The sequence below is a fragment of the Zootoca vivipara genome, chromosome 12 (genome assembly GCF_965207765.1).
Source record: "Zootoca vivipara chromosome 12, rZooViv2.hap1.1, whole genome shotgun sequence".
NCBI classification, from domain to species: Eukaryota; Metazoa; Chordata; class Lepidosauria; order Squamata; family Lacertidae; genus Zootoca; species Zootoca vivipara.
In genome coordinates, this window is record NC_142595.1 from 19,010,029 (window position 1) to 19,152,991 (window position 142,963).

Below are 142,963 nucleotides of genomic sequence, written 5' to 3' on the forward strand. Positions count from 1 at the left end.
TACCTGTAACCAGATCTAGTGAAAGAGTTTGGCTTAAACTGGGAATAATATACTTTAGGAGGCTGTGGATTTCAGTGAATTACAGGCTTTAAGTATACACCACCTTTCCTGATGATGTCAAGACCATCCTAATGAGCTCAGAGACTGGTAACAATGCATGTTAAACATAGAGGAGCAGAAGAGCCAAAACATTTTTTTCCCAGGAGGCTGTGGACTTTGGCTGATGGGAGGTTTGTGACTGCCACATCATTTTTCCCATGTCACATCAAGGCCATCCCAATGAGTTCAGAGACGAGTAACAGTAGTAGATGGCAACAATGGCTGCATAGCATGCTGAACTTGGAGAAGCAGAGGAGAGACATTTGGGAGCCAGGTAACTTCTATAAAGACGTGTTCAACTGAGACAGCATATAAGCTTCAAAGGGAGTCACCACGACCACTGAAGTTTTTGTTCAGGATTTTTATGATCAAGGGGCATATCAGTTTTCTTAAGCAAAACAGGCCACTTTGGGTCGTAAAAGGCAGGGTTTAATCAGGGTAACTTCCCTAAAAGGGATTTAATTTGCTAGGTTTATTGAGCCATTAAACATTAGAAAATCAGAAGCAGCGGTTAGGAAGGCGCATGGTCAGCTCCCAGCTCAACCAAAAGCCCAGGAGGACGGGGGTAATTTTAGGTTAAGATGAAGGCTAGCCAGTATGAAAAACCAGCTTGTGTGTCTTGTGCATAAAATTGAAGGCGCCATACCAGAGGGGACTGGAAGTGGCATCCCGCCAGGACTCTGCACTTAGTATCTGTGCAGGCGCTGCTTCGTTTATTCCTCCTCAATCATAATGGGGGTGGGAGAAAGAAGGAAGGCGGTAAATAAGTGCAATGAGTAATTTACTGCAGCAGCAAACGCGTGTCCTTTAGGGAGCCCTGACACGTGTATCCCGCATCCTCGCGTTACCGTGCCGCTTAGCCGCTGCCCCCCGCGGCTCCGCCCTCTCCCAGAACCAGCAATAAGGCTCCGACACGAGGCGAAAGACCTTCCCCGCGAGCTCCGCCTCCCGAACCATCGCGACGAGCCACATTTGACGACGTCTAATCCTGCCGCCCGCTTCCTTCTAGGCCCCGCCGAGGTGCTGTCCTCAGCGGCGCCTGAAGAGGCGCGTAACAAGCACGGAGAAAACAACGTGGGCGCTCCGGAACAGCGGCAGAGAAGACCCCTCCAAGCGAACCCGCGCGCGGCTCGGCCGACCTTCGTTCAAACGGCGTCCTCCTCGTCGTCGTCAGGCGCCGCGGAGGGCAGCTCCCGGCCGGGAGTCGGCGGGGGTCTTTCCGGGCTGCCGTCGCAGCCGCCTCTATGAGGCCCTCTTTCCCCCCGCCGGCGGCGCCGCTGAGGGATGTTTGCGTGGAGCTGCCGGCGCTGAGGCTGCCGGCGCCGGGAACGGTTCCAGGGCCTGTCATGGGGGTGAACGGCGGGCCCGGAGGCGGCGGCAGCGCGCTGTTCCCTGAGCGGTTTCGTCTGCCGCTCTGCTGCCTGGGAGTCTTCGTTTGCTACTTCTGGTACGGCGTCCTACAGGAGACAATGTAAGTTGCCCCGAAGCCACGCACGGCACGCGCCGGTGGCTTTGAGTGGTTGCTTGGTGGCGACCTCAAAGCCTCCTCCTCCTCCAATATGCACACGTCTTCTTCCTACCTTCGCAACGTAGCCCCCCCGTCTCTCTCCACTGACTTGGGGTTGGGGAGCCTTCCTCTCTCTCCCTCTCCCAAACCCCACCCCGACTTTCCCCTTAACGATTGCTGTCATTGCTCCTTGTAGAACTTCTGTGCAGGGCCGGATTTAGATCTGATGAGGTCCTAAGCTACTGAAGTAATGCAGATTCCCCAGTATTTCAGTTATGAGCTATCTGGGAGTATGTGTTTCCTCTCCCTGTGCCTCCCTGCCTCATTATTTGGCTTTGATCTTATTTCTCCCCTACCTCCTCCACAGTTAAAGCACTTTCAAGAGTTGGGCTTGAGTTGGTCTGTTTCCAAAGCAGTTGTTCTGTTTCCAAAGCAGCTGCTGTCTTGTAGCCCTGCAAGAAACCACGCAGATCTGAGAAGAGCTACAGTTTGTGTGTTCTCCTCATGGGGACACAAGTGCAATCCAGCAATTGCATTCCTGTGTTTCGTTCCCCTCAGTTACCCATGACTGCACCTGGGGGGGGGAGGAGAGAGATCCTGATGGAGTTTGGCTCACTGAAAAAAGAAGTAAATGTACCTTGACCTATCTCAGATGTTCAATCCACTGTAAAACTAGTGCATGCCTACCCTTTGCTACTGCCACGTGTTAATAAGTTGAGTCATTTGATGTCTTTTCCTTTGCAACTGACGCTCCCCTCTCAATTTGGTTTTCCTGCAGTACGAGAGGCAAATATGGGGAAGGCGCAAAGCAGGAAAAGTTCAGATATGCTCTGTCTTTGGTCTTCATCCAATGTGTGATCAATGCCATTTTCGCCAAACTGTGTAAGTACTTATTTATATGTTGTTGTTGTTGTTGTTGTTTAGTCGTTTAGTCATGTCCGACTCTTCGTGACACCATGGACCAGAGCACGCCAGGCACTCCTGTCTTCCACTGCCTCCCGCAATTTGGTCAAACTCATGTTCGTAGCTCCGAGAACACTGTCCAACCATCTCGTCCTCTATATTACTACCTTTTTATTCCACCTTTCCACCAAGGAGCTCAAGGTGGTATGTGTGGCTCTCCCCCTAACCATTTTATCTTCACAAGAACTCTGAGGTATGCTGTGACTGGCCTGATTTCTCCCATTGAGGTTCTATGACTGAGTGGGGATTTGAACCCTAGCTTCTTGGGTCCTAACCCAATATGCTAACCACCACTGTATTTCCCAAGAAATTAGTAATGTGGCTGCTCTGAGCCCTTTGCCCTAACCCTTGCTTCTGAAAGTTTTTTGTAAAAACCCACTGGGGTTTGAAGCACACCCTTTGCAGGAAGGAGTTGCTTCGGCCTGATTCTGAATAACACCTGCAGCCAGAGATTTGGTTGGCTGTTTTAAATCCAGATAGGAAATTCAGTTCCCTTTTGATACCTCTGCATCACCCTCATCAAGTTTCTCTTGAGGAAGGGAGGAGCAGGTGAATGAGAATTCCTATTGCTTGTGTGGTTTTCTTTCTCTCCCGCCACTTGCCTTTTGGTTTTGAAAACTCAAAATATGGTAGGGCAAAAAGTTACGCAGAAGACTTCTCTGTTCCTTTTTTCTTTTTCTCCCCATTCAAAAATGGCTTCAGAAAAGGTAGCAGAAGGTTGTACACTCTTTCAAGTGTACCCGTTTCCTCAGCACCACTACCATTGCATGTGGAAGGGAGAGTTAGTCTTACCATCAAGCAGCTGAACTTAGCCCCCTTTATCTTCCTCCCTCCCCTCCTTAAAAAAATATTGGCCTGCTGGATACTCCAGAGAGATTTCATGGATGGGTGCGGGGGACAGGGTAGGGTGATTTGATCAGAAAAAAATGGCTGAGGGGGAAAGGATTGTGTGCCCTCTGTTGCCTACCATCCCAGATGCTGGTGCAATCAATTTTACAGGGCTCTGGTGCTGCTCTCTTTTAAGAGCATTGTGAGAAAATTGCATGTGTAATGTCTTGTTTGGCTGTAAGAAACCATACAGAAGACTCTTTGGTTTCTGGCTCTCCCCACCCCCCCTGAAACAAGTGTTAGAATGCTGCTGATTTGCACCAAAGTATCCCTGTGTGGTCCTCCCAGATACAGCTTTGCCTCTATTCCATGTTTAGGTTTTAGAGCAGGCATAGACAAACTCTGCCCTCCAGATGTTTTGGGACTACAACTCATATCATGCCTACCTAACAGGACCAGTGGTCAGGGATGGGAGTTGTAGTCCCAAAACATCTGGAGGGCCGAGTTTGCCTATGCCTGTTTTAGAGTTTAGAGGCCTGAGCACCTTAACCATTTCCCCTTTTGCATATGAAAGCCAGGGCCATGCAGCTCTGCCGTTGGTTGGCCTGCTCTTGCTTTGTTGCCAACATGCCTGTTTCTTTCACCTTTTTCTCCCCCAAGTGATCCAGTTTTTTGACAGCGTCAAGGTGGATCGGACACAGAACTGGCTATATGCAGCTTGCTCTCTCTCCTACCTGGGTGCCATGGTCTCCAGCAACTCCGCCCTGCAATTTGTCAACTACCCAACTCAGGTGAAGGGGAGGTTGCTGGAAGCAAGGGGGTTGGCAGGAGATGAAGAGGGTCTGGGAAATGGGATGTCTCCTGCTTTCTGGTGCACAGCTTGGCAGCCTTCTCACTGCAGCATGTGTGATACCTTAAGCCCAGGGAACAACAAAGAGAATATATTGAAAGCAGGATACCAGCTGCATAAATGTGTCGGACGTGATGTTCTTCCATGATGGTTCTAAAATAGTGGTGCTTAAATGAGACGAGAGTAATAAGAGGTTCTCAACAGTGTGACCCTCCAAGTGGAGATATCAGCAGTAGAGCAAACCATTTTGCCTGCCTTTTTGGTAACTACCTTAGAAGTGTTTGGTGCTTAGAATCTGCCAAAGAAGGCTTGTTCCAGGATTTGGGGATACCCATATTAAAAGGAAAGCAGCCAGACCAGCATACACCCCACTTCAACATTCACCCAGATCCCCCTCATCTCTCTGTTACACACACAGGCCCCTGCACACTTTTTCTTGCAGAGGTTTATGGGGTCTTTCACTGTCTGCTCCTCTTCCAGTAAAGTTGGAAGTAGCATAAGCTGCTTAAAGCTTTTCTGCAACCCAGAGCAAAGTGACAATATCCTCTGTTCCCCGAGTCTCCTGCAATGTGGTAACAGAGACAGAAGACTGTGAGAGAGGTGCCTGGACACATGGCACAAAGGTGAGAGTGATGGCCCAGTTGTTTCAGCAAGCCCTCCCTTGGCTTGTGAACCCAGGCATTTTGCTTAACCCAGACAGCCTTTTGCACCAGCCATGGTTCCAAAGCAGGGGCCATGGCCTTTCTGGGATTGCTGAAAGGGATGAGCATGATTGGAGATGTGTGCAAGGGACAAAACACTGCAGGTAGGGGAGGAGCTGGCATTCCGAGAAAGCCATGGCTTCAGGAATGTAGAAGCCAAGCAGGAATGGCCAGTAACACCACTAGGAAGATTTGGCAGGCGATGTAAAAGAGGGAGGGGTGTGATTTTGTAATAGTGGAGAGGGAAGAATGAGTTAGCGAAGAAGGAAAGGAGGAAGAGAGTATTAAGTAGAGGTAGAGCACAGAGTGTGAGAGCTTTTAAAATTAAGGACTAGAAGCTTAAAGAGAGTGCTGGATGTGATAAGCTTGCAAAAGGAAAGAACAGAGATTCTTCATTTCTGTTCAATGAGTATCTTCTGCACATCAAGCATCAGTTTTTCTCCGGGGTAGAGTTGACTCAAGCACTGGCTGATGCTGCTAAAGGTTAGGCTATGGAATGTTAGGTCTAAATAAATCTCTCCCTTTTCTCCCACGTAGGTGCTGGGGAAGTCCTGTAAACCTATTCCAGGTAAGTAGCCCCTGTGCCGGTAACCAGAACCATGTTTCATGCTTTGCAGAGCAACTGTGCAGATGAGTTGAGCATATCGACAAAATCTGCATGCCTGCTGCTTGGTTTTGCTACGTTTGCTTCCCAGATTCAGTCTTCACCCCAAAAGTCAGGGGTAAGGACCGGAATGGCAAGGAAGGAAGGGAAGGCTCTTGAGACCTTGCTGCCTGCCGTCTCTTTAATGAGCCTAGAATGGCATGTTTTCCTCAAGCAGCCCTGAGTGGTAGGCTAGGCAGAAAGGTAATGGCTTCCCCAAGCGCAGCCAGTGACTGTCTGACCTGAGTGGAAATCTCAACCTAAATTTCTCCCATGTCAAAGGCAACCCCTCCAGTGCTTCACTTCAGGTATTGATGCATTCTGTCGCATCCATCAGAAGGATTGGGTAGGTAGCAACACTTTACAAACAATGCAGCTGAATGAAATTGGAAACTGTGCTAAATATTAAATAACCACAAATCAAATTAAAAGTGACCCTTAATGCCACACACCTAAAGCCAACCTGAGCAGCAGAGGGGGGGGGGGTTAGAGGGCGGTTCAAGGGCTCCAGAGACACCTCTGAAAGTAAAGGGTGGGCTGGAAGCCTCATATAATACAGGCTGTTCTAAGCTGCTTGGAGGGAAAGGTGGCTTAGATGATAACTAATGAAGCACAGCGCCTGATACAGTGCAGGTTCTTCTTTTCTTTTCTGTTTTTGAAATAGTTTTTATTAAAGATTTTCATGAACTACAAAGAACGTGCAACGTCTCTCCCTTTTTTGTTTTCTTTACAAGAACATTGCATACTAATAAGAGGTTCTACCGCAGACACCTGTGGAGCCCTGAAGTAGGAACTGGAAATGTGCATACCTTTTAGAAAGGGTTCTTGTTAATACAGTGGTTCTCTCGTGGAGTGGTACACTGCAATGGGGCAGCAGGAGAGGATGGCAAGTAGGGTTGGAAAATTCAAGGGCAATCAAAGAAACATTTAATTAGACCTAATATAAATGAGATTACCAGGCAAAGGCAGGCTCACACTAGAGGGTCATTTATCATCATATTTTGGGGGGATTTGTGTTCTTATGCAGCTGCAATGTTTTATACTTTCTGGATGCCCCAGGATCATATTATAAAGTAGTTGTGTTTTATGTTATGAATCAGGCACCGCTAGGAGTTCCTTTTTGTTTTCCAAAATATTTCTTATCAATAAACAGCTTGGTGTGGCACGAGCAAAATTTATTCTGGAAGTGTGGCCCAGGGGGGAAAGTTTGAGAACCATTGTGTATCCAACAGGGTTGGGTAATTCATTTTGGGTCCTCCCCACAGATTGATTCCTGGGGAGGGAAGGGAGCCTGTAAAAGCCAGGCTGGGCAATGCCAACCCACATTTTGTAGCCTTGTGGGATCCCTCCAGATGCAGATCTGCAAGCATCTTTTGTTCCTTTGACCGGGGCCTTTTCCAAGGCCATATTCTCGCAGAACCAGGCAGAGACTCAGCAGGTTTGGAGCGTCACTTGGACTCAGTGTGACAGTTCCTGTTCTTGAGACTGGCCTGTGTCTCCTGCTCTTTGGGAAGCAACATTGCCGCAGCACGCAAGCCGATGCCACAGAGTCTGCAAGGGTCAAAAGCTGGTTATATTTCCAAACACACCCACCATGGTTCCTTCCTTTCTCTCCAGTCATGCTCCTGGGGGTGACGGTGCTAAGGAAGAAGTACCCCTTGTCCAAATACCTGTGTGTCTTGCTGATCGTCACAGGCGTGGCCCTGTTCATGTACAAACCAAAAAAGGGAGGAGACGTCGGGGACGACCACCTCTTTGGGTATGGAGAACTCCTGCTGGTAAGCCCCTGAGCATTAGTAAGTCTGTGGCAGGGTGCTCAATTGGTGTGGGACGCAGCAGGAGGGGTACCCATGCCTGGGACCGTTAAATCACCCTTGTAAAATAAGTCCGCACAAGTTATAGCTTGCCACTTCCTTCCTCCTTCCTTCTTTACAGTCATGCCTCGGTTTAAGTACGCTTCGGTTTGAGTACTTTCAATAGGTACTCCGCAGACTCGTCTGGAACAGATTAATCCACTTTCCATAACTTTCAATGGGAAAGTTCGCTTCAGGTTAAGTACGCTTCAGGTTAAGTACAGACTTCCGGAACCAATTGTGTACTTAAACGAGGTACCACTGTATTAGCCTACTGGGGTGAGAACTCCATCCATTTTGCAGCAGCCTGCTGCATTTCTGTGCTGGATGCCCATGAAAGGGGGGGGGGCCTTCTGTCCTCTGGCAACCCACTCAGTTTCTCTGCTGGGCACAGAGGAGGTAAGGAGTTCTCAGTCCCTCTGTGGCCAGTCCACTCACTCACTTGCATGCAATGCCTTGCTCTCTGGGGCTGCCAAGCACATGCTTAAATACAAGGCTGGCACAGTCAGCCATGCTGAACTGGGTGGGTGGTGGTTAATTTATTAGCACACTTGGAGGGCTGACTGCAACGGGGAGTTTTTTTCTGCCATGGGGCGGGGAACCTGTGGCCCTCCAGATGTTAGACTGAGGCTTCTGGTTCAGTTCCCACCTTGCTATCCAGGAGCCTGGATAGCTCTGTTGGTTAGAGTGTGGTGCTGATAATGCCAAGGTTGCAGGTTTGATCCCTGCTTGGGAAGCTGCATAGTCCTGCATTGCAGGGGCTTGGACTAGATCAGGCATCCCCAGACTTTGGCCCTCCAGATGTTTTGGACTACAATTCCCATCATCCCTGACCACTGGTCCTCTTAGCTAGGGATCATGGGAGTTGTAGGCCAAAACATCTGGAGGGCCGCAGTTTGGGGATGCCTGGACTAGATGATCCTCAGGGTCCCTTCCAACTCTATGATTCTATCATTCAATGACTATTGAGAGGCTTCTGTGTGTTAAGGCCTTCAATACCTCAACGCTGAATGGGACGCTCTAGTTGATCACTTCTTGTGTGAGTCATTTTCTATGGGTTCTGATCGTGCTCACATTTCACCTATAATACAGCCCTTTCTCCTATATTGGAAGAAGGGGGAATCCTGTTTACATTGGCTCTGCCCACCTCTCCTAGAGTGTTCTAGCACTATAGGCACGGCAAAATAGAAAAGGTGGGAATGCTATCTTGGAAGGGATTTTTCATTTGTTCTTCCTTTGTCTGTTCTTGGTTCCTTTTTCTGCTCCCTTGTGGATAGAGTGGCCAGTGCTCTTTGGGCCCTCTCCTTCTGTCACAGCCTTTCCAGTCTGGGCCTGTCGGTGCCTACAATCAGTGGCAAATTGCATGGGGAGCATGCCTGGGTGGTGCAGAAGAGTCCCCCCTTTGGGCCTACAGCAACATGTGGATGGTGGCAGGGGGTGAGGTTGGCAGGGGGTGAGACAAACAAGGCACATTCCCACTATCCTGGTGCATAGCATTGTGATGAAGCTGCAACAACGAAAGGAAGCTGCTGTGATGCAAGGGGTTTACCTTGGGGAAGGGGCGCATTCTTAAAATGTGTCCAGATTTTAAACCAGGGTGGCTAACCTTTCTCCTATGGAGGACCAGGCTGCTCCTTGCCACACCTCCAGGAGCTGCATGGCCCAGGGTGGGTGTGGCCAACCATATAGGCCACACTCATGCGCACATTTGAATATGGTAATAAATAACGGGTGCAAAAAGATCTTTTGCTCATTTACTTTGTTTGGCAGTTGGGTAGCCCCATAGAGTGAAAATTGGGGTGGGGGGAGATTTAAATTCATAAGCTGACTTGGTGGTGGGCTTCCCTCCCTGTGCCTTAATCCATACACTTTTATGGAAACGGAGGCCACCTTATAGAGTAGCTTGCGTCATCAGTGAACATAAATGTATTTTTTGTTACTTTTCCTTTTAAGTTTAAGATAAGGCAGGTATGGAAGGCGAGGAGGCAGGAATAAGTGTTTGGGAAGCTGTGTGTGAGAGTTGGAGATATTTAGTAACTGCCTGGATGTGTTAGCTTTCCCACTCTAAAGGCTGGATATTGGCCCTTCTTTAAAGCTGCAGTTGGAAAACACCACCCATTTCTGCGCTGCAGAACCAGATGTGGCATATCTGCGTTTGAGTGTTGTGCTTGTGGGGAAATGTGTGTGTTGCTAATCCCCTTGCTAAGCAGGTTTTGTTCAGCCCAGTGTCCTGTACTCAGCAGTCGTACATGTGTGTCTAATTTCTCCCTCTCTCACCCACCCTAGTTGCTGTCCTTGACCTTGGATGGACTGACCGGAGTGTCTCAGGACCACATGAGAGCTCATTACCAGACTGGTTCCAATCACATGATGCTGAACGTCAATCTGTGGTCTACTTTGTTCCTCGGAGCCGGTAAGCACTTTCTTGTGGCACAGGGAGTGGGGGGGTGGGGGAGCAGGAAAGCCTGGTTTGACCTCGGTAGCCCTGATCTGCACCATCATGGAAGCAGCCAAATGCTAAGTGCATGTGGCTGTACCTGCAAAAGGGGTGAAGGTCTAAGCCTGGTTAGTACACCAGCCTTGGATACGTCCTTGTGGCATGTAAGGCACGGGGATGTGCATTTTCTTATCCCATTGATGGATATGGTCTTTCCCCGCTTCCTGCTCATACACAACATGCCTGGGTCCAGTAAATTCACCTGCAGGAACCCGTTTCCATGCCCAAATTGCTATTTGTTGAACTAGGGCGAACCTTTCCTTGGTTGGCAGCTAGACTGCCCAGCAAGCCAGTTTAAATAAACTGCATAGCTCATTCGGTAGAGCATGCGGCTGTTAATCTCAGGGTTGTGGGTTCGAGCCCTGCATTGAGCAAAAGATTCCTGCATTGCAGGGGGTTGGACGAGATGACCCTCGTGGTCCCTTCCAATTCTGAATATGTTGACGGCTGCCTCCCATGAGTTGCGACTGCTGTGCAGTTCTCCACATGGCCATGGAGTGGTGCTTGTGCCAACTGTAGGACTCCCCTTCCCAAAAGACCATTCCTGTGCACAACTCGGTTTTGCCTGGGGTCCCATTGCAACTTGGCAGCAACAGCCTATTTCCGCCGTTTGGCGTCTCCCTCGTTCCAGCAACCTGGGTGGTTTTCACATTCTGCTAGGCTTCCAAGAGTTAAACCCTTGCAGTTTGCCTTTACACACACACACACACACACACACACACACACACACACACACACACCGCATGCAATTGTTAGACCTCTCCACTGAGGCTGCCTTAGGAGAAACAGCTGATAATTAATGAAAAGGAGCAGTCCCTTGCAGCCAAAGTAATTTGGAGAATGATTGTTCCCCTGTATATTATTTTAAAACAAGGCAGTGTGTTAAAATGAATTCCGTAGAAGCTGCAAAGGAAGCCGGTTGGCCTGTCGTCTTCAAACTTCATATTAAACTGTACGGCTTCTCCAGTCAAGCTGTGGTCCACAGTGACAGGCAAAAAAAAACCCCAAATACAGAAAACACCAGCCTTGCAGGGTTTGTTAAACAGTCTAACCTGTGAGAAGGCGTCTTCCTGACTGGAAGAGGAAGGGTATCAGCCTGAATGTGAGGTTCAATACAATACAAGCAGCACGCAAGGGCACAAGATTCAATCAAGTTTCAATCAAATATTATTAGTACAAAAAGAAAACAATAAGAGAACCATATACAAACGCTGACACAGAAACCAAAACCAAACGTCAAGCAAATAGCATATACAAATAAATACCGAAAGGCAAACCAGTCTTTATGGTCTTTGAGGCTATGTGAGGTTCAGCTAGCAATTTATTTTCGCTTTATTTATTACTTTTTTCTCAAATGCCAATCTTTTGACAGCACACCAGACCATCCCTCCTGGCGGCACATCCTTAACTGCGTCACCTCTTGGTGGCCTAGAGCAGAAGTGGGGAAGCTGTCACCCTCGTAGTGCTCCTGGACTACAGCCCCCGTCATCCCTGACCACTGGCCATGTTGGCTGAGGCTGATGGGAATTGTAGTCCAATATAATAGGGAGGGCCACAAAGTTTCCCACTCCTGGCCTAGAAGCTGGTCTCGGGAGGATAGTGACGTTACCTTGCGATTGGGACCTTTCCCGTCCCTTGCCTCTGAGATTTTAGGAGGGGGAGGCTGCAGCTGATGGGCAGTGTTTGCAAACTGCCTCTTGACCCTGCTACAGCTTTACCTGCCCCATGCTTGATGTCACGCAGGTGTAGGTATGCTTGGCTGTCAGGGACTGGCAGGATGCTGGTGAGTGTGCCACGGGGAAGCGGGGCCGGAGTCTGTCTCGGGAGAGGAGACAGTGGCTTGTAGGGATCTGTACCAAGAGGCAAGAGGCAGGGGGAAGCTTCAGAGCTGGAGAGTGGAGCCACAGGATGAGTCAGAAGAAGAGGTGGAAGAGGCAGGTTGGGAAAGTGAAGGGGGCAAGTGCTTCCCTACCATAGCTGCCAAGTTTTCCCTTTTCTCGCGAGGAAGCCTATTCAGCATAAGGGAAAATCCCTTTAAAAAAGGGATAACTTGGCAGCTATGTTCCCTACCCTCTTCTGCAACACTGTCTCCCAGAACCAAGAGGGGGTTGAGAAGGGAGGAGCAGAGGACGTTTCTACGCAGGCATAGTCTCTGGCTATGTGCACGCAGTCCATCGGGAGAAGGCACATAAACCGGTGGAGCGGAATTGGTCCTGTGTTGCTGCAGCTGCTCCATAGAGTGCGGATCTAGGAATAGCTGCCTAGACGCTAGATTGGTGTGCGTAGGTATCCAGAGTGACGGTGTTATCTTTGACAATAAAGACTTAATTATCTGCTATGTAGAACCATTGAATTGTAAAGTTGGAAGGGACCCTGCAGATCATCTAGTCCAACCCCCTGCAATGCAGCTGTCCCTTATAAGGATTGAACCGGCAACCTTGGCGTTATCAGCAGCATGCTCTAACCAAGACGGCCTTGCGAACCAAGTGGGGAGGCCCAGTAGGGCCTAATTTGAATGCTTTGTATGCTGCCTAATTTGAATGCTTTGTATGCTGCCTTTGGCCTCTCTGGTACAGAAAAACGGAGGCTTCTGCTCCATTCATTTTCTCTCTGTTGAAGGTGGCTGGAGGCTTTTGCATGTGATGGCAGATGAGAAAACCTGGAGCAGCTAGGCAGGCACGTTGAATTCAAAAATAGCTCATTGAGCAAGGAGCAAGAGAGACTGGCTTTTTCCTCTTCCAGATGCAGGTTGCAGCGTTGCAGACTTAACCTGTGAGGTTAGGCAGGATGAGGACCCAGGAATAGGAGATTCCTTGTGGAACAGGAGATGGCAGAGGATGCAGAATGCTGGTTGAAAGTGGATGGAAATACTTGGAGCCTGAATTGCCTGCAGACGAGGCTGCCATAGTTAAAAGTAGTTGTGAGGGAGTCCCCAGCCACTTGGGCACAGGAAGAGGGACCAGGAAGGTGGGACTGAAGTGGAAAGGAATCACTTTGCAGTGTGTCTTTCCAGGGATGGGAGAGGATTCAGTGCTTTAATTTCATCCCAATCCTTGCAGCTTATTTATATATTTCACATAACTTACATGCTGTTTATCTGTATGCGTAACCTCTTAAGCCAGGCATGTCAAACCTGCGGCCCTCCAGATGTTTTGGACTACAATTCCCATCTTCCCCAACCACTGGTCCTGCTAGCTAGGGATCATGGGAGTTGTAGGCCAAAACATCTGGAGGGCCGCAGGTAACACATGCCTGTCTTAAGCAGTACACACACACACACACACACACACACACACACACACACACACGTGTATGGGGTGTGTTCCTTTTGGAAGATGTGAAAGCAGCCACTGGGGAAAAATTTCAGTTTCCATGTATTCAAGGAAGCCGGCAAGCTCCCTTCCTAAATGACAAAAAGCACCTTCATTTTGTAGTCTGGTCACCATACCAAATAAAAAAGAGGAGGGCAGTTTTCTCAGGGCGAGTTAGGAGATTCCACCATGTGCTTCCAGGTGTTATGAACAGGAGCAGCACCTCTGCTCCACACAGGATCATTGTTAGATAACTGGCGATACTGAGTCATCTTCCTTTGTTTTCGGAAATGGAGCAGGGGGGCGTGTCCTCTGCTAATGTCCATATCACCAAAGAGCTTGGGAACAATGGGATATGTTTGTTCAAGAAGAGCCCCTGTTCTCCCACAGCACACTTCTCTCATTTTCATTGAGGAGCTGTAGGATCTTAGGCTTTATGAAGTGTAACTGTTCTGGTTAGACGTAGCCTTATCCTGCAAGCTTTTTCAGGACACACCTGCCTATTTTTACCCCCCGCCTGAGTGTGAAGGGAAGATTGAGCAGTAAGCATAAATATATGTTTTGCCTAGGAAAATTTAAAGGCACTTAGTGGCTGAAGTGGAAAAAAAAGGAGAGAGTTGAATTCTGAACAAACATGTGAGAGAACACCCAAACCACCAATAGAATCAGAATGCTTTTATATGGTTTCTATTTCATCTTTTATGATCACACAAACACACACAAATTATTTTGATTTATTCTGATAAACTGTTGCTATTGGCGATTTAGATTTTTCTCTTATATCGCTTGTCTGGTTCTGGTCTGTGCCGGGATGGAAGCCTTATCTGTGAACCCTGCATACACTGCCTCAAGTTTAATGACGGAAGAAAAAGATGGGAAGAAATATTTAGAAAAACAATACACACAGATGCGTGTGAACACAGCTGCAGTTACCTTTCTGGCATATTCCGAATGCACACCTAAAACACACAAAGAGAGCAGTTTCTTCCAGGTCCAGGTTTCTCCCCAGCCAATATTTTATGGTTTTGAACCATCCAGATTCGATGGTTGAATATTGTCAACTGGCCAGTCCCAGTCAAGTGAGACCGTTGAGCCCAGTAGATTGCCGGCCTGATCCATCACAGCAGTTGAGGCCAGATAACTTTGAACATCTGCTGATTAAAGCAGACAGAGGAGAGTATATTCCATTTTTTCTAAACACCCCCCTCCTTTTGCAGGTATCTTGTTTACAGGAGAGCTTTGGGAATTCCTGAGTTTCACTGAGCGTTATCCCAGCATCATCTACAACATCCTCCTCTTTGGCCTGACAAGCGCCCTGGGCCAGGTGAGTGGTGTGCGTTTGCTATTCTGTGCCGTGCATTTCTTCATTTTAACCAGCCCAGGATGTGTGTGTTAACCCTTGTTCTGTTCTCACAGTGTTGGGCGAAAGGTAGGGTAAAGTCTGCTGCTTGAAGTACATGGATTTCCGGTTAGGTTGTTCATGAGACTATTTCCAGAGTGAGACGCCCTTCCCAATATGCACTTCACCACCATAGAGCAAATTCTAGGTTATCCTGATAGGGTTTCCCACTGCTCATGGAAAAGGTCTTCCTGTGCATCATTTAATTCTCTTAATTTGGGCCTGAATGGAAGCAGTGGTTGCTTTCTCACTACTGATGTTAAGCTGTTATCGTATCTCTACTTTTAGTAAAGCGCCACCGCTCATTTTGCATGCCATGGCCTCCTTCCATTCCATGGCCATTTAATGCCAGCTTCTGAATACACCCATGTCTACCTGCGAGCTGAAGACTACACTTCCTGCATCTGTCTGTCTGTCTATCTATTTTTATTTGCATTTTTAATAGACAGAAAAGAAGAAAATAACACCCCACGTCCCCTTCCCTCCACCCCCAGTTGTACAACTTTCATGTCAGTCAGAAGAGGGCAACCAAAATGGTCAAAGGCCTGGAAACAATGCCTTATGAGGAACGGCTTAGGGAGCTGGGTATGTTTAGCCTGGAGAAGAGAAGGTTAAGGGGTGATATGATAGCCATGTTCAAATATATAAAAGGATGTCATATAGAGGAGGGAGAAAGGTTGTTTTCTGCTGCTCCAGAGAAGCGGACACGGAGCAATGGATTCAAACTACAAGGAAGAAGATTCCACCTAAACATTAGGAAGAACTTCCTGACAGTAAGAGCTGTTTGGCAGTGGAACTTGCTGCCAAGGAGTGTGGTGGAGTCTCCTTCTTTGGAGGTCTTTAAGCAGAGGCTTGACAGGCATATGTCAAGCATGCTTTGATGGTGTTTCCTGCTTGGCAGGGGGTTGGACTGGATGGCCCTTTTGGTCTCTTCCAACTCTATGATTCTATGACTAACTGAATACAACAAAATACCTGGTGACTTCCCTTCCACCCTTTTCCCGGTTTCTTTATTTTTCTATTAAATTGCATATTCCAAATTTTTAATCTTCTAATTTCTTCCTCCCTCTATTAAATTCTATTAACTTCTATTCTGCTGGATTTACTCAAGACCTGCTAGGTTATTTACTTGTTTATACTGGTTCTTAAAATATTCAATAAACATTCTCCAATCCTCCTTATAGTCTTTATCATCCTTTTCTCTTACCCTATTCGTTATACCTGCCAATTCAGCATATTCAATCATTTTAATCTGCCACTCTTCCTTGGTGGGTACCTTACTTGCTCTCCGCCTTTGTGCCAATAAGATTCTAGCAGCAGTGGTGGCATATAATAATTAATTATTTTGTTTTTTAGGGACTTCTGTTGTTACCATTTGTCAGGGTGGGTGAGTGGTGTCCATGGAAGCCACAATAAATTTGTTGGTCTTTAAGGTGCCCCAAGACAAGCCCTGCAGGAATACACGAGGGTCTTTGCCTTCATCATGTGGGTCAGGAGGGGACAATCTCTGTGTATCTTCTCCCATTGGTCCTGTGCACTACAGGTGCCTGTTAACTCCTGCAGATGATTCCCAAAGACTGCAGCTTAGGCCATTTTGTGGGGTGTTCTTAAGGCTCTGCCTCTTCATCCTGTTCCTGCAGTCTGGCTTTTGACACTTTGCTGGCAAGGGAAAGACATTCTGCGTGTGCTCGGAGGGGCCATTTCCTTGCGTGTTCTGCAGCTGGGCTTTCATCTTCACACCTTTCACCTAGATCCCTTCTGCTCTGCCCTTTTGCAAATCAACAAGAGAGTGCCTTTTGCCTTTCTGCTCCCATGCCGGGTTCAGAAGCCACCCATTTGGCTCCTTGCAACGTGTGGGAATCGAGCCCCTGCTTTTCCTCTTTGCTTGGACTTCTGTGCTTCAGCAGCAAGGCTGCTGCCACATTCCCTTCTACTCCTAAGAGGGAGCGGAGCGCATGGCCTCTGAAAAAGGAAACTCTGCCCAAATCTTTTTGGCCCAGGTGGGTGAAAAGCAGCACTACCTCTTCCCAGTACTCCAAGGTGAAAGGGCCGTATAACCCACTGTTGCGTCCTGCTGCAAAACCACCTGGGAGGATGTAAAATCCATGTTGCTGTTGTTTGTTCCCGCATTTCCAGCCTGACTGCGCATCTGCCCCTGTCTCGTTGCAGAGTTTCATCTTCATGACTGTGGTATACTTTGGGCCCCTGACCTGCTCCATCGTCACCACCACCCGCAAATTCTTCACCATCTTGGCTTCAGTCATCCTGTTTGCCAATCCGATCACCGGCCTGCAGTGGGTGGGCACCATCCTAGTATTCCTCGGTAAGTTTCAGCTCCGTTTTGTTTCTGGGGGAGTTTTGACTCCGTTTCCAGCAGCTCAGTCAGTAGAGCACGAGACTCTTGATTTCTGGGTCATGGGTTCGAGACCCACCTTGCAGGGGGTTGGAATAGATGACCCTTGTGGTCCCTTCCAACTCTACGATTCCTAGCAACTGCCAAAGCAGTCCTGCAAAGGTAGAAAAGTCTGGTGCTTAAGTCTGGGCATTTCCTGTTGGGAGGGGGAGCCTGGCTAGTCCCTCCCCATGAGGATCTGTAGGCATGACGGTGCTATCCTTCTCTCCTCCCCATCCATTGGGGAGGTGAGGGAGGAATGGTTTTATTATTAATTTTAAAAAAATCTATTTACAGATTCCCAGGGTGGCATCCAATTCAGAATAACAAAAGGCAATAAAAAATTTCCATATAAAGCATTAAATACATGGGAGCAGTAGCCATAAAATCAATAAAATCCATGCAGAGCTGTAAAGACAATAGTAAAAACCCATTACAAAATACGCTGGAAGGCCTGGGCAAATTAAGAGGCGGGTGGGGAATATTTGCCTGGCACTGTGTAATGTCAAGCTTCTCCAGGAATTGCATTCTTCTAAGTACAAAGCTCCACAACCAGCACCCAACTTGCACCTTTCCTGGGCACCAGAGGTAGGGGAGGTTGTCCGATGAGCCGATCTGGGCCGATTCCCCAGGGGGAAAGGTTTTTGGGTTTTAGTTTTTGGTTATGGCGCCCGGAAAGCAGAAAAGCTTTTAGGTGAGTTTTTCAGAGGGGGGGGGGCGGCGGCAGGGGATTATTTATTTATTTATTTATTTATTTATTTATTTATTTTGTTCAGAAAGCATTTTTAAGAAAGGACCATCTAACTGGGTCTTGTCCCGCAGCTGTTTTATTTAATTGCTACAATGCTCTGTAAAATCAAGGATTGCTGGGGAGAGTCTGCCACTGGGCAGAGGAACCTCCACTTTGTAAGCCCTGCTACGTTCTCCACCAGCCAGGGCAAAAGGTTGGGAGGGAGCAAGTTTGTGCGTTCCCCACCTCCCCTCGCTTACTAGCAATGGGAGGGAAAGTAATCCCAGATCCAGGGGACGTGGCCAGAGGGCATTGGATCCAAAGGCAACCATGATGCCCCTGTTACGCTTTCTACATAGAGGCCCGTCTGCAACAGCAACAGAGCTGTTCCATAGCCCCTTTGCTCTGCAGAGGCTGCTTTCCACACACGTCACCCTCCAACCACAGGGAATGAGGTTCACAACATCCTACAGGCCCTCGGCGGCTCCCCAAGGGAGCAATAGATTGTGCCCTTTCCCAGATTTTGGTTCCTAATAACAAGGCACGTGGATACGTATTGGTATCGAAAAGGAGGCTACCATAGAATGAATAACGAAAATAGGACCATCTGTCCTATAGATCCCCGTGGTCAGAGAGAAGATCTCGGCTCCTGGTTGTGCTAGTCGTGTGAATCACGTGTGTATATATGCATAATGTATAAGCATAAATGTGTGTTTGTGTGTGTGGAGAAAGAGTGTGTGTCATTCCATTAAAACAGTTGGAGGCTGCATGCTATTTATTTATTTATTTGATTGATTGATTGATTGATTGGTTGGTTGGTTGGTTGGTTGATATACCACCCTTCATCATAAGATCTCAGGGTAGTTCACAGAATAAAATACAGGATAAAAGCATGAAAATAAATAAAAACCAAACAGCAAAACATTACCCCACCCCTTTGCACAGACACATTGAAAGGACTGTAGAATACTAATCAGCCAAAGGCCTGGTTGAAGAGGAGTATATTCTCCTGGGGCTATATGTATATGTATATATCATATTTAAATTTATACTATGGATTGCAAATGGCCCCACCCACAAAGAAGGAGAAGGTGTGTGCATGCTTGGACAGGGGCGGAGACCCAGAGATATACAGATTTGCATTTAATTTCTTAAAAACTGCAGACAAGAACAAAAAGAAAGAAAGCCAAATGGAAATGAAACGACTGCATGTCGGTTACAGGGTTGGTCAGCTGAAGCAGCCTGCACACAACACGAGTCATGTTTTCACCATCCCTACAAAAGCAGGGAGCTTTCCTGTTTGAGGCAGCCTCCTAGCCTGAGAAGGGGAAGCGTTGAAGGTGCCAGTTTTGCCTTCTGAGAGCCAGCATGGCTCTTGGGGAGAAACTGGCCGGTGGGGGCGAAGGCAGAAGCACTTCTCTCTCCCATTCATTGTAAATAAAATCATGCGCACACACAGGAACACAACCTATCTGCTGTGAGGATGGCCTCTTAAAGCCGCGTTCCCCTCTTGTTTCTCTGCAGGACTTGGACTGGATGCCAGATACGGGAAAGCAGCCAAGAAAACCTCACATTAAGACAGCAGTGGGTCCTTCTCTTGGAAACCTCAACCTGAACAAACTGTTAACTTATTCTCTTACTCCCCAGCACCTATTATCGGATATGGACTTGTGCTTTGGGGGAGAGGGGGTTTTATGGGAGTGTGGGCAGGGCATTGGTTTGGTGTGGCTCCAAGAAACTTGGAATATTTTTTAAAAGAAAAATCAAAGGTTTTGTTTTAATTGAAATCAACAATGTGAAGGTTTCCACGTGTGCTGCCTCCTGCACCAGGAATCAAAGCTGGGGTTGGCAGGTGGCAAAAAAGAGAAGCAGTTGACGAAATGAGAGGAGCCTTTCATAATAAATAAAAGGAGGAGAGATTGAGAGGGACTTGTGTTCTCGTCCTTTTTTTGTCACCTTGTGGTCCTTGACTCTTAAGAGGCTTTGGGCGGGAGTCACATGGACTTCCTCCAATTCATGTGGGGAACCTTTGGCCCTCTAGATCAGGCATCCCCAAACTTCGACCCTCCAGATGTTTTGGACTACAATTCCCATCTTCCCTGACCACTGGTCCTGCTAGCGAGGGATCATGGGAGTTGTAGGCCAAAACATCTGGAGGGCCGCAGTTTGGGGGTGCCTGATCTAGATGTTGCTGAACGTCATGGACTGGTTGGATGCAGAGGAATGTTGGGAGGAACTAGCTTGGGAATCTCCAAGGGAAGAAGGTTCATAGCCTGGGGAGTGGTGGTGGGTTGACCATGAGGGGGAAGACTGGGGAGAGGAGCTGTTGGAAGCTTGAAGGGGTAACAGGGTTTGGTGAGCTGCTGCTAGACTACAACTCCCAACATCCCTTCATTCACTCCACGTGACCTTTGCTATGCACTCACTAAACTCTGAGCAAGTTGCTGCCTTCCTAATCTCTAAAAATGGGAGGTAGCAGTCTGATCAAGAAATCCTAACTGTGTATTAAGGTATGCAAATAAAGCATTATTTGTCATCCTGTCTCTTCCTCCCCCTTCCCAATTTATGCAGATATGCTGAACTTAATCTGTTTTCTCAAGCTTTACATAAGCCGGGCACTTGCTAACATTGTAAACCTGTGTTCTGGAGGTACTACTTCAGAAGGCAGGTATATATGACCTGAATTTTCCTTCCGTGCAAAATTATAAACAATCCACATAGGGGACAAGGATAACACAGGAACCTTTCTCACTCCCATCTATGCAGATTTCTGTGCGGAGAGAATTGGTTAAATGTGTCTACACTCAGTAGCTCTAAGGCCCAAAGTCTTTCACCTCTGCGAGAAACGGGTCATATTTGTGTTTCTATAAAACACAATAGGGATCTTGGTGCTTAGCAGAAGAAGGCTGGAGAAAGGGAAGTAGAGAAGGCTGGAATGTCAGCAGAGGAGGACTTTATAAAGAACAGGAGCCAAAGAGATGTTTCATGCTGCACCTCTATGTGTTTTTCATTCAGAAGTACTTTCCAGCAAAATATGTGATGGGTTTTCTGAATGAAAGATGAGATCACCAAAACTCTGCACCATTTACCAAATTCTGGTTCTGGTCTTTCATCACACACACACACACACAGAGAGAGAGCGGCTGTGTTGGGGGAAGTTAAAGGAAGTTGTAGAGAGTTGTGATTTTTTGCAGTCTAATCGCAGAATGGTCATATTTCCAGGCCTCATGAGTGCAGGGGGGGAAACTGGAGAGAACTGCGCCAAGATGAGTCATATACTCTCAAATAATGAAGTAAGTCGGAAGAAGTCCTTTCACTTTGATCCTTCATGATTATGAGCGCTTAACTCGTGCCAGTTTGGACCTTTTCGAAGCTGCAGCTTCGTTTTCTTTGTGTATCTCTCCCTGGCTGCAAGATCATACAGGGACTTGGCTGCACACAGCTACAGCCTGCCAGGGCTGGCGGCCATTTCTGCCTCGTGCAATGCTCATCCAGTGCTTGAGCCTGTTCTGCATAAAAATAATACAACAACTGCGTTCGTAAGAGAAAGCAAATGGGAAGGAAGGTGACTTAGGACCAACTGTTTCTGCACACAGCGTCACAACTCCCAGAAGGTTGGTCTCTACTGCTGAAGATCTCTTCTCCCAAACGCCGCTGAGCCCTAGCCAATGGAGACGTGCACTGCACTGTTTTTAAAAGGGCCCCCGTTGTCATTAAGCACCAGGCCAGGCCGTTTCCTGAGCTCACAGTAACAGGGAGGGACCGTTAGCAGAAGGATGCCTTCAAAACCAGAGTGCCAGAGTCTCTGTGGAGCAAACTTTACACATGAAAGCGCGTCTCCACCAGCTGTCGCCACCAGCTTCCATCTGCTCTGTGCCTTTGGCCTCTCGCCCTTCCAGATGGGACCTTGATCTCCCATCCTCAGTGGCTGCTGCAAGCTTGCTCTTCCCCCTCCGCTCATCTTTTCTGATTTCGCGCCAGTCTTCGGCTGACTTCTATGTTAATCTCTTCCGATGTCCTCAGTCGCTGCTCCAGGAACACTTTTTGCTCCCCTTGCTCCAAAGGGGGGGTGTTGTTGTTGTTGTTTGTTGTATTTTTAAAGACAAGGAAAAGAAAAAGTCTGTTGTCAACCGGTTCTTGTTTTCCTAAAGGTCAGCCAACTTGGGGCAAAGGGAAGATCTTTTTCACAGTCAAGGAAAAGATGGTGTCTTCATCTTCCTTTAATGAGCTCTGCAAAATTTTGGAATGCTTTCCTGTTAGAGCAGGCATGGAAGCGAGGGACCCTGTGTGCTTTCAATAAGGCAGGCATGGAAGAGAGAGGGAGAGAGAGGGGCTATTGACGCAGGCTGTTTCAACTGGTGCCCTGTTCCCACTGGGCAATTCCAGTCGTCCTACTCCTTAATTAAGAGTGAGAGGCTTGTTTGGAAGGTGCTTGCTTTCAGCTCGAGAGCCTTTTAGTCCGCAGCCCCCGAGAGACATTGATTTGTTAAATGGGACCGCCTGCTCAGACTTTCTGAACGGCTGTTCCAGCCTAAGAACAACCAGATTCAGCGGAGAAGGCCAGATCCCAGCTGATCAGAGAGCGACTTTGGAGTTGTCTTGATGGCTAAGTCAGAGAGATGAGCGTGGAATCTGGCTGTTCTTATCCCTGACGAGAAACGAGCCCTTTGTCCATGCGAACTCCTTGTTGTTAATCCAGGGCCGAGCTGTTGCATTCAGAACAGGGGCTGGGACCGAGTCTTGGCTCAGTAGCTTTTTAAAATATTGTTAACAAAAGTGGGGTGCCTCTCTCTGCCAAGCAATACCAAGATCCCAGGGGGTTCCAGGCACTCACCTAGGGTCTGTGGTCCTTTGGAGAATTGAAACACTGTGGAGACTGTTGTAGCTTTAAGAGATATAGTTTATTCACCTGTTTACATGTTCAGTCTGCATGGAGGGAGTCTGTATCTTACAGCAGGGTCATTTCAAGAGGAGGAGCAGTGCAGCCTTGAAGTCCAAGGCATCTCTTCCAGCCAGCCTTCAGCCAGCCTGCCCAAGATGGATCCCAGTATTTCTTCTTCCTTCCTCCTCCCAGAACACCTTTCTAAAAACCTCTCTTTTCTTGTCACCTCACATCCAGTTTCTCTGGCAACCTTCCAAACCACCAGTCTCTGTTCACACAAGGAGGAAGTACAGTTCTCTTGCATTGCCAATGGCCCTTTATTGTTTCTTAATGGCTTTAGTTTGGCCGGGTCATTTTTTACATAGGCTAGTACCTCTGCAGCTGGTATTTCTCCCTTCATACCCCCAAACAATCAAAATCCTACCATTTATTAATTTATAGGGTTTTGGGGGGGGGTCCCCCTCCCAAATCTATAACACAAATCTATATACACATTTTCTTATTGGAAGATGAAACAGTACATCAAATTCATCACCTTTGGGATTAAACAGACCCCTGCTCTCAGCAAATCAAAGGCAAAAATTACCCCCCACCAACACACACACAACTTGCCGGACCACTTGTCACATCTCCCAAAAGCTCTCGTTAGAATTTCCAGGCTCTCCCTTCCTCAAAGTGACAATCTACAGCTCTCAAAGCTTAGGAATTTTCTATTAGCACTAACCTCAAGCTCAGCTCAGTCAAACTAAATTTCCAGCACAACTAAACTGAAATGAAATGCTGCACAAATTTGCCTGAACAAATTAATCAATCTGGAATTGGAATTCTGAAAGTGCAAACTGCTGTTCTGAAAGAAAACTTCTAAAATACTCTTTTCGGAGTAATACTTTGATGGCAATCGTTTTAAATGTTGTTGTGACAGGCAGACTTAAATTTGGGCCCCGTATGTACTATATAATTAAAGCAGTATCACACCACTTTAAAGAGTCATGGCTTCCCTCCCACCCAAGAATCCTGGGAAATGTAGTTGGTTGAGGGTACTGAGCATTTTTAGGGGATTACTATTCCACACACAGAGCTACAATTCCCAGAGTTCCCAAGGAAGAACAGCAATCGGTTGTTAAACCACTCTGGAAATCGTGGCTCTGTGAGGGGTTATAGGGATTTCCTAACAACTCTCAGCACAGTTAACAAACTACAGCTCCCAGGATTTTAGGGGGAAAGCCATGACTCTCTAAAGTGGTATTATGATGCTTTGGACATATACAGTGGTACCTTGGTTCTCAAACTTAATCCGTTCCGGAAGTCCGTTCCAAAACCAAAGCGTTCCAAAACCAAGGTACCACTTTCCCTTAGAAAGTAATGCAAAACTAATTAATTCATTCCAGACTTTTAAAAACAATCCCTAAAACAGCAATTTCACATGAATTTTATTATCTAACGAGACCATTGATCCATAAAATGAAAGCAATAATCAATGTACTGTATCTGTACTATAAAATAAATAAGACAGTATTGTAGTTGATAAAAATTAAAATTAATTTTTTTTCTTACCTGCACTGATGATAGTCATTGTTAGGATGAGGGGCTTTTATCCATTTCCACAGCCACACAATCAATTAATCAATCAGTAGCTGAACTGGGTTCCACACAGTCACAAAAACAAATTAACCGAAAAAGCCTCAAAAACAAAAAACAAAACAAAATAAATAGCAAAAACAAAAGTGCCAAACTTAATCCATTTCGGAAGTCCATTTGATTTCCAAAATGTTCAAAAACCAAGGCACAGCTTCTGATTGGTGCAGGTGCCCTGGAAACAATCGCCAACAGCAGCATCAGATGTCCGGCTTCCAAAAGAAAACCGGAATACTTCCTTCCGGGTTTTCGGAGTTTGAGAACCTAAGCGTTTGAGAACCAAGGTACCACTGTAGTACAGATGGAGCCTTAGTTCCATTGATCTTCCCCACCAGCAGCAGCAATTTCCTTACATTTAATTCAGTCACAGCATTGCAGCAGATTGTTCATTCTCTAAGAACAGAGGAATGAACAAAACCGGTAAAAACATCAACTGCCACTTACGGAACGAAGGCATCGTTATAACCGAGCTGACGTCAAAATAGCCTTGAGCTGTGACCCACAAAATTTTCAACGCTACACTCATGCGACTGCTGCAAATAGTTAGAGCGATTGTAACAGCTCCCGGCCAGGAAATGGGTGCCACAAACTTGACACGCTTCCAAGGTAAATGGTATCCGGAACAACCTGTTCTCCGTTGTCGTAGCAAGGCAGCTTGCTGTTGCGCTGAAGCAGGGTTTCCTCTCTCACTCCGTGGCTATGCCTTGCAGGGGTGTGCTCAATGCTGTTGGGCGCAACAGTCATGGTGGAGAGAACATGCACTGGGAGGAAATGGTCACTCTTTATGCCTTGATACCAACTGATGGGAGCAACCATTCCTGGAATACTGTGCTTGGCTATGGTCTCTGCACCTCAGAAAGGAATGTGTACATAGGGCTTTTATTTCCAGCCAGAACTCAGTTCCCGCACCTCTCAGGTAGGGGCCATTCTAAGAGAGCAAGGGAGGTGTTCAGGGTGAGTTCCGGCACCTCTTTCTCTTGAAAAAAGATAGAGGAGGGAGAAAGGTTGTTTTCTGCTGCTCCAGAGAAGCGGACACAGAGCAATGGATTCAAACTACAAGAAAGAAGATTCCACCTAAACATTAGGATGAACTTCCTGACAGTAAGAGCTGTTCGGCAGTGGAATTTGCTACCAAGGAGTGTGGTGGCGTCTCCTACTTTGGAGGTCCTTAAGCAGAGGCTTGACAGGCATATGTCAAGAATGCTTTGATGGTGTTTCCTGCTCGGCAGGGGGTTGGACTGGATGGCCCTTGTGGTCTCTTCCAACTCTACGATGCTATGAAAAATAGCACTGAACTCTGTACGTCGGGGAATGGTGCAGCAAAGGGCAGCCAGAATGATCATTGGCTGAAAGAATGTCCCTGTTGAGTCTTTTTGGTGCAGAATAAAGAAAGTGGGTGGGGAGGTTGTGTCCCTCCCCCCTTTCCTCTCATCATAGTGGAAACCCAGCTCACCCATCGAAGATTCAGGACAGGCAAAAGGAACTACACAGAATCATAGCAATGGAAAGGGACCCAATGGGTCATCTAGCCCAACCCCCCCTGCAATTCTTCAATACTTTGCACTGCAAATGGTTAAAAGTACTGTGTCATGGTTGGGGCTGTTTCGAAAGGGGTTTTGACAGATTCGTGCTGGATAAATCTTCTGATGGGTACTGGTCATGATAGTTCTGTGTTAGATCTAGGACCAAGGGTAATGGGTGACACAAGTGAGGAGGGGGCTATTGCCCTGTGTTGCTTTGGGGCTTCTGACTGGCCACTGTGATAATAGAATCCTGGCAGAGACGGGCCTTTGGTCTGATCCAGCTGGGCTCTGCCTGTGTTGTTAGTTAGGAACACAGGAAGGTGCTTTATACAGAATCAAGCCATCGGTCCACCTAGCTCGGTACTGTTATACCCCAGAGTTGGGGGGGGGGACCCTCTACTCCGCAGGCCAGATTTTGCCCACCAGGCCTCCCCATTTGGCCTGTGAGGCTCTTTCCCCCAAACTACGCCCAGCTGCCTAGACGTAGAATCATACAGGAACTCTGAGGATCATCTCGTCCAACCCCCTGCAATGCAGGAATACGCAGCTGTCTCTTATGGGGATCGAACCTGCAACCTTGGCGTTGTCAGCACCATGCTCTAACCAACTGAGCTATCCAACATGTGACTCATGCAGCCAATCCTTACAGAAAGCACTGGCAGCAGCTCCTGGGTTTCAAGCAGAGGCATTCTCTCCCAAGCATACCTGGTGGTGCCAGGGATCAAATGTGGGACCTTTTTCACAGAAAGTAGATGCTCCCCCACTAAGCTATGTCTGTTCCCCAGTTTTGAGCTCTGGCTCCAGTAAAGCCCGTTGCCTAGTGACCTGAGACCATTTCTCAATGGCCGAGTTGCCGCTCAGACCGAATATCTCCCCTCTTGTGTATTTACATCCTCATTCCCTGCCAGTTTAGCCTTGGTCTTACGAAACTAAAACCGTTGCTTTTGCTCAGAAGCTGCCCTTGCCTGGCGTGTGTGTGTGTGTGTGTGTCTGCTTTTCATTTTATTTTGTTTTGTTTCTAAAAATGTACTTCTAGCAGGAAACCCTCTGAGGAGCCTTGTCAGTTCTTGGTCGTTGCAGAGATATGAGTGGGCTATTCACACAGATACCGAACCAAACGGCAGATTATGATGCTTCTGCCTCCGCAGGTCCTCTAGGAAGGAGTTGCTTGATAGATCAGCTAGGAAAGGTGAAGCTTTATCTCCTAGCCAGCCAAGATGTGGCATCCGTGGGGGGAAGAACTTGGCAGAGCATCTCTTCTCTCTTTCATCTCTTCCTGTCTCGGCTGGTCCCCAATGCAACTCCATTTTCAGCATTTTCTTAATAAATAAAATTGGACTGAGGAAGAATGAGCACTAAACCGGAGAGGGCTGGCATGACCTCACATGTAAATATTAAAAGCTTGAGTGGGAGGGAATCTACTTTCCTAGCCAGTGCAGGACGAAGGCATAGCTATCAACTCTCCCCATTTTGAGTGGGACATCCCAGAATTACAGAAGTCATCCCAGCTTCTGATTGGATGCCGGAATGTCCCGTTTTTGGGTCCGGTGCTCTGGTGCTAGTCAGTTGACTTGTGTCATAGCGCCAAACCAAAAGACACTCATTTCTTGCGCTTTGGCACAAATCAGCTGGCACGCGCCAGAGAGCTGAACCAAAATAAGCTCGTTTTGGGGGGACTTGCACAAATCGGCTGTTTTGGGGGGTCTCCTGATCTTGCACAAGTCATGGCTCCCACGAGTCAGATGGCAACTACTCTATTCCGAACTTAAAAATGGAAAGCGTAATGCTGGTGGTCAACAAAAAAGGTTTAAAGACTGTCTCAAGGCAAACCTTTAAAAATGTAGTATAAACACTGACAACTGGGAAACACTGGCCTGCGAGAGCTCCAGTTGGAGAACAGCCTTTACCAAAGGTGTCATGGGCTTTCAAAAAACTCGATCTCAGGACGCAAGGGAAAAACGTGCTAAGAGGAAGGCACGCTTGGCAAATCCACACCGTGATCAACTCCCGCCTGGAAACCAATGTCCCCACTGTGGAAGGACGTGTGGAATTGGCCTCCACAGTTACAGACTCATTATTAAAACCGTATTTATGGAAGACAATCTTACTCAGCTACAAGTGATCGCCAAAGAAGAAGCATTACCAATCTCTATGCAGCCTGAATTCTGCAGTTACAATTTGAGAGTAAGGTGCCTGACAGAACTTACAGCACATTAGATTGGGAATGTTAAAACAAAAATCTTTGCTTCATCTGCTGGCAGAAGAAGTTCCATAAACCTCACCAGAAAAACAACAACATGAAACTAAAACTGCTTGGGAAACAAGTGAATCCCTCCCACCAAAAGTGTGGTCTAACTTTTACTTCTGTCACAGAGGTGGTGTCCATATGATGAGTTTTCCCTCTCCTTGTGGGGGGAGAGCTGTAGCTCGGTGGTAGAACGTCAGCTTCACAGGCAGGAGGTCACAGGTTCAACCCCCTGGCATCTCCAGGTATTGTTGGGAATGTTCCTCATCTGAAGTCCTGGAGAGCTGCTGTTCTTTAGTGACCAGAGGTTTCCAATATGGTGCCTTCCAGATGTTTTGGACCACAACTCCCATGAGCCCCAGTCAGCAGAGGATTATGGCAGTTGTGGTCCATAATATTGGCTTCTCCTAATGTAGACTATACTGTGCTAGACGGCCCAAATGCATGCCAGTTTTTTGGGGGTGGGACAGGGACGGGGACGGACCATTGGCAAAAGTGACTAGAATTCTGTGCCAAGTATGGCCAGCACTGGATACGGCCCGTTTTTTATCATTACTATATTACTACACTTTTATCTCACTTTTCCTCCAAGAGGCTCAAGGTGACATACACGGTACATTGCAGCCTTCATCACCACAGTCCTCCTCTAACCAAGTACTGGGGGAAGTGAACAGAGTGCACTTGCGTGTCATATTTAGATTTATTTATTTTTTTAATCTCCTTTTCCCTGTCGCTGTAGATTCATGCTGTACCCTCCAGCCTACCTAGATGTGCCCAAGCCCTGCATTGCCATAGCTTTTAGGGCTTACTTTGTTTGTTGTTTTCGTCTTGCCTGTGACAATTCAATAGGCAGCCTTTCTGCAGACACGAGACTCTCTTGCAGGGTCATCCTTTACTTCCTTTATAGCTGCATGCGCAAGAGAGAAGGTACCATTGAGCCACCCAGGATGCAGGACCAGCTGAGAATGCATCCGTCGCCACTAACACAGGTGAAGTTCTGCCCTGCCAACTCTTGTGTGGTCCTTCCTGGGCATTTTCTGCGCACAAGGCCTTTTCATAAACACAACCCGGCTTGTATTTTCCTCCCTTCCTGGCACCAGCAAACCGACAGCTGTCTGTCTCTCTCTTGTGTGTGATGCCCACTTTGCTTCCTTCCTCTGTCCTCCCATTAAGGCCTACTTTTTGCTTCGCCTTTCCTTTGCTACCGTTGTTTGTTTGCCGTCACATCTTGCCACTTGTCATACTAGATAGATCACCCGCTTCTTCTGCCGTGCCCTTTGGCCAATTATCCTCCTCTGCCTACCTGCAGATTGGTGGGGGTGGGGGGGTGGGGAGGGGAGGGGGCTTGGAGAAAACGCAGCAATAAAAAGCCCTTCCCTTCCCTTCATCAAGACAGTTCTCACTTCTCCTTTTGCAAAAGCAGATTGCGGAGATAAAGCCGAAGATTAATTTCTCTTCTGCTGGGGCTGGGGGCGTCGGGGTGGTGGGTGGGCGACGTGGGGGGGGGGAGGTTTTGGGCGGTAGAAGCAGATCTGAATAACCCAGAGAAGCTTTTGACAATTCCCACCCCCACCCTTCCCCCACCCCCCTCCAGTGCTCGCCAGCTAGGTGGATGCTAGCTGAATTAGTGGCGTCTTTGAGAAAGGGGGAAATAATTTCACACACCATTAGGGCTGTTGGGAAGCAGCAGGATCAGTTTTTAATGAATACAGGATCAAAAGCATCTTCAAGGCAGGCAGCCGCTGAAAACAAGAGACAGGCCTCGCCTGGGAGGAGGAGGAGAGGATGGAGAAGCTCCTAATAAGAAACAAAGAACGGACTCAAAGGCACTAGGGAGCCGGTGCCTCACAACTGAGCATTTTAAAGTATAATTACCTCCTCTCTAAGAAATTAACTTTGATATTCTTCCCCCCTCCCCCCCCAAACAGGTGTATATATAAGAGCATCACACAGACGGCATGCAATTAAAATCCCCAGATCGTATTTAAAGGTGATAAGAAACCAACAAACCAAAGAGCTCTGCGGTTGACTTAACAAGACCAAGTTCCCCTCCTCGCAAGCGATGCAAAAGCTTGAAACTTTTGAATCTCTGCATCTGCGGCGCTAGGGATGGTGAAGATGTTGCCTAGTAGACTAGCCGCAGATGGAAACGCACAGCCTGGGAGCTCCACAACACACTTGCTTAGCGATCTCACCACCCTTTCCCATCAGTGTGTGTGAAACATCCATGCCTTGGCAACGTTAAGCCAACAACTTGCTGCAATCCAATCCTTGGCCTTTCTCTAGTGGGCTTAGAATAGCACCTGAGACCCAGATGTGGCTCAGGACAAGAAAAAGGGGCACAACTAGAGGGTCATTTTGAGTTCACTGCATTTAACATACTTTACATGTGTGTGTTTTTTTAAAATGCCCTGTGCCACTCCCAGCTAGCATTCACTAGTGAAAAGGACCAAGGCAAGAAAACAGACAGGTTGTTAGGTATCGGTTCCTCAAGGATCTCACCCAGTTATTCAAGCCCTACAGACAAAAACTGATGGTACAAACATGGATAAGCAGAACCTAGTGTCCATTTTAATTGTTTCCTGTCTACTTCTATGGCATTGCTATATTTTAGATCCCCATAAGTAGCTCTGAGACTTTTATAAAAACAAAATAATAATAAATGTAACGAATAATAATAATAGGTTCTATCTCAGCAGTAATAAGAGCAGCATAGCAAATCTTGGAATATCAAAAAGCAAATTGTCTAGCTAGTTGCTGTTGAAAATATCAGCATAGGAAGGAGGATCAGGGGGAAAGGGGGCAACGATCTGGAGCTGGCTTAGATCATAGAATCACACAGTTGGAAGAGATCCCAAGGAACATCTAGTCCAACCAATAAGCAACTGTTCCATATGGGGATCGAACCTGCAACCTTGGTGTTAGCAGCACCATGCTCTATCCAACTGAGCTATCCAGGCTTAGTTGTCACTGGTATAGTAAACCTGAAGTGGTACTGTCCAGATATAGGCTTACTGCTTGAGCGAGGTCCAAATTAGACGTGATATTGGGAAATCTCTTACTGGATCTCCCACAGCCTGCTTGAAACAGGGATGAGGGACGTTGCCTTTCAGCTGTTTGGTGAACTTCAACTCCCATCAGCCCCAACCAGCGGAGCCAATGGTCAGGGGTGATGGGAGGTGTAGTCCAGCAAACTCTGGAAGGCTACATGCTTCCCAGCGATCGTTTAGAAAATGAAAGCAGCTGTGTAAGGGGAAGGATCAGGGCTGCAACATTGGTTATCCTCCCTGCAGCATGCATGACATGTACCTATTGTCAACTCGCTTGGTACTGCCATTTTCCACATGGATGAAAGCTTCCCATGGCAGCTTTTACTTTTTTTAAAAAAAATATCCAGGCGATCTATTTATGTTTTTCCTGACATCAAGCCCAGTTTGGCCACAGCAGACCTAACTAGAAGTTGCATGATGAATGTGCGTAATGCAATGGAAACCTACGCATGTCTACTCAGAAGTAATTCACTGGAACTCATACCCAATGTAAATGAGTATAAGATTGCATATGCTCCAACATTTCTCTGATGAAAATAGGGACATCCTACAGTATAATAATAATAATAATCATCATCATCATAGTGTTATTTATACCCAACCCATCTGATTGGGTTGCCCCAGTCACTCCGGGTGGCTTCCAACATACAGTACATAAAAACTGTATGTGTACAGGGCTGCCTTCAGATATTTTCTAAAGGTTGTATAGTTACTTATCTCCTTGGCCTGGGGGTTGCTTAACTCCATAACCACCAATTTTTCTCCAAGTAAAATAGGGACATCCTAAGGAAAGCGAGTGGCACTGTGGGTTAAACCACTGAGCCTAGGGCTTGCCGATCAGAAGGTTGGCGGTTTGAATCCCCACGACGGGGTGAGCTCCTGTTGCTCGGTCCCAGCTCCTGCCAACCTAGCAGTTCGAAAGCACATCAAAATGCAAGTTGATAAACAGCGGGAAGGTAAACAGCGTTTCCGTGTGCTGCTCTGGTTCGCCAGAAGCGGCTTTGTCATGCTGGCCACATGACCTGGAAGCTGTACGCTGGCTCCCTCGGCCAATAATGCAAGATGAATGCCGCAACCCCAGAGTCGGTCACGACTGGACCGAATGGTCAGGGGTCCCTTTACCTTTACCTTTTAAGGGAAAGCGGGATATTCCATGATCAAATCAGAAACTGGGACGGCTTCTGTAAATCCGGGACTGTCCCTGGAATACAGGGACACTTGGTGGGTCTGGGACTGCAGCCAATCTCAGTCTCTCAGAAGATTATTGTTTTAACCAAAAAGCAGCTGGGGGAGAGCAGGATCAGGGTCGAAGCAACAGCAGGTTGACAAATTATGATCTGAAATCAGCCGGAGAGGTTAAGCAGCCCCTTCCCTCATCCGTTCTTCTGCTTGTGATTCCAACTTCCTGCAGCTGCTTTTTATTAAAATAAAATAAAATTATATGCACCTCCCATGTAACATAATGTTTGGCTCCGACATAACTAGGTACATATGGAAACAGGAAAAAGCAAAAGCTAATTGTTGATGGGGTTCACCAGATGATCAGCTGTACAGCATGGGAAGTAATAAGCGTGGTGAGAGCCTCTGGGCACATGCAGAGTGGCTTACAATGCAACTCTCTTTTTAGAAATTAAGCACTTAGGGGTGGGAAAAGGTGGGGGAAAGTAATACATTTTAAAAAATGAAAGCCCTCTGAATGTAGCTCAGCACTTCCTTTGAACACACATAAAAACATTTCTTTTTAGATTACCTTCGGAAAAAAAATCAGTTGCAAAGATTTCCCAGTGGCATAAGGAGAGGTGAATCAAATTGAGCTCCCATTGTCTGCTTTGACTGTTGCATAGATAAAAGTCCTATTAAGTCCCTCCAGTGAACAGTGGCAGGGTTTTGTTTGGAATAGTTTTTTGTTTGTTTTGCTAAGACAAAGATTAGCAAATAAGAAGAAATAATTAAATAACTGGGTTTTTGTACTGTCTTGATCGTCAGGAGCTTATATGAGTTTTTAATTAGTGCTGCATTTTCAATAAGTCTATCTGTACGTGTCACCGATTCTTTCCTGGATAACGGGGAGATAATTACCCGAATCCTGTTTGGGTTTTCTTCTTTTTATAATTTTTTTTTATTCTCTCACTAAAGGAACGGCTGATATATTTAATCATGATGTAGAAATGCTGGCAGCTTTCTCGCAGCCCAGCCTCCCTCTAATTACATTTCTAGGTTTTTAGTAAATTGAAAGGGAAAAAACGGAGGAACAAAATAATTAAAAACCGAAGAGGAAGTGAATTTTTAATATATATATATATATATAAAAGTAGATGCTGTTAAAAATCCGCACACGCAACTGCTTTCAAGGACATCGGCTTAGAAACTTGGGGATAAAAAAGGCTGTCGAAATGCCATCACCAAAGCCATGTCAACGCTCATAAGGTCTGCCGCGGCTTCTCAAAGAGTGGGCGAAATATCCCTAGCCTGTCTCAAAGTGTTCAGATGATCATTAAGAATGTCATGGTAGTAAAGTGGAGGATTCCTGTGGCTCCCCCATGGACCCCAGCATCAAAACTCATACGGCAGTGATGTGTCGTGAGGTTAAGTTCCAAATACAGGGGCACCTTGGTTTTCATACTTAATCCGTTCCGGACGTCCGTTCCAAAACCAAAGCGTTCCAAAACCAAGGCAGCGCTTTCCCATAGAAAGTAATGCCAAAATGGATCAATCCATTCCAGACTTTCGAAAACAACCCCTAAAACAGCAATTGAACATGAATTTTCCTACCTAACGAGACCATTGATCCGTAAAATGAAAGCAGTAAACAATGTACTGCAGTCACACAATCAATCAATCCGTTGCTGAACTGGGTTTCACTCTATCCCAAAAACAAAACGAAAAAGAGACGCAAAAACAAAAAAGCAAAGTAAATACCAAAAACAGACAGACCTCAGCGTAACACTCAAAACGGAAGTGTGGCCCTCAAATCGGAAGCGTAACACTTAAAACGGAGCATGTTCGACTTCGCAAACAGAACACTTACTGTTTGGGTTTGCAGTGTTTGGGTTCCAAGTTGTTTGAGTACCAAGGCGTTTGAAAACCAAAGTACCATTGTACAGTTTTCTGCATGTGGGACTGACCTCCACAATTGTCTTATGACCCAGAATGCCTCTTAATATTTTTTGAAAACATGTCATGGTTCACTTCTATCCTTTCAGCCTCTGAGGGCTATCAGTACTCCCAGATAATGCAGTTTAACACGGCACCTTTGGCCAGTTTTGTTCATTCACTGGTTTTGGGACTTTTATCTCTGCTGACTTTCATCTACACCATGAGATCCATATGAAGATCTCTGTGGTAAGAAAATAAACCGATTCACTGTAAAATGCCATCTGGCTGACTTCAGTGTAGAAGGTGGGACAGACTCATTTGTGGGCATTTTGTTTTCCATACAGATTGCATTTCCTGTATTAGGGTGACACTTGAAATTTTACATACTCAACCATCTTCTGAGCGGACCAAGGCTGAGAAAGAGTGGCTTAACTGGAATTTGAACTCCCATGCCCAGGATCTCCATCCAGCTCTGAAACTACAGGCAACCAGCAGAAGGCCCTTTCGGTAGTCCCACCCACCCTGTGGAATGCCCTCCAGTCCTGCCAGATGTCAAAGAATTAAGCATCTATATAATTTTTTGTAGGCCTCTAAAGTTTCGGGAAGCTTTTTAATGTTGATGCTGTTTCTGCAAATTATATACACAAAGTATCAAATGTGGTGAAAATAATAGTACAACAAAACAAAACAACAACACTACAAACTGGCTACTCAATATAAAACCAAATTTACTGGAATAATAGCTAGACTAGAGATAGGCTAGTAACCATTCAAACAACAAACATACCAAGGTGCCATGTGCAAGTCAAGACCTGGAAATACTGTGAACATGGAATGGATAAAAGTACAACTATATCTAAAGAAATTACATGCACAGTAAACATTATATAGACTGCATTAATGAACCGTTCAACAGGTATCGCGAGTCCAAACACGGAACAGCAACCCCGTGCCGCCACAACAGTGAAGGTAGCTTAAAGGAGAATATGAAAAATGTTCAAAGCCGCTTATCAAAGCTGAACTAGATGGAGTGTTCTTCAATAGGTCTTGAGTTGGAAACACAAAGCCGTGTACATGGATCTATCACGGGAAAGCGAATCAAAGCCACCACCCTGAAAAGAATAACGCAGGTGGGTAAAAGAAGACCTGTTTTCTGGATATATTATAGGTTTCGCTACACGCTTCATCAGTCCAAAGAGCTGCATAGTACAAATAACACTCCAATTACAATATGTGGTAAGCCAAAGAAATTATAAAACATCTATCTCATACTATATCTTACCCAATCGTACAAACAGTTTACTCAGGGTAAAGAAGATATTCACAGGCACAGCTAGTGTTCAAACTCATATCAAGCAGTTAAATAAGAAAAACGCTGTCATTTAAATCTTCCTCCTCTTGTTATTTAAACCTATCACCTGGTTGTTGTTGGTGTTTTTTGTTTTTTTGCAGATTTGCACCAAAACAGGTGATGAAGTCAGCATGCATAAAGTTTCTATGGCTTCTGTTTGTGAAGACAACTGTCCAGGAAGGAGGATTCCTGCTCCAGAGATTCAAAGGAACAGTAGAAAAGTGGCTGTATTCATGGATCAACAGTGTCTAGCGCAATACAGGACAAACTATTGGGGGATATGAATGAGGGAAACAGAAAGGGTTCCATGTACGGTATATTCCAAAGCTGTTAGATGAACTCCCTGCCTCTCCAGTTGCAACACTGGAGCATCTTGTATAGCAGATCTGCGCGAAGAAATCTGCTTCTGCACACGGATTATATTCACTTGATCAGGGTGACCGGAAATGTCTCTATTGCTGACATGTGTAGTATACCCCTCTGCAGTGCCACAAATCCAACCCAATGGGGTAACGTTGGAAAGTGTCGATCACTTCTCCTACCTGGGCAGATATCCTTCCACAAGGGCTGACACTGATGCCAAAATCCAGCATCGCCTGACCTCTGTACGTGCAGCTTTTCTCCCGATTGAAGTGCAGAGTGTTTGAGGACCGGGACATTCTCAGGGAAACCAAAATGCTTGTTTACAAAGCTATTGTACTTACCAACCTTACTGCATGCTTGTGAAACGTGGACTACTTATAAAGGCCATCTCCAACTCCTCGAAAGAGTCCATCAATCAAAATGTCTCCAAATATTTTTACACATCACTTGAGAAGTCGGTCGAACTAATGCCAGTCTTCTGGAAGAAGCAAAGATCACCAGTGTCAAAGCGATGATTCTTCAACATCAACTTCGTTAGACTGGTCATGTTGTGCGGATGCCTTATTATCATCTTCCAAAGCAACTACTCTATTCCGAACTTAAAAATGGAAAGCATAATGCTTAGTATACTGAGACGGGTAAGCTGACAGGCCAGATAAGAGATCAAATGAAACAAAAAAATTAAAAATGATTGGAATAGATTTAAACAGTATTTGAAAGAGTATTATAGAGAAGTACAATTTTTGACTAGTTTAGAATAACTCTTGTAAGGAGAAATATAAAAATGTAGTAGAAAAATACGTTACTAAGTACGGTATACAGATATGTTATGTCAGGCACTCAATTTAGAAAACTAGAGGAACCAAGTTAGAAGGGGAGGGAAGTCAGATGTAAATGGAATATAAATGAATCAAACAATTAATAATATACCTTTGTTTTCCTTGTTATGTTTTAGAATCACATGTTTAATGACAGGGAAATTTGAAATGTTATGATGTGGTTTTATGAATGTGTGTTAAAAGAAACCAATAAAGATGAACTGCCAAAATAATAATAATATGGAAAGCGTAATGCCAATGGTCAACAAAAGAGGTTTAAAGACTCTCTCAAGGCAAATCTTTAAAAATGTAGTATAAACACCAACAACTGGGAAACACTGGCCTGTGAGTGCTCCAATTGGATAACAGCCTTTACCAAAGGTGTCATGGATTTTGAAGATGCTCAAACTCAGGACGAAAGGGAGAAACATGCAAAGAGGAAGGCACATTTGGCAAACCCTCACCATGATCAACTCCCGCCTGTAAACCTATGGCCCCATTGTGGAAGGATGTGTGGATCCAGAATTGACCTCCACAGTCACTTACCGACTCACTGTTAAGATTGTCGAAACAAAATTAAAAAATTCCTTCCAGCAGCACCTTAGAGACCAACTAAGTTTGTCATTGGTATGAGCTTTCATGTGCATGCACACTTCTTCAGATATGTCCTAAAGAAAGACTGTGTTCATGTTGAGGTTTTTTCACTGTGTGATTACGTGCATCTGGTCACATAGCAATTAAGAGCTGGCAACATGCCCAGAAGAGTGATTCAGCAATCTCCAGAGCTGGATAATTTGCCTAGTGATAGAGCCTTAGCAACAGCTTGGTGATTGGTGCAGTAACCCTATTAGACTAAGGGTGAATTTGCGGGGTTTTGTGGAGAGTTGGTGGTGTGTTTCTGATGTGGTTATTGTGTTGTAGAGAGATAGAGAGAAGTACTGATCTATGTACTGTTTGTTGTTTTGTTCTTGTAAATAAAGCTGTATATACAGTACTAGTGGCAGTGAGTTCCTGTGTTCCTGCAACTTGCCTTCATCTTGCAACCAAGAAGTTTCCGCTGTGCCTGCGCTACTCTGCTGAGTTCAACTGATATAGTTGGCATTTACGCCAGGTTCAGCCTTGCCGGTCTTTAACAGTTCATGGAGGACAATCTTACTCGGCTATGGGTGATCGCCAAAGAAGAGAGAAAGAAGAGTATACACGATACAAGTAAAGACCCTCACATTTTTTCTAAAAGGATTTGTAATCTTCACACTCGTACCCACAACTCTCTTAAGCATTTTATGCTCTCTGCCCTTCCTCAGTGAATATTCTCCCACATATGAGAACTGGAGACAGATTGGTGGAATTTCTACTATGGGTTCAAGAACAAGGCAGGGGAGATTTATCCAGTCTCTCAACCTCTGTTTCCTGATCTGTAATATGAGAACAATAATAAGATTGATTCACCTATTTCGTTTTAGGAAGAAAATCAATTGTAATACAGTCATACCTCGGGTTACAGCTGCTTCAGCTTGTGTCTTTTTGGGTTGCGCTCTGCGTCGAACCCAGAAGTACCGGAATGGGCTACTTCCGGGTTTCGACACGCGCACATGCGCAAAAGTGCTAAATTGCGCTTTGTGCATGCGCAGAAGCACCGAACCGTAACCCGCGCATGCGCATACGTGGGTTGCGAACACTGCGGGTTGCGAACGTGCCTCCCACACGGATCACGTTCGCAACCCGAGTGTCCACTGTAATAAGCGCAAGGTGGAGTTAAGAAGCCTGCTATTAAAAAGAAAACCAACCACCTGCAGTACTCTACCTTAGAAGAATTAAATATTGCCTGTGGGCACCTTGAAAGTCTCCATCTTTAACCCCCTCAAAGTTTCATTCTGCGTAGGCAGTACCTTTGTGGTTTAATTTTATACAGGTTGCTCATGAGTCTCAGAGTTTAGAATCAAATGATTCCTTTTGCTCCTAAACCATCTGCTTCATGGATTAAAAGCAGGAATTCATAAACACACCATGTTGCCAGCAGCAACCATACATTTATTTCTAACAAGAGCTGCATGCCCATTGAAAGAGCACAGCTTCCTTCCCTGCAATCACAGTATGAAAAGGCCACTCAATGTTCCACACTTTGGTATGGGGGGTTCTTCTGCACACACAAAGAGGACTCTCCCTCACTGGAGATTTTTAAGCAATGATTGGATGGCCTGGCCATCTGTCATGGATGCTTTAGACGAGATTCCTGCGTTGCAAGGGGCTGTATTAGATGACTCTCAGGGTCCCTTCCAACTCCACAATTCTATGATTCAGAGGAGGATTGGAATTATGGTCTCTCCTTTTGCATCAAGTGTTAAAGGAAGTCAGAAAAAGTGGGGGGGGGGTTTCCTACCCTTTTCTGTTTCTTCAGCTACCATTGGCTCATCTGCTCTGATGTCAGACCATCCAAGTGTCCCTATTTTCCAGGGACAGTCCTGGATTTACAGAAGCCATCCAAGTTTCCGATTTGATCCCGCAATGTCCCACTTTTCTTTAGGACGTCTCTCTTTTTATCGGAGAAACGTTGGAGAAACGTTATGCGACCCCCACCCCCCAGTCAAGGAGATAAGTAACTAAAGTATACAACCTTTAGAAGACATCTGAGGGCAGCCCTGTACAGTATAGGGATTTTTTAATGCTTATTTTTAAAAATGCTTTTATATACATGTTGGAAGCTACCTAGAGTGGCTGGGGCAACCCTGTCGAATGGGCAGGGTGTAATAATAAGAAGAAAATAAAGTCCCTACCGGAGAAGAATGGCAGATTAAGTTAATGGACTATGCCGAAATGGCAAAAATGACCAGAAGAATCAGAAATCAGGAAGACCAAAATTTTAACAAGGAATGGGGAAAAATTATAATTTATCTTTAAAAAAATCATTTTAAACAGTTAGTAGGATTGGAATAACACTTGTAGTTTAATGGTGAATTTTGGATATAATGGAGATGCAAAAGATTTGGATTATTATAAAAGATGCAGGAGGAGATGACTAACAATAGGTCCCACAAAGGGTAGGAAGGAAGTTCAGGAGATTCTTTGGCATCTTCTTTTTATGTTGCATGTTGGATATGTGCCTGTAAAATTTTAATTTGAAAAACCAAACAAATAAAAATTACAGGGGCGTAGCCAGGATCAAAACTAGGGGGGGGCAAGCCATGGTCGTTCAGGGGCGGGGCCAAGGCACAGAAGGGGAGGGGCCACGAAGTGGGCAGGGCTAAAGGGCCAGCGGGCCTGATGATATCGTGGCGGCGGCAGCAGCGGCCACCTTGTGCTTCTGGGGCTGGTAGCGTTGGCGGCTACCCTGCTTGGCTGGAGAGGACGGGAGGGTCAGGCAGGCGAGAGGGGGCGGCAGGGCGGGCGAGGGCGAGGCAAGACACGGCCGCAGCCACGACGGCTCCGAGGCGTTGCTGCATATCAGCATAATATTTCAACCATGGTTCAAGCCCCACCTTAGGAAAAAAATCCTGCATTGCAGGGGGTTGGACTAGATGACCCTTGTGGTCCCTTCCGACTACAATTCTATGATTCTATTGATATATTACCATAGCATATGCATCATTCTGCTTTCTTGAATTGTCCTACTCCTAGGCATAGCATCCAACTCCTAGAGGCCTAGGTGCCCCCCCCCAATTACTGGTAAATACCGAATTTAAAGAGTCATCCCCCCATGTTGATGGGCTTTCTATGTGGGGCTTATCTGCCCCCCCGTATTTTATTAAGGATGGAAGAGGGAGGGAAGGAAGGAAGAATTAGAGAGAGAGATAACTCATATTTGTCGGTGTCTCTGGATGACGCTGTGATGCTAGAACTCTGCAGCAAGAGGACAGGAGAGTCGGGCAGGCGAGAGGGGGTGGAAGGGCGGGCGAGGGCGGGGCAAGGCATGGCCGCAGCCACGACGGCTCCGAGGCGTTGCTGCATATCAGCATAATATTTCAACCATGGTTCAAGCCCCACCTTAGGAAAAAAATCATGCATTGCAGCGGGTTGGACTAGATGACCCTTGTGGTCCCTTCCGACTACAATTCTACGATTCTATTGATATATTACCATACCATATGCATCGTTCTGCTTTCTTGAATTGTCCTACTCCTAGGCATAGCAGCCAACTCCTAGAGGCCTAGGTGCCTCTCCCCCCCCCCAATTACTGGTAAATACCGTATTTGAAAGAGTCATCCCCCCATGTTGATGGGCTTTCTATGTGGGGCTTATCTGCCTCCCCCCGTATTTTATTAAGGATGGAAGAGGGAGGGAAGGAAGGAAGAAATAGAGAGAGGGATAACTCATATTTGTGGGTGCCTCTGGGTGACGCTGTGATGCTGGAACTCTGCATGTACAGGAGCCTTGTAAGCAGCTTTCTCTCTGCTTGATTTACAGCAGGCACGTCCAACAGGTAGATTGTGATCTACCAGTAGATCACTGGATGTCTGTGGTAGATCACTGGTAGGTCACTGGCACCCCTAAAAAAAGCTCACCCAAAATTTTCCTCCTCCCTCAAAAAAGTTGAACTATGACCTGAAGCCCTAAACAAAAATGGGCCTCCCTCCCTCCTAAAAGAAGCTCAACAAGTTTGACCTAAACCCCAAAAAACAGGGCTTCCCTTCCTTTAAAAAAACTCAACAGCTTTGACCTGAACCCCCCAAAAGGGGGTAGATCACCCCCAGTTTTAAACTCTGAGTAGATCAGAGTCTCTTGGGAGGTGGCCACCCCTGATTTACAGTATACAGATGCAGGAGGAGGGGCAGACTGGAACACCAATGCTTTTTATAAACATCACTGTGTCTGTCAAAGCTACAGCCTCCCCCCTTTCTTATTCACTTCTTTTTAGCCTTGCAGAGCCACCTTAGTCAAATTGAATCCTCTGAGTCTGCACCCTCATTAAATCGCCAATAGAACTCTTAATGCTCCTGAATGCTCATTAACAACTCCCACTTAAGAACAATAGGGTGAAATGGTCAGCTATCGAATCTTGCCTGGGGATATATGCTCCATTGTTTTAACTGCTTAACTACTGGTAGCCACTTTGTTTTATTTGATGTGTTTTTGTTACTGCTGTGTCCCCCCCCCCCCAAGCAAGCGGAGACTTAGCTGCTCTTGCTAAAGCAAAGCCCTTTCCACTTCAGTTTTTGGAGGGGGAAAGTGCTGGTTATGGTCTGTAAAATACATTAATTTTTTTGCTTCTAGGGGGGGGCAGCTGCCCCCTCCTGCCTACGCCCATGAAAAATTATTATTATTAGAAGAAATAGAATAGGACGATCCTATTTTCATCAGAGAAATGATGGAGGGTCTGCACTTAGAGTTGTGCTGTTGACATATGTAACTCGTACACAGTTCCTGTAAGAATCCTGTAAAAACTTAGTTGGTCTTTAAGGTGCTACTGAAGGAATGTTTTTATTTTGCTTCGACTCAGACCATCACGTCTACCTACCTGTAACAATTCCTGTAGTCACTCAGAATAGGAAGCCAAGGGTTTTAAACGCATCTGAGGGACAACTGTGCACCGTCTACCTGCCGCACCCCCCCCCTTTATGCTTCCCCACCCCGTTAATCTAAAATCAGCATTTCGACGAATTGCTGTTTTTCCCGCCGATTTTTCTTTCCAGGGAAGGTCCCTTGCGGCGCATGCGCAATACCTCCCCTCCTCCTGTTGAGTGAATGAAGCGTCGTGGCGACGTCACGGGAGAGTCCCGGATGTGTCAGGTCAGGGCGCTATGAGGAGACCACAAGGGGACGGTCGCAGCTACCGCGTATCGCTATCAGGTGAGGTGGAAAGGGCGACGGATGTGGCTCGCCGTGCCGTAGGGACAAAGGGAGACGTATATTAAAGGCCGCGGGCGATCGGCCGCAAGATAATGAGCTGGGAAGGCCTGACGCAGGGAGAAGGGGCGGGGCAGAGAGAAAGAAGCCTCGGGAAAGAGGTGCGCATGCGCGCGCCGTGTGGTTTCTGTGCCGCTGGACCTGCAGGCGCATGCGCCTCAGGTTCAAACGATTGCCGGGGAACTGCGCAGGCGCCTTACTGTGCACTCGCGTCGCGCGGGTGAAGGCGGCGCAGGTGAGGTCCAGGGCACGCATGCGGCGCTAAAGTTTTGTAGCAACCCGCCCCACTGCGCCTGCGCAAAGGGGAGTGGAAGGGCAGCATCCACATCCTGCAGCTTCCTGGCTTCCCTTCTCTCATCTCCTTCCCTCCCTCCTATCCCTTTCCTGTTGCGCTTGCGCATAATGTTGCTGCAGGGGCCTTGCGGAATAATGATCCTCTGCAGCTGCGCAAGGGGGAAAGAATTGCAAGAGGAGACATGCTGCCAAATAGTGAGCCTCGAGTGCTGTTGCTAAGCTTTCACAAGGGGAAAGGAAGAAGGGGGCCAGGAATGATGGTGAAGTAGAGCGGGAGGGGGTTGCCTTTTTTTGCCTACGTTAATATCCCACTCACCTTACCTGCCTGGCCTACCCCTGAATATTCTGATAGCGAACAAAGTGGCAGAAGTTACTTACTGAGGCCAACAGGTAAGAGCTCCATCCTTCTGATACACCCCCCTCCTTCCTGAATGATGGAAAAAGTGGTTGGGAGAAATAGATCTGTACTTCTTACGTTAATAAAGGAATTGTTAGGTGAGGTGGCGTTTGATCCTTGAAACCTTGACTGGGATCTTGTATGGTCCAATGAGTTTTTGGTTTTGGATTTGGGAGACATGGTGTGAAATCACTGGTAAAACCCTGGACTCGGTGGGGAAGAACAAGACCAGGTAGTCTGTGGGTAAGGGCTTCTACTTCCCACACCTGTTAAAATGGTAATGATAGCATCAAGTTTTTTAAAAAGTTTTTTGTTTTGGTAGGGATAGGATACTTTAGGATCAGAGATCGTGCCAATGAATGGGTGGGTGTGCCCTCTGACAAGTTTACATTAGTTGGCTTTTGAGTTCCCTCTCTTGTTCTAAAATCTCCTCCACTACACAAGCCAGTTGGAGTTGTGGAATGTGTAAGTTTACTTTTGAAAACTTAGAGCCTTTGAGGTGGAGAGGGATAGAAATCAAAATAGAGGCCCTTTTTGTATACTTTGCCGCCCCATTCATTGATCCAGTAAAGAGTGATAATTTTCATGATGAATGTGATGCAGTGAGTTCGATTCTGAAAGGAAGAAAAAGAAGAGAGGCATAATAGTTATTTCGCAGTTTAACTTAGCCATTACTCCCCGAGGTCTGAGAGAGCAGATAAATGGACTAACTAGATCAGGCATAGGCAACCTTGGTTTCAGTTGTTTTGAAACTACAACTTCCATGATCCCTGACCACTGGCCCTGTTAGCTAGGGATAATGGGAGTTGTAGTTCCAAAACATCTGGAGAGCCAAGGTTGCCTTTCCTGTGCCTGAACTAGATCAAGAATCAAAAGTGGCTCGTGTGTTGTGTGGTACTTGCAAATGAGGGAGAATTTTTTTGCAGCTTCAGCAGTCACAGTATTGTAGTAATGGGTAAAGCTGCATCTGCTGAAAGTTTTTCCACTCTGCAGCTGCTGAAGACATAGGAATCTCTTCTCCTGTATTGAAACTGACCATTGTAATGTCTGGACAAACCGTCAAATACAGAAGTGGTCAGCACTTCCAGTCTTTCTTGTTGCTGTGCCTTTTTTTTACTTACAAAAGTGCTGTCTTGCTTATGTTGTCGTAGCACCTGTGTAACTCATCAAAAACTGTTTTCAAACCATCTGGAGGCACAACCAAAATAAGCAACTGAGTGTACTTAATAAAGGGTTGTGTGTAAAGCAAACTGATAATCAAGAGATTTAGACTTTTAAGCCTCCCAGTCCCCAAAAGTTCTGAATGTAGCACAGCATTTAATATTTAAAAGGTGCCATTTGGACATACCCTCCATGAAAAAAATCCAAACTCACACCTGTTAAAAGCACATTCGTTACTCATTCATATGACCACTTGGCTAAACGAAGATCGTCCATCACTTGCTAAGTATTTTGAGACTTAGGCTCTGATGGTACTTCTGGGAAGAGTACCATAACTAAGATGTGAGTGTGAAATCTCTCAGCATGCCTTACCATGGTATTTTGGCATAGTTCTTTGGAGAAAGCTTAGCTCAGTCAGTTATGTTTGGAAGTGGGTGAGAGTAGAGAGAAACCTAGGGGCAAAGTTTTACTGGAACAAGGAGTTGATGGAAGAGAGGATGATATGCTAGCATCACACCAAATCACTCTTGTCAGCATTTCTCACCAAGCTGCGAGGGGATTTATGAGCAAGTTACCAACTGCATGGCATGCAGAGAGGGTGGGAGTGATAAGTTAAAAGCAGGGTTTTTTTAAAAAAAAAATAGCCACTCAACTAACTGGGCACCCATGATGGGTATGAATTGCTTCCCAAGTGATCAGGCAGGGAAGCTTTTGTAAAATGGTTCTTATTTTCTTTTTAACCAAACATCATTAACATTGACATGTGTGGGCAGCAAAGCTAGTGGAAAAAATAGCGTGAACTAGTAATTTGCTAAAGTTATTTGGAGGACTGTCTTAAAAGATCTGGAATAATGGCTGCTGTACAGGAGGAGTAGGTTGCCTGTTCTGCGGACCGCTAATGAGTCAAGCTAAAAGCTTGCAACTACCAAAGCATAATTCAAAAATCTATTCAAAGTGGGAAGCCAGTTGGCCTAGAGAATGTACCGGTAGAATTCCCTTTGGCATTTTAGAAAAAAGAGCAGTGTCGGTTGCCTGAACATTCTGAGGCGTGTAACAGACCAAACGGAAGGTGCCTGACTTGCTGGGTGGCACTTCTCGCCCTTCTCCAAACATACTGTAAGAAAAGGATGGGGTACGGGGTTAAGAGGATCTTGGGATTCGTGTTAGAAACTCCCCAGGCACGTTTTGTGACTGGAGCTGGTCCAGTTGCGACCACGTGGAGATCTCTGGATGCCCGGTTGGCGATTGACATCTCCATCTGGTTGGCCTCTCCAGCTTTCTTAAGCAGAAGACGTCATTTATTGCATTAATATCCTACCTTTTCCTCCAGGGAGTACATGGTTCACCCCTCTCCTCAGTTAATCCCTACCTACAATGACCCTGTGAGGTTCGTTAGGAGGTTATGACTGGCCCAAGGTCACCCAGTGATTTTCATGACTGAGTAGGGATTATCCCAGGTCCTAGTCCAGCCACTATATCACACCGGCTTCCTAGGGTACTTCTGCTATGGGGCAATCAAAATGTCACTTAGAGAAGGATGCGAAATATTTTACCTTGAATCTTGAATTTGTTTTTGCTGGATTGTTTTATTTGATGTGTTAATGTGCTGTATGTAAACTGCTTTGAGATTTTTTTCTTTAAAATATCAAACGGTATAGAAATGAAAAGTAAAGAAGAATAAATTTCATGGGGGGGGGGCAAGGGGGCTTAGACATTCTGTTGTGGTGACCGTAACCTAGGTTTAAGGTGCCATTTGGCGATTAGCTTATATATCTGAGTTTCTAACACTGCTTGGAACAGAAACTCCCCTGAAATGCTTTCCTTTTAACATCTGATGCAGAGAGCTATCTATTGTAGAAGTTTCGCATGCTTTATCTGCTTCTGAGCTGTACCATTTGAGACTGTACAGTATGTGGAGTCAAATGTTTGAATACTCTCCCACTAAAAAATAGGCCCTTCCCATTCAATGCAAGCGTGTTAGGGAGAAGACTAGCTTATAATCTCTTCCCTGATGTAATAGTTCTGAATGTGTTGTAGAGTATTTTCTGTGGGGAAGGATTCAGGCATTTAATCCTCATCTGCAGTCTGAAATGATACAGCCCAGCAACATAGACAGGTTAGACACCTGTCCACATGTGTAATCTCTAACAATTGCCCTAGGCAGTTGAACAAGCTGCTTTAATGGAGAATTGGTCATTGAATGCCAGTGATGTAAGTCAGGAGGCATTGGGGAAGAACGTGTCTCCTCTGAGGAAGGTTTGCCTTATACTTTGAGAACCACCACCGTTTCATGTGGTTGTTGAGTCCTGTTTGAGGGAACGGTATAATCCAGATTGTCCCTTCCACTGATCTATTAGACCCTAGCTTGCCAAAATTGACGGGATGATCCTTCCCCGCCAATCCCGAACTTCAGAACAAAATATTTTTGAATGTTTTATGTACCATAGTAACTCAGCCAGCGGCTAAAGGCAAGTGATTGGGCAAGGAAGCGTTTGTGAAATCTAAAACAGTACAGTGGTACCTTGGTTTGCGACCGCAATCCGTTCCGCGGAGGCGGTCGCTCGCCAAAGCGGCCACTCGCCAAAGGCACACTACTGTGCGTGCGCGAAGCGCGATAGAGCACTTCTGTACACACACACGCTGCGCAGATCGCTTCTGTGCATGCAACGCCGTGGAAGCCGGATGTAAACATTTCCGGGTCTGCAGCGGTCGCTCGCCGAGGTAGGCGTAAACCGAGGTTTGACTGTAGTTTATCTAGCCATTGATATGATAGATATAACTAACTTACATATATGAAAAGACAGACTACTAATATATATATTTTTAGGAGCTGCCATCTAATTTGCAGGAACTTATGCTAAGCCATGCGAATACAATTTTGCTAAGATGGTTCTTGTAACTGAAATTCAAGCAAATTTGCCATGAGAGCTACGGTTTTGAAAAATAAGGTCTGCCCTGCTGCTAGTACTTCCTGCTATTTATCAATCTGAGAATGCTTCAAATAATTCAAACTGCTCCATAGCCTTTGCACTTCCAAGAGACCTGGGAGGGGCGGTTGTTGCTGCTTGCCTCTTCTAGATAGGAAATGGAGGTTGAGAGATAAGTGACTTTACTCAAGACCACAAAGTTGCTGTGTTCAGACACAGTGCTAGGCCGCATAGGATGGTTTGTTTAAAATACTATGCACAAGCTGTGTGCTGGTGCCTTCAGCTTGAGCTCCCCACTTTACTCCTCCCTTATCCAAGCAGGGAGCCATACCACAGATCAGCTGGCTTATAGCATTGCATCCAAACCAGCACTTGGAAGTTTCTCTCCAGATAAGCTATGATTGAGAAGCCATAGTTTTCCCCTTGGCTTCCCAGTTGTGGTTTGTTTGGGAGAAACACCTGCTGGTTCAGGTGCAATGCTGAACTATCCGTTCTGTGGTTTGCTTGACTGAAGGAGGTGCAAAACTGGAGCACTCTGACCTGCATGCATCGCCACACAGATTGCGCCCGGTGTGCTTAAGCATATGCCATTTTGTGGCTTAGTATTGCACCCAAATGTAGCTGAGGTGAGCTTTAATCTACAGGTGAAACTCGGAAAATTAGAATATCGTCGAAAAGTGCATTTATTTCAGTAATGCAACTTAAAAGGTGAAACCAATATATGAGATAGATGCATGACATGCAAAGCAAGATATTTCAAGCCTTTATTTGTTGTGATTGTAATTATTTGTCATTAGGCGGGTCAATTATAAATGGAATGAAATCTAATAGCAATGTTTATTTTTGTATTATTGTAACTATTTGTTTTATTACTGTGGAATTTCCAAAAGAAAGCATTTGTAAAAATTAAAAGAAAAATTAAAAATACCGTATATTCCGGCGTATAAGACGACTGGGCTTATAAGACGACCCCCAACTTTTCCAGTTAAAATATTGAGTTTGGGATATACTCGCCGTATAAGAAATATGACCCAGCGTATAAGACGACCTCCGACTTTTGAGAAGATTTTCCTGGGTTAAAAAGTAGTATTATACACAGGAATATACAGTAATAAGTTGCATTACTGAAATAAGTGCACTTTTCGACAATATTCTAATTTTCCGAGTTTCACCTGTATATCTGACTGCTTTGTTCACTTGATTATACATCCACCCCCCCCCACCCTAAATACAATAAATGGATTGGATCAAATCCTATAGTTCTGCTTATGGCTAACTTAACAGATGTGTATAGTTTGGTTCTTTCTGTGTCTGTAATTAGGGCTCCCCTTGGATATACAAGCAGCAAACCATAGTAAGTAGATATGGCATAAATCAAAGATGGGGAAGTGGATTCTGTTGGTGGGCTGGATCCTTATGACCCCTGCTCTCTACTGGCCAAGTTTGACAAGAGGGCAGGGCTGCCCACATGCCAGTCACCTGATGTCACAATGGCATTAGATGACCCGTTTCCCCCAATGCAGTTAGAAGTCAAACCGTGTGTTGGCATAGGCACTGCATTTTGCACACAGTGATAAACAGCTGATTTTCAGGTCTTGCAAAGTGCTGTGCATGGGACTTTGCACAAAACTTTGATAGTGGTGGTGCTACTACCAATCAGTGGTTGCAGACCCCCTTTCGGCCCTTCTGTGTCTATACCTGCCCCATACCTGACAGGTGTTAAATATGTTTGGTCCCCTTGTGGGCCCAGTGGAGAAGCCTGCAGGCCAGAGGTCCTCCGCCCCTGGGTATTTGCTTAGCAAATGGATTTGCTAAGTTACTACGGTAGCAGCAGTTCATGTTTTGGATTTGCTTAGTAACTAGAAGCAGTTCATGTTTTGGATTTGCTAAGTAAGTAGCATCAGTTCATGTTTCAGAGCATGGCTTTGGTGGTGTGACTTGTCTGATGGATCTAAAATAGTACAGTACTGTAGTAAGATCCCATGCCGTCCCTCCGAAGTTCTGCATTTTGTGGCACTGTTCTTAAGGAGTCTGTGCTACAGAAACATCAATAGTGTTTTGTTGCTTGCCTCTTATTGTGAGATCAAGGACTAATTAAATTGCTTTAGGCAGTAGAGTGCTACATTGTGGCCTGCAAATGAGACAACACCAGAGGCTCTTAAAAGTTTGCTAACATTTATTTCCCAAAAAAGCCTTTCATGCTAAACTTCCTTTTCTCCTGCTCATTACTACTGGCCTAACATAATGCTGACTTCTAAGTACTGCCCTCTCTCTGACTACTGTGAGTTATGATGGCAACCCTCACCACTAGTTGCATGCTATTATAGCGCTTACACTGGGTATGAAACATGCATGGGCAGGAATTGTTGGTCAGAGGAAAAATAATGGTGGTTACTAAGGCCTGTTGTAGCGTCCCTGCAGTGAGCTCCGCCTACATGGTGTGATCCCACCCAAACATATTAGCCTGTTGTTGGGGGCTACCATTACCCATAGCTACTCATCCACTGCCTGGGACCAGTAGAGGGATAAGATTGAGGGATAAGTAGCATGACAGATTAAGCACTCAAGCCATGCTGTTTCATACAAGTGGCTGTATTGGCAAGGGGGAGGGAGTGCTTTTCTATACCTTCCAGGACCTCCTTTTTAGAGAAAGACAGGGTGATTTAGACATGCCTGCATTAAAACAAGTAGACAGGTCAAACAAACAAACAACCCCCAAAAGCCCCAACCCTGACTGGGAAGGATTTCTGTCGTGACTCATACATATTTCAGAAAGGCTAGAAAGCTATTTGCCAAGGATGCATTCTTCTTGAGTTTCTACTTGCCTTCTGCACTGCATTTAGATTTGGAAATGCTCCTAGTGGACATGTGCAAATTCTCAAGGAGCATTGCAAGTATTTTCGCTAGTGTAGGATAGGCCTGGGCGATGTGTCAATACATTGCCTGGAACCGGTTTAAGGTTAAAATCGTGAGACCGATTTCGGAATTTCTGATCAGGCAGTGTATCGCGAATCCCCCCCAGCCCTGCTCACATCCAACACCACACACATCAATCAGGCACCCGCCTGCTGCTAACCCACTCCCTCCCTCTGCAGCCCAGCCACCAGCCTCAAAAGTGGGGCTTGTCTGCCAGCCTTCATTTCTTTCACTGGCTGAACAAGCACTGGCAGGCTGCCTCCTCCCTCTGTTCCTCCTTGCGCCTCCAGTAGCCGCTGCTTGAGCAGCGAGACTATCGTAGGAGTGAGCCATGGCTGGCAGTTCTGGGGAGGCTGGTGGCTCCTTGGTGCCATGCCATGCAGTGCCCCAGCTGCTGCACTGGGGCTGCCTGGGGCACCGCAGCCCACCTGGCCTCGCCAGGAAGAGGCAGAAGCTGTTGCATGGTGATGCCAATCATCTCTGACCAGCAACTGCCTTCTTCCTCCCCGCCTCCTTTCTGACGTCGTAATATACCGCCGTACCGCGAAGTTTAGCTAGCAACATACTGTATTGTGATGTTGGAAAGCAGATATCGCCAGCCCTAGTGTAGGGGAAATCTAGTGGTAGCTAACTTGTTTTAGCTTTATAGTCTGGCCCATCGCAAGGCTTTGGGGAAGGGGCAGCTTTTCATACTATTAAACGAGAGTCATGTTCTGGGAGCCCACATTCTAAACGAGGGAAAGCCAAGATATCCAAGTTCTTGTCTGTGGCTCTACTATAAATAACTCACAACTTGTCAGCTCGCCCCAGTTCCAGCCTCCTCCTGCTACAATATAGAAAGAGATAAATGCCCATTTAGTTATCTATTAATTGTGATAACTCTTCTCCCTCTCGCTTCAAATACTTCTGTATTGGGAAGGCAAAGTTGATATAGACCCTCCGCTGGGACCAGTTAGTTCAGCCAGCCAGAACAAACATTATTTAGTTTAGATTAACTTGCCCAGTCGAGAGGGCTCTGTACAGGTATCAGCGCTTGAAATAAAACCAATACATAAAATAAAATTGCCTCCTTGCTTGCCTCCCCTCCTGCTGTCTCTCCTTTTCTCTAGTCAGCCTGAAATGCCTCTGCTAAATCCATCTTTTTCCAATTGCTGTGATCTCAATATCCTTTTCCGTCAGCTCCCTATACTTTGGCTACTCCTCACAGATCTGCTTCAATCCTTCCACGTATCTCCCTGAACCTGGAAGTTCTTGCTGCCAAGTGAATTGTGGCGGGTAACCACCAGCGAGAGGTTGTGAAATAACCTTACCTGGGAGACTTGCCTGGTGTCATGGTCTTTTCTGGGCCAGGTGAAGACCTCTTTGTTCATCCAGACCTTTAAACACCTTAGCCTCAGGTTCTTTTTCAAACACAGTTTTAATTTGGGATGTGTCTGCTGTGCTTTCTGTGTGGTATTTATGTAGTTCCTCCTACTTAATTGTTTTATTTTCCTTTATATTTCTTTACTTGGAATGCCAGTTGATTTTTACTTATTTATTGTAAAGTGCCCAGAGTACTTTTTATGTTATAGAGTGGCATGGCATAGAGAAAGAGGCCTTTCTCCACCTCTTTCGCTTTCTCTACGTAGTCTACTAGTTACTCCAGGGGTTGGCAAGGTTTACCTCACCTGGGCTGGTTCACGCCAGCAGAGATCCCTCCGTGGGCCGGATCGCCCGCCTGCAATTTCCGGTGCTGCGGAAGCGAGTCCCTGCGCGGTGCTGCACTGGTTTAGCGCAGCGGGCATGGACTCGCCGAGCGGGCAGCTTGGTTCGGGGGCGGCTGTGGAGCCATTTAAGCAACCCCCATGGGCCGCTTGTGGCCCATGGTCCTTAGGTTGCCGACCCATGAGTTACTCTTTGCTTTTTCCTCTCTGTTCCTTCTTCCATTCTGTTCCCTATGCCTCCTGCGCCTCCTTCAAGCAACTCCTTCATCTCCCTTCATTGACTGCTCTAGCAAACCTCTTTCTCAATCACAGTTTCTCCATCCGTAACCTCTCCCTTCCACCTCTGTCTTGTCTAACACATAATAAGATTGTAAGGTCTTTTGTCAAGCACAGAAGCACCGACTCTGAATCAATGTGCAGTGGTAGTAATAGGTCATAGCTCTTCTGCAGATGGAAAAGAAGTAGAAATACTCATTTGTAGCTTGCAAAAAGTGAGTCGGCTAAACGCTGCAAAATAAGTTAGCACGGCTTAAGGGAAAGAACTTGTGTCAAAGTCTGAACACAAGTAGGCACTAGAGAGTTGCTGTTCTTAGTTCAGAAGGAGAGCAGCAGGTTGTCCTGAATCAAGACATTTTGGGAAACAGCTGAAATACTGGAGCCTTGCAGGAGAACACTTGGAGTTCTCATCTGAGGGTATAAATTAAATATCCATTAGGCTGCATTCTTTTTTAGTCTGGTTTAATGATGGCTGATGAAAACCCTGCAAAATGGGAGGGCTTGCAAATAATGTTTGATTTCTTAAGCTGGAACAACATGCGGCTGTTATAATATTTTGCTAATTAGTTATAAAAATATACAAAAGAAGAAGGGGGGGGACCTACGCATTGCCGCCAGGTCGTGTTTCCAAGCCCCAGCTGCCTCTATTTCTCGTTTTCAGAGTAATATTGAGAGAGTGTGTGTGATTTGTACAGAAGTAGTTGTAGACAGGAGTGGGAGTGCTTACCCCTTTCCCATGCCCACCACTTTTGCAATTTCCCTGACTCCAGTGATGAGTGTGGGAAGGCTTGAGCCCATCTTTCCCCTTTTATTCCCTGCAAGCTGATCACGACCTGCCAGCATTTTTCAGTGGAGAAGTAGCGCTGACGCTGACAGTTTGGGAAGATGCCGTATTCACATCTAGGTATTGGAGGCAGGTGCCCAATTTCTCCATGCTCACACGTTTTAAAGGGAAAAGCTGTGATTTATATATGCGTGTACCTGTATCTAGCACATGGTATCACCTGCACATCTGAATTGTACATGAGCATCATTAACCAAGTACCAAAACAGTTGCTTAAGAGGAATGCCTCGGATTTTCACCATCTTTGTGAATTCTCTCAAAATGTTCCTGAATTTGGTCCATTGCCTTCTATCTTTACATATGATTAATATTACAAGTCTTTGACATGATTCTTTGTACTTGCTAACAGTGTTCGAAATTTGCCAGGCGCATTTTGCACCTGACTATTGACCACTTGCGACCAAGTGAAGATGCTAGGGTTGCCAGACTCAATAGTGGACAGGACTTCTGTGCCTTTAATTGCCCTGCTCTCTTTATAGTCTGGAAACCTGAAAGAGAAACCAGCAGACCCTTTGTTTAATTTCCAAGCAAAGGGTCTGCTGGTTTCTCTTTAAGGTTTCCAGACTCAAAAGAGAGCAGGGCAATTAAAGGCACAGAAGTCCTGTCCACTATTGAGTCTGGCAACCCTAGTAGATGCCCAGGTACCAGAATGATGCCTGATGTCTCCACCATCTGGAGGTGCATGCCTGGGGATCCTTGGATCCTGACTGCTTTTACATACACTAGCAACACATCCTGTAGAATTCTGTCCATTATATTCTATCTGCACAATCAGAATGAATTTCGGAAACCAAAATGTTGTATTGAAAATAAGACTTTCAAGCTGTCTGACCCCAAAACGGCAACTAGGCATTCTGTTTTGGTGACTGCAACCCTGGTTTAAGGAGCCATTTGGCGCCTAGCTTATATATCTGAGTTCCTAACACTGCTTGCTAAGTTGAGTGGCCAGCTCATACAGGGAACTTTCTTGAATATATGGCTCATTTGGTTTAGACTTAATCTTTTATCTGGAAGCTCTCCTTTTCTAGCTGATTTGAACTACTAGAAACCACTTTGGCAAGTTAATGAGGGGAAGGGAGGGCCCAAGTCCCATTACTCCCCCCCCCCAATTTAAATGCTTAGAAGCCATTTTATCAATCAATCAATCAATCAACATCCTCCTACAAGATTTCAGTGTCACAAATGTTGATCATTCACCTGCCTGATATTGGCAACTGAAAGGACTGTGTGTTAGCTGCCAAGAAATCAGTTGCTAGCATAAAGGTTTAGTTGAGTTTCTATATCACTGAAAGATTAATATAGTTGCCTCCTCATCCTACCCAGTTTTCCCAGTAAGTACTTTAAGAACCTGGTGTAGGCTAGTAATTAAAGGCACACTGTCAAAAATGAGTGCTTCCTAGGAAACTGTTAACTTTGGAACTGATTATCACTGAACTCGCAGATTACTTAAATCAGGGTTTCCCACACTGTGGTCCACGAGTTTTATTCAGGTGGTTTGTGGCTTGTGAAAAAACAATTAAAGATCATATGGCATCTGGAAGTACACCACAATTGCTACAAAAGGCCGAAAAATTATGTGGTCCACCCACACCCTCAGCAATTTTCAAGTGGTTCATGGGAGGAAGGTTTGGGAACCACTGACTTAAATGGTGCACGTGCAGCTGTTATATAGATCTTAATCCCACGTGATTCCCCAACTGTAGCCTGCAACCTCAGCAACTTTTAACTCCAGATACTTGATGTATTGCAACTGAGCAGCTAATTAACACCCTTTTTGTTGGCCAGGTCCTGAGGAATGTGTGTGCACATGCAGCGTCAAATATGTGGATCACTTTATTACCTTCCAAGACAGCTCTGTGATGCTGAAGTTAATGTGGCAATCCCCCCATAAGAGCTTTTCTTATGTTTGCTGGAGCCAGGCCAGCTTCTCGCTCTGAGTCTTGTGTGTTTAATTTTGGACCCTGCAATCTCTTTCTTGCCAGATAGCCGTGTTCCTTAGGGCATTTGAGCACTTGCTGCTTACCGTATGTTTTACTGCCTTTTCTCTTGAACTGCAGCTTGCCCTGATAGAGCCGTCGGGTTTTTATTTCATAATAAGAAATAAGATGGATACTGCAAGTAGTCTTTCTGTGCATCTGTAAAGATCCTTATTGGGTGTGGAATGTTAAAATGATGCACTTCTATGGTCCTACTGGAGGTTTTTGTGTAACTTCACTTTGCCAAAGGGTACGCTTCTGGTAAGAGGCTGTGGAAAGAATAACCTATTTGCTGATGCATTGAAGAGAGGAATGAATGTCTCTCTCCTGCTTTGTTTGAAGGCATCTGCTTCTTTACTCAGTCAGGTAATGAATTCTGAAAACAAAAATACAGTGTTGGGGCACCCTAAAGATGAAGCTGATCTTTAAGGGGCCCTAAGACTTAGTCTGTTGCAGATAACACAACAACAAACAGGACCAGTGTTGGAATTAGCCAAGTACGTTTTGCGACTGGCACAAGTCCAATTGGGAGCATGTGGAGATCTCTGGATGCCAGGCTGGCAACTGGGGAAAGCAAAATGTCAGTTAGAGAAGGATCTGAAATATTTTTCTTGAAGCTGGAATTTGTTTTATTCTAGATTGTTTTATTTGATGTTTCAATGTGTTGTGAACTGCTTTGAGATTTCTTCTATAAAATATAAAGCGGTATGGAAATGATGATAAATAATTCCACTGCAAACAAAAAACGGCACCGAGACATTCCATTGTGGCAATCACAACCTAGGTATAAGGTGCCATTTGGCAATTAGATTATATATCTGAGTTTCTAACAGTAAACATGACTATCATTCCAGAAGTTCAATTGATTGTATTTCTTCCCATTCAAATGACTTAGCTTACAAACCATAAATAACAACAATATAATGGAACATCACTAATATAGCATAAATCATATAATTAACAAATCATCAAAGCAACTGCAATCTATGAAACACTATTAACAAACCAGCAATTAAAAAATAAGCTAAACATCACAATTACAGCCTAAGTCATGTTATATGATTAACAGATAAATAAGGCCTTTACAAATCTAATAAAACGATATTAACAAAATAGCAACTAGAAATAAGTTCATACATGCACACTCCCCCCAATGATTCATAATCTTTTACTCTATTCAGTTTATTCTACTAAATATACACATCCATCATACAGGAGGATCCTGATCTAATAGATATACCCCAGCTGTGTTTCTGCAGGAGACCCCCCTCTGTAAATAGTAGGTGTGGGGCCCCGATCCATTTCAGGGCTGTAGTGAAGCCAAAAAGCGTTGAAAGTTCAAACGCACGCACACATCAAATTCCCAATCCACTTTGGGGAGATCACACTGGAAACTGCTATTGAAAGATGCACAAAGTTCTTTGCATGAAGTCTGAAAATATGTTGGCAAGGCATGCATGTTTAGAGTCAAATGTGCTCCATGCTGTTACCTTCCATCTGTCCTATTGGTTTGGTTCTTTCCCCTTTGCAACTACATTTGGTTGAGCTGTATTCCCTGCTGCTCCAAGAAGGGTGAACCATGTGGGCATCTTTTAGCCATCAAGAGCAGCCAAAAGCATTGCCACCGAACAGCATAGGTTGCTGCTTCCATAGGGATACAGCTAGGTGCCATTTCACCTTTACCTCTTCTCCCCATCCCCTCTCTTTTTGGTGCATTTGTCTCTCATTCTCTTGTAGCAACAGCTTTATACCAAATTATATAGCTCTGGCAACGCTGAAGAACAGCATTAACAGCAATTTTCCTTTCCGGCCTGCTAAGTAATCCTCCTTATAAATGGAGCAGTGTTTATTCTTTGGTTTCTTTTACAGCTTGACGTTCAAACTCCTTTCCCTATTTCATCAGTGTGCATCCGTCTCCTAATTATACATCAAATCTCTTGCTTTTGCCTTACTGGTTCTATTGTGTCTTTCACATTAGTGCCTTTGCACCTTCCCATTATCTATGGAATATGCTACTTCTCATTTTTCTGTGATATTTTTTTTTCCTTCCTGAGTCCCTAACACCTATCTCTTTTATTAAAGGTTTCACATTAAGAGTGATTTCACTGTCTTTGGTGTGGGCGGTCCCCAGATCCATTTGTCTCTGCTAATGTTGTTTGGGTCCAGCCAACCGTGTTCTCTAGATATCAGTTCTTGTTTATTTGTTTCTGCTCCATTTCAAAAGCTTTGTCTAAAAAGCCAGCTCTGAAATGGAAACGGTAACCAATTAAAATCATGCTCTAATGTTTAGGTGGTAATTGCATCTCCTACACCCCCACCATGGTAAATGTATGACATTTAAGTTAGGAGATTTATCATACCTTAGAAAATGAGGGTTTCTTAAACTTGTTCAGAACATGACATACCTGTAGTCATTTTACAAGGGTGAACATTGAGGATGAGAAATGTCCTCTGTATTAAAAATTGTGACTTTCCCACATCAGAAATGAAAATGAAACTCTATTCTAGGGGTGGGGAAACTCTGGCCTTCCAGACATTGTTGGATTATATCTGACCACTGACCATACTGGTGGGAATTGGAGTTTAGCACCACTATCTGGGGAGGCCACAGTTTCCCCATTCCTGCTCTTGCAGAACATATTCTGTTTTGAACTCTGGCAAGCCTCCACAGTGTTAGAAATGGCATTGCCAACTGTGTTTTAAACTTCATAGTTTGGGGAAGGGCCACAGCTCAGTGGTAGTGCATGTGTTTTGCGTGTAGAAGGTCCCATGTTCAATCTCAACCGTGTTTCTCATATTATAAGACATGTCTTATATTTATTTTTTCCTGAAAAAAACACACCATGGCTTATTTTCAAGGGATGTCTTATTTTTTAATTAAGTACCTGTATCTGTACAGACCACAGACCTGCTCCCACCGGGTCTTCGCGCGCGGCAGGCAAAGGCTGCAGCCGGGTCCTGGGGCTGCGCGCGCGGCAAGCAAAGGCTGCAGCCGGGTCCTGGGGCTGCGCGCGCGGCAAGCAAAGGCTGCAGCCGGGTCCTGGGGCTGCGCGCGCGGCAAGCAAAGGCTGCAGCCAGGTCCTGGGGCTGCGCGCGCGGCAAGCAAAGGCTGCAGCCGGGTCCTGGGGGTTAACGCGGCAGCAGCAACCCTTCTTTGCCACAGACCTGCTCCCACCACCCGGCACGGCTTATTTTCGAGGTATGCCTTATATTTTTCCACCTCAGGAAAATCCTGCCATGCCTTATTTTGTAGGGATGCCTTAAAATATGAGAAACACGGAAGGTAAGGCTGGGAGTGTGTTCTGCGTGAAATGCTGAAGAGCATCTGCCAGGTAGTGTAAAAAAAAGGTAAAAGACCCCTGGATGGTACAGTCCAGTCAAAGGCGACTATGGGGTTGTGGCATTCATCTTGCTTTCAGGCCAAGGAAGCTGGCATTTCTCCACAGACAGCTTTCTGGGTCGTGTGGCCAGCGGGACTAAACCGCTTCTGGCACAATGGAGCACCATGACAGAAACCAGAGCGCACGGAAACACCCTTTACCTTCCCGCTGCAGCAGTACCTATTTATCTACTTGCACTGGCATGCTTTCGAACTGCTAGGTTGGCAGGAGCTGGGGATTCGTACCGCTGACCTTCTGATTGGCAAGCCCAAGAGGCTCAGGGGTTTAGACCACAGCGGCACCTGCGTCCCTTGCCAGTAAGTGTAGACAGTACTGAGCTACATGGGCCAACTTTGTTTAAGGCAGTTTTCCATATTCATTTGTAGAAAATATAGCAAATAGTATAGAGCGGCAGAACGATCTCTTTAAAGACTGGTTTTTAGGATCTCTTGGAGAACTTGATTGGCGATAAGTTTAGGAGAACTAAAATATTACTTCCATCAATACATAATAAATCTATGGAAGCAAGCTTAGAAGATACGATGACACATATAAGTGTGGAGTTCACATTGGCCGTCTCCTAAAAATCCAGAATGTGCATCTAACGCCAGGTAAAGATAAAACAGGCTTCTCACCTGGATATAGATTTCAGTAGCTTGGCCCATAAGATGTCCTGTCCTTAGGGGGCAGCAGCCATTGGGGGCAGAGTCTGCTCTGCCATAGTCCCAGTGCTGTAGAATGTGTGCCCAGAAAATTCATTCTGAAGATTCAGGCTTTTAAAGTCCGAGTTGTAATTGTACAGTTTGTTTTAAGCAGCCCCGTTCAGTCAGTACTCACATGATGGGACAACAAGGGCACAAAGGGACTGCTGGGCTTTGCCTTTATTTAGCCCCCTGCCAGCAGCTTCTTCCAGCTTTTGTAAGTCCACTGCAACATGCCCCGCTGCAGACATTTACCCTGAACATTTGGAAGGATTTCTTAAAGGTTTGCTCTGAATTTGTGGGAAGTTGGAAGGCACCACATGACAGCAGATGTGGGGCTAAAAGTGTAGCCCTGCTTGTCTTGCCTGTTTCTGTGAGTAATGACTAAATAGGGCTGCTGGCTCTGCTAGTTTTAGAATTGTGGATTACACTGCTGGTGCTTTTTTTAAGTTTGTAAATAGTTTTGAAGAGGTGTGGGAGCTAAATGTGTCGGAGGAATTAAAACCAGGACTTGGAAAGGTATGCCATTGCTTCTGAGCACCCTGTGTTGAAGGATGACAGACAGTGTTCGAAATTAGCCAGGCGTCAGGTGCGTTTTGCAACTGGCGCAGGTCCAGTTGCGACCATGTGGAGATCTCTGGATGCCAGGTTGGCAACTGGGGAAAGCAAAAACTTAGAGAAGGATCTGAAATACTTTCCTTGAAGCTTGAGTTTGTTTTATTCTGGATTGCTTTATTTCAGGGGTGGCCAACTTCCAAGAGACTGCGATCTACTCACAGTTAAAAACTGGGAGTGATCTCCCCCCTTTTGGTCAGGTTCAGGTCAAAGTTGTTGTGTGTTTTTTTTAGGAAAGAGGAAGGCCCATGTTGGGGGGGGGGTCATGTAAAAGTTGTTGAGCTTCTTTAGGAAAGAAACATTGAACGTTCTTTTAGGAAGGAAAGCCCTGTTTTTGGTGGTTCAGGTCATTTTAGGGATGCAGGGCAAAGATGTGCTTTTTTAGGGGAGCCAAAGTTTTTTTAGCTTCTTTGGGGGGAGCCACTGATCTACCGGTGATCTACCACAGACGTCCAGTGATCTACCGGTAGATCACGATCTACCTGTTGGACATGCCTGCTTTATTTGATGTTTTAATGTGTGGTACACCTCTTTGAAATTTTGTTCTTTATAATATAAAGCAGTATAGAAATGGAAATAATAACCACCACCACCCAGGGGAAACAGTGCCTAGACATTCATTCCATTGTGGCGACCACAGCCTAGGTTTAAGGTGCCATTTGGTAATTAGATTATAGATCTGAGTTTATAACATCGGTGACAAAGTACTGTAGTTAGCCACAAACTACTGATTACGCTGCAGTTCCAACCCCACTTGATGAGGTTAAGCCGCATTGAATTCATTAGAATTTATTTCTGAATAGACATGGTTAGGATTGTGCTGATAGTCGTCCTCCTTCTAGCATAAACTGTTTTACTTTAGGGGAGAAGGGACTGTGCTGCTGAAATGGCTTCACCCCATCTCTGATATGCCTCGGCAGCGTAGCGAACAGTGCTCTTGGCAATTCAAATGTTGTGTTGCCGCATGTTCTCGAGAGAAAAAATGGAATCTGAGGCATGCAGGAGTAGAGAGAATTGGTTTTATCTGCTCTTTTTCATTTTATTGGTGATTCACTTTTACAGAAATTGTTATTGACTTCAAAAATTGTTTTTTATATTTTTATTACTGAGAGCTGCCTTGAGTGCTATGTGCAGAAAGGCAGGATCTAAATTGAAATAATAAACAACCGCAGGGAGAGGGAGAACTTACCTCTGTCCCAGTCTTCTCTCCCTGCTAGAAGTTGGCCAGAGAAACTTTGACCTCTGCTTAGGATTCATTTGTTGAGGTGTTTTCGTCCCCCTTCTCCTTAGCTATGCTGACATCTACTCTCGGGGAACAAGCTGTAAATTTTGGACAGGGCTTGCAATGCACAGAGGCTTTAAGGCAGGTATTTGATAAACAATTTGGACACCAGATGTTTGTTTAAAAAGAAGAAGAAGAAGCCAGGGGGACAGGCCGGAAGGTATGTGGTTGCCTGCCAAGCCACAGAAGTTAAGAGTAGAAAGTCAAGCTGCCTCACCACCCCCTTGTGTAAGCTGCCTTGTCCCATGTTCTGTCAGTATTCTGGACTCCGAGATGCAAAACAACAGCCCTCGCCTCTGGAGAAATCCAGAGTTGGCTCAGAGTTAAAGCAGAGTCACCAGCACTTTGTGCGCAACTGTCAAACTTGTTTCCCCACCAAATAAAACAGAGTGCTCAGTAAAAACCTGGAGAGAGAACTTGGTGGATCTGGTTGCCCTGCTGGTTCTATCTTAGACATATATTAGCCCCCCTCTCTCTTCCTGAAACCTGTGATTATGACTGTCTAGCCATTAAAAGCCAAGAATAAAAAAGGCCCCATGACTACTGGGGAGCGGGGAAATAAGACAGATACAGTGGTACCTCGGTTTTCGAATGTCTCGGGAGTCAAACGTTTCGGTTTTCGAACGCTGGAAACCCAAAAGTAAATGCTTCAGTTTTCAAACAAGCCTCAGAAGTCAAACATAGTACAGTGGTACCTCGGTTTATGAACACAATTGGTTCCGGAAGTCTGTTCATAAACTGAAGCGTTCATAAACTGAAGCGAACTTTTCCATTGAAAGTAATGGAAAGTGGATTAATCCGTTCCAGAGTACTTAAACTGAAGCGTTCATAAACTGAAGCGAACTTTCCCATTGAAAGTAATGGAAAGTGGATTAATCCGTTCCAGACGGGTCCGCGGAGTACTTAAACTGAAGCGTTCATAAACCGAGGTGTTCATAAACCGAGGTTCCACTGTACGTGGCTTCCGCTGAGTGCAAGATCCAGAGGCCTAGCTGCCAGCTATTGAGGTTTCGGTTTTCGAATGTTTTGGAAGTCGAACAGTCTTCCAGAATGAATTACGTTCGAAAACCGAGGTATCACTGTATTCTGAGACCCATCTAGAATTTAACTCTCTGTTTTTCTTTGTGTACACCACCTCAACATTGTAGTCATACTCTTTGATTTCATTCATTACGTTTTGGTTTTAACTGAGATTTTGTTTACCGCATAGACACACTTACTGTTTTAGTTTTCAGTTTAGAAATGAATAGAATAAAAATGCTCCCTAATCCAGAATTCCAGCCACTCCACCAGTCTTCTGTGGCTACTCAGTACCAAAGAAAAGGTACTCTACACATATTCGTACAAACTCTTATTTTCATCAATCCTGTGTTGCAAAGGAAATAAAAATCCTAGCAAACTGATCTGTCTGTGATCAGACTGATCATTCAGAATGTGACCGGTCTCTCTGTGCTTGAGAATGAAAGCGAAGGATCACATGTTTGTTTTTAACCCCCTTCCCCTCCCCCAAAAAATTGCTCGTGGAAATACAGTACTTCACGGATTGCTCTGATATGTAGATAGGCTTCAGAATAGTAGGATCTGAAAGAAATACGACAAGGAAAACTATTCAGAGAGAAGCATGCTTCCAGCATACAAAACTGCCCATATGAGCTCTAGATAAAATCACTGACACCACCAATTAAAGGATCATGGGTAGGAAGTGGACGAGGAGAGTTTGACTGAGCTTTTAAGGAACAGCTCACAGCAGAACATTCAGGGCAAAATGAAGCATCAAAGTTTGTTTTTCCTGGTGTCGGAGCAGATCACTACTGTATAAATAAACCTAGGAGTACACGGCTAACGCTCGCAACTAGCTTAAGTGTAAGGACATAAAATACTACGCTTCTGGATCTGACCTAAGGATCCCTGTTTCTACGTGCGGCAGCTAGGTGCCCTTAGGAAGTTACCGGTAACAAGCAGGGCATGGTGGACATTACTATGCTTACTCCCATCTCCAGCCTCTGGTTGTTGGATGTATAACGCCTTTGAACATCACAGTTCTATGTAGCTTTCGAGACGCCTGTTGTCTGTTAATCTGTTTTAAAGCCACCTTATCTCGTGGTCATCACTGGATTTTGTGGCACTAAATTCCATACATTAATTCAGGATGAAGTAGGACTTCCATTTATTGTGAACCTTCATTGGAAGGATCCAGAGTTTGGGTATTTTGGAAAAGAGGAATTTCTGTTCTTTATGGTTTTATATACTTCTTTCATGTGCTCCCAGGGTCACGTTTTCTGGATTTAAAAAAACCTCTTTTTTGTACATTTTCTAGTTTCAGGATACTATTTTTATGACTCAGCTGCCAGCATAGTGCACATAATGGACTAATTTGGACAATAATATCTTAATGAGCCAAGATATGAACAAGCATTATGGGGGTGCATGCTTCCTTTCAGAGCTTCCTTTCATTGCGGGGAAGCAAGCAAACCAGGAAACCTTCTGTGATCTGTAGTTTCCCGTTTCATCTAAACTGGGAAACAGTTGAAATAAATAAAAAAAATTGTCCAGTAGCACCTTGGAGACCAACTAAGTTTGTTCTGGGTATAAGCTTTTGTATAAAAAGGGTAAAGGTAAAGGGACCCCTGACCATTAGGTCCAGTCGTGACCAACTCTGGGGTTGCGCGCTCATCTCGCATTATTGGCCGAGGGAGCCAGCATATAGCTTCCAGGTCATGTGGCCAGCATGACAAAGCCACTTCTGGCGAACCAGAGCAGCACATGGAAACGCCGTTTACCTTCCCGCTGTAGCGGTTCCTATTTATCTACTTGCATTTTGACGTGCTTTCGAACTGCTAGGTTGGCAGGAGCTGGGACCAAGCAACGGGAGCTCTCCCCGTCACAGGGATTCGAACCGCCGACCTTCTGATCAGCAAGCCCTAGGCTCAGTGGTTTAACCACAGCACCACCTGCACACAAAAGCTTATACCCAGAACAAACTTAGTTGGTCTCTAAGGTGCTACTGGACAATTTTTTATTTTTTATTTCGACTGCGACAGACCAACACGGCTATCTACCTGAATCTGGGAAACAGTTGTTAGCTGTTGAAGAACAAGCCAGCCTATGAAGGCACAGTTTCAAAGTTGGCTTCATATTCTGGCCATTAACCATCTTTTCCCAGTTTGGATGAACGGCGAAACTATGTATAATGGAAGACTTTCTGGTTTCCTTGCACAAAGAGGGAAGCGAAGGGGCCAACGGCATGGCCAAAAAGCTCGTTCATATCTCCCCTTTATGAGTCAAATAAATGATTGTCTGAATATAGCCCATGGCTCTGTACACACACCTGTTTACTCTGCATGCAGTACGTTTCTGCTGCTGATTTGGGAATTGGTGTGCGCATAACATTAGTTGCAATTCATACCTGCAGTTTCTTATGAAATAATGCATTGTGATGCATTCACCCCCCAACCCAGCTTCAGCCTGAGTTGAGAAAAGGGGACTGTGTACCTATCACTGGTTTAAAAGGCAAGTAGGTGATTCTTTTTTCAATTCGGAACCAAGGTGATTTGTGGGGGAACATCAAAACTCAGTATTTCATAAGAAACAATGAAATAGATACAGGATGGATTGTGGTTAACATCGTGCGGACACTGCTTCGAAACCAACGGTGGGAGCATAATACAGGGTGAGACCTTTAAAAGAGGCCCCGTGGATACAGAGTACACACGTTCTACGGGGCCTCTTTTAAAAGACTCACCCTGTATATGCAAACAGCAGTATGTACACAGCCTAAATATCCTCATCTTCCTTTATTTTTCCCTTTCACACTTTTTCTCATTTAACACTTTTGCTGCCTCTGACTGGTTTCCTGCTTTTCAAGAATTTAAAGGGTTTTTTTGTTTTTGCTTTTTAGTGTTTTATATAGCTTTGCCCCATTTACACCTTCGATAACTTCCTTATTATCAATTCTCATCTGGTTTGCCAGAAGTTCTACTTGAAAAAATTCTTTTAAAAAAATTCTTCATATATACCAGGGGTGGCCAACTCCCAAGAGACTGTGATCTACTCACAAAGTTAAAAACTGGCAGTGATCTACCCCCTTTTGGGGTTCAGGTCAAAGTTGCTGAGTTTTTTCAGGGTGGAGGTAAAATGTTGAGCTTTTTTTAGGGGAGCCACAGTTGTTCAACTTTGGGGGGAGCCAATGATCTACCAGTGATCTACCGCAAACGTCCAGTGATCTACCGGTAGATCATGATCTACCTGTTGGACATGCCTGATATATACAATAAAGCAACCTTCTATCCATTCATCTACGGTACTTAACTGGCATACTTTTGGGCTTGTTTGTGTATTTTCTTTTCTATGCCGTTTAAGTCTTGATTAGGGTTGTTTGTAAATAACCTCTAAGCTTCCTGCAGAGATTCGATCCTCTTAATTATACCTTTCAGCTTCCTTTTACCTTAACACGTCTTCTCCTTGTCGGTTTCTTGACTTTGTTCCAAGGCACGGTTGTTTGTTTTGCCTGGACATTTTTGTGTCTCTTTTCATGATCCAGAATTGCATTTACCCAACTAATTTGAGCGTTGTTGAAGTCCTCCAGTATTATTAATAGTCGTTTCTGTGTTTTATATCGATCAGAGTTTGTCAGTAGGGCAATACTATACCCTTACCTTTTTTACTGTACCCTAAGTATTATATGCTCTCTTTTTTGCTCAGTATAAGGTTTGCATTGAAGGTAGTTTATAAATTGCAGTGAAACAGAAAACCAAAATTTGTGGTTGCTGTCAATTCTGTCTGCCCTTGCTCAGGGGAGGCATGGAGGTTGCTCCCTGCAGTTCTGCTGGCCTTTGAAAGCGTTTGGACCAGCTAGAAATTTTGCTACTTCCAGTTGTCTCTGAAGACCACTGTGAGATTCGAGATGAGCTTCTGCTGCTCATCGCTCAGTTTGCTCTCATCACAGACTTTGTCTCCGCAACAGGTAGGTAGCCGTGTTGGTCTGGGTCGAGGTAAAATAAAAAAAATTCCTTCAGTAGCACCTTAAAGACCAACTAAGTTTTTATTTTGGTATGAGCTTTCGTGTGCATGCACACTTCTTCAGATACAGTGAAATAGAAGTCCCCAGGCACTTATGTAGAGAAGGGGTGGGGAGGGGGTGGGGATGGGGAGGGGAGGGGGGATCACTCAGAAGGGTGGTGGAAGTGGGTGATTGACTGACTGATAGCTGTTGATGACCGAAAACGACTGCAAATGGTTTTGCATGAAAAAGCAAGGGTTGAGATGGCTGAAGATCGCTTATCATGTATAATGAGATAAGAATCCGATATCTCTGTTCAAACCAGGTCCCTCCATGGTTTTGAGCTTGGTGATAAGTTGTAATTCAGCAACTTCTCTTTCCAGTCTATTTCTGAAATTCTTTTGTAGTAAGACAGCTACTTTGAGATCTTGTATAGAATGTCCTGGGAGATTGAAGTGTTCTCCTACTGGTTTTTCTGTCTTCTGGTTCCTGATGTCAGATTTATGTCCATTTATCCTTTGGCGTAGGGTTTGGCCTGTTTGTCCAATATAGAGAGCTGAAGGGCACTGTTGGCATTTGATGGCATACACAATGTTAGAAGATGAGCAATTAAATAGTCCTGAGATGGTATGTTGGATGTTGCTGGGGCCAGTAATGATGTTGTCCGGGTGTATGTGGCAGCAAAGTTGGCATCTGGGTTTATTGCAGGCTCTGGTACCAGTGTCCATGTTAAGTCTGGTGGTTGTATTATTGTGGGTGAGGAGTTGTTTAAGATTGGGTGGCTGTCTGTAGGCAATGAAAGGTCTTCCTCCCAGAGCTTGAGAAAGGGAGCTGTCATTGTCCAGGAGAGGCTGTAGATCTCTGATGATGCGTTGTACTGTTTTAACTTGGGAGCTGTATGTGATGACTAGTGGTGTTCTGTTATTTTCTTTTTGGGGTCTGTCTTGCAGCAGGTTCTCTCTAGGTATCAGTCTGGCTCTGTTGATCTGTTGTTTAACTTCATCAGGTGGATATTTTAGTTCTAAAAAGGTTTGCTGTAGATCTCTTAGGTGAGATTCTCTGTCTGTAGAGTTGGAACAGATGCGGTTGTAACGTAGGGCCTGGCTGTATACGATGGATTGTTTGGTATGTTTGGGATGGTAGCTAGAAGCATGTAGATATGTTTGTCGGTCAGTTGGTCAGTTCTCTCCGCAAGTAAAAGAGATGCTTGCTGCTTACAAGTGCATTTGTGGACCCTGATTAGAAACTGAAAAAATGTATAAGCATTTTTTGGGGTGTGGGTGGAGAAATTCAGCTTTTCCTTTGAATTTTCATTTGTTCAAATTTCTAGGCATTCTAGTGAGCAAGGGCTTTTCTTTCCCTCTGCCTTTGGGAATTTAGGAATCACTTTTAATAAAAAAAATTCTTCTAAGCAATAAAACAACCAGAACCTGAAGCAATAGTCCAAATTCCTGGATGTCAGCAACACATTCTTGGGAACCTAGCGATCAAACATCTCTGTTGTTGTTTTCAGCCTTGCCATATTGCGATCTTCAGCCTGAAATAGGTGACCACGTAATTGAAGAAGGGAAATGAACCACCAGGGGGAAATTCATTGGAGAGCTTCTGTGAAATAGTTAGGATATAAGTCATGGCTGTGATCTGTGTGCAGCACTGAGGGCCGTGTCAGAAATATTAGCAGGAGGCCAGCTCTCAATTTGCAAAGGAAGCAAAGCAAAGCAAACGTCTGCCAGAAGTGTCCACCCACATAGTGCAACAGCAGTTTGGTCGGGATGGTGAAATTCCCCTAGCCACTAGATGCTGGTTGGTGCCCAGGGTTTGGACATATTTTTCCCCCCAGTTCTGCTTACTTGGATAGTGGAGTCAGTCTAATGCTTCCTTCTGCCTGGGAGAGCCACAGTGTCCTCCTAACAAGTGCTTGCACATCTTAATGGAAGCCTGACTTAGACACCTTGAGAATTTCTTTCTCTCTTTTTTACATCATGGGCTTCAGTTAAAAAAGAAACTCCAAAAGCCAGGCAAGTCTTTAATAACATTGCGATCAAATGCAAAAATCTTACAGACTTTTAGATATACCGGTAACTCTCTCTTAGTGGTGGTTGGTTCCAGTTGGGGCTGGTAGGCCAGAAGACAACAGTAAGTGGAGCCAGAACGGATGGCAACAGATCCAACTAATTCATTGGGTTGCCATCCTCTTCCTTGCCAAGTTCTACAAGGCCAGTACTGAAACTAAAGTGGAAGAAGCTTAGGCTGATGGTAAGTAAGCAGACTGGCTGAGAGTAGACTTCCATTTGTCCTAATGGGCCATCTTCCACTGCTCCCTCCTCTGTTCAGATTGTTAGCCTTCTCATACAACCTGTTGCTAGTCCCTAAAACCACATCTCCCTTCCAGCTTCCTAGTGCATCTCACCCACCCAAATTTGACAAAAGTGCTAATGGAACAGATGAGGGGGGCTTATTCCTTCCAGGGTCGTCTCTACTGTACAGTCCTCTAGAGCCATGGTATTCACACTGGCCTGGGAGTGGGAGTGTTCACCACTGACATAATCAGTGCTTTTCCTGAGATCATGCAAAGCAAGCCACGCCATAGCCCCTTCTGTAATCCGGAGGAATTCTGGACATTTGCACGAGATTTTTTTATTATCCTGCTGGCAGCAGGTCTTAATTTGAGTCCCAGAACTAGTTTCAACGTTAGGCTTTGCTTTGTACTTTTGTGTCTGCAATTGTTATCTTATGCAAGTTTAGGGAGTAGCAAGGACCCTGCCAGAAATTTCTGAGAGCAGTCACAATTCCTGTTCTACAGGATCTATCCTTTATGTCAGGCACAGGCAACCTTGGCTCTCCAGATGTTTTGGAACTACAACTCCCATGATCCCTGACCACTGGCCCTGTTAGCTAGGGATCATGGGAGTTGTAGTTCCAAAACATCTGGAGAGCCAAGGTTGCCTATGCCTGATTTATGTATTACATTTGTGTCTCTAGCAAGGAGCTCCAGTTGGCATGCTTAGTTCTCCCTACTCCTGTTTTCTCCTGTTTGGCTGAGAGAGTGTGTGTGTGTGGCCCAAGGCCGCCAAGTGGGCTTCCTAGCCGAGTGGGAATTTGAACCCTTGTCTCCCAGATCCTAGTCTGGCATTCAATCCGCTCCCCAACACCGCTTCTCGATATAATCAAATCCAGGAAGAATCCACCTGCTTTGCATTTTGGCCTCACTCAGGCGAATGTCAGCATCTCAAATTGGCTTTGTGTGTCTACCATAAGTTCACACATTAGTTCTTGGTTGGTCCTGCCTAGCGGGTCGTTAGGAGTTGAAATTGGAGTCCGAATCCCTATTATTGTTGGGACTTGGGGGAAATTTCAGGAGCCTGTAAGCTTGATTTCAGCTGCCCATTTCCAACCCCTGTTGGGTTCTTGCTGCTCTTGCCACCCCCCACCAGGCAGTTAGTGGGAGTGGGAGGTATGCCTGAGCCTGCACAGGCTTCCCTTCCCTCATCTCAGAGTCTCAGCAAGCTTCCATGGATCTTGTGGTGTCCTAAGGGTGTGTAAAAGCCTAGGAAGTTTCTGCTTATGGAGAGTCCTGCACAGCAGGATTCAAATTAATGGCTCATTCCAAGTAGTAATTTGATGCCCTGGCATGGTAGTGTGTGAAATCTTCTTTTCAGAGAGTGAAGCAGCATGGCGGGTAATCTCTCTGTGCCAGGCTAATCTCGATATCTGCTGTGTTTCTGAAAGCTTTGTTGCCTTTTGAAAAATCTATTTAATTTTCTCTTGGTGATTCAGAACTGTGTTGATAATGCTCTTATCAGCTTGCTTTAAGCCAGATGTGTATGGTATGTGCAGATTTTCGGTTTTGTGATGGATTTTTTTTAACACCTTCTGTTGGTTACTTCTTACTTTTCTTTGCACATTGCTGGGATTCACTACCCCCCCCTTTTCTGTTTTAACAGTGTGGGTGGGTGTCTCTGTGTGGTTTGCAATGGGGGTACGCAGTTGACAATTCTCGGTTTTTAGCAAATCTTTGTTTTATATGATATAATGGAAACTCGTCCTGAGTCTCCTCCTTAGTTTTCCTTCCCCAGACACTCGGGATAGCCCAGCTTCCTCTTTGGGACAAGTATCCTTAGTGTAGGATGTAATTTGGGGCAAGAAGCTGGATTGGTAGATGGAGCAGCAGCTTAGGAAAGAAGATGAGAGTTGGTTAGTTCAGGGTGGTTATATGGAATACAGTTCTACCTTGGAAGTCGAACGGAATCCGTTCTGGAAGTATGTTCGACTTCCAAAACATTTGGAAACCAAAGCACAGCTTCTGATTGGCTGCAGGAAGCTCCTGCTCTTCCCGGCTCGCTTTTATTAGCCAGGATGGGCAAGGGTCAAGGAGACAGGTGGTTGGTTTCACTCGTCCAAGCAGCCTGTCCACATCCTCGGAGGTAACAGATTGAAATTGATCCCATGAAACATGACTAGACAGGGCTCCAGCATTCTCCCGCCCCGGCCCTGCTCCCACAGTGGAGTCTACCTCCCTACGAATCTGAGCGACTTTATCCGTAAAAAACTTTGCAAAACCATTTTGTTGGCTGGGACCCACTCCTAGGCAGCCCTGACCCCTCCCTTTAAAAACAAAATAAAACCTATATATAAAAAAATACAATAAGAAAATACAAACCAAAAACAACAAATTACAAAGTAAAATTAAACAAACCCAAATTAAACACATTCAAACATATAAGACATTTAAAAACATTTCTTGCTGCTGAGAATATATGCAGCAACAGCAGCAGTGTCCCAGGCCTCTCCGCAGGCAGGCAGGCTTTATAGCTGTGATGGTGGGTGCAGGCCCCGCCCCCAGGCCAGGTGGAATTGGCAAGAAGGGAGCGGTCCCCCAGGCACTCACAGGCAGCAGCAGCACTTCAGACTTCCTGACTCAAGCATCTGAATTCCTTGCTCTCAGAATTTCCCATTATTTGCGAAAATGCAGTAAGCCTGCAATTTGCATTGGGGGGGGGGGTTGTTACATTCTGGGGATTGCCTCTAAAGCCCAAATCGCATATAATCTTGGCTAAGTTGCATATATTAATTTCAGTGGGTCTACTTTGAGTAAAACTTAGTTTAATACTACCAACTGTATTGTTTAGTACTTATTACACTTTATGTTATAAATATGCATCTATAATCGTAGCTGTATTGTGAGTCGCTTTATGAATGCTTTTCTGCTTTAGAAGTGGGGTGTAAAAACTACTAGCAGTAACAAAAAATAATGACATCAAGAGGGATTATTCCCTGTGCATCTTCAGTCTTTACCTGTTGTTGTTGTTTAGTCGTGTCCGACTCTTCGTGACCCCATGGACCATAGCACGCCAGGCACTCCTGTCTTGCACTGCCTCCCGCAGTTTGGTCAAACTCATGTTCGTAGCTCTTTACCTATAGAGCTATTACTACTGCTACTACTACTACTACCCCATTCATCTGGCAGGGTTTCCCCAGCTACTCTGGGGGATATTTGTATAAAATATATACCATTTTTCAACCTTAGCATGTTCTCGGAACAGTTCACACTAATCCAGTCAGATTTATAGGCTAGTGGTGTTACCTTCATAGCCACAGTAGGCACATAACACATGACAAACTTAGTAGCCCTCACTATTAAACATGCAGGCAGATGTATGGAAATGTGGGAGAGACTTCAGAAAGCCACACACTTGAAATCTGAGCCTTCGGCATTCTTTCTATTTCAGCTTTGTCTCTGCACTTCTCTGAGCTGGGATTCCACGTTACATGTAAGCTGGTATTTTTAGGAAACTACAGTGGCCTGGTTTCTAGGCCCTTTTAAAATGTGAAGGTCTTTTTTTTGGAGGGGGGGGAAACATTATTGGGTTGTTGTTTTTATTTTGATTACATATTTTGTGGTTTTATATTTTGATTTTATTCTGTGAACCACCCCGAGACCTCGGGGTATAGGGCGGTATATAAATAATAATGCCAAGGGAAGCCAAACTGTGGATTACCACGAGTAAGCAAGCAAGAGGGGGTTTGCTTGGACAGACACAAGCTGCAGGTTGTGGTTTGCACATAATTAAACCAGGACTTATTTACACAGTTGTTTATTGCACCAACCAGACGTCATTCTCTGCAGGCAAAAGTAACTACTGATAACAACACAAGCAACGTAATAGGCTGTATGTAACTATATAAATTCTTTTTAAATGCAATTCAACATATCGTATCAAAATAGATGGTTCTATAGACCAATTTATCATATTAAAAAACATATTATGAGAAATTAAAAGTCCAGCAGACTGATCAGGAACTACAATCTAGTCAGTTCTTATATTGGCAATATCCACGGTGTGGAATTCTTATATCAATCTTCTAGTGTTCCACGTGAAGATGCTTTTAAGAATTCTAGCATTCCTTGTATGCAGGTATCAGGCGAAAAACTTGGAAGAATGGCACATGCAGAAAATAAGACAAGGATTCCAGGATAATTCCTTGTTTTGCCCAACCGGGCTTTGTCAGCCATGCATACTCTGGATTATATAAACGAACATAATGTGATGTGAAATGCGAAAGTAACTATGGCTTGTTTTGTCATACTCTGCCCACCCTCAGCTGCCTCTCTGCTTTACATCCCTTAGTTCTGTTGTGCTCACCGACTGGCATCGCCTCACAGTGTCACCATTTCCCTTCCTATTAGTTGGCTGTGAGAGCGAGGGTGTGGAAATCTCTGCGATCTTCAGTGCAGCTGCCATTAAGCAGCTGCTCTCCCCTTCCATTCTTCCAATAAACAAATGCCCCTACTCCTTTGTAGCTTTTAGTTTTTCAAACCCCTTTCTTCCCCTGTACAACCATGCTTCCCCCCCCCCTTTCCCCAACCAACAATTGGGTGCCATAAGGAATTTATGCTTTGCACTTAGTAAGCACTCTGCTGCTGAAAGATGCAAACTTTAAGTAGTTTCACCTGTTAGTTGGCTTGAATTTCAGGATCCAAACCTGAGGTTTTGAACCCTACTCCCCCCCCTTACTCAACAGACTCTCTTCTGTACTTTGCTATCAAACCGTAAAGTTGCTGGGAACCTTAAGCTACCTGGGGGAAGTGCATTTGTTTCAAAACAGAAATTCGCCGCCCCTCTGTATCTTAACCCTACGACCCGTACAATTTCTGTTACTGCCTGTTAAAATGCACACCTTTTCCAGCTGCTAAAATGTCTGGTAAAACCCCAACCCTGTTAAGCTGCCCAATTCTGCAGAGGTGTGAACACCGGCCTGTTTGAAGCGCACAAACGCGATGCTCCAAAGGTCTTTTGCGCAAGAACGTTACTTGGAAATCGGATGAGACACATGCGGCTTAAAAAACTTTAGCAGCAGATGTTGTGGGGGGGAGTGCAGGTGTGGTTGTCAAGGGTGTGTGTGTTGCAGAGTTAGCAGCAATGTTGGCTTCAGGGAAAGTGCCAGTGAAGAGGATCTGAGCACGGAGAGAGGCTTTCTTTTCCAGCCACTCTTGCCTAATGTCTCTGTCACTTGGTGTGCTGTTTGGGCAGGGTGATGAAACAGACCACATGCTATGGGTTGAGCCTGTGTTAGCATGTGCTAAGCCAGGGGTCGGCAACCTAAGGCCCATGGGCCACAAGTGACCCATGGGGGTCGTTTAACTGGCCCATGGACCGCCGCCACCCGCTTGGGGACCCCCACCGCCCGCTCAGTCGGCTCCCGTGCGCTGCGCTAAACTGGTGCGGAGCAAAGCGTGGACCACCTTCCACGGATGCTGACCTGCTTCTCATTGGCTGCAGGAAGCCCCTGCAGCCAATGGGAAGCTGCACACTCCTGCTCCATGCTGGAAGGAGCGCCATAAATAGTGTTTGCGCATGCATTCGCGCGCACACACACTTCGGCCCACTACGGCATCTGCGGGACCGTGAACCGGCCCAAGCCACAAAAACTTTGCCAACCCCTGTGCTAAGCCATGTGCTAAGCCGACCCCAAGTTCAGTAAAGCCAGCAACAAATAATAGTTCACAGTGGTACCTCGGGTTACAAACACTTCAGGTTACAAACTCCGCTAACCCAGAAATAGTACCTTAGGTCAATAACTTTGCTTCAGGATGAGAACAGAAATTGTGTTCCAGCGGCGTGGCAGCAGCAGGAGCCCCCATTAGCCCCCTGGTCCTGAATGGGGTCACTATGCCCGTGAAGGACCAGGTGCGCAGCCTGGGAGTCATTTTGGACTCACAGCTGTCCATGGAGGCGCAGGTTAATTCTGTATCCAGGGCAGCTGTTTATCAGCTCCATCTGGTACCCAGGCTGGGACCCTACCTGCCCGCGGACTGTCTCGCCAGAGTGGTGCATGCTCTAGTTATCTCTCGCTTGGATTACTGCAATGCGCTCTATGTGGGCCTACCTTTGAAGGTGACCTGGAAACTAAAACTAATCCAGAATGCGGCAGCTAGACTGGTGACTGGGAGCGGCCGCCGAGACCACATAACACCGGTCCTGAAAAACCTACATTGGCTCCCAGTACGTTTCCAAGCACAATTCAAAGTGTTGGTGCTGACCTTTAAAGCCTTAAACAGCCTCGGTCCAGTATACCTGAAGGAGCGTCTCCACCTCCATCGCTCTGCCCGGACACTGAGGTCCAATGCCGAGGGCCTTCTGGCGGTTCCCTCGCTGTGAGAAGCCAAGTTACAGGGAACCAGGCAGAGGGCTTTCTCGGTGGTGGCACCCGCCCTGTGGAACGCCCTCCCACCAGATGTCAAAAAGAAAAATAACTACAGTACCAGACTTTTAGAGGACATCTGTTTAGGGAAACTTTTAATCTTTAAGAAATTAATGTATTTTAATATTTCTGTTGGAAGCCGCCCAGAGTGGCTGGGAAAACCCAGCCAGATGGGTGGGGTATAAATAATAAAAGGGGGTGTTTCAGGTTAAGAACGGACCTCCGGAATGAATTAAGTTCTTAACCAGAGGTACCACTGTATTTTCCTGAACAAACCGTAGTTAAGGTACTGTGCTGGGTTCAGACATAAGCCTTGGTTAATGTTTATTTAAACCGTGGTTTCATTTCACCTGAGAATCAGGTCATAGGTTGCCTGTCACGCAAGCCCCAGGCATTCCAACTAAGGATGCTTGAGAAATTAGAAATTTGCCTGTTCCAGTATGACCTGACCTGCATCTCTTGGACCAATGTGTTGAACTTAGTTATCCACTGGCGCTTGCAGTTCTCATATGTTCTGAAACAGTTTTTGACTTCTTTTTTTAAAGTATTTTTAAAAGTTTAAAATGTTTATTTGAGAGAAAATTTAGAAATGTGTAGTTTAAATGTATTATTTCGTGGATTTCAAAACATGCAGCTTTACTTTACTTTACTTTACTTTACAAAAAGAAGGGATCCATTTACAATTAAGCACTATAAGACCAGCAGCCTGTTCCCCTGCTTGGAAAAAGAGTTACAGTATTAGGCAGATACATGGCAGGTAGGTCTATGAATAGCTTTTAGGTGTTGCTCTTTAAAAAATGGAAACCTCATGGCCTCCGCTCACCAGATTCTGGAGTAACCATTGCTCCACGTCTTCTAAGACATATGGGGGGAACCATTGGTGTACCACTGTTACTGAACTACAACTCCCATCAACCCCAGCAAGCATGGCCAGTTTTGAGGGATGGTGGGAGTTGTAGTTCAGCAGCTTCTGGAAGGCTACAAGTTTCCCACACTGGTTCCAGAGGCAAATTGAAACTTCAATTTGACCCACCACAGTCATTTCTTAGCAGTGGTTTTTAATAAATAATTTTTTAATTTTTTTTTATTTTGACTGTGTCAGACCAACACGGCTACCTACCTGAATTTTTAATCTTTCATCCTTAGTTCAAGTTGCCTGATTTCTGTGTGTAGGGAGTGCCCACCTGTGGCATTATTGCATTTTTGTCCCACCCTGTCAGCCGGGATAGCTCAGTTGGTAGAGCAGGAGACTCTTAATCAGGCATAGGCAAACTCGGCCCTCCAGATGTTTTGGGACTACAACTCCCACCCCCCCCTAGCTAACAGGACCAGTGATCAGGGATGATGGGAGTTGTAGTCCCAAAACATCTGAAGGGCTGAGTTTGCCTGTGCCTGCTCTTAATCTTAGGGTCGTGGGTTTGAGCCCCACGATGGGCGAAAGTTTCCTGCATTGCAGGGGGTTGGGTTGGACTAGATGACCCTCATCGTCCCTTCCAGCGCTCTATGATTCTGCGATTCTTTCATCAGGTTGCTCAGAGTTGTACTTCTCTGCCTACCCCCCCCCCATTTTCATCTCATATCAATGCTTTTAGATGAGATGGAAGGGGAAGTGGCGGAGGTTTGAGGGCACCCAGTGAGCCTCGCGGATTATTCTTGAGAGGGGATTTGAACTCGGCTCACCCGAAACCTTGTTCAACACTCCGACCACTGCCCAGCACTGCCCAAACATTGCAGCTAAAGCAACTGCTGCTGACATGAGTGAATAAAAGTGGGGCTCCAGTAGTGCTGGGGCTTGTTGGCATGACTATTGAGAACTACATGGCGGTGGGAAAAGTGCTTGGATTAAAGACCTGCCAGTGGTAGCTCCCAGCAGAAGGGAAAATGACACTCTGATGTTCAGGTTTGCGGGATGGTGTGAACAGATTGTGTGCATGAGGCCTGATACACCCAAACTAGGGTGCTATATCAAAACACTGTTGTTGCAGTAGGAAAACAGGCTTATTCCTTACTTAGCATGAAGATTTTTTGTAGAGGTAGCATTCATCTTATTACCAGCCTTCTGGAGAGTGCAGAGTGTACAGGAAGGCAATTGTCTTGGATAGCTGATGGTTGTACATCTGTTATTTAAGGAGTTTGTGTCAGTTTTTCTACTTAGAATAGATAAAGAATGTGTTTATATCTTGGGAACCCTGGAAGGTAGAAAGCATCTGAAAATTGTATCAGAGCTTGGAACTAACGTGCCAATTTTAAATATATATATATGAGAAAGGTTTGTTGTTTTTGGAACGTGGACAAAAAACAGCAGTTCTGTTCATTTCTCCTCTTTCCTTCCACTGCAAATTCTATGAGAACATCTGTTTTATTTTCTTTAGCTTATCTCTTGCACCTCTGCTGTTTGTGGCAGTTTTGATTGTTTTGGTTGTTGTTGTTGTTTTAATTTTAGATTTTGTCGGGCTGGTGGATACACACATTTTGCCAGCTGTTAGCAGTCAAGTGTGTTAGGGAGCCCCAAGGGATGAGGAGAGAGAGCCTTGTGCTGCTCCCAGAGGACCCAGATTGCTAGCTGTCTTTGGATGGGCAGGTAGCTCATAGTTCTGCAAGTATGAGAAAGGGATGGTGCTGGCTGTAGAGGGAACCAGTAAGTCACAGTGCACAAAGAAAAGGACCTGTAATTCTTCTTTATGTGAGCTACTCCACCAAAGCATGTGAGCAAGGCTTTGAGGAGCAAATCTAAGGTACAGTGGTACCTCGGTTTTCAAACGTAATCCATTCTGGAAGTCCGTTCGACTTCTGAAACATTCAGAAACCGAAGCATTTACTTATGGAAGCATTTACTTACAGTAAACTCAATACGGAAGCTGCATGGTACGTTCGACTTCCAAAAAGCGTTTGAAAACCGAAGCAGTACTTCTGGGTTTTTCGGCGTTCGAAAACCGAAATGTTCGACTTCCGAGACGTTCGAAAACCGAGGTACCACTGTATAATCTTCCCAACGTAAGCGAGCCACTTACTTATTTATTTATTGACAGTTTTTATGCTAGCCACTTTCATATACCGGTACAATATCTCAAGGCGGTGCACAGCCTAAAAACATAACCTACAACAATCATTCATTCATTCATTCATTCCACTCTTCATCTGTAGATCTCAGGCGGGTTCACAACATAAAATTACAATGCAAACAAACACAAAACACATAACAAAAACCACAAAATGTATAATAAAAATAAAAACAAAAACAAGTCAATAATCCCTCCCCTTTAAAAGGCCATCAGATGTCAATCAGCCAAAGGCCTGTTTGAAGAGGAACGATTTTGCCTGAAGGAGTATAATGAAGGCGCCAGCCAAACCTCTCTGGGTAGAGCATGCCAGAAACGGAGCCACTGCAGAAAAGGCCCATCCTCATGTTGTCACCCTCTGGACCTCTTGTGGAGGAGGCACACGTAGAAGGGCTTCATATTATGATTGCAGGGTCCAGGTCCGTTAATATGGAAAGAGGCAGTCCTCGAAGTATTGCAGTCCTGGACCGTTTAAGGCTTTATAGGCTGTTACCAGCACTTTGAATTGGGCCCGGAAACTAATTGGCAGCCAGTGCAATCAAACCAGGATTGATGTAATATGTTCAAAGCATCTTGCCTCACTGGGCCACCTGGCTGCTGGATTCTGCACTAGCTGAAGTTTCTGAACTATCTTCAGAGGCAGCCCCCCATATAACGCATTGCACTAATCTAACCCAGGGGTCAAAAACATCCGTAAAAGCTGACTGGCAAAGAAAGGCCTGTGTGAATAATGGTTTTCCAAAGACAATTAAAAATGAGCAGCCAGCCTCTCATTTGCAAGAGTTCGCTAATTTTACAGTATTTGTAATTGAACATACCTCTCAACTTGGTTCATAGACTCATATAATTGTACATCACGTCGCAGCTTTTGTTGTTCTTGCCAGTCTCTTCAATCCCCATAATCTGGTGCCTCACATACTGGCAAAATTCAGATTGTAAGCTCCTTGGGGCAAGGACTGCCATCTCTCTAAAGTAATGTACAGTGTGCCTTTATTTCGAATGTTAATGATGCAAAGTTTGGAGCTAGTGAAGCACCTGTGTTAGCTAGCTAGAGTGAGTCTGAAGAGGGTTTATATTGTTTCAGTGTACAAGTGCTACGAAAGGTGCAGTAGTTGACTTTGGAGGGGAGCCTTGAGAAATACCTTACTTTTAGGTTTAGGGTGTGTGAAAGAATAAGAATGCATCTCATGTCTCCAGGTCTGTATTGTTTGGATGCAGGCCAACACTTCACAGGGCTGCTACTGAAAGTCTTTGAATTCTTTGTGATGGTAGTTTGGCCCCAGGTTCCTATTGTTCAAACACTGCTAAATGTCAGCTTGTGTTTGAAAAAGCGCAAGTCGAGCGTGGGATAAAACAATTATAGTTGTCTATGTATATAGAGTGGTGGAAGACCTTGTATCTGTCCCACGACTCTTACCTTGTTTCTTGCTCGTCCCCTTTTATTCCTGTGGATCAAAAACGAGGTCCATATTTTTCACTAGGCTCGTGATTCTTGTTTGGCTAGGTGGTTCTCTTGAAGTTGCAAACCTATCCTTGGTGCATGATTTGACAGCCACTTTGTTCAACTAGCTAAAAGGTTTGCTTTGATTCAGATCAGATCCCATCTCTGCTTTTGTAATTCCCTATTTCTCAATTTCTCATACATAAAAGAGGAGTCCTGACCTACGCTCAGGAAAACCCCCGCTATATATAAGTCGTAAAAGAAATCGTTATAGCAAGGGGGGGGGGAAACCCTATGTAAAATCACATAGAAATGTTTAGTGCTCTATAGCACAATCTGGTGTTGCATGTTTATAATGCATTTAAAACACTCTTATTTGACTAGTGTAGCTGAGTCCCTAGTGACCCACAGTGGGGCATTAAGGTAAATAGTAAATATTGCGAGGCATTATCTTCCTTCTGCAAATTAAACTTGGTGTATATACAAGCCTTACAATATAGTAAGGTAACAGAGCTGGGGAAATTACAGGTGGAGATGAATCAGCGTATTGGGGGGGGGGGTTCAAAAAGTATCTACATGGTGCCTAGAGAATAAAAGGTAAAGGGACCCCTGACCATTAGGTCCAGTCGTGACCGACTCTGGGGTTGCGGCGCTCATCTTGAGTTATTGGCCGAGGGAGCCGGCGTACAGCTTCCGGTTCATGTGGCCAGCATGACAAAGCTGCTTCTGGCGAACCAGAGCAGCACACGGAAACACTGTTTACCTTCCCGCTGTAGTGGTACCTATTTATCTACTTTCGAACTACAGTGCTTTCGAACTGCTAGGCTGGCAGGAGCTGGGACTCGAACTGCTGGGATCCCCGTCTAGGGGATTTGAACTGCTGACCTGATCGGCAAGCCCTAGGCTCTGTGGTTTAACCCACAGAATAACTTGCACCTAAATATTAGCAAGACAAAGGAGATAGTGTTGGACTTTCAGAGGAAGAGAGGGGAAGTAGCCCCATTGTCTGTTGGGTGTGTGTGTGTGGAGAGAGAGTCTCTTCCTTTAAATTCCTGGGAGTTTACCTTACCTCACTTGGAAAAACAATATAAGTCAGGTGGTTAGGAAGGCCCAAAAGAGACTCCCATTTCCTCAGGGTCTTGCGAAAGGACAATGTTAAACAACAATTTATGACCCCCTCCTACGGGTCCACAATAGAAAGTGTCCTCTCATATTGTATCACAGTGTAGTACGTTGGCTTGACAACCACGGACAGAAAGTCTTTACAGAGGGTGTTGAACACAGCACATGATATCATGGGCTGTCCCCTGAGCCCGCTAGATGACATCGCAAGGGATCGTTGCCTTAGGAGAGCGAGAAAAATTCTCAGGGACGATTCACACCCCGGCCAGCACCTCTTTAATCTTCTACCCTCGGGCAGGAGATATAGATGTATAATCAGTCGTACCAACAGGCTAAAAAACAGTTTCTATCCGTGGGCTGTTAGGGTGCTGAACGGAAAATAATATAGTGCAACTGACTTTCAGGGTTGGTGTGTTGTGCGACAAGCACACAGAGTGCAGTGAGATTGATTGATTGGGGGGGACAATAAAGGTATTATTATTATTATTATTATTATTATTATTATTATTAATCCGCTGTGCCTAACCTTTTCCAGTAATAAGACGAATTTTTAAAAACGAAGCACTGGAAAACTAGCCAGAACCCATGCTATTCTGAGGGAAGTTTTAACTAACCTTTATATCCCTCTTCCTCTTTAATCAGGGTGAAGTTTGTACACACAGATTTCTTTAACTAACCTGTGGAATCCTGTCTGACCTCCAAACTGGCGATGTCAAGGGTACCGAGTCCTCCTCCTCCGGCAGAGATGTCAAGTGGGCCTGTTGCTGAGAGCTGGTGTTACACTCAAGTAAGTCTGCATTTTGGAATCCTTTCGTTTGCCCCAGGGAGGGGCAAAGAATATCTTAGCGGAAAGCAATACTGGCTGGCATCTTTGGTGCCTTGTTCAAATTGTTCAAATTGTCATGGTCCCGAGCCAGTGTTTTGGGCAGCGTGTGATGCTTTCTAAAATGTAAAAGTCGAGTTCTGCCCACTTTAACAGTGATGAATCTGATGTGTAAAAGCAGGGAATCCCATGACCCGTGTGATGCTAGTGTCAGGTTTCCCAGGAATGGCTGCCCTGCTTTCCATGTTCTGGATACCCTGCTAAGGTCTGCTTGAGCCATCTAATGGTCTAACGCAGGCATCCCCAAACTTCAGCCCTCCAAATGTTTTGGACTACAATTCCCATCTTCCCCGGCCACTGGTCCTGTTAGCTAGGGATCATGGGAGTTGTAGGCCAAAACATCTGGAGGGCCATAGTTTGGAGATGCCTGGTCTAACGTATCATCATTGGGAATAAGGTATGTTGTCTTTCCATCATCTTGCTATTTGTAACTGTGTTTCTGCTGTTCTTTTTCCCCTTCAGATCAAAGTGGTCAAATTTTCCTACATGTGGACCATCAACAACTTCAGCTTTTGCCGGGAGGAAATGGGAGAGGTTATCAAAAGTTCAACATTTTCATCAGGAGCTAATGATAAATTGAAGTGGTAAGGATCATTACACAGTGCACAGTGGGGACCAGCAAGGAACACAGCATTTGGTAGCTTGTGGTGCTTAGAATTGGGTTCAAAACCCCTGCTTAGCTGCACACTCACTGGGAGGCCTTGGGGAGGTTGCTAATGCTTAGCCTCAATTCTACCTTCTGTAAAATGGCACAATAATGACGACGCATGAGATTGTCTTCATAATGACTTAGGCAATGAACTGCCCTGACCTTCAGGGGAAAGGAGAAATGGTATAGAAGCATGTTTCATATCAGTATCCCTGTGGTTTATCCCTGTGACTCTCAATACCATTCATCCATATTGAAAATGCAGCTAAGACCAAGGTGTTAGAAAAGATGGAAGTGGGTAATACCTTCTTAACAGGAATTAGAGCAAACTATATGGAAAAATCCCCCAAAATAATTGTAATTAATAATCTCTCAGATAACTGTAAAATAATGAAAGGCACTAGAGAAGGCTGCCCATTATCCCCACTGTTGTTTATATTGATGCTGGAAGTAATGTTACAGGGTATAAGAAAGAACGGGGAAGTTAAAGGAATTTTGGTGGTACAACAATCCTATAAACTAAAGCCTTTTGCTGGTGATGTGGTATTAACAGTAGAACAGCCACTTGAAAGGGTTCCTAAGGTATTAGAGAATATAAGAAAGTTTGGGAAGGTGGCGGGCCTTAAAATAAATACAGAAAAACTAAGATGTTGGTAAAAACATGGATGACCATTCAAAAAAGAACTGGAAATGGTGAGCGGATTAAGAATATGTAAAAAGGTGAAGTACTTAGGGATATGGCTGACTGTGAGGAATCTCAACTTATTTTAAGATAATTACGTAAAGGTGTGGAAGGAGATTAAAAGAGTTGGAAATATGGGGAAGAATGAAACTTTCCCTACTGGGTAGAATATCAGCCATTAAAATGAATGAATATATTACCTAAAAAGTTTTTATTTCAGTCCATCCCAGTGGTCAACATTTTACGCTGCTTCAAAGAATGGCAAAAGCTATCTCTAGATTTTTCTGGCAGGGGAAGAAACCAAGAATTAAACATAACATGTTGATAGATAGTGAAGAAAGAGGAGGCTTCGCCCTGCCAGATTTAATTGTTTTATGAGGCAGCGTGTCAGTGTTGGCTAAAGGAATGGATTATATTGAAAAAAACACCCATCTATTGCATTTGGAAGGTTGTGATCCTAAATTCGGCTGGCATGCATATCTGTGCTATGGGAAAGCTAAAATACATAAAAGGTTTTCAAACCATGTGGTTAGAAAGAAGGTATATAAAGTTTGGGAGAAGTATGAGAACTTGCTGGAAAGGAAAACACCTTTGTGGTTATCGCCAATAGACGCAATCATTTTGAAGAGCAGTAATATGGATAGACAAGGCGACATAAGAGACTTATTGGATTTTTCAGAAAGGGAACCTAGACTGAAGACTATGGAGGAAATAAGTAGCTAGGTAACAGACTGGTTACAATATTATCAGTTAAATGAGTGATTCAAAATGGATAAGAAAAACAGATTTTCAGACCAAAGCTCACAATTTAAAAGAAATTTATTAGAAAATAATCAAAAGTTATTATCTTGAATGTTTAAGATGTTATTGGAATGGGAAACAAAAGTCAAGTTGTTAAAATCATCAATTATTCATTGGGCAACAGACATAGGGCATAATATAGAATTTGACCACTGGGAGAAATTATGGAAGCAATATTTAAAATTTACTGCATGTTATGCATTGAAACAGAACTGTTTGAAAATGAAACAGTTGGTATCTGAAGAAGTGTGCATGCACACGAAAGCTTAGTTGGTCTCTAAGGTGCTACTGGACAATTTTTTTATTTATTTTGACTGCATCAGACCAACATGGCTACCAACCTGAATCTGTTTGGAAATGGTTAACAATTGGTATTTAACCCCAAGTAGACCAGCTAAGATGTGCAAATCAAAATCAATGTATGTTGGAAATGTAAAGAAGTAAAAGGAACATTCTTCCATACATGATGGACATGCAAAATAGTTAAAGAGTATTGGGAAATGATATACAATGAGATAAAAAAAAAAGTTTGAAACCACCACCACCACCCCCCCCCCCCAAACCCAGAGGCATTCCTTTTGGGAATGGTACAGACAGAAATACCCAGATGTCAGGGAAACCTATTTATGTATGTCAATACTGCAGCTCTGATTTTGTTGCTGCAGAAATGGAGGGTGAGTGAGGTCCCTAACAGGGAGGATTGGCAACTAAGAATGCTAGAATATGCAGGGCTAGCAGGTTTAACTAGTAGAATAAAAGAGAAAAAGGAGTGGAAATTTTTTGCGGAGTATATGGAAAATAACACTAAATATGGCGTGCTATGGTCCATGGGGTCACGAAGAGTCGGACACGACTAAACAACAACAACATGTGGGAAAAAAATTAGCAGGATTAAGGTAAATCCAACAATATAACATAAATTAAAGGCATAATGAAAGGAAAAGAGAATGAAATGGATATATAAGAATTTGCAGAAATGATGGGGAAATCAAAGAAACCAGAAAAGGGCAAGAAGTCGTAAATGATTGTTTTATTATAAAGTAAGATATGAATGAAGGAAATGTTGATTTCAATGTAAATGTGGTTCTGGAAACTGTAATAATGAAAAATAGAAATAAAATTTATTTTTAAAAAAATGAAAATGCAGCTAAGAAATTTTCTAGAATCATCTGCAAGGGGCCAAAATGTGTTGTCTTACAGATTGCAGCAAGGCAAGACCATGCCATCTAAGCCAGAGGCACACCACAAGATCAATATCTCCAGATGGCTCAAGCAAGTGAGCCAAGCCATACTTGCAACCCATGGGCATTGGCCATGTTTAAACTGGGATCCTTACAAGATAAATCCAACCTAGTGAGGAATCCAAAGGAAGAGCACTTGGGTGCATCTCCATCCTATTTAATATCTAGTTCTGGTTATCCTTGCTCCTCCAGAAGAAAGCTAGGGATGTGGGAGCACAAATCCCACGCAAGGGAGAAAATAATGTCCAAACCATCCTTGTCCTCTTTTGGGATTTCTACGGAGTAACCGCAAGCACCGCCTTATCACAGGTTGTGCCTCCCTTGTCCCCTACATTGCATTTTCTTTTGTGCACCCAGTGCAGACAGATCTGTGTGTGGAAACTTGTTTCTGCCAGCAGGTTAAGACCATACAGTATCAAGAAGATGAAGATTATCTTTCTGCTTCTGCAGGTGTTTGCGCGTGAATCCAAAGGGCTTGGACGAAGAGAGTAAAGATTACCTTTCCCTCTACCTGCTACTGGTCAGCTGTCCAAAGAGCGAAGTCCGAGCCAAATTCAAGTTCTCCATCCTGAACGCAAAAGGAGAAGAAACGAAAGCAATGGGTAGGCATAGTTGGCGGCCGGATCCTTCCGTTTCAGCTGCCGTTTAAGCACAGGCAGCGAGCGCGAATTAGAGCCCTGCTTGTGTGTCTCTTGGCTTTCCTTTTTCAAAAAAGAGCCCCCACTTGTTTATATATTTCCAGAGAGTCAGCGAGCCTACCGGTTTGTGCAAGGCAAAGACTGGGGATTCAAGAAGTTTATTAGAAGAGATTTTCTCTTGGATGAGGCCAACGGACTCCTCCCAGATGACAAGCTCACTCTCTTCTGTGAGGTAAGGAGGGGAAACGACGCGAAACCCTTTGTTTCATTTGGAAGAAAACCACAGAAGGGGCTGCAAAGACGCTTCTCAGCTCCCATCACATGTCCAGTCCCTTTGTCCATCATTCCTTCTGAACTGAGCACAGTAGTTGGAGTTGAATGGTGACCCTGAGTGTTTTGGTTGGCAGAGGGGCATTTTGTAACTCCCTCCATAAGGTGTGGCTTGGCTCGCTTGCTTGAGTTGTCTGGAGCTATTTCTCTGCAAGCACCTTTTCTCGCTTGTGGCATGCTGTCATGTGAATTACGTGGATTAACCTGTGGAGGGGAGGATCAGGAAATGTATAATTCTATAAATTCTGGGGAGGGGGAATAATACCTTTTTTACCTTTATGAAATTTATAAAACGGTCTTGTACATCTTTATTCGGAAGACCCACTCTTGTTTAGTGGAGCTTAGTCCCAGGTAAGCATGCATAGGATTGCAGCCTCAAAAAGTATCAGTGCGTTATAGTGAAATCTAAAACCTTGGCTCCTAGTTTTGTACATGTCCAAAGGGCAGTAGATGCCAGGTTATTAGCTTCTAGTATCTCCACACTGGGTCAAGATTTCCCAGAGGAAAGGAAGTAGCAATTTACAATGGTATCTTGGTTGCCGAATGGCTTGGCTCCCGAACAAATCGGCTCCCGAATGGTGCAAAAGTAAGTGTTCCAGTTTGCAAACATTTTTTGGAAGCTGGGCATCTGGCGCGGCTTCCGATTGAGTGCAGGAAGCTCCTGCAGCCAATCGGAAGCCAATCGGAAGCCGCACCTTGGTTTTCGAGTAAGTTTGACAACCAAGGAACAGATTAAGTTTGACAACCAAGGTACCACTGTACAAGAAAACAAAGGCCCCAAATGGTCCTCTGATGAAGAGGGCAGCCCCTCTAGGAGTTGAAATGCATCTTGGATTTGAGTGTCACATACCTACACTTTTGCCATTATTTAATGGGGTCACGAAGAGTCGGACACGACTAAACGACTAAACAACAATGTTCTTTAGGGAGCCTTAACATCAAAACCTTCATGTTTCACATTTTGAGTGAGTAAAAAACCTTGCCTTAAAAAGCATTTGACTTGTGCCAAAAGAGAAAGCAACTTTTTTATTGGAGTGTTTTCAGTGATCTCCAAAATTTTCAGTTTTTCTGTAGGACAGATTGAGGGGGAAAGGGTTCTAGTAGAGCACAATAGAGAAAATGTGTTTCTTCCAGGCCTTTGCATCTCTCTGTGTGGGGCTTTTTTGTCAATAGACAAGGTGGCCTGTCTTTCCCCACACAGCATGAGATTAATTCTTGGGAAAGTATTAGGCTTTTTGTCAGAGAGAAGCTTTTGAATCTGGGAAGCCAGAAGTTATGCGTAGAAATGAAAACTTGTGCTAGTTTTTGCTGATGCTAGGACGTTTTCCTGCAATTTAGTGCCATATGCTCAGCAAATTCCCCCCCCCCCCCGTTCCTTGCCACAGGTGTTTTCAGCTGTGTTTCTATTTGGCAGGAATGGCGTGTGTGTGTGTGTGTGTGTGTGTGTGTGTGTGTGTTTCCCCTCTGTTGAGGCTCTCTAAGGATTTGATAACATTTGGTGAGCTGGGAGACTGTTGCCAGGGTTTTTATTTAAAACTTGGAATACTGCTGAGGAAGAGGGTTTGTCTGTCTTAAAATTGCTTTAGTTCTGCTGGGTCTTGCCTCTGTCAACGTGCAGCAACATGGCCTGATCACATGAGACACTGGTACACCTGCTCTTGCACAGCCCCTGTTTTTCTGGCTAGTACCTGTGGAGCTAGTACAAGGGATGCGGGTGGCGCTGTAGTCTAAACCACAGAGCCTAGGGCTTGCCGATCAGAAGGTCAGCGGTTCGAATCCCCGCGACGGGGTGAGCTCCCGTTGCTCGGTCCCAGCTCCTGCCAACCTAGCAGTTCAAAAGCACGTCAAGGTGCAAGTAGATAAATAGGTACCGCTCCGGCGGGAAGGTAAATTGCATTTTTGTGCGCTGCTCTGGTTTCACCAGAAGCGGCTTAGTCATGCTGGCCACATGACCCGGAAAAACTGTCTGCGGACAAACACCGGCTCCCTCGGCCAGTAAAGCGAGATGAGCGCCGCAACCCCAGAGTCGTTCGCGACTGGACTTAACTGTCAGGGGTTCTTTACCTTTACCTTACCTGTGGAGCTGCCAGTTAGCTTACATTGAGGTCCTTGCAGCATCCGTTTCCAGTTTGAAGTGGCTGCTGTCTCAAAGAGGCAGGCGCCCGATTCTTTGTTTTCCATGACTGCACTGCCAGATTCAGAGCAACTTGCAGCATTCTCAGGATCTCGGTTTTTGTTCAGTAAAAAGAAACAGGGTTTGTTTTAAATTTAATGGCTTCCATGACTGCAGGGGTACCAGGCACAACCCACCCAACATCTCACAACAATTAAGTCCTGTTAATTGTGATGGGCGAGATGTTAAAGCTTCCATTGAAATTGCTGATTCTTGAACAGTTCACTTTGGCATTGTTTATAAGGGCAAGTAACATTTCAAAAGCAGTAGTTTCAGAGGTGGGGGTTCAGAGCAGGCTTGCAAATTGTATTTTTGATTTTATTTGAACTTTTGCTGCCTGTCTCCCATTGGAAAGCAGCGTCGGCGTGGGGCACACAACATTTTAAATGTGTATATTGTCATCCAACAGGGATGATAACAAACCTCCAATTGGTGCTGGAGTTTTGGGCTGTGGAAATTTTCAGCATGCCCTCAAGGCCCTGTAAGGGCAGGGATGGGGAAGCTACTACTATTTCTGGCTGTTGGCCATGCCAATGAGAGTTGGGAGCCCGTCAACAGAATCAGCTTCCCCATCTTTCCCGTAATGTCCATGTGCTTGAAGTCTTTTAAAAATGGGCAATAGGCTCATTCATGGAGGATAAGTCACTTCAGAGGCAACCAGTCGTGATGGATATATGGTACCTCCATGCTCAGAGTCCAGGGATATTCTTATATCTCTTGATTTTAATTTTTGAAATCACCTCCGAAATATAGCTCCAGGTGAGGAAGTTTGTAAACCTCTGAACTAGTTAACTTGAGCCTTCATTTTTTAAATACTTGGAGCTTGGGTTGTGCTCAGGTTAGGGACTGATAAAACAGATGTTGGTGCAGTCAGGAAGGAATATGGCTAGTGACTCTGACTGAATCGAAATGACTTCATACAGTGGTAATCTGCAGTAGTATGTCTATAATTGCTTGGGAAGCTGGCCTGTGACACTCTGCCAAGCGGTGGTGATAATTTTACTACACCTGCATATACCTGACATGAAATCAGGAGGATCAAGGAGGTTCAGGAACAGTGTACAGAAGACTGGGCTCTCTGGCATTTGTCTGTACCCCATTGTAAATTGCCATATAGTAAGTGTTCATTGGTATTCATCTATAGAGAGGTTTTTGTCGCTTGTGGCCTGATAACTTTGTCTTCTGGAGCCATGTGGAGCTCGGCAGATTTGTTTTCTTTGACATCTCTGCTCCTTGCCTGCGGCACGTAGTGCCTTGGATTGCGTGGACCAGTCTGTAGAAATGGACGACCCTGTCTTTTATCCCAAAGGAAAGAACTTGGATGAACTTCTAATTCCATTAAAATCTGTGGGAATCCTTAGGCAGCCATGCCGTTGGGTGGGTGGGAGCACGGTTTCTTTTCAGTGCATTGCTGTTTCTTTCTTAAACATCGCTACCCAAGAGCATCTGTGGGGGTTTTGGGTTTTGTTTCCCTCCACCCTACCGACCCTCTGTGCTTAAAAAATAATAATAAAATCACTGCTGCTGCTGCTTCTTCTTTTGTTGATCCCCTGTACTTCCTTGCAGGTGAGTGTAGTACAGGACTCTGTCAATATCTCCGGCCAGAACTCCATGAACATGGTGAAGGTACCTGAATGCCGCTTGGCTGATGAGTTGGGAGGCCTCTGGGAAAACTCTCGCTTCACAGACTGCTGCCTGTGTGTAGCAGGCCAGGAGTTCCAGGCTCACAAAGCCATATTAGCAGGTCGGTATCGACATGGGCGCGAGGCTTAGCAGGATGGCGGATGGACTGATCAGGGACAAGCCGACTGCCTTGATGAGTGTTTTGGAGGTTGATTCCCTCCTTTTCCAGAAAGGGGCTCCAAATAGCGGGTCCTATAAGATGGGAACAATTGAATGAATGAGGGGCAATGGGAATGTATCATATCGAAACCTCAGATTAAAAAACCCATTTAATGCTATTGGGAGGGCGGGGAAGGTGCAAATTGTAGAAACTGCTTTGCCAGAGGTCTTCTAGGACTTAGTGTATGCTGTAAATCAGGCATGTCCAACTCCCAAGAAGACTGTGATCTACTCCCACTATTTAAAAAAAACCAAAAAAACTGGCAGCGATCTACCCATTAGATCGACCAAAGTTGTTCAGCTTTTTTTTCTGGGAAGCCAAAATTGTTGGATATGCCTGCTGTATATAATGCAGTTCCGTGGGAGCCCAGGATACACTATTCAGCTTTCTTCCCTCCTTTTAGAAAGGCAAGTTTCGGTGTCTTAGGACTGCAGAGATATACCTTGGTTCTCAAACAGAATGCATTCCGGGAGTCCGTTTGGCTCCCAAAACTGTTCGAAGACCAAAGCGCGGCATCCTGCCGCCAATCAGAAGCCATTGAAGCCACGCCAGATGTACAGCTTCCGAAAATTGTTTGAAAACCGGAACACTCCCTTCCGGTTTTCTATCATTCGGCAGCCAAAACATACAAGTTCCAAGGTGTTCAGCAACCAAGGTACGACTGTACTTGAAAGTGTGGCAGTTCCTGCTGAAATCCCAGACGGATTGCTCAATGCGATTTGCGAGTAGTTTAGGGGTACGCACTCCCGTGTTTTCCCCTCAGCTAGGCCCCTGCGTAGATTTTTCACTTTTGTGCGGCTAGCAAAACCAGAATGAATTGTGGCAAGCTTGTAACATTTGTTCAACTTGCATAATTCATGCGTGTTGCAGAACCTAGCTTTTCTCGGGGCAGAAAGATGTCTGCCTGGGAGCACAACGTTTTTTTGCCCCTTTTGTTAAGCACAGGGTGCACACAGCCCCATATATATTCTGCTCCAAGCCAGTTTAACCACCATGGCTCCTTGGAGGAGAACCCTCCGAACTGTAGTGGGAGGGAATGGAGCCGAGAATGTCTGTGAGTGAGTGGTCTTCACCATCACAAAACTGCAATTTCCAGAGCTGCTCTTGGGTGTGGGTGGGCTGGGCTGATGGAAAAGCTAGTTTTAAGCTGGTCTCCTTTCTCTAATGTGCATATGCCCTTAGGAAGACATTTGATAACATTTCTTTCATGAACGTTTTGTTTATTTTTTACGCCCTGTTATATTGGTACCTTTATTTGCAGGTACTGATTGCATGTGTCAGTTCCTCTCTGGAGAGGAAGGTTATCTCTTCACATAGTTTTAATTGCATTTTGTGGTGTTCTTTTCCCTCCTCCCCAATCTCTCTCTCTCTCATATTCCCCACCCCACCCCTCTGGCCGCAGCACGTTCTCCGGTTTTCAGCGCTATGTTTGAACATGAGATGGAAGAGAGTAAAAAGGTAAGTGAGCAGAGCAGCTTTCTGGTCGTGAGGAAGAGCCATTTGCTGATCTGCAGACTGGGAGAGATAATTCAGGAGCCGGAACAATTCTTGGTTCCTCCCCGCAAGTAGCTGAAAAATACTGCAGACGTCTGACCTCCACTTGCAAAGGTCTTGCTCGGCACAGAGGCTCAAAGCGGAAATAAAATACATTGCTGTCATGTGTTCAGGTTGGCAAGGCCTCTTGCTATGGGAAAGAATACTAGAGAGCTGACATTGTGAACTGTATTTTAGATAGATAGGTCTTGACCAGAGGAATGGCTGGGGAACAAGCGCTGCCAATGGAAACAGAAACCATGTCGGGGGAATACCTTTATTAGGCCAACCAAAATATCACACAATATAATGTGCAAGCTTGCGAGTTCTCCAGAAACCTTCATCAATCTTGCAGCATTTTGCTGGACCTAATAAAGGCATTGCCCTAATACTGTATGTATTTTGGCATTTACTCTTTCCAGTTTTTGCATGAAAAAAGAATCACTGTAGGTCGACATTTGCCTTCCAGTTTTTTATATTTCAAGGAGCCAGAGCTAGAGCCCTGGGTGCAAGTCTGAGGCTTGTTCAGTCGAGAAGCTCACTAGCTGATGCCTTTTGTTCCAAGATACACTGTCCCCACCATTCCTACCTTGCAGCCTTGTTGTGAAATGAAGCTTTGAGAGATGGGCATATTGTAAACCACCAGGAACCTTCAAGGCAGGCCAGAAAAGAAAATTTGGAAAGCACCGTAGGAGGGAGTTAATTCTCTTGCGCTGCCAGCATTTTACAGTTGGGGTGGCATTCATGTAACAGTAAATGCTGACTTCTTGCCGCTGCCTGAGACAGTGGCAGAGCGAAGCTGTAAGGAAAAGTCTCAGCACATTCTCTTCTGATAGTAAAAAGGTAAAGGGACCCCTGACCATTAGGTCCAGTCGTGACCGACTCTGGGGTTGCGCGCTCATCTCGCATTATTGGCCGAGGGAGCCGGCGTATAGCTTCCAGGTCATGTGGCCAGCATGACAAAGCCACTTCTGGCAAACCAGAGCAGCACATGGAAACGCCGTTTACCTTCCCGCTGTAGCGGTTCCTATTTATCTACTTGCATTTTGACGTGCTTTCGAACTGCTAGGTTGGCAGAAGCTGGGACCAAGCAACGGGAGCTCACCCCGTCACAGGGATTCGAACCGCCGACCTTCTGATCAGCAAGCCCTAGGCTCAGTGGTTTAACCACAGCGCCACCTGGGTCCCTTCTTCTGATAGTAGGAAGAGGCAAAAGGAGACTGGAACATTTCTGTTCCTCCTGCACGTGTTCTCTCCAAATAGTTCCACTTTGCCCCCCCCAAAAAAAAGAGAGATCTGGGGGAGGAGACCAACAGTTGGGTCTGTTGCCTGAGTGTCAGAAGAATAACCCTAATTTTCCCCCTGGTGCAGAATCGAGTTGAAATCAACGATGTGGAACCTGAAGTTTTTAAAGAAATGATGTGCTTCATTTACACGGGGAAGGCACCTAACCTCGATAAAATGGCTGACGATTTGCTTGCAGCTGCTGATAAGGTACACAGGATGTTCGGGTGGCTGGCTGGCCGTTGCCTTTTTTTCCCTCTTGCAAAAAGGGAGAGGGGGACTAGCACAGAAATCGCAGCTTCAACATCATTGTGTTTATACTTGATACCTAGGCCTTTGGTTTTGTGGGTTTTTTAAAAACCAGAGTAGTTTTCGTCTCCTGGTGACGAAATTGTGGGGGACTTACTGGCATGAACATGCCATTGGTGTCTTACCAAATTCACTCCTGGGTCTTTGGGCACAGTTCAAAGAGATTTCCTTGGCCCACCTAGCCCATTATGTAAGCTGTGAGTGGCTGTGTATTTAGAATCATAGAATCATAAGAGTTGGAAGAGACCACAAGGGCCATCCAGTCCAACCCCCTGCCAAGCAGGAAACACCATCAAAGCATTCCTGACAGATGTCTGTCAAGCCTCTGCTTAAAGGCTTCCAAAGAAGGAGGCTCCACCACACTCCTTGGCAGCAAGTTCCACTGTCGACCGGCTCTTACTGTCAGGAAGTTCTTCCTAGTGTTTAGGTGGAATCTTCTTTCTTGTAGCTTGAATCCATTGCTCCGTGTCCGCTTCTCTGGAGCAGCAGAAAACAACCCTCTTTGATATGACATCCTTTTATTTTTTTTAAACATGGCTATCATATCACCCCTTAACCTTCTATTCTCCAGGCGGGCCACACCCCACTGCTGTCAAGAGGCTCAGGGCCTGGCCAGCCATGAGGCATTGCTAACCTCTGTCCTCCTAGCAGTCTGTCCCATCCTCGAGGTGTTGACTGCGAGAGGAGAAGCAGGCCCAATAGAGACGAACTCTTGCTTCCTGATCTTTGCAGGAATGCACTGAAAGATGAACAGTCTGCTGTAGAAGCTTCTAGGATGAGACAGCAATCTTTAGGTACACCCCTCATTGCGCAGAGAGAGGGGTGCCCTGCTCTGTTGCGAGCAGCATGTGCCTCTCTTGTACACTGCCATTTAAATCGCCATCACCCCCTGGGCCAGCACGGACTTCATTAAAAGGGATGTGAAATGAGGCATCACTGCCTCAGTGAAAAAGCCTCAGGATCAGCCTCTCACACCTGCAAGAATATGGGGTACCTGCAAGTTAAGGACGCTATGCTGATGCTTCGAGGTCACATCTTACACCACTGAATTGAGAGGTTTTGTGCTGTTCCTTACCTGTGTGTGGCAGGTTGGGGCAAAAGGGCAGAGGTGAAGAAGCTGGGTTTCTTGGAATTGGAATTTCCAAGCCTTGATATTCAAGTCATTAATAGAATAGCAGTGAAAAAGCCCCTGCCGTATGTTTGCAGGGAATAAAAGTAGTATGGCAAATTTAGGGTGGAATATCGCAGTTTTAATTGTGGGTGGGTGGGGTAGAAACCTGTGCCCCCTTCACAAAATCAAAATATACTACCATGCAGCAGATGCCAAGTGAGTCTTGCACACTTGCCTAGCAGAAGCCCATATTGGCCTCTGGGAATGGTTTAGTGGCAAGTTAATTTTCAGCCCTGCCTAGCAACAGCAGTTGCCCAACCCATTGAGCAAACAGTAAGGTTAAGGGGTCTTTAATTGTTGTGACTTTTTATATAGCTCTTCCTCCCCCCCCCCCAAAAAAAACCTCTTCTTGGGTGTCTGTATAAGAACAGAAAGCAAAACCTTTTATGGCAGAACATGAAGCCTCTTAATATTTGCCCGAGAGGCTTGGGAACAGCTTGTTCTGTCTTCCTCCAGTCTCTTGGGGAAAATACGCAATTATACTATAAACAAAACACAGTGCATATCCTAAACCCTGGAGACCTGCCATTGGGCTCTTGGGTGAAGATGCGATTAGAGAGTTAGGCTTTGTCTTTCAGAAGTGTTTATTGAGGAAGATGGGAAAGGATGTTGTTGTACCTAAAGATCCAGACTCCATTGACTTTCCATCCAGCTGCTTGGGCTTGTATGTTCTCTTTGTCCAGCGCTCCAAAGCTCTGCGAGCAGAATTAAGTTATGCAGATAACCTACTACAATTTTGCATAATTCTGCTTCTGCAGTTAGGTTTGGCACTCGTTATGTGTGTTTTTGGCAAAAGAACTTAAGATATCGCCTCATTTCTCTCTCTCTCCAGCCAGAAGGCTTCAGACATTTGTGAGGAATGCTGACAATTGCCCAGAATATGCATCTCTCTTCCTCCTGAATATTGTGCTTCCAAACATTACTATTGAATAATTGGGGGGAAAGTACAGTACACTTTGCATGTATCAGTGCTATGCTATAGTTACAGAAGCACTGCACAAGACTTGGAACGCTTGTTCCAACAAGGAGACGACCGCTAGCACAGAGACTTTATAGGATTAAAGGAAGCGAGGTGCCGCATCTACAAAAGCCATTCAAAATAGCAGTGCTAAAACCCACCTGTAAGGAGTTTGGCCACCACAGCACCACAGCCTCTTTTGGGTCTTCCTCTTTCGGGGCAACCTCATTTCAGTACCTCTCTGTACCTTCCTCCCCCTGCCTTTATGTTTTATTTTTAGTATGCTTTGGAACGCTTGAAGGTGATGTGCGAGGATGCTCTGTGCAGCAACCTGTCCGTAGAAAATGCAGCGGAGATCCTCATCTTGGCTGATCTACACAGCGCTGACCAGCTAAAAACTCAGGCGGTTGACTTCATCAACTAGTAAGCAGGTTTTATCTTTTCTCCCCCTCGCCTCAGAATGTGGGGAAATTGACAAGTAAGAACCCTAGAGAACGAAACCCCATTGCACTTCTTGTACTGCAGTTTTTGTTCAAGCACTCTCATAACCAGCTAAAGTTGGTGCACCAAAAAAACAATTCCACTTCCTCTGTTTTGGTTTCTCTCGCTGGCTCATCCGCAGCTTCTTTTTTATCAAACATAATTCCTTCCCCTTTTGCCCTTGCGCTGGAGAATCAAGTAGTGGCTGTTGCGTGCGGAAGACACTTTTCCGAAAGGACACTCTGCCCCACTGATTTCTGCCAAGGGGGACAGTGGCAGCTGCATTCATATTCTTTCTCTTTTAAGCATCCCAAGAGAAACAAACAAGCAAGTCCTGTAAGAGATTTGCAAATCCTGTAAGAGAAGAGAAGACAGGTGTGTCCTGCGGTGGACAACCAGTGCAAAATACCCTCTCTCTTTCTCTTTCTTGGATGAATTGGATGTTACTTTTAGAACTGCCTATTGCAGGGGTCCCCAGACTTACCGCGCGGCGGGCCGGTGCCCGCCGCGCCGACCGCGCAGTGGGCCGGAGGGCAGGGGAGTGCGCGCGCAGCGGGCCGGAGGGCGGGGGAGTGTGCGCCCGTGCGCATGCGCACACGCACACTCGCAGGGAAAAAATCGCCGAAAATCGCTTGTGCGCATGCGTATGGGCCTCCCCCGACCCGGAAGTGCACCAGAAATGACCTCTTCCGGGTCGGGAGAGGCCCATATGCATGCGCACAAAGGATTTTCGGCGATTTTTTGCCGGTTTTTTAGATCGTCGCTGCGTCGCGCGCCGTGAGAGCGGGCGGCGGCAGCGGGCGGCGGGGGTCGTCGCGGGCCGGATTGGAAGGCCGATTGGGCCGCATCCGGCCCGGGGGCCATAGTTTGGGGACCCCTGGCCTATTGTGTCTGAATGGTGAGTTGCTCAATGCAAAATGGAGTGCAAGTGGGGCCAGCAAACTTTTTCAGCAGGGGGCTGGTCCAATGTCCCTCAGACCTTGTGGGGGGCCGGACTATATTTTGGAGGGGGGGGAAATGAACGAATTCCTATGCCCCCCAAATAACCCAGAGGTGCATTTTAAATAAAAGGACACATTCTACTCATGTAAAAACACCAGGCAGGCCCCACAAATAACCCAGAGGTGCATTTTAAATAAAAGGACACATTCTACTCATGTAAAAACACACTGATTCCTGGACTGTCTGCAGGCTGGATTTAGAAGGCGATTGGGCCGGGTCCGGCTCCCGGGCCTTAGTTTGCCTTCCCATGTTTCAGGCCAAGGTAGTGTCATCTTGCTTACATCGCACCGCAGAGTATCTATAGCAGATGATGATGCATTTAAACAAGACATAAAAAGCAGCTGCTGAAACCCCAAAGTGGAAGTATTGATAGCCTGAGAACTTCCCCTTCCCTTCTGTGTGTTTTGCCTTTCACTGTTAACTTTTGTGTGCGTGCATTCCCCCCCCCCCCAAAGCAACAGCTGGTAACCTTGGCTCCTTCGTTGTTTGTTTCCAGCCACGCTTCCGACGTCATGGAGACTTCAGGATGGAAGTCGATGGTCGTGTCTCACCCCCATTTGGTGGCCGAGGCATATCGCTCGTTGGCCTCTGCGCAGTGCCCTTTTCTGGGACCCCCACGCAAGCGGCTGAAGCAATCCTAAGGCCGGACCCCATCGCACAACCCCGCGTGTGTATGTGTGGCTTTTTAAACAAAGGAAAAAAAATGGAAGTAGCAACAGAAGCAAGTTGCTTTTCCAACCTTGGCCACCAGGTAGACGATGCAACCTGTGGAGCTTTTAACTCTGTTGTGGGGGTGGGTGGGTGGGGGGGGAAAAGACTGCTTTGAGACGTGCAGACTTTTAAAACAAACAAAATCAGCAGCAAGTAAACTTTGGGGCGAATGGGGAGGGGTGGACTTTGGGTTAAAGGGGGACTGTTCAACCTAATATATCCCTGTTGCTGCAATGTCTGTGTGTTTCCCTTTTGACTTGGCCAAGTCAAGAACTTAAAGGAGTTGGCCAGCTGCTGGCCTGACACAACAGATCCCAACAGCGCTAAATGGAATTTAAGGCGAGAGGAAAAGGGACAACGTTATGGCCTCTGCACCTGACCGCACAGAACAAGAAGTCGGGCCTGATCAGAGCAAGGAGTACGCTCTCTTTCCTTCCGGAAATGACAAGAGGGGAATGCGGGGGTGGGGTGGGGAATGATTCTGCCTTGATGAGATGAAGCCCACTCACGGGAGCATCCGTGGGATTTGTATCAGGACTTTTGGGAGAGGGAGAGACTCCCAGCCGCCGTGAAACCCCTGCATCCGCCTTCCAGCCACGAGGCGGCGACGGTCTCTCTCGGCAGCACTTGTGTACATGGACGGCAGAAGCGAAAAGCGAGCCCCTCTACAAACTGGCAACTTTTAAAAAGTGATGAGGGGGCTGGTGTGAGGATACGCTCCCTGGATACGCTCCCTGGACGATTTGGATAGGATGGAGACAGCCATGACCGGCTTTCAGGAACTGTTGGCGATACTCTGGACTTGGAATTGGCTGTCCAAGAACAATGGTTACCTGTTTAGATATTGTGGGAATTCTTGTTCTTTTGGTATCTCTCTTGCCCTGTTTTAGTTTACTTCCCCTTAACTCCTGTGATTTCTTCACATCCTTTTCTGTTTTGTTTGGTTTTTTAAAGAAATTTTATTGTTCATGAACACTGTGTCAAAGGTTTCTTGTCCTGCGTTGCAAAAATGATTCTTATCGAGTGTTTGTACCCAATCCGCTGGTTTGTAGAAGATTCTGGTCCTGCTCCGTTCTAAGCCAGTTTCCTTTTACAGGCAAGAAGTTCCAAAATAACTGGTAAAGCTTTTTTTTCCCCTTTTCTTTTTGAAAATATAATTACTCTTTTGTACTGTGTGTTGTTCTGTCTTGTCTTTATGGCTTTCTTTCACCTTTTTTTATATATATAAAAAAGAGAAAAACCTTTCCCCTCAAGTTCATATTTGGTTTATGTGTGTTATTTACGCTCATGTTATTTGCAGTCCAGGAATTGGCGCAGCTGCCACCGAGATACTTTGTTTTCCTGTTTCAGTAAGAGCTAGTTCTGGGAGCCGACCTGTCCCACCAACGCTCCTGGGCTTAGCAGAGGAGCTCAATGCTTCTGATTGGCTTGTCCCTCTTCGGTTTTGCATAAAGTGATTGGACCAAGCAGAGGTGTACCTACCTAGGCTCCCTTGCATCCTTGCCAAGGAGATGCATTGGCGCCACTGAAGCCATGGGCAAGAATCTCAAAAGTTTACTTTTAGTTGCCTTTTGCGCTGTGCCAATGACTTCCTCCATGGCCACCGGGGTCGGGTCTGCTCTGTTCCACCTCCTCTCCTCCTCCGTCAGTCCGTCCGTCCGTCTGTCTCCTTCCTTCCTGCTTTCCTTTTTCCTCGGAAGAGTGGCCTGGGGAGCACATGGATGGCCAGAGTGGAGACAGGAGATTTTTGCGTCCCCCTCCCTGGGCCTGCTCTGTTGGCAGGGGCCAACTTGGCCAACCATTCAGTACACCCCCTGGGACCAAGAATCAGGGGTCCAGCCTCTTCCAGTCCCTACACGTTGCCTAAAGCAGAAAGCTTTAGGTTGCTAGGTGAGCTCACAACCATCTTCACTTCAGCTTGAGGAGAAGTTCCCTGGAAACAACGGCACAGTATGACCAATATCTCGGTATGAATTATTTGGATAACAGCCGCATTTGTCTCAATTTGCCATTTGAATAAGTAGAAGAACGTAAGTTTAGGCGGGATGGAAAAGATGGCGATGAATGAATTCGGTGGGTGGGTCTCCTCCACCCCAAAGTTTTATGTTGCAGGGCATCCCTGATACCTGCAGAGCATTCTACCCTTCTCCATCCTTTTACCACCAGCGGCAATTTTTAGTTTTTCTTCTCACACCGATAGTCAACGTTCGACAGTGTTTGTTCCTCATAGGGCTGTTTCATGTTTTGAAGATGGCTTTTGCTTTCCCGAACCTTGGAGTTTGGATATGTTTTGACTCTTGGCAATCACTTGTGGTGGAGATTGCTCTCTGTGAAAGATTTCCCTGTAAATAGGTGCCCACATTCTCAATTGAGGTGAGTTGAGAGGAGACCGTAAGAGTTACGCAAGTCCTGAAGCTGTTCTCTTAGTGTTCAGGCCGTGCAGCGTACCTGCTGTCAAATTCAATAAGCTCTTCCTGGGGTTACACTTTTTAGGGGCCTCCACTGTGACACTAGAGCAGAATATCGGGGTCACATGCAGACTGTTTCACACCCTAGTTTCTGTATTTGGGCCCCTTGTGAAGTAAGTTTTCTGCTACTCACTTTCTATAGATGGGGAGCAGAGGCCAGGGACTACAGCATACTTTCTTTTTGAAATGTATATTTGGTGTCTTGCCGTTTCCCTGAAGAATTTTGCTGTCAGACGGCAGTGAGTAATATTATACATACAACAACATTGTGCCAGGTTTGGTGCAAATTCCAAGCAAGTCCATGGCAACAGCTTTATGGTCTTAACAAAACAAGGCACAGTGGAGAGAGGGGAAAGGAATAAGTTGAAACAGGAAATTTAAAAGTGTCATGAACATAAACAAGATTTCTTGCTGATTTCCAGACATACTGGTTGCTTCTAGGAGGGGAAAGGGTCGGTTTTGAGAAAGGTCTTGGGGAAAGGAGAGTATGCCAACAAGACACGAGATGAGGAGAGAGGAAAATCCCAAATGATAAAAAGAAGAAATAATAATAATAATAATAATAATAATAATAATAATAATAATAATTTATTTATACCCCACACATCTGGCTGAGTTTCCCCAGCCACTCTAGGCAGCTTCCAACCGAATATTAAAAACACAATACAGCATCAAACATTAAAAACTTCCCTAAACAGAACCGCCTTCAGATGTCTTTTAAAAGTCAGATAGTTGTTTATTTCCTTGACATCTGATGGGAGGGTGTTCCACAGGGTGGGCACCACCACCAAGAAGGCCCTCTGCCTGGTTCCCTGTAACCTCACTTCTCTCAGGGAGGGAACCACCAGAAGGCCCTCGGAGCTGGACCTCAGTGTCCAGGCTGAACGACGGGGGTGGAGACGCTCCTTCAGGTATACAGGACCGAGGAGGCAAATGAGCAAGAGAAGTAGAAATTAACAAGTAGAACAGTATCAGAAGAACAGAGAGACCAAGCTGGAGAATTTAAAAAAGATCAGAGGAGAAAAGGAGAGGAGAAGCCGGAATAGGTAATTAGATGTAAGAAGCCGCAACTTGTTTTGGGTGTGGGTGGAACAGCTGGCAGCTGATGCAAAGAACTGTAAATTGGGAGTAAGGTAACTGAGTGGGACAGTATAATTGGGAACGATTTGGGCCGCTGCCTCTCTTCTCTCTCTCAGCCTCTTCCCTTCACCATCTCCAGTACACAGATAATACTGACCCACCCTGCAGGGTTGGTGGTAAGGGTTACTGAGCTAATAATGTCATGTTGTTGTTGTTTGTATACCACACTTCAGCCGTAGATCTCAGGGCGGTTCACAGCATAAAGGGCCAAATGTAGCCCCAATGGACTCTTGCCAGGCCATACTCCCTCCTGAGCCACACCCCCTCACTATTCCTGCTTTGCCTCTCCTTGAATGTTTTTCCCTGGCTGACCTGCGTCCTTGAGCTTTGCTGATGCCTTTTTGCACGTGGAACGTTTTGCACAGTCGAAAAACACAGTAAAAAAACACACACGCTAGCAACACGATGTCGTGCTATGCTGCCTTGCAAGAGAAGTTAAAAGAGAGTTGCTTGTGAGGACTTTTAAGATGCTCCTGGGTGAAGCAATGATGATAGCCCTGAAGCAGCCCTGACAGTTCACAACCAGGTAGTCTACAGCCCAGGTAACTTTTTAATCCAGGCTGCATTTGCCAGTGGAAATACAGCGCACTCTGGCTTCCCTCCAAGCACACGTTATTAGAATTGTAGCCTGACTTTCCTCCAGGGATGTCAAGGTGATGTTCGGGACTTTGAACCTGAGTCTTGCCAGTCCTAGTCTTGGCACTCAAACCCCTACCCTGTGCTGTCTCCAGCAGCCTGTTCTCCTGCTTGGAAAAAAAGAGTATTAGGCAGATACATGGCAGGTAGTGTGGCTGTTTACTCCACTTGCACAGAATCCCCAGACGTTTGACAGTCTGTTGGTACCTGCACCAGCAACCGATCAATTACCCGCTGCCACCAACTACTATATGCCTGGTAATCTCTTCATTCACTCCAGTCAGGGATAATGTTGGAACAAACTCTGTTTATTGAAGTTCAGTACATAACAGTTCCTATACCAGCCTGTACCTACAGCTTTTAATCAATCACAGTTCCAAACTATCTCTCCCTTCCTCTTTCCTCACTACCTCTCTCTCACCATAGCTGCCAAGTACCCCGTTTTCCCCGGGAAACCCCCGTTTTTACTTACCTTTTCCCGGTGGTCCCCCGTATCACTTCGTCTCCCGTTTTTCTCCGTTATTTTCTCCTGCCGGCTGCCATTTTTTTTCTTTCCAATTTGCCCTTCTATGGGCACCAAAAATGGCCGCCGCCGGCTTCAAAAGTCGCATCTACGCATGTCCGGAAGTGCATAGACGCGGCTTCCGGTGTCGGCGACGGCCATTTTTGGTGCCCATAGATGGGCGGAGCGACACCGGAAGTTGCGTCGACGCACTTCCTGACATGCGTACAAGCGACTTTCGAAGCCCGCGGTGGTCATTTTTAGTGCCCATAGAAGGGCAAAGCGACGGCGGAAGTTACGTCGACGCAACTTCCGGTGTCACACGGCTGCCGGTCCCGGATTCTGCAGTCCGGGACTTGGAAGGTAAGTCTCTCACCCTCAGGCTCTCTCTCCCCTGCCCCTCTCAGAACTCCCCACCACCCTTCCTCAAACCTCCAAAAATCAACCCACTCCTCTTCCCAGGGTGGGTTTATATAGTCCTCCTAACTCCGCCCCCTAAGGTTCTAACTGACTAATCCCTTTAACTCCTATGCTGTCCCTAAATTTGGGTGATCGTCACAGGTAGGTCTATGAATAGCTTTTAGGTGTCAAAACACTAAAAAAATGGAAACCTCATGGCCTCCACTCACCAGATTCTGGAGTAACCATTGCTCCACATCTTCTAATCTAAGACACATCGGGGAACCGTTGGTGCTCCACATGTTACTGAACTACAACTCCCATCAACCCCAGTGAGCATGGCCAGCGTTGAGGGATGAGGGATGATGGGAGTTGTAGTTCATCAGCTTCTGGAGGGCCACAGGTTTCCCACACCGGTTTCAGAGGCAAAGTGAGACTTCCCTTTGACCCACCACAGTCATTTCTTAGCAGTGGTTTTTAAGTCAGCCCAAAAAAACATGGCGTGTCCTTTGGCAAACTGGTACTCTCTTCCCGCTTCATCCCCCCTCTGCCTCTTCTTAATGCCTTGCTTGGTGTGAATGCAAGACACACCTAGACACAGTCTGAAACAGCGTTTCAAGTGTTTTTCAATAGCAGGAATGTTTTCTCGTGTCGGATCGCGTAGCCTCTCTGTCTCTAGGTATGAGCAAGAAAGCTGGCTACATTTTTCCAAGGGAAGGAGCCGTGTTGTTTACTGAAAGGTTCACTGCTACATGACAGAGACTTCATCCCCATTGGGTTTGCAGGAGCAGCTATAACTGCTCAGGGAGTCTCTCGCCTCGGCTTCTAGCTGCAAGGATGCAAGACACACTTGCAACAAGTTAAACGGGCCTTGACATCACCAGCCTTGCCTTTCCTTCAGGGAGGTGCTTGACTGGAAAGCGAGGCTGGTTTTGGCAATTGCCTTCCCCGGGGAGCCAGAGACACACAGGCAGAAAAGGTAATCTGTTCAGGGACTTGTGTAGCCTTTTCTTGCCTCCGAGGGAAGAAGAGACCCAGAATGGATGTCCTCGGCGCCTTTGGGAGATTTCCCCCAAGCAAGCGGATTGATTGCATTTAGATTTATAGCCTGCTTCATTTCTTAAATGGGACGCGGGTGGCGCTGTGGGTTAAACCACAGAGCCTAGGGCTTGCCGATCAGAAGGTCGGCGGTTCGAATCCCCGCGACGGGGTGAGCTCCCGTTGCTCAGCCCCAGCTCCTGTCAACCTAGCAGTTCAACAGCACGTCAAAGTGCAAGTAGATAAATAGGTACCACTACAGCGGGAAGGTAAATGGCGTTTCTGTGTGCTGCTTTGGTTCGCCACATGCTGGCCACATGACTTGGAAGCTGTACGCTGGCTCCCTCGGCCAATAACGCGAGATGAGCGCCGCAACCCCAGAGTCGGTCACGACTGGACCTAATGGTCAGGGGTCCCTTTACCTTTACCTTTTGTTTCTTAAAAGAGTTAGGAAAGCGAGAACAAAAACCAGTGGCACAGATGGGGCGCTTACGAATGGGAATGTGGGCACAGTTTTAAAGCTGCACACACAGGAAAACCATGCATGCAGGAGCTTTCCCTTTCAGTGGCAGGAAGTGATCTAGCATCTACAGGAGGTCGAGAATGGGCTCTCGATACTGCACCTCTGGGAAGCACCACCTCCTTGTTGACAGACAAGGGATCAAGGAAGATGGGCAGCAATGGGACGGCCTCTTCACACACATACACCTCAGACCAGTTGTTTCTGGTCAGCAAGCAGGTTTCTGGCTTTGCACGCATCCAGTCCACTGCAGCACCATTTGAGTGTTACTTAAGCAGCTGTTTGTTTATTTCTTTTGTGGGGTGGGGAAAAGGGCTCAGTCGGTAGAGCATGAGACTCTCAATCTCAGGGTCATGGCTTCGAGCCCCACGTTGGGCAAAAGGTTCCTGCATTGCAGGGGGTTGGACTCGATGACCCCTGTGGTGCCTTCCAACTCCTAAAGTTCTGTTGATTCTATAGAGGCACCACCTCAAACAGGGACTGGTGAGTGAGGGGGGGGGTCTCCATTCATAGGAGAAAATGGGGTGCATTGAATTCTTGTGGAGTTCTCCCTCAGTGTATGGGAGCTGCTAATTTCACAGCGGTTCATGAACCATAGAAGAGGCAGTTACAGGTAGGTAGCCGTGTTGGTCTGGCGTAGTCAAAAAATATATATCTATTCCAATAGCACCTTAGAGACCAACTAAGTTTGTCATTGGTATGAGCTTTCGTGTGCATGCACACTTCTTCAGATACACTGAAACAGAAGTCCCCAGACCCTTATATATAGTGGGTGGGTGGGGAGGGGTATTCTCAGGAGGGTGGTGGGAATGGGTGTTTGACTGATAGGTGTGGAAACTCGTTGATGACTGTTAACAACTGCAATTTGTCTTACAGGAAACAGCAAGGGGTGAGATGGCTAAAGAAAGCTTTATCATGTATAATGAGATAAGAATCCAATGTCTTTGTTCAGGCCAGGTCTCTCCATGGTTCCAAGTTTGGTAATGAGTCGCAGTTCAGCAACTTCTCTTTCCAGTCTACTTCTGAAATTCTTTTGTAATAAGACAGCTACTTTGAGATCTTGTATAGAATGTCCTGGGAGATTGAAGAGGCAATATAAGTTTAATTACTGGGTGGCTAATGGTCAAGAGAAAAAACCCTCCATTTTGCCCAAGCAGTTTCTTGCTACCCTCTGTCCACAACACACACACACACACATTTCCACAGGCTTCAGGGCTGCTTACTCAAGTCTGAACCTGGCTTTTGTACAGGTGGAATTGACTGTAATTTGTATCCGGGCAGGTTTTTAGTTATGCCACTAATACCCTTTGCTCGGCCAGTAAAATAATTGAAACTATGCTGCTTTTTGGTGTACACAATACACTTTTAAGACTTGGCTTTGTTTACAACTCTGTGAAGCCGAAAGGATAATTGGGATTTGAACCTGTGTTTACCACATCCAACCCTTTCACCTTTCACCTCAAATGTTTTGCTGTCTCCGGGCTTCTTACAGAAGCTCTTTTCTCTCAGATGCTTGAAGGTACAAGCTTAAAAAGCAGTCTTTGTGTTGTTTGAAGGGTCAGGTGTTAATTCTGGGTACATGAAAGGCTGATAGGGCTCTGGGATGTTTTTGTGTGGCGCTTCCCTTCACCAATGCTGGGTAAAGATGCACTTGGGTGGCGTCCGAAGGGAGAAAACAAGATACAGTCTGTTCCAGGTGCGCAGGGCCTTGGTAGTTCATGTTGCGGATATTCATAGAATCATAGAAATGTTGAGTTGGAAGGGACCCTGAGAATCATCTAGCCCACCCCTGCAATGCAGGAATATACAGCTGTCCCTTACGGGGATCGAACCTTGGCATTATGAGCACCACACTAACCAGCTGAGCTATCCAGGCTCCTGCTCAAGCTCACCTGTAAATACTTAGCCACATGTCCTCATATATTTCCTGCCTGTTTCCCTGCAAGTACGAGGCAGCTGATCTCACGGGCGTGGGTTCGAACCCCATGTCGGGTAAAAGATTCCTGCATTGCAGGGGGTTGGACTAGATGACCCTCGTGGACCCTTTCGGCTCTAGGATTTTCAGAATGCAGCGAGGCCTGTCAAATGAACCCAGTGGAAGGAAAGGTGTCAAGTGTTCATTATTTCAAAAGGCATTGCTTCTGCACAGCGCATAGGCCCTTTTAAATGTGTGCCAGGTTTCTCGACCTGTCTCAAAGCCTTAAGGTGCCTAGCCCCTGTCTAAACAAACCGGACACTGAAAGTACTCCCTCATCATCATCCATGTCCACGAAACATCTCTCATTGCTGCTGCCCCATATCTTGGCCTTTTTCAGACTTTTGGTGGACAGTAGGTCCAAGGTTGGTGAACCGGCACTGGAAAAGTCACCCTGGACACCCTCACGTCTGATAGAATGCTGATGTCCTCGACAAACTATAGGGATTGAGATGGAACACAAGGAAGAAGGCAGCTTCTGAATTGTCCCCATACTACGGTAAAGGTAAAGGTAAAGGGACCCCTGACAGTTAAGTCCAGTCTTGAACGACCCTGGGGTTGCAGCGCTAATCTCGCTTTACAGGCTGAGGGAGCCGGCGTTTGTCCGCTCCGCAGTTTTTCCGGGTCATGTGGCCAGCATGACTAAGCCGCTTCTGGCACAGCGGAACACCGACACCAGAGCAGCGCACGGAAACGCCGTTTACCTTTCCATTGCAGCGGTACCTATTTACTTGCACTGGCATGCTTTCGAACTGCTAGGTTGGCAGGAGCTGGGACAGAGCAACAGGAGCTCACCCCGTTGCGGGGATTCGAACCGCCGACCTTTTGATCGGCAAGCCCAAAGCTCAGGGTGGCGCTGTGGTCTAAACCACTGAGCCTCTTGGGCTTGCCGATCGGAAGGTTGGCACTTTGAATCCCTGCGACAGGGTGAGCTCCCGTTGCTCTGTCCCAGCTCCTGCCAACCTGGAATTCAAAAGCACACCAGTGCAAGGAGTTAAATAGGTACCGCTGCGAATAGGTAAACGATGTTTCTGTGCGCTCTGGTTTCCATCAGGGTGTTCCATTGCGCCAGAAGCGGTTTAGTCATGCTGGCCACATGACCTTACCCAGCTGAAAGATAGGGAGTGTCTTACCCAGCTGAAAGATAGGGAGTGGCTGAAGGTCACCCGGTGAGCTTCACGGCAGAGTTGGAAACTGCTCTCCCACGCCCTAGTCTGACACTCTGACCAGTGTCCCCCACGCTGGTTTTCTCCGTCCAAGCTATGCACATTTATTTCATGTATTAATTGCTCACGGCAAAAGGCTCTCTAAGTGACTCACAAACAACAATTGAGGGCATGGTTGCCACCTGTCTTGTATCGTACAAGATTGTCCCTTTTTTCAGTGTAAAATGCTCCGTCCTGTATTGGTACAGTTTAGTCCTGTATTTCAGGTCTTTTCTCTTTCTCTCTCTGCCAAGTTGGGGATGCTCTCCCAATGCATGTATTTGAAAGGGTGTGTGTAAGGTCATGTATTTGAGCTCTGGGTAGCCAAGCACAGACAGATTTACGAATTCATGTGTGCGTCCATGTGTATGTGTGTGAGACAACTTCCAGAGGGGCCATCCTGGATAGGCCGCAGTAGATTGTAATAAAGGCAAAGCTAAATGGCATTTCCGTGTGCTCTGGTTTCCGTCACGGTGTCCCCGTTCGCCAGAAGCGATTTACTCATGCTGACTACGGCCTGGAAAGCTGTCTGTGGACAAACGCCAACTCTCTCGGCCTGAAAGTGAGATGAGCGCCGCAACCCCATAGTGGCCTTTGACTGGACTTAACCGTCCAGGGGTCATTTACCTACTTCGAATTATGTCTAAGGTCATAGAAAGCCGTTGCAAACATCAGCTCTGATCCAGCAAGAGAGATCCATGTCTGGGAGTAGATTCACATCTTCATGTACATCTGCATCATGCTCTTCAGAGGTGGGCAGATGCGCATGGTTTGCATCTTTCTCCTGTTGTTACGTGGGGACTAGTAGAACTCAAGCGGGTTCACTGCAGTGCCGTTTTTTAATGTTTTAAATTTGTTAAAGACCTCGGAGAGGAGCAACCTGTTGTTCTTGCTTCCCTGCAAGCTGATGCTTCATTTATCAATTTTGTGTTATGTGTGGGTTTCTCTTGGCTTCCCCCCCCCCTTTTTAATAAACGGTAATTGATACAGCCAGAGTCATCTGGCGATGGTAGGATCAGAGCTGCAGCATGCTGTTCATAAACCTCCCACTAACATCGCTCCCTGCATCTTTCTAGTCTGTGCTGAGCTGCTGCAGAGAGTTTTGAGCCAGATGAGCAGCTGGGAGCGCCAAACTCCACAAGGGAAGGGTATATTTATCTAAACAATATTCCAGATAAACATTATTATTATTTGTTTCGAAAAGCCATTTCTGCTGATGTGCTGTGCAATCTAAACATGGCATTCTCTGTTGTAGGATGTTCCCCTAAGGCATCTCTCCAGCCACAAGCTTCTCTTGTGTATATGGTGCCATAACTTTAATCTGTTACGTTCCGCCCAGAAATGTAGCTCCCGACAAGACAGTTTCGACAACGAGGATGAAAACTTAAGGTTTTCCTCTTTTTTAAAAAAAGTACGGAAGAATTCCAAAACAGCATCCCACCCCCCACCCCCCACCCCCAATTTGTATTTGCAAGGTATGACGAATCAAAAATGTAAAATTTCAGGAGCTATGGAGTGGAGAGAGAGTTCAAATCTGAACATTGACAATTCGGGAACAGATCTGAGTACAGGTGAAACCTGAGTTCCAGTTTTGAGTGGCTGGCTTTGTTTTGTTGCAACAGCTCCTTTCATATTTCCTCTACTGTATTTAAAAGGAATTATATGGGAGCCCTGTTGGTTGAACAGCAGGGTAGTTTCATATAAATAAGCTAGGATTTTATTGTGAACCTGTGCTATGGGTACTGTAGAATTGGGAAAAGGTTCAGGAAAGAGCAATCCTACATGACTCTGCTTTGAGGAAGGTTGTGACATGTGTGGCTTTTAGAGTAGATAAAATGTGAGAAAGAGGTGATTTGACACACGTATACAAAAGTATGCATGGTTTTTTTAAAAAAATGGAAACTTTTGGGTTTTTTGGGCGGGAACACTACAGTATGAAGAATCTGCGAGCAGGTTTTGAACTACGAGCAGCAGAAATAATTAAAGGTGGTTGTGTTACGAAGGTCTTTTTTTAAAAAGGGGGAAGATGGGGTCCAGCAAATTGGGGGATAAGAAAAACATCATGGAAAATGGGATGGGAAGTCGGCAATATAATTTTTTTTATTAGAAAAAAAATGCATTTTAATCTTATGTGGATTTTATTGGGGGGATTTAATAATACTTTAAGAATAAAACTATGCATGGTATGAAGAAAGTTGATAAGAGGAAAGAACTCAGGGGCAGCCAATTATTTAATTAATTGTTTCACAAAATGTATACGCCGCTTGATTGTCAGAAAGAAAAAAAGAAAAGCCCCTCAAAGTGGTTTACAATAATAATAATAATAATAATAATAATAATAATAATAATAATAATAATTAAATGAAATTATCAATAAGGAAGATCGACAGCGAAAATTTAAAACGCTCTAAAAGTTAAAATATCAATAGGCTATAATATAAATAAGGGCACAAGTTCCCTGCTGGATCAGAAGGAAGGTCACTCCTGTTTCAACCAGTGGCCAGCCAGGCAGTGCACAACTGGACCATGAAGGCAACAAGCCTTGTTTGTTACATTTGTATTTTGTCTTCCCCCAAAGTCAATGTACGTGGCTGGCTTACACTTCTCTCACTATCTTCACAACAACCCTGTAGTAATGGTTAGATCCAATAACGAGATTAAGACAAGGCTGAGTTCCAAAAAGACCAACCCCAGGCAAAGCTCGGGGGTCTGTATTTATTAGCAGCAGCTTTGGCAGGTAAACATTAACTCACGATGTAACTTCCAGCCAATCACAGAGCAAACCTCATGCATAAACATGTACAGGTACAGGTCACTTCCTGCCAACACCCCAAACTCTCCGCCATAGAGGAAGTGGTGGACTGCACATCCCTCACATCATGTACCTGTCACATGCCTTGCTCTTTAAACATCCCCCTCCTCTCAATCTTGTGACTTTCCAGTACTTTTCCAAGCACTCTGCCTGTTTCCATTGTTTCTACCTAACCCTAGTTTGACCCATCCTGGTCTTCTCCTGTAAAACCTGTTTCAGCCAGATCTGTCCCAATCTTTCCAGACCCACCAAGCCTCACCCAGTACAGCAGAACCCATACCTTCACTTCCTGACCTGTCACTGTACTGGCTTGCCAGTATTACTCTTCCTAACCTAGAGGATTGGCGGGTATGCCACGCCATGTTTCTAAATCAACCCCACACAACCCTCTGGTGGAAGTCAAGCTGAGGTGTGTTGAGTAGCCAAAGGTCCCCCAGTGTCTGAGTGGGGATTTGAACCTGGATGTCCCTGGGCCTGGCCCAGCACTCTTAAGGCACAATTCCACACTGGCTCCCTGCCCTGTCACTCACCAGCAACCAGTATGAAGAGGCCTTTAGCCTCTGAAACCGGAAGGTTCCATATAGCCACCATGAAGAATAGCAGATCTTCCAAGTGTCCTTGTTTTCCAGGGACAGCCCCAGATTTACAGAAGCCGTCCCGGTTTCTGATTTGATCCTGGAATGTCCCGCTTTTCCTTAGGACGTCCCTGTTTTCATCAGAGAAATGCTGGGGGCACGGAATAACTCTTGATAGACTTTTCCTCTGCAACTTGGTCTAATCCCCCTCGAAGGCTGCCTGAGCTGGGGCCTATTGCCGCCTCTTGCGACTGTGAATTTCATAAATGAATTACGAACTGCGTAAAGTACTTCTATTTCCTCCACCTTGTCCTGAAGAAATCCTTTGCCAGCCCATGTCTTCGGGGGATCCTGAGTTCTAGTGCTACGCGCTAGAGAAAGGGAGAAGAGAGATGACCGGTTTCTTCTTCTGAACCCAGGCACTCATTTTACTTTTTAAAAATCGTACCTACGCAAGTGAATTCCTCACTCGGAGGGTTTTGGTTTTCTGTGTGCTGGTGAAATGAAAAACTCGCCGGTGAATCCATTGTCTCCTCCAGGCAAACAATAAATGCAGACAGCAAACTTCAAGCCCCAGAAGCTTTGCGGAGCGTTTCCAACGATCGGTCTAACGGCGAACCAACCATTATTGGCTAAAGAGATCTTTCACTGCCGGCTCCCTTGGGCTTTAAATTATTATTGGCGGATTCTGCTGAGGTATTTCTCTTGTTTATTGTGAGAGTTTATTTTACTTTCTCCGACCTTCAGTTCTTTCTCCCCTTATGAAAGACAACAGCTTGTCCATTTACCAGAAAAAAAAACATCCAACCAAGCAGAGGGAACGGCTGTGCTTTTGAAAACTCTCTTTAAAGCTTTTGTTCTGCGGTTTAGACAGCCCTCCTTATATGCCTATATGAATCTGAATATGGGAGAAATCTGTTGTCTCCTTTTGTTTCCCTTTTCTTTCAGAAGAGCATTTGTAGTCTTTTTTGACAAAGACTCTCATGCTAAACTAATTACCTTGGCTTTTTTTATATACAAGGAGAAGAAGAAAGGAATGCATTTTGGATACAGCGTTGCATTATTACACAGCTTAGCTCAGTTGGTTAGAGCATGGTGCTGATAATACCAAGGTTGCAGGTTCGATCCCTGTGTGGGATAGTTGTATATTCCTGCATTGCAGAGGGCTGGACTAGATGATCCTCGGGATCCCTTCCAACTCTACAATTCTATGATTCTATGTCTTTCCCCACTAAAAAGGTGACTAGAGGTAAGGTAAAGGACCCCTGGAGGGTTAAAAGGTAAAGGTAAAGGGACCCCTGACCATTAGGTCCAGTCGTGACCGACTCTGGGGTTGCGCGCTCATCTCGCATTATTGGCCGGGTTACGTCCCATCAAAGGCGACTATGGGGTTGCAGCGCTCATCTTGCTTGCAGGCCGAGGGAGCCAGCGTTTGTCCACAGACAGCTTTCCGGGTCATGTAGCCAGCATGACTAAACCACTTCTGGCACAACGGGACACCGTGACGGAAACCAGAGCACACAGAAACACTGTTTACCTTCCCGCTGCAGCAGTACCTATTTATCTACTTGACTGGTGTGCTTTCGAACTGCTAGGTTGGCAGGAGCTGGGACAGAGCAGCAGGAGCTCACCCCATCACGTGGATTTGAACCACCGACCTTCTGATTGGCAAGCCCAAGAGGCTCAGTGGTTTAGACCACAGCGCCACCCGTGTAAATTCTGCACCAGAACTGCTAAATTTAATGACAGTTATTGGATCTTCAACATCACCCGAACCCCAAAGAAGCTTAGAGGAATTCTTCAAATGTAGAATCTCTACTGAACCCTAAAACAAGGCCTCATCTGCACCTTAAATTTAAAGAATATACAGTACTTTAATAGGCATGGCTTCTCCCAAAGAATCCTGGGAGCTGTAGTTTGTTCAGGGTACTGAGAGTATTTGGAGACTCCTTATTTTCACAGAGCTATGATTCCCAGAGCAAAGAGGGACGGGTTATTTAAACCACTTTGAAACTTGTAGCTGTGTGACGGGAATTGGAGTCTCCTAACAACTCTCAGCGCCTTTAACAAATTATAGTTCCTAGGATTCTTTGGGGAAACCGTTACTATTAAAGTGGTATAATACTGCTTTAAATCTACTGTGTGTGTGCACTCTCTCCTCAAATCAAGCATGCACAGATGGGCTCCAAACTGTCTTTCGTCTTTATGTCCAGTTTGGCATAAATCTAAATTCAACCCTTCAGTAGCCCTTCTCAGAGATTTACAGGCCCTGGTATATGACCTGCTGACTCTCTCTCACTGGGCATCAGAGACTGGTGCCAAAGTGATGTGCTGGCTTTGTGCCATTTTGTGCCACAAACCGTGCTTTCTGTGCCGCCGCCCCCCCCCCAAACTGAGTACAGTTGTACCTTGGATCCCGAACGCCTTGCAAGTCTAACGTTTTGGCTCCCGAATGCTGCAAACCTGGAAGTCAGTGTTCCAGTTTCCGAAGGTTCTTTGGAACCCGAACGTCCGATGTTACTTCCGAGGCTTCTGATTGGCTGCAGGAGCTTCCTGGAGCCAATCGGAAGTCGCGCCTTGGTTTCCGAAAGTTTTGGAAGTCAAACGGACTTCCAGAACGGATTCTATTCGACTTTCTGTGGGATAAAACACTGGGGCAGACAAGTCACAACAGTTCCTAGAGTGTCCACTAACAGGAACTTACCTGGAGGGACACCTGATTAAGTTCCTGTTCCTAAAGACATGCAGATGAGATGGACTAGCTGGGACAAAGCCTCTAACCAGCAGCCATTCTCTCTCTTAGCCTTCTATCCTCCGATGGGAACACATCTCCAGAGAATCTCCAGTTAGGATGGTTCTCCATCTTGGCCTGCTGCCAAGAGTGAGACCTAATGGAGCCTTATCTTACTAAGTAGTCTCCACATGTATATATTTGTAACTTTTCTAAGCAAGACTGCCTTTCTGAGATTATGCTGTTAACTCAGGATGAAACTGTAAGTAAACTCTATCTTATTTTATAAACACTGTGTTGTGTATTTCTTTTAAGAGGGACAAAGGGGACTTTGCCAGGAAGTGTAATACTGAAGTATAAAGTATAATATTGTTGTAGAGGTTCTAGCGAACCTAACGCACACGCTTTGCTGCACACAAAAGGGGAATGTCACTCTGCTGATATTGGAAGCTTGCTAACACAAGCTTGGATAGGATCTATCTAATAATATATGCTAATCCACATCCCTAACATTCCCACACTTTCGAGGTACAACTGTAATTGGCACTCAAACTAGGGACACCCCAAAACCCAAGTCATCTGATTGACTCCAAACCAGTGCCAAAGAGGCGTCAGGCTCCCAGAGCCTTCTAAAAAAAGGGGGGGGCATATAGCAATGAATGGAGAGCCCGTTGGGTGCAGCGGTCAAAGTGTCAGACTAGGACTGAGGAAACCCAGTTTTTGAGTTCCGACACCTCTCAGGTGAGCGCCATTGCTATTACAAGAGAACAAGGGAGGTGTTCATGGTGAAAAATAGCACTGGAGGGCTGGGCAGACCAAATGATCTGACAACATATAAGACTATGTTCCTGATGGTTCTGAAACGACATTGAAAGAGGAGGGAGGGCATCTAAATGCCAGGAAAAATATGGCAGAAACAAAGAGGAAGGAAGAACTCTTATTATATTTGGATCCCGCCCTTCATCTATAGCTCTCAGCACGGTTCACATCATAAAAATACAATATAAAAAGACAAAGTGCGTGATAGAAACAAGAACAAAAGAAATACAAACCGATTGGATAGGAAGTTTGAGGCAGCTTCAGAGGGTTTCATGCTGGGCCACAGGTCGCCCGCTTGTGTGCTATGGCATGGCATTGATTTTATTTATTCATTAAATTTGTTGGTCGTCTTCCCTTGCTCAGGGCAACCCAAAGCAACCGACAGCCAAACAAATAGACAAGAATGTGCGAAGCAGGCTCTCCATCCTTCAGCCTAACAGCTCGGAAGTTTATTGGGCCAGTTAAAGCTGAAGGGAACATTGAGCTATGCTGCCTTGAGCTCTATCAGAATGGCAGGATGTAAATGTGTTTTCAAAAACAGAAGTCCTCTTCCTCTAATCAGTAATATGAAATTGCGGTGGGAAGGTTGTGAGGAGCAGAATAGTTTACAAGCAGGTTTGAGACCCCTGGTGTGCCCTAATCTCATGTCATTGCTTCGCTCTGGGGTCTATATAAGGATTTCTGGCCAGTATTGCTGAGGGACGCAATCCAGGCTTCAAATTATTTCTTCCAGACCTCCAGCTGACTTCTGGGAAATTAACCCAGTTACTTCAGATTTGTTTCCAGAGCGGATTACGGCGAAGCCTGCCCTATCCCCAGTTTATTTTTTGTGCCTTCTTTCTCCCCGATCCCCAGATTGGTTGGCCCATTAACAGGATCTGACCCAAGCCCCACGCACACCTCCCGGTAGAATTGCTATGGGCTGCTTCCGCTTTGTCAGGAAACTAAACTAATTTGGCTACAGGTAGAGCAGGCGGCAAATTTCTTATCAGCCCTTTTGATTTTAGCTTGTCTGTTGTGCTGGTTCATTAGAAAGCTGAACTTTGAACGTACTTAGCTCCTGTGCAAGTCAGGTGTGAGATGTTAAACACAGGTGTCCTTGTACGAATAGATTTTCAGTTTCTCGGGTTTGCCAGGGCTGGAAATGGCAGGAGCCCCTATTGTGACTGTTTGGGGAGAGGTGTGGGGTACAGATGAGGCTACTGCCTGCTTCCTATCTGGGCTGCCAAATGTATGCAAACTGATCTGTTTAGCTTCTGGTAAGTCCAGATTCTCTGAATAATCTGGCTGTTTACAAAAAGGCAGCAGAGCTGATGTCAGCTTGGCAGAGAGAATTAGGAAGCATGGATATGGAGAATTTGGAATCATGGATGTGGAGAATTTGGAAACACGGATATCAAAGTGTTTCATCAATCTATGTGTATATATGTCTGTAAGGCACAGAGAGATGTAGTGGAAGGAAGGAAGGAAAGAAAGCTCAGCTGTTTCAGAGGGTGTTTTTCCTGCCCTTTGTCTCTCCCGGGGCAGCTGATAGGGTTGCCAGATAGAGGACAGGACTTCTGTGCCTTTGATTGCCCTGCTCTCTTCTGAGTCTGGAAACCTTAAAGAGAAACCAGCAGACCCTTTGTTTAATTTCCAAGCAAAGGGTCTGCTGGTTTCTCTTTAAGGTTTCCAGACTCAAAGAGAGAGCAGGGCAATTAAAGGCACAGAAGTCCTGTCCTCTGTTGAGTCTGGTAACCCTAGCAGCTGATAATAATAATAATTAATTTTTGCTATAGCTCATGCAGGGGTCTAAACTGCCTCAAAGTCTTGTCTTCCTAATTGCAGATCTGAGATGCGTTTGCAGTGAGACAGTCTTGGTTTGTGGTTTTCCATGGACAAGCGAAATGTGCTCCAACTATCCCCCAGACCTACTCTTTATTTACCCTTTCTTCCTAGGTTTCTGAGTAGATTTATTTATTTATTTGATTGAATGAATGGGGGGTGGTATACTGCCCTTCATACGATCTCAGGGTGGTTCACCAAATAAAATACAGGATAAAAACAAGTAAACAATTAAAAACAAAACAGCAAAACAACATCCCCCCAGACACATTTAAAAAGGCTATAGAATATTAATCAGCCCTAGGCCTGGTCAAAGAGAAACGTTTTTGCCTGGCGCCCAAAATATATATAATTGATGGCGCCAGGTGAACCTCCCAGCAGGGGCGTAGGAAGATAGGGGCGGTAGGGGCGGGCCGCCCCGAGCGGCAGGCTCCAAGGGGCGCCATCGCGGTGCGCCCGCCCTGCTCCCAAAATCCGTGCCCCGCCCCCGGAACGCGTGTCACGCCCCCGGGAGGTGCACCAAGGCCCTACAGGAGGCGTGCCTCACCCCCAGAACGGGCACCAGCTCTGCCCCAATGCCAGAGCATGAAGCTCCGCCACTGCCTCCCTGGGGAGAGCATCCCGCAAATGGGGAGCCACTGCAGAAAAGGCCCCGTTCTCATGTTGCCACTCTCCAGACCTCCTGCAGTGACCCCTTGCTTGTGGAGCCTGGTGCCTTGATTACATATCTTTAGGTGCTGGGCAAAAATATTCCTCTTAGAATCATAGAGTTGGAAGGGGCCACAAGGGCCATCCAGTCCAACCCCCTGCCAAGCAGGAAACACCACCAAAGCATTCTTCTCCGAGGCCTTTGGCTAATTGATGGCCTTTTAACCCATGTGTTTGTGTGGGAGGTTGTTTTTGTTTGTTTTTATTACGGCGTGCGTTTTTGTGTTTTTATATTGTAAACCACCCTGTGATCTTTGAACGAGGGGTTGTATAGAAATGATGATGATGATGATGATGATGATGATGATGATGATGATGATGATGATGATGCAACTGGGCTCGCTTGCTTAAGTTCACCTGAACCTATTGGCTCCTAAAACACCCTCCTGCAATGTATGTCCAGGTTGCCAGCTTAGCAGATAACAGACCATGCACTGGATTGCTGGGTCCCATATGGTGTTTGGAGAGGGGGTGGCAGGGTGGCGGCTGATGGCGACTTTTTGCGGCAGATGGGCCGGTGCTTCTCCCCTGGATGCGCTCCTCAGGCCAGCCTCGAATTGATCCGTTCCCTGAGCGCTTGGTAGCCAGAGAGCACAGGAGAGTAGCCAAAGTTCTATTTGCCGAACGGCTGTGAAAGGCATTGTGCGTGTGTGTGTGTTTGGAACGCCAGCCATTCATTTGTATGCGGCTTGGTATTTCGTACAGTCGCAATCCCCCGGTGGCGGCACAAAGCCCCGGCCATCTGTTGGGCTGCCGAGTGACTTCTGGAAGAACAACTTGGTGGTCTTTGCTGCCGACAGATCTATCTGCATCCCCCTCCCTCCCCGAGAGGATCGCCGCAGCTGCCACTGAGTGTCTCCTTTTGTCGGCGCTTTTCGGGGGGCGCCTTCGCACAAGCACAAGTTGAAATGATTCTTAATAAGCTCTAGCCTGTCGGATTCTGTGGTTTTATGTACAGCTAAAAAAAGCCGCGCTTCTCCAGGACGGAGTCGGCGAGCGAAGCTTTAATTATAGCGAGCTCAAAAACAAAGCGAGCAACTCAGCCATCCTACCCCTGCCTTCCTCACTGCCACCTCTCTCACCGCCCATCCCTGCATGGAGAGAGGACCCCCCTCCCCTTTTCACAGGGGTTCCTAAGGGGCAGGTGCCTGAACTCAACATCCAGTTATCTGATTGCTGGAAGGGAAAATAATTGTGCCTGCTGAGCCATTCTGCAAACCACAGCGTGACACTCAACGGAATGGGTTGTATGCCCCTTCAAACTACCGGGGGGGGGGGGGGAGATAACCGTCTCTGAGCCTCACTGCTGTTAACATTGGTATCTCGCCTTTCCTCTTAAAGCTCTCGAGGCAGCAATGTGCTGCAATGCTCGAGCCAAGGGGGGACAACCCACCCTGGCACCCGAGGAGGCTTCCGGTGTTGCCCTTCAGCAGTTGACCCAGGCTCTGAACTTTCTTTCTTTCTTTTTCTTTTTTAAAGTATGGTAGGTCTCTAGTCCTCCTAGAAAGAAAGTTGTGGGGCGAAATGTGCAGGTACCTTCTAAGCCAGGCATACATAGGCAAGCTCGGCCCGCCAGATGTTTTGGGACTACAACTCCCATGACCCCTAGCTAGCAGGACCAGTGGTCAGGGATGATGGGAATTGTAGTCCCAAAAACCATCTGGAGGGCCGAGTTTGCCTATGCCTGTTCTAAGCGATCTTTGTGAAATGAGAGGGGTGTGCAGGGGAGAAACTAGGCTTTATTTCACCCGGGTCAACAACCCAGTTTGGCACACACATGCACACATATTTGTGTACACACACACACACACACACCCCAGGCTGGGAGCCTCAGTGGCGCCCCTCTGGAGGTTTCACCCAGGGCAAAAATCCCAGCTGGCTCCCCTGTAGCTACAGCTCGGGGGGGGGGGGGGAGGTGTGTCTATCTTTTTCTTAAACTAGTTTTTATTGAGGATTTTTTGTGTTACAAAACCAGGTAGACAGGTACACCTATCGTCTCCACTTTCAGTTCTTGGAGTCTTTTACAGTTTGTTTACATTTAGCAAGAGACACTCTTGTCATCGACGTCTTGCTGTTGGGGGAAAGGAGATGGAAGAGAGATGAGGAGGGGGGTGTTGTTCTTTCGTTCTGTTGCCTAGTGAATGTAGGGGTTTGTCTGGCTTGTGTCTTTTTCCTGATGCTGTGGGAGGCTCAGACAGCAACAACACTAGTCAGTATGTGTTTGTGACCTCTATAATCGGGAACACCAGGACTTGGCAGGCTCCCCATGGAAAGCATAGGCTACGGTTGCTGGCTGTGGTTGTGTCTCTGATTTTATGCCACGTCCTCACAGCGGCCAGTGTTCTGTCGTGCTTCCTCCATGACAGCCATTTTGTGACTGGCATTTCATCCCCCCCCCCCCCCAGCACTCTCCCAACGTTTGAAATGAGCCCACTAGTCAGACCCCTGCTCTGGTCAGACCTCACTTGGAGTACTGTGTCCAGTTCTGGGCACCACAGTTCAAGAAGGATACTGACAAGCTGGAACGTGTCCAGAGGAGGGCAACCAAAATGGTCAAAGGCCTGGAAACAATGCCTTATGAGGAACGGCTTAGGGAGCTGGGTATGTTTAGCCTGGAGAAGAGAAGGTTAAGGGGTGATATGATAGCCATGTTCAAATATATAAAAGGATGCCATATAGAGGAGGGTGAAAGGTTGTTTTCTGCTGCTCCAGAGAAGCGGACACTGAGCAATGGATTCAAACTACAACAAAGAAGATTCCACCTAAACATTAGGCAGAACTTCCTGACAGTTAGAGCTGTTCGACAGTGGAATTTGCTGCCAAGAAGTGTGGTGGAGTCTCCTTCTTTGGAGGTCTTTAAGCAGAGGCTTGACAGCCATTTGTCAAGAATGCTTTGATGGTGTTTCCTGCTTGGCAGGGGGTTGGACTGGATGGCCCTTGTGGTCTCCTCCAATTCTATGATTCTATGATTCTAGTACAGAAAGGTTGGTGATCCCAACTGTACCTACAGCATAGGAAGAGGAAGTGAAGCTTAAATACTCCACCGCTCCACATCAGATCTCTAGGTAGACAGCCAAGGTGCTTGCAGAGCACAAACTCAATCCACAATCCTCTCTTCTTCCTTTCCCAACTGTAGTTCTTCTTCACATGCAGATACTTGGATCACATCATTCAGAAATTTCGTAGCCGTTCACCCAATCTTCTTAACAAAGAGAAGGCCACTTAGATTACTCAGGCAATCTCCTGGCTCCATTCATCTGTCCAACCTCCAAGCCTAACAATAATCTTGTAGTGGGGTCCTTCCTTTTTAAAAATGGTTATCAGAAGTTGTATTTCTCATTTCCTAGCAGACTTCTAAAAGCCATTGGATATCATTGGGTGTATGTTTTGGAAAATTTGTTGTGTCTTAAGCTATCGGAAGCAAAATTTCCATGACAATTGCTGAGACCAAGGAGAAGGTTTGTATCTCTGTTTGGATCCACAGTTGGACACCATTTTGAAACAAGGTTGAACCTTTCAAAAATGTACTGATCTTAACTATTTGGACTCCTGCAATGCACTCTTTGAAGGTGACTCAGAAACTACCACTAAACCAGAATGAGGCAGCTAGACTGGTGACTGGGAGTGGCTGCTGGGACCATATAACACCGGTCCTAAAGGATCTACACAGGCTCCCAGTACATTCCAAGCCAATTCAAAGTGTTGGTGCTGACCTTTAAAGCCCTAAATGGTCTCGGCCCAGTATACCTGAAGGAGCGTCTCCACTCCCATCGTTCAGCCCAGACACTGAAATCCAGCTCTGAGGGCTTTCTGGCAGTTCCCTCACAGTGAGGTTACAGGGAACCAGGCAGAGGGCCTTCTCAGTAGTGGCGCCCACCCTGTGGAACGCCATGCCACCAGATGTCAAAGAGAAAAACAACTATCTGACTTTTAGAAGACCCCTGAAGGCAATCCTCTACAGGCAAGTTTGCAATGATTGATGTTTTCTTGTGTTTTTAATATTTTGTTGGTAGCCACCTAGAGTGGCTGGGGCAACCCAGTCAGATGGGTGGAATAACAACAACAACAACAACAACAACAACAACAACAACAACAACAGAGTAAAGATAGGAAAATGGAATGGGTGTGGGGGCTAAATATTTGTACTGAGAGAGTAGGCAAGAAAGAACACTATTATTATTATTATTATTATTATGCAGCACTGATATTTTGGTTTCTTAGAATGGCCAAGCAATGCTGGGAACAAGGTTCTTCTCTGTGGTGGCGCCCGCCCTGTGGAACGCCCTCCCATCAAATGTCAAAGAGAAAAACAGCTACCAGATTTTTAGAAGACATCTGAAGGCAGCCATGTTTAGGGAGGCTTTTAATGTTTAATAGATTATTTTATTTCATTTTTCTGTTGGAAGCCGCCCAGAGTGGCTGGGGAAACCCAGCTAGATGGGCGGGGTATAAATAATAAATAAATTATTTTTATGTGCCACAAGCATAGGACCTCAGGGGGCTGTCTTATATGCACTCAGACCTATTGGGCCATCTACCTCAATATGGCCTATACTCACTGAAGTATGCAGTTGGTGCTGTGGTCTAAACCACTGAGCCTCTTGGGCTTGCTGATCGGAAGGTTGGTGGTTCGAATCCCCACAGCGGGGTGAGCTCCTGTTGCTCTGTCCCAGCTCCTGTTAGCTTAGCAGTTCGAAAGCACATCAGTGCAAGTAGATAAATAGGTACCGCTGCGGTGGGAAGGTAAATGGCGTTTCTGCGCTCTCTGGCTTCAGTCATGGTGTCCTGTTGCGCCAGGAGCAGTTTAGCCATGCTGGCCACATTACTTGGAAAGCTGTCTGTGGACAAACGCTGGCTCCGTCAGCCTGAAAGCGAGATGAGCGCCACAACCCCATCGTCGCCTTAGTCCAGGGTACCCCATAGTCCAGGGGTCCTTTACCTATACTAACTGACCATGGGTTTTCAGTGGTCTCCGCCAGGCCTACCTGGAGATGCCGGGGTTTGAACCTGGGAAATGCAGGTGCTGAACAACGGCCACTGTCTCAATGCTGTATGTGTTCAGATTCCCTCCTTGTTGCCTTTGCCTCTCCCAATTGTTGGTGCCTCAGGTTGGAATTTAAATGGTAAACCCCGTGGGGGGGGCAGAAGCCTTCCTTTTGCGTAGGTGACTACAATGTGCCGCGAACGGCGCATTGTTCATAACAACAGGAATGTGTTGCGCAGGTATCCTTCCCACCACAGGCCAACCGTTAAAATTAACAACTGCTTTGCAGCTTATTACTGGCGAGGGCTGTGCTCTTGCTGATAGCCGGTTTTCAGGAAGGTGAGGAGGCACGGGGGGGGGAGGGGAGAACTGGACACAGGTGGAGGTCTTATTATCATAGGTAATTAAAGTATACTAATTAAATTAAGACTCCATCTGTCGGAGCTGAGCAAGCCAGCAGAGTCCTTTAATTAAGATACCGTGTTTACCATAATGGAGGCTGGGAGCAGGAGGCTTGACTGCAGAAGGGATAAGCAAAGAACACGCAGCCAATGAGAACATGCCAAGAACAGATCCCTGGAAGCTGCTGAAATGACTTAACAGGGGGGGAAGAACCGGCGGGAAAAGGAGGAAGACTTTGCTCATGAAGGCTCCGGGGGAAGAGTCATCCGCCCTGCCTTTTGAAGTTGACTTCATGATGGGGTGGGACTCAGGCCCACCCACCCTTGATATTTTACTCCAGCAGCTTCTGCTAGGACACAACCAAGAGCTGGAGCATTTTTTATTATTATTTCCATTTATAAATTGCTTCTCATAGATATCTCAACGCAATTTCTCAAGGAAAACACTGAGAAAACGGTTGCTCAGTTTCATTTATAAAGATGGCCATAGCCGTTAAAAAAAAGAGGAAGGTTAAATACAATTTTGTATGTAAAAAATAAATAAATTTCTTTTATTTTTGGTAATACAGTCATACCTGAGAAGTCGGACACCTTGCGAGACGAACGTTTTGGCCCCTGAGCACCGCAAACCCGGAAGTGAGTGTTCCGGTTTGCAAACGTTCTTTGGAACCTGAACGTCCAACGCGGCTCCCAATTGGCTGCAGGAGCTTCCTGCAGCGAATTGGAAGCCGCGCCTTGGTTCCTGAATGTTTTGGAAGTCGAACGGACTTCCGGAATGGATTCTGTTTGACTTCTGAGGTACGACTGTAATATTTTATTATTTTCTCCATATAGAAGCTTACATTTGTTACTCAACAATTACATTCCAATTCCACAAAACTAGGGACTTCCCACTCAACCCAGCATCAATGTTTATAACTCATATTTCGTTTCCCCCCGGCAGAACTCACCAGAAGACAGTTCTGGTACCTCTTTAGGTGGGTGCCATTGTTGTTCTAAGAGGTGTTCATGGTGAGTTCCAGCACCTCTTTTCCTAGAAAAATAGCACTGAATTTCACCCTCTTTGACACATTTCTTAATATATTCTGCTGTTCCCTTACACTCTGGTCTTTGCTTATGGGAAATATGTAGACTAGAAATGGTTTCTAGTTTTCTTTAAAAGATTGTAAATTGGTATTTTTTATCAGTGCTGTCAATTTTGCCATCTCGTGCATATTCCGAGATTTTCATTAACCATTCTTCCTTTAAGGTGGTTCTCTCCTCCTCCCATTTCTGAGCATAGAGAACCCTTGCTGCTGCAGTCACATACATAAATACTGTACAGTGGTGCCTCGGTTTAAGTACACAATTGGTTCCAGAAGTCTGTACTTAACCTGAAGCATACTTAACCTGAAGCGAACTTTCCCATTGAAAGTAATGGAAAGTGGATTAATCTGTTCCAGACGGGTCTGTGGAGTACTTAAACTGAAAGTACTCAAACCGAAGTGTACTTAAACCGAGGTATGACTGTACGTATGTATGTAAAAAAAGGGGGTGGAGTCATGGGAAGAGATATTTCCGTTTCATCTTTCACCAGTCAAAGCATCTAGAATACTGTGTCTGCTCTTAGGTGCTGCGATTGAAGAAGGGGTGTTGCCTGGCAGGTGGAGGACCTCAGGGCCGGTTGTCAGGAGTATGGGCAGGAGTCAGACTCTGGGGCCTGTAGTGCTTTGCAGGACTGGGGCCTGCCTCAGCTTGTGCTGGAGAATCAAGGAGTGGCCACTCAGTTGAGGCCACTTGATACCTCACTGCACCTGGTGGCAGGAGCTGGGAAGGATAAAAGCTCGGCATTTGCCTTCAGCTCTTTGCCACAGCAACGCTATCCCTGCCTGGTTGCCTCTGGCCTCTTGCTCCTTGCTCCTTGGACCCTTGCCTTGCCGCCTTGTTCCTTGGACCCTCGCCTTGCCGACGCCTTGATCCTCGACCCTTGGACCTCTGCCTTGCCGACGCCTTGCTCCTCGACCCTTGGACCTTTGCCTTGCCGATGCCTTGCTCCTTGACTCCCAGACCTTCGCCTCTGCCTTGCTCCTTGACCCTGCGACTGCCTGCTGCTGGACCCTCAGCCCTGCACCTGCTCCTGCTTCTACACCACCATATTGCCTCTGGTCCTGACGTCCTCAGCCAGGGCTTCAACCGCCCGCCGACCAGACCGTGACACCGGTGGCCAAATGTGACCTCTTGTCAGCCTTTGGGATTCTTCCCTGTCCCTTTTCCGTGCCCACTCTGAGTGTTTTTGTGTAAGCTGAAATGTGTCTTTGACCTGTGATGTTGCCTCATTCACCTGGGGTGTAGGAAGGGAGGGCGGTGGGGGTGGACCGCCCCGAGTGCCCTCACTGGGGGGGGGGATGACATTCGGTGCGTGCCTGCCCGCAATTCCCAAACCTACCCCAAGCCGTCCGGCATTCCCCCCTTCCCCCTTCACTTTGACAGCTTGGGGGGAGGCTTGGGAGTCGCGGGAGGGCAGCACGCCAAATGTCGCACCCGAGCGGCTATCCCATGCCTGGGAGGGCGCCCTCCGCACCACACACCCCTCGGGAGCATTACTCTTCCCATTTTTAACTTCAGAATAGAGTAGTTGCTTTGGAAGACGATAATCAATAGAGTAGTTGCTTTGGAAGACGATAATCAGGCACCCGCAGCTTCCTATTCTTTCTACGAAGAAGGGTCCAACGGGACCCACTCCGACGATTCTCTGACTTTCCTAAGGAACTTCGGTGAGATGTCTGGGCAAGATGACCCCAAATCGTTCTGGCCGTTGAGGTCAAAGCTAGAAGATGAGCAGGAACGAGAGCAGAAGCTGGAGCAGTGGTAAAAAATGTGTTCCTGGCAACTTGCCCATGGCAGGATGTCTCTGTGCAGATGTAGTTGTATCAGTGGAAACTTTGCCATCGATTTGGAGGATGCAGGGGGGGGGGGAGTGTTGCATGGCTTGGCCCTTTTTTGATAAAAAAATTAAATAAAACTCAGCAATTTAACCTTCATATAAACACCGATGTTGCATATTAAAATCTGCAATCGATATTTACAGCTGCCTGAGTCTTTTCCAGTAATTAATAACTGGCTGCCAATTTTCTTTATTCATTTCTTGGTTTGTTTTTAAGGCAATAAAAGGTTATCTTCCTCTCTTTGATTCAAACACAAATTCAGCAAGGACAACCAAGTTTGTAAATATTTGCTTTCTTGATTTCTTCCATCTTGGCAGTTTCCTAATCTCTGGTATTGGATAGATAGATAGATAGATGGAGGGGAGGGGACGCAGGGGGACGCATTTTGTGAATCTAACAAGAGAAGAAACTAGCATTTTTTATTAAGAAAATTCTCTTCGTCAGTTCCGTTGCTACTCCCGATGTCCATTTGCAGTATTTATTTTTCCTGATTTGAACTATAAAATGGTGATTTTCTTGAGTCAAAATCAGAGTCCCCCTAAACATTTTTAAAGAAAAAAAGCACTGGATGGATGGATGGATAGAAAGATAGATAGAAAGAAAGATAGAAAGATAGAAAGATAGTTGGATGATAGGAAAATTCGCAGTTAAGAGCTATGTGAAAGCATCTCTCGATAAGCCTTGACAAATTATTTATACATGTTAAACAGATAAAGCTTGTTCCTTTTTTGCTTCAGGGCATATGGAGGTGGGCAGGGGAAGCTCTATATACAGGCCTCTCTTTTTTAAAAACCCCCCAAAACACAACCGTATCCAGGCTTCCTTCCCTCCTCCTTGGTCCCAGGAGAGAGGCAGAAGCTGGTAGCAGAGCAGATGGGTGATCACAGAGAAATCTATCAAGTGGGGAAAGCTCGTCCTTCTCTGCCCGCTGAGGTTTGCAGGTTTATCTTTGGGACACTGTGTTACGAACACAGCACCCCTGTGGGACTGAAGCCTCCCCTCTCCCTTGGCATCGAATGGGACTTTTGGACCAGGTTTAGTCAGTGCAGCATCTGTAGGGGCTGAAAACATTTCAATTGCTGATTTATCTCCTTCTCCCTCTCCTGCTTTTAAGCTTGCTTTGCATTCTCCCTAATTCCTACCCCACCCCCTCCCACAAATTCCCTCACTGTGGCGCTTCCAGACAGTTGTTGCTTTTGGGTGGGATTCAATCACACGCTGGCGAAGCTGAAGTGACGGCAGTGAAGGTCCTGTGTGAGTGCCTGGAGGCGGTTGGAGGATGGATGGCGGCTAACAGATTGAGGTTGAATCCTGACAAGAAAGAAGTACAGTTTTGGGAGAACAGGGGATGGGCAGTTGTGGGGGACTCCCTAGTCCTGAATGGGGCAACTGTGCCCCTGAAGGAGCAGGTGCGCAGCCTGGGAGTCATTTTGGACTCACAGCTGTCCATGGAGGCGCAGGTCAATTCTGTGTCCAGGGCAGCTGTCTACCAGCTCCATGTGATACACAGGCTGAGACCCTACCTGACCACGGTCTGTCTCGCCAGAGTGGTGCATGCTCTGGTTATCTCCCTCTTGGACTACTGCAATGCGCTATACATGGGGCTACCTTTGAAGGTGACCTGGAAACTGCAACTAGTCCAGAGTGTGGCAACTAGACTGGTGATGGAGTGGCCACTGAGACCATATAACACCAGTCCTGAAAGACCTACATTGGCTCCCAGTACATTTCTGAGCACAATTCAAAGTGTTGGTGCTGACCTTTAAAGCCCTAAGCAGCCTTGGCCCAGTATACCTGAAGGAGCATCTCCACCCCCATCGTTCAGCCCAGACACTGAGGTCCAGCTCTGAGGCGGTTCCCTCACTGCGAGAAGTGAAGCTACAGGGAACCAGGCAGAGGGCCTTCTTGGTTGTGGCGCCCGCCCTGTGGAATGCCCTCCCATTAGATGTCAAGGAAATAAACCACTATTATTTATAGAAATGCTATTTTTCTAGAAAAAGAGGTGTCAGAACTCAGCATGAACCTTGTTTTCTTATAATGGCAGTGATGCCCATCTGAGAGGTACCAGAACCGAGTATCGACGAGTTGGTTTAAAAAGCCCTGAATATTTGCCCGCCTTTGCCATTGCCCACTTCCACCTTTGATCTTGCCCACCATTGGAATGTGGCCCTCGGAATGTTAACAACATCTGAATTTGGCCCTCAGGCCAAAAGAGGTTCCTCAGTAATGAGTTAGATATAGTAGCAACATCTCTCGGTCGGGAGTCCCTCACTAGAATTCAAAATGGCCGTTCCCCCGTTTAACATGCTGCACGAATTTGTAATATATTACAAAAGTGCGAGAGAGTAATAAAGAAAGAAAGCAAAAAACAAACAAACCCCACAACCGTCTCTGTCAGAGGGAAAGAAGGATTCTTAGCATTTTATTTAGGGGAATTGACCTTTCAGGGTCAGTTTGCACAAGCCAGAATAGGTGCAGGCAAACTGGCGCAAGGTAAGAGACGGCGGCTAACCAATTCCACCCTCTGAGAGGTGAGATTGGTCTCGTCAATTTTGAGGCACGCAGAGGCGGACCCACCAGTGCCCTGTTCTTCCTTGCCCTTTCCGCAGAAATGGGGGGGGAAAAGTTCCAGATGTGGAGGCGGATAATATTTTTCTTCTTCTCTGCAAATGTGACATATCGCTTTGGCAACAGTTTCTTATTCAGGGAGTAGCTCAAACAAGGTTTTTTTTTTAATTAGATCCAGACTCCATATATTCCAGCGCTGCCTCAGAACAGCGGACAGCCAGATGGCCCTGGATCGCTCACAAGCAGGGCATGATGGGAGAATTATCCCTTGTCTTGCCCCAGTATAATCAAAGATTGGCTTACTCTGAGATGTGCAAGTTCCTTTACGTTCCAGCTGTCCCTCTCCCGGGGTGGACAGAAGGTGGGTTGGGATGCCCTGGTAGACCTCCAGACAAATGGCAGTAGCAAAGGCTTTCAACTCCGAATGGTGTAGCAGTAGCACCAACCACAAACAGGAAACCCACCCTTTCCCTCACCTAAATTAGGCTGCTGAAATTAAGAAATGTTGGGGTTAAATAGGAGTGGATTGAGCTTGAGTTCTGGTGCTGAAAACAAGTTCCTGGGCTGAGCATATGCTTTCAGGCATCATGTTCCGCAATCCGACGTTTGCATTCCTGTTTTGTTCCTGGCTCTGGTTGGGGTCAGTGAAAAACAAAATAGATCCTGCCAACCCAAAGTTTGCCCACCTGTTGCTTTCTGCACCAAGGGCGGTTCCTGCTTTATGCTACCTGCATTTTGGATAATTGTTTTCAAGATTGTGAGTGTGCACTTAGGGATGTAAGAGGCAAGGCTTTCCACCCTGTCCCCTGTTCATCACAACCAGCATTGTTTGCTTTCCACTACAGTTCAGCTTCTGCTAAAACCGACATTGTTCACCTCACTATCGGCTATGGCTGAAATTAATTGTGTGATTCATTTGGCTGCATTTCGATGACAAGGAAGTGTCAAAAACAATCCAGGATCCATTGGAGTGAAGGCCTGGCCTCCCCGAAGGTATCGGACGCTCAGTAGGCCTCGGGCACCTTGGTTTACTAACTTCCGGGTTAGGAGTGTTCGTAAACCGAAAATTCGTAAACCGAGGTGTTCGTAAACTGAGGTACCACTGTATCTGACTTTTAGAAGACATCTGAAGGCAGCCCTGTATAGGGAGGTTTTTAAGTTTGATGCAAGGGCGTACCCACCATGGGGCAAGTTAGGGCAGCTGCCCTACTCTAGAAGCAGGGCTGGTGGGCAGAGGCGGAGCACAGCCCGGCGGAGCGCGAGTTCGCCATTCCCGCCGCGCCGCACCCTCCCTCCAGCTCCCCGGCGCGCCCTCAGGCAAGGCCAAGCGCGGCGTGGAACCAGAGAACGTGGCGCGGTGGGTGGGAACACCGAACCCGCGCTCCGCTGGGCTGGGCTCTGCCTCCGCCCACCAGCCCTGCTTCTAGGGAGGGGCACAGCCCGGCGGAGCGCGAGTTCGCCGTTCCAGCCCGCCGCGCTGCGCCCTCCCTCCACCTCCCCGTCGCGCCCTCTGGCAAGGCCAAGCGCGGCGGGGAACCAGAGAACGCGGCGGGCGGGAACGCTGAACTCGCGCTCCGCTGGGCTGGGCTCCGCCTCCGCCCACCAGCCCTGCTTCTAGGGAGGGGCACAGCCCGGCGGAGCGCGAGTTCGCAGTTCCCGCCCACTTTGTGGCCCCTCCCCTTCCGTGCCTTGGCCCCTCCCCTTGCCCCCCCTAGTTTTGATCCTGGGTACGCCCATGGTTTGATGTTATCATATTTTTAATACTCTGCTGGAAGCCTCCCAGAGTGGCTGGGGAAACCCAGCCAGATGGGCCGGGTATGTATGAATGAATGAATGAATGAATAAATAAATAAATAAATGAAAAAAATAAATAAATACCCTCTCACTTTTGATGCATCCCTGGTATCAGAAAATCTGGATTGCGGGATGGAGAAAGTGTTTGAAGGCAATGATTTGGAGGAGACCACCATATGGACAGAGGAGAATTAATGGAGGTTCAGGAATCTTACAGTCCATGCTCAACAACAATATGGTTGAGCCCTAAGATGATTAGAACTTGTGAGCTTGAATTGGCTACTACTGATTTATCAACTGAATAAATCAAGCTGTAGTTGATTTATTTATTGGCACAAAATAAAAAAATTCCTTCCAGCAGCACCTTATATATATATAAAAAATATATATAAAAAATATATATTCCAATAGCACCTTAGAGACCAACTAAGTTTTTATTTTGGTATGAGCTTTCGTGTGCATGCACACTTCTTCAGATACCAAATGCCATTCTTCAGATAGCATGCACATGAAAGCTCATACCAAAATGAAAACTTAGTTGGTCTTTAAGGTGCTGCTGGAAGGAATTTTTTTTTATTTTGTTTCGACTACATCAGACCAACACGGCTACCTACCTGTATTTATTGGCAGTTAATCACTGGGGATGGTGAATTTAAGATATCATGGGTTATTAGTCCTGGTTAACCAAAAAGAAAGCTTCTTACCACCTGCCAATTGCAGGCTGTGATGTTGCACAGCCCTTATCTTTTTTGGGCGTGTTATAGTAGGAAGGGGGGGAATTAAAGGTGGCTGTTTTCCTTCTCTCTAGCAGGGAGTGGAAACAATCCTGCTTGTTAAACTTTTGAGTTATCTCTCCCAATTCAGTATCTCATAAATCCACCTATATTAAGTTTTTGGTAACATGCACATCTATTTGCATTTAATTAACTTCAATCAGTTAACAGGAGGAGGATTGTTCCGGGGAAAATTGTTTGTTCTGTAGCTCAGAGGTGGAGCATCTGTTTTGCGTTCAAAAGGTCTTAGATTCAATCCCTAACATCTCACCCTTAACGGATCAGTCAACCAGTGATGGGAGAGCATAGGCGCCGACTTGCACCCAAGATTGAAGGGGTCCAGCATGCATTGCACGTGTGTGACATCATGCAGGCAACGTGTATCACATGTGTGTGATGTCATGCTCCCAGCTTGCACTGTATATGGGACGTTCCATCATCAGGAGGCAGAGCCCAGTGTTACATGGTTTCCTTGACCAGCGTCTCCTCTCTCACACTCAGGAAGAACTGGACATTGGAGCTACATTGTGCCCGGCTCCACACTCGGGCTCCTCCACCCCCTCAATATTGAGGGGGCCCGGTCCCCTCCCAACAGATACCGAGGGGGGTAAAGGCACCTCAGCCACGTAGAGGTAAAAGCTAAAGGACCCCTGGACGGTTAAGTCCAGTCTAAGGCAGCTATGGAATTGGGGCGCTCATCTCGCTTTTAGGCCGAGCGAGTCAGCGTTTGTCCACAGACAGCTTTCCGGGTCATATGGCCAGCATGGCTAAACCGCTTCTGGCACAACAGAGCACCTTGACGGAAGTCAGAGCGCACGGAAACGCTGTTTACCTTCCCGCCGCAGCGGTACCTATTTATCTACTTGCACTGGTGTGCTTTCAAGCTGCTAGGTTGGCAGGAGCTGGGACAGAGCAATGGGAGCTCACTCCGTCGCGGGGATTCAAACCGCCGACCTTCTGATTGGCAAGCCCAAGAGGCTCAGTGGTTTAGACCACAGTGCCACCCGCGTCCCATGCAGGCTCCATAGAACTGATGCCCCTGCCTAAGAGAGCTGCTGCCACTCAGTGCAGAAATCGGGGCTTCCCAAACTATGGTCTGCATTTAAATATCCATGTTGATTTTTTAATTGTGTTTCATTGCTCCCTTTATTTCTTGTAGGGCAACGAAGCACAATGTGCAGGAGATAGAAGGAGCAATACAAATGCAAATAAAGATCATGCAGCATTTAGCACAGTGCATTGCAACTTCTGCAACAGGCAGGGAAACGTCTGAAGTGGTCCAGCAAGATCATTCGTGATTTTTGAGTGGACCATCGGAGTGCGGGAACCACTGGACTAGAGACAGACAAATTGCCTGACTCGGTATAAGGCAGCTTTCTCTGTACTTAATTTTGCATTGCTTTAGTTCTGAGGTCCACGGACATGTGCTTGCAACTGACCCATTGGCATGACTAGCCATTAACTTCAATGCTTCTTCTCCTAAGTCAGTTGAAGGCAACCCACAGTTCACCCCCCAAGTGTGCCAAGGCTCGATGATCCACTCTGAAACTGCTGTTGAACCACCCACTGGCTCTGAGATTTGATTGGACGTGATCTACACGTTCTCGGTCTCCTGTCAGTAGCTATGAGGACTAGTGCCTTCGCTAGCCCCTTTCTTTAAAGGAAGGACAACTGAGCCCTGCACCAGATCCCAAAACATGCCCCACCAGACCACCCCCTTCCTGTGAGTATAGGATATAAGATCTGGTCTAATAGAAATGATTTTTATTTTTTGCATTCGGCGTTAATTATATTTATTTTCCTGCCCACACAAAAAAAGTCATCTGTTGTACACAAGCATCTTTCTCTTTGGTCTCTTGGCTGTTTCTGATTCCTGTTCCTTCTCCTCGTCCTTTATGTGGAGTTCAGCCAGGCAGATGGTTGCAGCGTGGGCAGATGTGCCCGTTCCCTTTCGCTGTTAACAGCTAAGCATGGTAGATTTGACTTGGGTGTTTGTTCTAAGTGGCTGGTTTTCTGGATGTGCGGGAGCAAAGGTTATTGGAGGCTCAAGCTTTTGAGGCTCATTAAATTTAAATTAGAGGAGGAAATCCCCCCCTCTTTTTCCTAGTGAGGCGAGGGAATCTATTTATTAGCAAAACTGGCAAGCATCATATTCTGTAGATGGAAGTAAATTCGCCCCCTGCTTATGGTGTGATCAGAGCAGCAGCAGAGGCAATCAAGCCCTGACATTTTCAATTTTGGAGACCAAATTCTCTTGTCTCTTCTTCTCGCCCCTCTTGGGCAGCAGGTCAGTTTTCTCTCTCTCTCTAATGAGCTGCGAATCCCAAACCCTAATATACCTCTCAGTCTTTGCAATGTGGTTTTTTTTTTGCTGCATTTAGCTTTACTGTTCTTTTTCATCCCGGGAAGGCTGCTGCCTTTGTACTTTGCATCTCACTCTCAGCAACCCTGCAGGCATGACGGTTGTGTCCCGTCCCGCCCTTTTAGAGAAGGCAGCGGTAAGGTGCCAAAAAATAAATAAATGGTTTGCCCCTGTGAGATGCAATTAGGTTTCTATATGTCTAGGACAGGCATCCCCAACCTGCGGCCCTCCAGATGGTTTGGCCTACAACTCCCATGATCCCTAGCTAACAGGACTAGTGGTCAGGGATGATGGGAATTGTGGTCCAAAACATCTGGAGGGCCGAAGGTTGGGGATGCCTGGTCTAGGAGTTGGGGGCATCTATAGTAGGAGCCCTTTATTCCAGATGTGTAAACAAATAACTCTCCTACCCTGTGTCCATCCTGTTTTGTTTTTTGGGTGTTCAGTACAAATGGAAGTCGGTGACACCGTTAAAGGTGACAAGCCATTCTCCTCACAGATGCCTGGTCCAGGGCCGGATTTAGGTTTGATGAGGCCCTAAGCTATTGAAGGTAATGGGGCCCTTTATATGTCCAGCTGTCCTTTGCCAACAACAAATTGCTGCTGTTTGTTTTTTTGTGTGGTGAATATATGCTATATGGTAATTTATGGCCCTAATAGGTATCTAAAGCCATTGGCACATAACAAAATATGTATTGTTGAACTGAAATACAATTAAGAATAAGTGTATTATTAGTCAAATACAATTACAGTGGAACCTCGGTTTACGAACACCTCGGTTTACGAATTTTCGGTTTACGAACGCCGCGGACCTGTCTGGAACGGATTAATTCACTTTCAATTACTTTCAATGGGAAATTTCGCTTCAGTTTATGAACGCTTCAGTTTATGAACAGACTTTCGGAACCAATTGTGTTCATAAACCGAGGTACCACTGTAATTATTAAGCTTAAAATGATTGGGGGCCCATTATTTACATCATAGGAGCCTACACAACACAAAACACTGTTGCTGTATGTAGGTTTTATTTGATTTGTTTTTTATCTTATATTTTGGAAATGTACATCCAGGGTTTTTTCCATTTAATTTTTTTGGGGGGGCCAAGAGAGTGGGGCCCTAAGCTATAGCTTGTTTAGCTTATACATAAATCCGTCACTGGCCCAGTCACATCACCTTGGGGGATTGAATTCTCTAAACGGAACTGCTCTGCTTTTCACGCTGATTGCCTTCCCTAACAGTGGGAGAAATGGGACTCTGTTTGAACAAATGCTAAAATTGTAGAATTACTCACGAGAGCAGCTGTTCAAAGTCCAACCAATAAATCACTCATGTCCTGCCTACGATACGGTAGCAATTTCTGTCCCTTCTTGGTGAACCGCCAGAAGACACTCCAACATCCCTGGGCAACTAGTTCTGTAGGCCAAGTGCTATGTCGGAGGCTAGGTGGCTCTGAATACCAGTTTCTGAGAATTGCAAGTAGAGTAGGCTTGCCATATGTGAAAAAGTGAAAATCCGGACGGAAAAGTTGCTGAGCTTTTTTCAAAAAGACAAAAATTGAAGTCTTTGAGCTATTTTTAAGGGAAATTGCCAAAATGACACCGTGCGACATGGGTTGCCATACGTCCAGATTTTCCCAGACATTTGTTTCCTTTTTTATTATTTTATTTTATTTTATTGCTTGTCACATAACCAAGAAAAATAATACAAAAAACAATACTGAAAAAGAGTATAACTTAAGAGGCGAAGGGGAGAAAAACTTACACAATCTGTTAATAAGATAAAAAGTATGACATAAATTTGTGATTACAATTTCATGTTACAATAAAAATAAAAATCTCATTTTCTTTTTGCATATCTTTTCTGCCATACCAAGATACTATTTTTTGTGTAAATATTTTCACAATTTATAAATATTTATGTTTATATAAGCAAGTGCTAAAAACTGCTGGGATCACTCGAAAGCTGCTACAGATCTTAACATGGTATAATTTAAAAAATTCCTTCAGTAGCACCTTAAAGACCAACTAAGTTTTTATTTTGGTATGAGCTTTCGTGTGCATGCACACTTTGTCAGATAGAAAGCCTGTTTGTCAAACCCTACGCCAAAGGATAAATGGACATAAATCTGGCATCAGGAACCACAAGACAGAAAAACCAGTAGGAGAACACTTCAATCTCCCAGGTAATTCTATACAAGATCTCAAAGCAGCTGTTTTATTACAGAAAAATTTCAGGAACAGACTGGAAAGAGAAGTTGCTGAATTGGAACTCATTACCAAGCTTAAAACCATGGAGCCACCTGGGATGAATAAAGACATCGGATTCTTATCTCATTATGCATGATCAAGCTTTCTTTAGCGCCTCAGCCCTTGCTTTCCCCCCCCAGGACCAATTGCAGTCATCAACAGTCATTAACAGCCATCTACAGGTTTACCACTCCCATCAGCCCATCACCCATTCCCATCACCCCACCCCCACCCTCTGAATATACATAAGGGTTTGGTGGATTCTGTTTCAGTGTATCTGACGAAGTGTGTATGCACACGAAAGCTCATACCAAAATAAAAGCTTAGTTGGTCTTTAAGGTGCTACTGAAGGAATTTTTTTTTTTGCTTCGACTCAGACCAACATGGCTACCTACCTGTAACTAGAACTATGATATAATTTTGTTTAATATATGTTCTGAAGGCCTCCTATTTTGATACAAATTCTGTTCTCGATTTATTTTTTTATTTCTCCCCCCCCCCCAATAAATGGTCTAATTCAGCGTATTCAGTCAATTTTTGAATCCACTCTTGTCTAGATTTCCCCAGACATTTCAGCGATTGCCGGCTGTGTCTGGGAAATTCCGGATGCATGGCAACCCTAAAGTTGAGAGACTGCTGGTGCACTTGGGTCCCGCTTTGAAGCTTCCAATATAGGCATCTGCTTAGCACACCTGCCAAGTGTGCTGCCTCTACTAGGGCCAGGGCCTTTTCAGTATTGGCCCCAACTTGGTGGAACGCTCTTTCACAGGAGACCAGGGCCCTGCGGGATTTGACATCTTTCCACAGGGCCTGCAAGACAGAGCTGTTCTGCCTGGCCTTTGGGCTGGACTTAGTCTGACCCCTGTGTTTTCCCTCCCTCATGGTTTGGATTTATGGACTACTTAAAATGAGGCTGCATTTTAAATTTTAATATTGTATTTTAATCTGTATTTCAATTAATTGCTTTTTATGTTTTATTGTAATTTTATTGGTGTTAGCAGCCCTGAGCCTGGTTTTGACAGGGGAGGGCGGGATATAAATAAATTATTATTATTATTGTTATTGTTATTGTTATTATTATTATTAAGTGTCCTGAAAAAAGGACATATGTTCCCCCCATGCGGTGGCCATTTTGGGTGCTGTTAAAGAACCTTTTAATGAGGGTGAAAGAGGAGAGTGCAAAATATTGGTCTGAAGCTCAACATCAAAAAACCCAAGATCATGGCCACTGGTCCCATCACCACCTGGCAAATAGGAGGGGAAGAAATGGAGGCAGTGAGAGATTTTACTTTCTTGGGTTCCATGATCACTGCAGATGGTGACAGCAGTCACAAAATTAAAAGACGCCTGCTTCTTGGGAGAAAAGCAATGACAAACCTAGACAGCATCTTAAAAAGCAGAGACATCACCTTGCCGACAAAGGTCCGTATAGTTAAAGCTATGGTTTTCCCAGTAGTGATGTATGGAAGTGAGAGCTGGACCATAAAGAAGGCTGATCGCCGAAGAATTTATGCTTTTGAATTATGGTGCTGGAGGAGACTCTTGAGAGTCCCATGGACTGCATGAAGATCAAACCTATCCATTCTGAAGGAAATCAGACCTGAGTGCTCACTGGAAGGACAGATCCTGAAGCTGAGGCACCAATTCTTTGGCCACCTCATGAGAAGAGAAGAATCCTTGGAAAAGACCTTGATGTTGGGAAAGATGGAGGGCACTAGGAGAAGAGGACGACAGAGGACGAGATGGTTAGACAGTGTTCTCGAAGCTACGAACATGAGTTTGGCCAAACTGCGGGAGGCAGTGGAAGACAGGAGTGCCTGGCGTGCTATGGTCCATGGAGTCAGACACGACTAAACAACTAAACAACAACAACTCTCACTTTGTGCTGGGTGAGTGTGAAGCATAGGTCATGTGACTCACCTGGGAGCATGTCCCAGTTCGGGGTATGAAAAAAAATTAGACGATATGGGTTAGCTGAAATAGTTGGGCCTCTGGCCTGACCCGGCCTGATATTGGGGGCTGCTCCCAGACTTTGGAACTCCCTCTCTGGAGAATAATAATAATCCAATGGTGTTAACCTTACCCTTTTTATGCTTTTTGCGTTAAGTCTTCTGCATTGCAAAGTTCATTAGATGGCCCAGTTTCTTGTTTTTAGAGAGCGAATGATTTCTCCTGACCCCCCCCTTGCACTTTTCATGCACCATGATGTAACACAAGGGCCTGCTGTTCCAGGCTCCCCACAACTTGCTTGCAGTGTGTGTGTGTGTGTGTGTGTGTGTGTGTGTGTGTGTGTACACACACAACAGACTGCATTCAGCAATGGCATAATGCACATCAAATCCGAAAGCGAATACATTTCCCGTGCAGTTGCTTTTGCACAATTGAGAGCTAGCCACGGTGTCCGAGCATCTGTGCAGCCTTCTGCCGCTCTCTGGAATTGGATTGCGACAACGATCTTATAAATCATTGCCTCCCCTCACCAGTTGTCTCCTCCTGCCCACCCCCTTCTGCCATATATATTATGTTTATAAACCGAAATGCCTTGGCGGTATGCAAATCCTTGGACAGCAGCAGACATTCTCCCCTTAAAGGGACTCAAATGCAGGCTTTGCTTCAGGTTTAAGGGTCCCCCCCCCGGGCTAACTTTACACTTACGGACCACCTTTGTCCAACCTAAAGAGACTTACCTGATGGCGGAAGGGTTCTGAACCATACTAGCTGGGCTGCGTTTGGCCACCATGTTAATGTCCCAATGGCAGGGTGGATAAAAATCAATGATTTTTTTAAAAATTTAAATCAGATTATTTTTTTCCAATCGGATTTTTTAAATAAAATGCTTTTGGAGGAAAAATCATTCTAAAGATAGTTTTCTATTTAAGTTACATTATAGCCCAAAGGCTATTCATTGGGAAATAAGGATTTGTTTTAAGTTTTTCATGTGTGCTAAAACTCAGTCTAAGTTGTTTGTTTGTTTTTAAATCGTTTAACCACATCAGTTAACAAACATGGATACATATGCTATAATGTTGTTTTAGTTAAATAAACTGTTTAAATTGTTATTAAGGAAATGATTATTTTTCTCCTTCCATTAAAGTACAGCAGAAAAGTTGTCCAAATATAAACAGTTAACTTATTAAACCTCACAGTAATTTCATAATTATCTATGTATTTTGAATAGTATAACCGCATCTTTAATTTTTACTCTGAAAATGTATTATTCCAAAAATGAAACCTTCATCTGGTTGTAAATATGAAGATTATACCATCAAGAATGAGTCTTTCTGTAAAAGAAGATTTAAATCAAGTCTTAATGACTAGTGATTTAAATCATGATTTGAATCGATTTGATTTAAATCAAACCCACCTTGCCCAATGGAAGTGCTGACGGCCACCAACTTAGATGACTTTGAGAGGATTGGACAAATTCGTGGAGAAGTGGGCTAACAATGGTTGCTGACTCCTCAACAGGAGGCAAGAATGCTTCCGAATACCAGTTGCTGGAAGCCACAGCATACCAACGCGGAGAGCCATCTGCTTGGCTGCTGTGAGAACAGGATGCTGGACTAGATGGGCCATTGGCCTGATCCAGCAGGCTCTCCTTATCTTCTCATGTGTCATGGCTAGTAGCTATTGACAGCGATACCCTCCACAAAATGGTCTGATCCTCTTCGGAAGCCATCCAAGTCGGTGGCCAAGAGCAGTGCTATGCTAAAAGGGCGTTGAAGCCCAGCTAGAATTTTTCTTCAGAAGGTAGCCATTGTCAGTGCTTTTTTTCTGGGGGCACGCAGGGGCACGCATACCCCTAAACATTTCGTGAATCTAACGGGAGGAGAAACTAATTTTTTTTTTAAAAAAATAGTTTCTTCTCTAGCACGGTGAATCGTCAGTTCCGTTGCTACCCCCGAAGGCAGCCTCATTTCCTGTCATGGTGTTTCCTGAGTCTCAGGCGGAAGTGAGCGTTTAATGTGTGAAGCAGTGTGGATTTTTTTTTATATATAGAAAAAAAGCACTGGGCATTGTTAAGCAGGAACAGTAAGCTTGGGTTTCTTTTTAATCTCTGGCTGTTTCCACTCTTGCTCTTTGGACCTTTTGCAAGTTGTAAATGGCTTTTCCTTAATTGCAAAGAAATTATTATTATTATTATTATTACCCTGCCCCAGTGGCGGAGCTTCATGCTCCAGTACTGGGGGGCGGAGAGCAGGCGGCGGCAAGGCAGGCGCGTGTCCCGGAGGCATGGCGTGCCACCCGCAGGGGCGTGATGCGTGTCCTGGGGGCGTGGTGCCCAGTGGTGGGGGGCAGCCGTGATGGCACCCCACCGGGATCGCGTTGCCGGGGGACCGTGCGCTCCCCCCCGCACTCCTTTTCCTCTGCCAGTGCCCTGCCCATCTGGCTGGGTTTCCCACTTGCAATAAGTTTATTTGGTCTGGTTGTTCACCCTTCAGCAAACCCATTTGTCTTTTAATTGGTAAAGGAACTGAACTCGTCAGGATACTCTCTGATCAGCTTCCTCTGAAAACTCTAGGGTCTGAGTTTTAGGAAATATTGGGGAGGAAATACCCATTTCAGAAAGGCTTGGGTTCGATGGATTTGTCCATTTCGGTTTCTTTCAGTTTCATATTTTTCCAATCCTCAGTTTTCCACGTCATTTCACTTTTTAAAAAGCAGTCATGAATATTCATCTGCTGTCTGGGACTGGCTGGACGATGAGGAGTGATGTGAGTCTCCAGCAGGAGAACCCCCTAGGGAAGCCTAAGAAGAGGAAGGCCTTGAGCCCAGGGGACTAGTGGTGGGACACTGAAGACAGGTAAGAGGATGAAGGTGGGGCAGAATGGTTGGATGCAGAACAAGCAACAGGCTTGAATGAGTGAGAGGAAGAAGAGGCAGAAAGCTCTGCAGACTCAGGACAGGCAGCTGAGGATGCAACATATTCACAGGAGTCTGCCTGTCCTTCTGCATTCAGCTCCCCTCCCCCCTTGTCTCCAAGGGCTTGGAGAGTTTTGCATGTAGCATACAAGACTTAGGAGAAAGTGGGGGCCCCAGATCAGTTCTGGCAACTGCTTTACAACTGCCAGTCTCACCATAGTTTTCTGAGTTTATACCGTGGATGCTCGGGTTGCGAAACGTGATCTGTGCAGGAGGCACATTTGCAACCCGCAGCACTGTGTCTGCACACGCACAGGTCGCAATTTGGCACTTCTGTGCATGCGCAAAGTGCCGAAACCCGGAAGTAACCCATTCCAGTACTTCCGGGTTCAGCGCTGTGCACAACCCAAAAACACGCAACCTGAAGTGTCTGTAACTCGAGGTATAACTGTACAGTATTCTGTTTCCTTGAATAAAGAATAAACTTTGCTGCTCGCCTCTTGAGTCTCTGTGCTGACCTGAGGCTGAACCAGCCTTGACATCTGCTAAACTTTCAGTGTGAATTTCCCCTAATAAATGCATGCTTCTTTGCAATTCTGCCTCTTGTGCACATTTTTTTTGGCCAAGCCTTGTATACTAGTACAATTTTGTATGCTGCTTTCACTGATATATGCATTTTTATGTGCACTTTACACCAACGTATGCATTCTTGTACATGTTATTTAGTTGGAGGACTGCACTGGAAAAATCAGAAGTGCAAATTTCAAGGGGGGATTGTGTTTCAGTTCACCTATTGTTTCAGACAGCATGAATGATGTAGATTCACCTCTAAAATTGAACTGAATCCAATTTCTCCTCCATCCTTACTTCAGACACACCTGAGCCAAACTGAAAGTAAACCAAAGGGAGACGTGTGTGTAAACGATCCTAGCACCTCTTTGTAACCGTCAACCATCATTTTGGGGAGCTTTCAAATGCAGGGGGTGGTAACTGGATTTGCAAGCATGCCTGTCACCAATTCGCCATTGGGATTGTTAATTCATGGAAGCATTTGAGAGGCTGAGTATGTTTTTCCAAGCACAATTGAAAGTGTCGGTGCTGACCTTTAAAGCCCTAAACGGCCTCAGCCCAGTATACCTAAAGGAGCGTCTCCACCCCCAGGGCCGGCTCTACATAGACCCCCGGTGGCGCAGTGCACCACAGCGGGGGGCTGGTAAGCTGGGTGCCGGCTTGGTAAGGAGGGCGTCGTGCGGAAACCAATTGCACCCTGCGAGGGCGGGGCGGGCGGCGGAGCGATCTCCGCCCCTCAGCACCAGGGCGCGCGATCTGCTCAAGACGGCCCTGTCCACCCCCATCGTTCAGCCCAGACACTGAGTTCCAGCTCCGAGGGCCTTCTGGCGGTTCCCTCACTGCAAGGTTACAGGGAACCAGGCAGAGGGCCTCCTCGGTAATGGTGCCCACCCTTTGGAATGCTCTCCCATCTGATGTCAAGGAAATAAACAACTCTCTGATTTTTAGAAGACATCTGACGGTAGCCCTCTTTAGGGAAGTTATTGTGTTATGTACTGAGCTGAATCCTAGAACAATAGGATTCAGAAACAGCGGGAGCTACCCAATCCAACTCCAGGTGGAAGTGAATCCGCAACCTGATTGGCCTGCTGGAGCAGCCAATCAGGCGGCTGGCAGAAGTGAATCTGCTACCTGATTGGCCTGTAGGAGCAGCCAATCAGGCTGCAGGCAGAAGTCAATCCACAATATAATTGGCCCACAGGTGTAGCCCTGAAGTAGCCAATCACGCAAGGCCCATTGTGTAAATAATGTATATAAGCAGATGGTTTTGGGAAAAGAGCCATTCGTCTTCTCTTCTTCTCCTTGATGAATATGAGCTGAATAAAGAGCATGAAATTCACTCTCGACTCCGAGTATATTTCACTGGCGACGAAGGTGGGATTCTGATGAGCTGACCGCCACCACGCACTGCACCGCAGCACCGCCACCTGCTGCACCGCTGCATCGCACCGTGCATCCAGGCTTCAGCTCCAGGACCCAAGGAACCCAGAATGGCAACCGACAGCAGCTTCTTGCCATTCAAACCATCATCAGGAGACTGGGAAGGGTACGCCGCCCGTTTCAACTTCCTCCTGCAAGCGAAAGAAGTCACCAACGATGCCATGAAGAGGGCGACATTCTTCAGCGTCTGTGGAGAGGAGACGTTTGAAATCGCCCGGGCTCTCCTTGCACCTAGAGATGTCGCTACCGTCTCTTACAAAACAATAATGGAACGGCTGAAGGAGCACTTTTCACCACAGCCCTCGGTGGTAGCTTGCCGAAATGCCTTCTACGCAAAGCGGCAAGCCCCGGGGGAAACCATAACTGGGTTTGTGACCTCCCTCCGCCAAGCCGCCCGGTTATGCAACTTCTCAGAGTTGGAGAACATGCTTCGTGACCGCCTCGTCGGTGGCCTGAGGGACGAGATGTTGCAACGACGCCTCTACGCCAAAAAAGACCTCACGTTCCAGATTGCTCTGGAGGAAGCCCTGGCAACCGAAGCCGCCGAGAGGTCAACGCAAGAGGCACGACCGGCCCCGCCATCCCAACCGAGGGTCTACCACGAAGACCTCACCGACGAATCCGAATCTGACAGGGAGGAAGTACACCGAGTACAGCGGCGCACTCAAGCAGCACACACACCACAGCAGCCTCGACGAGAAGGAGGGAACTGTGCAAGCTGCGGGGAGAACCACGAGAGGAGGACCTGTCGTTTCCGCAACGCAGAGTGCAGGCAGTGCAGAAAATTGGGACACATCGCCCGGGTGTGTCGGGCTCGACTCACCCGTCGACAAGCACCAGATGACCGACCCAGGAGCCCCAGGTCACACGGCACCATGCACCAAGGCAACTCGACGGAGATCACGGACTACCAGGTATTCCAGTTGCCCCATCCCAGCACAGAGAAAATTTATATAGAGGTACAGATAGAGGGAGCCCCATGCCGCATGGAGCTGGACACGGGTTCAACTCTATCCATAATCTCGGCCCGAACATTAAGGGAACTGTGCCCTAATGGGGGTCCCAAACTAAGGCCGGCCCCATTCACCCTCCGGGACTTCCAGAAACGTAAGGTCCCTACAATGGGGGTGGGGACCTTCAGGGAGCAATATCGAGGGCGAAAGCAACAATTGGACTTGCTGGTAGTTAAGGGCCCCTACGTTAGCTTACTGGGACTGGCATGGTTTGGACCTCTGGGGCTAGCCGTTACCGGGGTGAACCGCACTAGCTTACAAGTGGACGTGGACGCCATATGCAAAGAGTTTCCAGGGGTTTTCGATGGGGCATTGGGACGATATACAGGACCCCCCATTGCCCTACAGCTAGACCCCGCTGTACGACCCGCCGGGTCCCGTTCGCCCTGAAACCCCGCATAGACGAGGAATTGGACCGGCTCGTGGAGCAAGGAGTGCTGGAGCCGGTGCCCAACGCCCCCTGGGAAACTCCAATTGTCACACCCGTCAAGCCTAACGGTTCGGTCCGCATCTGTGCAGACTACAAATGCACCATAAACAAGGCTCTCACGGCTCATGCATACCCAGTGCCAGTGGTCAGCCATGTCCTCGCCACCCTGGCTGGGTCAAAAA

The 142,963-nt window shown here is 46.0% G+C and overlaps 2 protein-coding genes and 2 long non-coding RNA genes across 8 annotated transcripts; 2 read left to right on the plus strand and 2 right to left on the minus strand.

Moving 5' to 3' along the window:
• The first annotated feature begins 288 nt into the window (after nt 1-288).
• Nucleotides 289-19,702, plus strand: SLC35B1 (solute carrier family 35 member B1). Of its 2 annotated transcripts, XM_088655632.1 has the most exons (10): nt 289-373; nt 1,109-1,570; nt 2,385-2,488; nt 4,058-4,188; nt 5,486-5,516; nt 7,209-7,369; nt 9,731-9,857; nt 14,470-14,576; nt 16,821-16,974; nt 19,298-19,702. In XM_088655632.1, exons 2-10 carry the CDS (start codon nt 1,344-1,346, stop codon nt 19,348-19,350), a joined length of 1,095 nt encoding a protein of 364 aa, XP_088511758.1. In that variant the 5' UTR covers nt 289-373; nt 1,109-1,343; the 3' UTR covers nt 19,351-19,702. The 2 variants fall into 2 exon arrangements, with proteins under 2 accessions (XP_088511758.1, XP_034991082.1); XM_035135191.3 differs by lacking the exon at nt 289-373 and having other exon boundaries at nt 460-1,570.
• Nucleotides 13,913-24,340, minus strand: LOC148683812 (uncharacterized). Its single transcript, XR_015946622.1, has 2 exons — nt 24,210-24,340; nt 13,913-14,094 (listed from the first exon to the last, which is right to left on the minus strand). It is a non-coding gene; the product is annotated as an uncharacterized LOC148683812 (long non-coding RNA).
• A 10,455-nt stretch (nt 24,341-34,795) lies between these two features.
• LOC148683813 (uncharacterized) lies at nt 34,796-42,695 on the minus strand. 2 transcript variants are annotated; one of them, XR_015946725.1, is made up of 3 exons: nt 42,189-42,695; nt 36,260-36,396; nt 34,796-35,316 (listed from the first exon to the last, which is right to left on the minus strand). It is a non-coding gene; the product is annotated as an uncharacterized LOC148683813 (long non-coding RNA). The 2 variants fall into 2 exon arrangements; XR_015946724.1 differs by having other exon boundaries at nt 42,394-42,525.
• On the plus strand, nt 42,402-98,314 carry SPOP (speckle type BTB/POZ protein). Of its 3 annotated transcripts, none has more exons than XM_035134910.3 (10): nt 42,402-42,520; nt 81,016-81,160; nt 81,719-81,840; nt 85,080-85,231; nt 85,372-85,499; nt 89,337-89,514; nt 91,016-91,071; nt 92,518-92,640; nt 95,149-95,291; nt 96,847-98,314. In XM_035134910.3, exons 2-10 carry the CDS (start codon nt 81,083-81,085, stop codon nt 96,989-96,991), a joined length of 1,125 nt encoding a protein of 374 aa, XP_034990801.1. In that variant the 5' UTR covers nt 42,402-42,520; nt 81,016-81,082; the 3' UTR covers nt 96,992-98,314. The 3 variants fall into 3 exon arrangements, with proteins under 3 accessions (XP_034990801.1, XP_034990802.1, XP_034990803.1); XM_035134911.3 differs by lacking the exon at nt 42,402-42,520 and adding an exon at nt 42,748-43,261; XM_035134912.3 differs by lacking the exon at nt 42,402-42,520 and adding an exon at nt 77,591-77,745.
• The last annotated feature ends 44,649 nt before the right edge of the window (nt 98,315-142,963 follow it).

Excerpts from the sequence above, each read along its gene's own strand:
- SPOP (XM_035134910.3), top strand. The coding sequence starts at position 81,083 with ATGTCAAGGGTACCGAGTCCTCCTCCTCCGGCAGAGATGTCAAGTGGG. Across the intron at positions 85,232-85,371 it reads AGAAGAAACGAAAGCAATGG|AGAGTCAGCGAGCCTACCGG; the intron begins GTAGGCATAGTT and ends ATATATTTCCAG. Across the intron at positions 85,500-89,336 it reads AGCTCACTCTCTTCTGTGAG|GTGAGTGTAGTACAGGACTC; the intron begins GTAAGGAGGGGA and ends ACTTCCTTGCAG.
- SLC35B1 (XM_088655632.1), top strand. The coding sequence starts at position 1,344 with ATGAGGCCCTCTTTCCCCCCGCCGGCGGCGCCGCTGAGGGATGTTTGC. Across the intron at positions 14,577-16,820 it reads TGACAAGCGCCCTGGGCCAG|AGTTTCATCTTCATGACTGT; the intron begins GTGAGTGGTGTG and ends GTCTCGTTGCAG. Across the intron at positions 16,975-19,297 it reads CACCATCCTAGTATTCCTCG|GACTTGGACTGGATGCCAGA; the intron begins GTAAGTTTCAGC and ends GTTTCTCTGCAG.